This window comes from Monodelphis domestica, chromosome 1 (assembly GCF_027887165.1).
Source record: "Monodelphis domestica isolate mMonDom1 chromosome 1, mMonDom1.pri, whole genome shotgun sequence".
Taxonomy (NCBI): Eukaryota; Metazoa; Chordata; class Mammalia; order Didelphimorphia; family Didelphidae; genus Monodelphis; species Monodelphis domestica.
In genome coordinates, this window is record NC_077227.1 from 565804275 (window position 1) to 565920394 (window position 116120).

At 34.2% G+C, this 116120-nt stretch overlaps 1 protein-coding gene across 1 annotated transcript; it reads left to right on the top strand.

Moving 5' to 3' along the window:
• The first annotated feature begins 947 nt into the window (after positions 1–947).
• AGPAT5 (1-acylglycerol-3-phosphate O-acyltransferase 5) lies at positions 948–65505 on the top strand. The gene is made up of 8 exons (XM_001381542.4): positions 948–1816; positions 13001–13070; positions 22846–22961; positions 29053–29142; positions 39479–39569; positions 51951–52112; positions 54526–54649; positions 62750–65505. Exons 1-8 carry the CDS (start codon positions 1595–1597, stop codon positions 62973–62975), a joined length of 1101 nt encoding a protein of 366 aa, XP_001381579.1. The 5' UTR covers positions 948–1594; the 3' UTR covers positions 62976–65505.
• Positions 65506–116120: the final 50615 nt, after the last annotated feature.

Here is a 116120-nt window from a genome sequence, read left to right on the forward strand (position 1 = left end):
CTGTTTTCAAAGTCTTTCTGCTTCTTCCACTTTTTTCTCCAATCTACCCTTCACAGTTTCCAGGATAATATCTCGTGGTCACATTAGTCACCCAAATTCAATAATGTTCAGTAGCTTCTACAATTATCTGATTAAAGGTCAAATTTCTTTGTCTGGTGCCACCCTGCTTTTCTAGCATTCTCTCATATTATCCTCTATAATCTATGCTTCAGCAAAACAGGAAAGTTTACAAACAACTGCAAATTACAAGTACAGTATCCCTCATCAATGTATTGCTAATATTAGAGAAGAATTAAGTCTATAAAAATTCCTTAAATTCCCTACACGTTGTACTTCATCTCTTGTGTTTTTGTCATCTCTGTTCTCTAGGCCTGGAATGATAGCCTTTGCTTATTTGAGTTCGCTACCTTTAAAAGTCCAACTCAAATGCTATTTCAGCATGTCTTCAGTGACTTCCACCTTCTATAAGAATCCTTTCCCTCAGACTCCAAAAAGCACATTTTTGTACCTCTCACACTTATTACATACCTACCCACGGGCAGGTGTATCATCCTTGCTACTAAATTGAAAGGCTGTATCAATCTTATCTAAATTTTGCATCACCCTCAGCAGTCCATACAAAGCTCTGCACTGAGTAGAAGCACAATGACAGGAATAAATTCTCGCTGGCCAAAGATACTTCAGTCCCGCGACAGAACCTGGAGTCATCAAAAGTAACAGGAAAGCTGGTAACCCAGAAGAAATAATTCCCCCGGTATACCTTCTCCTTTCCCAATAGCTTTTTCTTTTCTCTTTCTAGCTTCCTAGATTGCTTCTTTTTAGACCCGGTCTACACCCAAATTCATTCTAGTCTTCGCTTTTTCATCTCCACTGCTGCTTAGCCAAAGCAGAAAATTCCCTCAGACTAGCAGTAGGGCTTACCAGCCGGCCCAACGCATGCGCTGTCTGGCCATCTGAAGCCATGAGAGGTATAGTACACAGTGCACAGTCTGTTGCCCTCCAACCAGCGGCCCAGGCTCCGCCAATCAGAGTCCACCTTGTTGTCCGGATTGCCCCTCCCCCCTCCTACGCTCAGGTTTGGCAGTATGGTGTCAGAAGAGGGTCATGAAGCATAAATCCTGAGGTAACTGGAGCCGCAGGCTTTTGCAGCGTGGGCCAGGGTCGCGGTGCCCTCACTGCTGTAAGCGTCCGTGTCTTAGTCCGTTGCGAAGCAGAGAGAGTCGTGGGAGCGGAGCTCCTAATCATAGAATAATCTGCCTGCTGGCCAACGGGGTGGCCCGTGCGGCTGAGGGGCTGCGGCCCCGGCGGCGGTGGTAGAGGTGGTGGTATTGATAGGGATAGTGTTAGCGGTAGAATTACTGGTAGAGGTAAAGTTAGTAGTAGAGGTAGCGAAGGAGAAGGAGGCTGTGGCGGCGGCGGGGGGCTCCGCTGCTTGCTGCTCGGGAGCGGGCAGAAGGGAACCGGGAAGCTTGTAGCCAGGAGTTCTCCTTCTGGCCCGGGGATCCCTTGACCGCGTGGAGGAAGAGAAGAAAGAGAGGCAGCAGCAGGAGGCCGGGTCGCAGTGCCGCGAGAGAGCGAGAGACGGAGCAGGAAGATGCTGCTGTCCCTGGTGCTCCACACGTACTCCATGCGCTATGTCCTCCCAGCTGCTGTCATGCTGGGTACGGCCCCCACTTATATACTGGCGTGGCTGGGCTGGCGTCTTTTCTCCTTCTTCCTACCCGGAACACGCCTTTACCGGGAGGTGGATGATCGTTTCTACACCATCTACCAGAGCATGGTGCTCTTCTTCTTCGAAAACTACACTGGCGTCCAGGTGAGCACCCGTCCCTTCCTCGTCCTTCTGCCCCCCCTCCTGTTCCTAGTGCCCACTTTTCTGCTCCAATTTAACTCCAATCCACCCTCCACCCACCCTTCTTTGGGCCTCTGGCTGACCCAGAACTGAGAGGGGCAAGAGGTTGACTACTGATCTTACACGTGTTGGCGACAGAGGCTGGACCAGTAATGTGGAACGATTGTAATTTCTGGGCCCTAGTTTCTCCGTGAAGATGTTGGAAAAGGTCCCTTCTATCTCACACTCTATCCTTTTTGATGCTTTTGGCCCGACTGGCCCAGGATAAGTACCTCCTCCAGTCCTGGAACCAAAATTTAGCAGACATAGATCATACTTTAAGGTTAGAAAATATTCTCAACAGAAGTCCCAGTTCTATATAACCTGTCCAGAGACTCTAGGGGTACCTTAAGGAAGTCCCACTGTTTTGCTACCTAGGTGAAAGTGCTCGCCACAGGTTAGGAGAAAGGAGGTGCTTCTGTTTGTCTTACTTATAAAATGGGTAACGCAAGAAATTATTTTCCTCACTCCCACAAAATGTTAAGAGCTTTTTAGTAGAACCTTGTGAATATAAGTCCTTGTAAATATAAATGATATATGTAAATTCTGACATTTTGTCATAGTTAGGTGAGTACTGCCAAAAGTGGTCTGTAAAATGAATTCGTTATCTTTTTCAACTTTTAAAAACAAAAACCTGGATTCTTCTCCAGTATTAGTGATCTATGGATGAAGGAATTAGTTTCTTATTTGGCCAATCTTTTGATAGTTATGTGATTAAAACAACTAATCACAGAATGGTCATCTATAACCTTCATATCACAGTTAAAATACAAATACATACCCAGCTATAGAATAGATAGGGTGAAGCACTAAGATGCATTGGGAACCTTAACTTCAATTTCAGCTTCTATGTATTTATTTATATTTTACCAATTGCACGTAATAACAAATTTTCGCTCAAGTTTTCCTAAGTTTTATGCTCGAACTTGTCTCCCTCTCATCCTCCCTTCCCTTTCTCCTCCTGGTGCTAACAATCGATCTGATCAGGGTTACACGTGTTATCATCAGCTGCAGTGTTTTTATACAAAAAAGTTCTGATTTTTTCTCCCCAATTTTTATATTTTGAAACATAGAGGCAGTCTTTATTTAATACTACTTTTTTTTGAGATTTATATAGTATGGAGATTTTAGATTTTTAATTTTAAATGCTGCATATATTGGTTAGTCTTCAGTATGTAGCTGGAAAATTATTTTAAATCATTTTACTGACTGAAGTAGTTTATATCTAAAAGGAAGTGGTGAAATGTGGATTAGAGTTCTCATGTTGACTACTTTGCCTAGTTTTTTTGTTTTCACTTTGAGAAAAGCCCTTTCTATTCAATTACTGATGAAATGAAGTGAAATTGCTAATTTCCTTTAAAGTTTTGCTAAAGCTGGGTCAAAAAGTTTGATGGGGGGAAGGGGGTTATGAGGAAGAAAGAGAAATAGAAACCAATGGAAGCTAACCTATGTCTAACCAAATAGTTAAGTCTAAGGCAAAGAAGAGAAGCATTGTTTCAGGCTGTTCTATTAAATGACTTTAAAAATAGATCTTATTAAAAATTGTGCTTAAATGGCCCTTTAAAACATGCCTTTATATTTCAGTTCATGCACCACTTATTCTAACCTTAGGATTCTCTAGACTAAAGTATGGCTTTACTATAGTAGATAAAGATTGTCAGATAACTTTGCCACATAGTAGCCAGTCATGTTTCTAGTTGAATAAAAAAAACATTTTTAAATGATTAATTATCTTCTGTATTCTTGTCATATCCCTTAAATATTTTTACTTAAGGTAGTTTTAAAAGTGTAAAACTTTTATTTACCCTTATGTTCACTATTTTGAAGAGTTCTATTTTGGAGTTGCTTTAACGTAATTATTAAATAGCCATATTAACAGTCTTACAAGAAATAGTACAGCAAAACCTCACTTATTTGTATCTAAATCAGAATTTGTGAACATTTTAGGTGTAGTTTTGATAGAATTCCAAGAAGTAATAAAAAATCTGTAAAAATTTTAGAATACTTTTGAATTGAGATCCAATTTGTTATATATTAATTTTCCTAGTAACCCCCCCCCCCCCAAGTTCTATATTCCTGAGGAAAATACTTTGGTGATTTAACCATAACAGTGTTTAAATTTTATTTAGATAAGTGCTAATTAAAAGTCTATATTGTAAAAGATCAGATTATTCAGTTCAATAAAGTACATACATTTGAAAGAAGAAAAGTCAGGTAGACTCTGATTCAAGTCCCTATTGATATATAATGGTTTTTCTTACCCTGGGCAAGTCACTTAACTTAATAAATTCTAGAATAGTTTCAAATCTGCATTTGTAAAGGGAATTTCTTCATGAGGAGCTCCCACACTAACAAAATTATAGATCCAGAATAAAAAGATTGTGAAAGAAATTTAGTACATTACTAACCCTTACTAGGACTTATTTTAACTTCATTTTAGTTATCATTCATAACTAAAAGTCATAATTACATAAAAACTTATAATTCTTTCTCCCACTTATTTAAGCTTATTTTCATCTTCTCAACTTCCTTCCCTATTAAGTATTTTGAAATGTCAAGATTTGCTGTATAGTTTAAAGTATTCTAGATCTTTTAATGTCCATATTGCTAACAGGATTGGAAATGTGATTTTGTACAACATTTATTACCTCTTTTGGCAAAACAACTGAAAACTTATAAGCCTTATTTATGGTGGATAGGATAGGTAAATGACTAGCATAACAACTGTAGTGCCTTATATTTGTATAATATTTTACTAAAGAACTTTCATTTCAGTTCCTATTTTTAGATGCTTTATGCCCACCACTAAAATATCATTCTAAAAGAATAATTTGTGAAATTGCCTAACTTTATATACCATTTTGCACTGCTATAGTGCTTTATTAATACTATAATACCTTCATTTGTAAATGTAAACTGATATCAAATGTTTTCATACCAGCCTTTTGAGGTTAAGTATTTATTTCAAGAATATTTTTTACATTTTATTTTCATTTAATTTTTTCCTAATTGTAAATAAAAAATTTTAGCATTAATTTTTCAAAATGTTAAGTTTCAAATTCCCTCTTTCCTGTCCCCTTCTCCTTGAGAAGGCAAGCAATTTGTATAGATTTTACACATACAGTTCAAGAACATTTAAGTCTCATGTTATGGTAGAGATGGTTAGTGACTTATCCCTGGTCTCATAGCTAATATGTTAGAGAATAAATGAATGAAAAATCACAAAAATAATTCTTAATATATACCAAACACAGTGCTGAGTTTTATGGATACAAATAACAAAAATAGACAGTCCTTTTCTTTGAAAAACTGTAATAGTTTTCTTGTATTAGTGAGTGGTTATATATATTAGGAGAATAATGACCTTATTTTAGTTTGAAATGGTGAATGAATCCATGTGAAGTAGATTAATAATACCTAACATTTATGAAGTTTCTGTCACGTGCCAGGCACTTTCCCAAGCACTTTGTAAATATCTCATCTGCTACTATTATTGTTGTTATTAGTCCCCATTTTACAGATGAAGAAACTGAGGCAGGCAGAAATTTATTAATTTGCCCAGGGTCACACAGTTAGGAGGTGTTGGAGGCAGGATTCACAGTTGGATCTTCCTGCTAGAGGCCAATGCTCACAACAGTATTGTGCCACCCAGCTCCCCATAAAAGGCTGACATGCTTTTTACAAGTTCAATCAGGGATTATAAAATAGGTGACTCTATGGCATAGTTAAAAAATTATATAATAATTAAAAAAAACAAAATACCATGAGAGTCAGAGGACTTTGGATTTATCTTCTATGATTTCTTGTCCCCTACTATTCCAGGGATAATCCTTGTTTAGTAATGTAATGCATATCAGTTGGCACATAATTCCACACACTAACATGCTGAATTTATTCTTTATTATTTTTTTTCTTTATTATTAATTTTTATATTATTAATTATTTATTTATTTAATAATTTTTATGAATAATATAATAATAATAAATAATATTTAATAATTTATATTATTAATTTTATAATTAATTTTTCTTTATTATTTTTCTACACCAATTTAGTTCACATTTGTAGAAGTGATTGCCATTAATTAACTTTTTTTTAAATTGCAAAATAAGGTCATTTAGATCCAAATATAGACCTGGATTCCCTCATAACTAACATTATTTTGGCAAAAAGCCATTTCCTGATTGTGTTCTGCAAAATAAGGGGAATGTGGGAGGGAAATTTGCAGTTTCCAGAGGTTACTTTCTAAGACTGAGATCTCTGTCAAAGAGGTACCTCTCTAACAGTATTTCAAGTTTTTCATTTCTATCCTCTATTCTTAGTCTATCTTGAATGAATCTTTTCTTCAAATACCTTAAATGGAAGAGAAAAAGAATGTATTACTTAAATAATTCATTTTTCCTTTCCATGGGTAGTTTTTTAATGATCCTGTTATGAAATTTAAAATTTTAATTCCTTTTTCCTTCCCTCAACTATTTTTTAACTTTTAAGAAATTCCATTTTATTCATTTTTAAAGCAATAGTGATCTTCTTCTTGTCACCAAATATTCTTGACCTATTTTTCCATATAATTCATTTTTGTAATAATCTTTTAAAACCAAAACTCCAAATCCTACCCATATAAACAAATGATGAATCATATATTTTTATTTTGCATTTCTACTCCCACAGTTCTTTCTCTTGATGTGGATAGCATTCTTTTTCATAAGTCTCTCAGGATTGCCCCGATCATTGCATTGCTATTGGTAGCAAAGTCATTTACATTTGATCATCCCACAATGCTGCAGTTACTGTGTGTAATTTTCTCTTGGTTCTGATTATTTTACTCCACATCAGTTCATGTAGCTCTTTCTAGTTCTTATAGTAATCTGTTCTTATAGCACAATAATATTTCTTCATCATATACCACACTTTATTCAGCTATTCCCCAACTGAGGGACATCCCCTTATTTTCCAATTTTTTTGCCACCACAAAAAACAGTTATAAATATCTTTGTACAAACAGATCCTTTCCCATTTTTTAAAATCTCTTTGGGATACAAACCCAGTAGTAGTATTGCTGGATCAAAGGGCATGTATTCTTTTAAAGATCTTTGGGCATGATTTCAAATTGCCTTCCAGAATAGTTGGATCAATTCACAATTCCACCACCAGTGCATTAGTGTCCCAATTTTGTCACATCCCCTCCAATGTTTATTATTTTCCTTTACGACTGTCATATTGGCCACTCTGTGAGGTATAAAGTAGAACACAGAGTTGTTTTGATTTGCATTTCTCTAATCAGGAGGGATTTAGAACACTTTTTCATATGATTATTGATAGTTTTGATTTCTTCATCTGAAAATTGCATATTCATATCCCTTTACCATTTGTCTTTTGGGGAGCAATTTGATTTCTTGACCTGTTTTTAAGCTTAAAGGCTCAACTTGAATGCTGTCACCTATAGGACATCTTTCCTGATCTCTCCCTAAGAAAAATTACTTTTAATATTCTTTGTATTTATCTTTGTTTTCATTCTTTCTCTAGAAATGAAAAGGCAGGTTTAAACAAATTTTTTAAAAAAGAAAGGCAAATTCCTTTGAAGGCATGGGATAATTTCCATTTTGTTTTCTTAGGTCATATTGTAAGTTTCATAGATGTGAAAAACTCTTAGCTAGGAACTTGCTCTGTTCATACATATGAATAAACTAGTCTTAGAGTTTAGTTGAAATCTGGTCTTAGACACTTAGGTAGCTGTGTAACCATGGGTAAATCATTTAACATCTTGATTGCCTTAGCTTCCCCATTTATAAAATGGAGATCACAATATCACCTATTTCACAGTTGTGAGGATCAGATTAGATAATGTTTGTAAATTATTTAGCCTAGTGCCTGGAATATAATTAGGTAGGTATTTGATACATATTTTTTTCTTTCTCCTTAGGGGCACCAATTAAGTGACTTTTCCAGGAACATATAACTAGTATGTTATCAGAGGCAGGACTTAGTTTTCTTGACTCAGTCAGACTCTGTATTCATTAGGGCCATGTTCTCTCTTGTCTCTCAAAGTAGCCTCCCAAATATTTTTTAACATAAAATTCAAACTATTGAAATAGTTATGGTTACTTTTATGTAGTGTTTTAATTTTCAGACAAAGAAAATGACTTGTTATGTATGTAATATCTGCATTTATTTCTTATAGACTATTTAAGATGAAGAAAAGAACATGAAGTTCATGTTCTGTGCTTTTAACAAATATTCTTGATTATTTAATTTTATTCCATTTCCTTCCCAGTTCTATCAATTTATACTCTTTTAACTCACAGAGAAAAGGAAAAAAAAACATAACATTTTAACTTTATCTTCAATTTTCAGTTTTTTGTTATATTTCAGTTTCATATCTTACATTTTGACTTCAACAACTTAAAAGGGAACATAAAAGAACTTAAATTCAACTAAGAAGATCCTATTGAGTCATATTTTTTCAAGATTAATGTAAATGATAAAATTATTATTGAAAATAAAAAGTATTTGAAAGATGTTCTGTAGGAGACGGGATTTCAAGAAGTATTCTCCCTCTTCCCACAATCTTACAGATAAGGAAACTGAGGCCTAAAGAGTTTAAATAACTTATCTACCAGGTAGTAAATAACACAGCTGAGATTCAAACCCAGGTATTCTTTATCCATATCTAATGCTTTCCCACTACTTAACAGCTTTTTATATCTCACATTAAAATATAGAAAATGTTTAGTGTGATTTTTCTATGCTGTGGTTTCATTCATGTAACGAATCAATGGTTCTCTATGGTAATTTTCTTTTACAATTTTCTACCATGCTTCTCCTATATGACAAATGATTTCATATTTTTTAAACTAAGATTTATATAAAAACAAATTGAAGTGCTTTAATGTTACACCTTAAATACAGAACAGACTTTAAGCATTTACCTGTATCAAGGGAGCAAAGAAAACAGAAAAATCTATGTTATTGTTTCTATGAATCTTTTTAGGGAAGTTGACACAGTGGTTCAAAGCTGAAACAGTTTCAACTTCTTAGGGAAACTACGTTCAAGGTTTTCATATCTAGAGAGAATTTATAACCCTTTGTGTAAGCCCTGTTACCATATTCATTATGAATTTTATTTGATATCTTCAGCTAAATTACTTTGATGAAAAGAACATTTTTTGCATTTAGTATTCTGGATCTACTGGAAAACAATTTCTTCTTTTGCTCTCCTACAAAGGTTGTGCGATTATTTAATTTGGAGGAGAATGACAAAGTTTTATAGCAGCAAATTTATAGGCTTTTATTTACATCTCATTTAGCAGAGTGACTCTTAAATAGGACATAACTGATCTAATAGAATATGGTGATTTTATATGTACTGAGTGGGTAAACTCATTGTTAGGTCATAAGTAATGTAGAATCAAACTTCTTATTCTTGACAGGGAATGATAATTATTCATCATAGTAATAATAAAATTGCCAAGTGTTTTTTGTAGATTTCTTTTTAAGGCCCTTCTTTTAAATAAGTTGAGGGAAAAACTAACTCTTACTAAATTGAATAGTAACATTTTTTAAAATCCTTCACCAAAAACATGAAAGCGGCATGCTCTCATGATTTCTTGAAACCCCAGGGATCCACCTGGGTTTTCTGTAAAAAAAATAAAAATAAAAATAAAAAATATATACATGTTTAATTTGTTTGCATTATCTACATAGATGTGAATGTAGTGTTCATTGGACTGTGAAAAATAATTTTAAAAGGTTCTACTACCATGGTTATTCACTAATATTTCTACTAACTTGGAGTTTATAGTTTTCCATTGAGTATTAAAATGTCTAGTAACTTCCCTTTTGAAATGACTTTAAAATTCCCATCAACATTGACAAAAACATGGCGATTCTATTGAGCCTATGAAAAGTATAGAAATATTAGAAATTTAAAATAAAATATAGGGGGAATTTAATGTGTGTTTTATTTTTAGTTTTTATTTAATTTATTAATTTTTATGTATGTATTTGAATTTTTAAAAATCTATATGGTTTTATAATCTTGGAAACATTAGCCAAATGATGATTCTGAAAAGTGCATATTTTCTTTGATTTTATAAACTTTTTTATTACCTGTTGTGTTTGCTTTCTTCTTTGTCATAAATTTCTTTGTGAGATTTAATGATTCCATTTAATGGGAATAGTATTATTACTAGGAATGAAAGTTTTCAATTTGTAACCTCTAGCTTTCTTTTGGTATTTTTCAGATTTTTTTTCTTTTACATCATAACAAAACCATTGTTCCCACACCTTATTTCTGTTAAGAGTGCTTTTGAAAGTAATTGACAAATAGTTACCTCAAGGAAGAGAAAGTATAATCAGTCACAGATATCTTTTGGGAGACTCCCTGGTAAAATTACTTCATGAGTATTTTTACTCATGTATGAACCTGTTTGGTTTGGCTACCCTCCTTTATTTCATAATACTTCCAAAACACTTCTGTAAAAGTCCAAACATATATACATTTTGAGGAATATGGAGAAAAAGGCTTGATTAAGGGGATTTTATTAAGAGTGGCAACTGATAATATAATTCATGAGCTTTTCTTAATTAAATAATTGAAACCTATACTTAAAAAAATTTTTTTTTACTCCATGGAATATTGGCTTTTGTCAAGATGAAACCCACAAACTTGTTTAGCATGCTTTGCAAGTTGGATTTTATAATTTGTTCTATCAAAGGGTTTTGTTGGACAGTTTTGAGGTTCTATCACAAGGAAAGGGTTATATTTGTAGGAAAAATATGAGGCAGGTCATTGGAGTCATACAACTTTAAAATATATGTAGAGAAAAAAAATAGTGGATTCTGGATTAGGGACCAATATATAAGCTTCACTTAATTACTTGAACATCTTTGACCAAATCACTTAATCCCTTTGCTCCACAGTTTCTTCTCTTATAAAATGAGGGGGACTGGATGTTCTATTTTATCTTATTATTATCTTATTATATATTATTATTTATTTTAAAATTAGCAATCATTGGGAGATGTAACTATTCCATTAGCTTCCATTTAAGATAGACAGAAGTTATTGTTCCACTGAATTTCACATTGCTACTCACCCCCACTCCCATCCCACCCCCAAAAACCCTACTCATTCTTTTTCTTCCAGACAGGAGTTGGGTAGATTTTGTGTCTTTATATAGTTTTAATATCTACTTGGGAAATGCTCGAATGGTTTTAATGAAACTTTGTGCTTGCTTATTTGAGAGTACTTGATGCTCTTGTTAAATAGATATGTGTATATATTAATTAGACCCAAAAGTTTAAATCTGAATAGCTTCTCTAGAAAATTAAGCAATAAGTATACCAAAAGTGTCTTGGTTTGCCGTTTCTGCACTTTATTGCATGCTTTCTCTTTCTGTCTTTTTCTCTTTCTCTCTCTCTTCCTCACTATTTCTCCCTCCCTTTCTCCCTCTCTCTTTTCTTTCCCCAAGTATACTTATTTTTAATCCTATAACTTTGTGCAGTGAGTGTAGGAAATTCAATTTTTGGAAAGGTGGAGAAAAAAAGTCTTTTTGTTTTTAATATATGTAATCAATGCCTCATTTTGTAGATTGTAAGCCTATATTTACATATTTTTTCTTAGAATATGTTAAAAGTAAAAGCATAGTTTGGGTAATTGTTTGTTGTATTTTTGCTCTATACTTAGTACTAGGCACTGGAAGATTCAAAATAGTAAGTTTTGATTATTGCTTGCTTGTTTATAGTTTTAGAAAACAGTGCCTATAAAATTACAACAGTAATTAATATTAACAGGTGGACTTCTTTTGACTCATTCGTGGAAAGGCTAATGAAATGACCGAATGGAGAAAAAGGACCATCACAGTTCTGGATAATCCATGTTTTATATATTTAGTCCTAGAGTAATTGATAGCTGGTTATAGAGCATAAGTATAATTAATAAATACTTTTTCATTGAACAGTAAGTTTTTATATGTACATATATATTTTATTTATTTTGAGTTACTCTGATGTAAGAAATATGTATATGCTTTATAATAAAAATATTCTTGATTCCAAGTAGCATTAGAAGTATTAATTTGATATAAATGGAAGATTAGTTTTGAAGGTTTTGAGAGAGATAAGTTTCTTAAATTTGATTAAAAATTAAACATTTTAAAAAGTCATACTATCTAGTTCCCATGAATGAATTTTCATTTGTATTAATATATCACCTTAGTTTGTGTAATGTTTAACAGATTTACATTGGTTATTCCTATTGGTTTGTGTTGGTGAACCTATGGTATGTGTGCTCCAAGGGGCTATTCCTCTCCCCCTCTCCACTCATGCCTGAGGACATTTCTCTCATTATTCACCCATCCCTACCCCCACCCAACAGCCTAATGGGAGTGCTTACTCCCCCTCCTGTCTGGAATAAGGTGGGGTGGGAGGAGTTCACATATGGCTTGAGGATTGCAGTTTGGGCCCTTGGTCTCTAAAAGGTTCACCATCATTGCTACAGGTGATTCTTTTCATGTTTGTTTTTTTTTCTCTCCTCCCCTTAAGTAGTATAGTGGAAATAATAACAACTAGAAATTAAGTAATAATTAAAAGATTTGCAAAATTCTGCATCTTTGGTCCTTAACCCTGTGAGATAGGTACTAATTATGGTATTCATTCCAGTTTCATTTGTGAGGAAATTAAATTAATCCAATAAGAGATTAAGCAATTGATCCATTAACTCATAGCACTACTAGTGTAGGAAGTATTATAAAAACCAAGATTTTTCCTGACCTAAATGAACTGATTCTGAACAACATCTATTATATGAAGAGATCACAGTAGAAACAACTAATTTTGATCATTATTTCAACTTTATACTTTTTTCTTATTTATTAGTACCACTTGTCCTTGTGTGGGCTCTGGGGGGCTCCTAAATTTAAACCATTTGATTGTTGTTCTTTGTATATATTTCTATTCATGATATATATATATATATACACACATGTGCCTTTGTTAATAATTTTTTAGTATACCTAATTTTGTGGGTTAAAGTGGTGAATGTTAATTTTTTAAAACTGTGCAACACCAGAAAATAATTTTTTTCTTGTATTTGTTTTATCTTTTAGGTAAAACTATATGGAGATTTGCCAAAACATAAAGAAAATATAATATACTTATCAAATCATCAGTGCACAGGTTTGTATTTTGTTTGTCTGCAACCCAGTTGTTTTTTTAAGGTACATGAATTATAAAAATAAGTCTACCATCTTTAGTCTTTTCAATGAACTATTACAAAACATGTATCTTGAGTGTAGATATACCAGAGTGTGTGTGTGTGCACGTGCGTGCATGTATTTGTGTGTATATTTTTGAAAAATCAAAATTTAAAAAAAAATCTCATTTCCCCCTTCCTGTTGTAGATATAGATGTAGTATGTTAAATCACGTTAACACGTATTACCCCAAAGGCATTTCAGGAAGCTATAAAAACTTGTTTGATTAAATATGTTTTGGAAATAGCATGATAATTGATAAATTTCATGTTTGATTTGTATGAATACCTTTTTTTTTTTAACCATATTAGGTCTACTTTTCTAACCACCAAGTAATTTTCCCATGGGTACAATTTTTCCTTCTCCTAATGAATTGAGAAGAATGCCATATTTGTTTTATCTTGCATGTATCTATGTATACAGGCATAAAAATAATCTTGCACTTTTATATTGACAATATTTGTTAAGTACATTATATTACATTAAGAGAGACAGATAGGGTGAGTCTGTAAAATCTGGGTTTAAGTGCTGCTGATATATACTGGCTATGTGATCCTGGGTGAGTCACTTAACCTCTAAAGTTATAAATTGTGAAGGTGCTGAACTACTTCTTTTTTTTTAACCTTACCTTCCATCTTGGAGTCAATACTGTGTATTGGCTCCAAGGCAGAAGAGTGGTAAGGGCTTGGCAATGGGGGTCAAGTGATTTGCCCAGGGTCACACAGCTAGGAAGTGGCTGAGGTCAGATTTGAACCTAGGACCTCCCATCTCTAGGCCTGGTTCTCAATCCACTGAGCTACCCAACTGCCCCCCTGAACTACTTTAATAGAGATAATTTCCTCATTTGAGATTTCATTTCTACTCCAGGGAGAAGTTTCATTATTATAATTAAATTCATAATTCTACAAAGATTTGTTGTATTTCATTTTTTTCCATTACATACTGTTCATTTTACACTTTACCAAAAATATTTGGAAAAGAATGGTTTTGTTTTAGATACATAGGTTTTTTATAGTTTACATGTAAACAGTCTTTTTTAGGAAACAATAATTTGCCAGGAATAGGATATTTTTAGCTCAATCTAAATGCTTATGAAATATTGGCAGTTTGAGTTAAATTATTAGAGATGGAATAGGACTTTGATACTCTTATCCATTTTTCATCTTTGAGGGGCAGTAATATTCTGGCCATTCCATATGAATTCTTCTCTAAGATAGTGGAAAAAGAAATAGAATATGTTGCTATGGAAGTTCTTTTTTTTTAATTAAAGAATCTTATAATAGAATAAAAAAAATCCTTACCTTCCATCCTACAATTAATATTGTATGTTGGTTCCAAGGCAGAAGAGTGGTGAGGACTAGGCAATGAGGGTTAAGTGACTTGTCTGGAGTCACACAGCTAGGAAGACTCTGAGGCTAGATTCGAACCCAAGACCTTCTATCTCTAGCTGGACCTGGCTCTCAATCCACTGAGCCACCTAACTTCCCCCCCCTTAAAGTAGAGTTTTTAATATCTGCTAATATAGAATTTTGCTATATTTAAAATTTGCTTTATTTTTGTTATAGCTTAATATCATTTGGTTTATGTGCTTTGTTTTTGGTATGACATCTTTTTGTATACTTTAAAATGAATCTAGTTTTAAAATAGCTTACATTGTCTCTCTTATAGGTGTAAAGATTAAAATTTAGGAATATGGGGAGACTGAGGCAGGTAGAAATTAGTTTCTCTCTGCAAGGAGTATTATATTTTTTTAGAGGTTTATTAAAGGTTAAAGATGAAAGAAAATACAGAATAAGAAAAAACACGTGCCTAGGCCAGAGGCTTAGGCCAGATAACCTCACATCACGGAAGAGACGCATCTGCTCCAAAACGGAAGTCCAAAAAAAAAAAAGAGAGAGAGAGAGACCCAAAAACCTTTGCCACCAGCTTAAATCCTTCCTCAATCTCTGCCCACCTCAGAATTCCCGTGAGATTACAAAGCATCTTGGGGAAGTGGAACAAAGGCTTGTAGGGATTGTAGTACTGTATTCGAGTCTATTTTTTACATTCCCCTGTTTGATCCTCTGGGAAGAAGTCCTTCCCCAAAGGATCATAAAAACATAATCAATTTAAAGATTACAATAATTTGAGGATAAGAGAAAAAAAACAAACAAAACCAATAATTACTGGACGCATTGACAGAAAGCCAATTAGGGGGCAGTCCCCTTTGGCATGAAAGTGTACATACAAATAAATGTTCAATCAACCATACCCAAAGTTCAATTTTGTGCAACTTGTGGTCTGGAGGCTTCTTCATGGTGGCTTCTCCAACAGTTCAGTTCTGGATTCAGAGAGGTAGCATCTTCTTTACCTAAAATTCTTCTCAAAAAGAATTTAAACTTTGCAATTTAAATAATAATTTTTTTTTACATTCCCCCTATTAAGAGGGTGATTAAAAAACTGGGATCACTTAGGGATGCATGGCTGAGGTATATGAATCAATTGGCAAGAGAAATTAAAAAAATATCAGAAAAATCAAAAAGAAAAGAAAAAATTTCTGGATGAAAATATAGACTATCAAAGTCTTATGTGTAAAAATTCCAAGTAAAAAGAAAAAATAAATCTATAACAGTTCCTTCTATCAGGGCCCAATCAAAATGATCTAAGCAATGATGCATTTACCCAGTCAGTAGCCAGGACTACAGAAAGGTGTACCACAGGAAGGCAGAAAAGGGGACCAGATTATAGGAGCCAAGGTTTTGGGGATACTCGTCTGTATTTTCAGAGTGAGTGTGGACACAAGGAAAGCCTATGTCTTAACACATGTTAAACATAGTAACCTTGAGTCTTCACACTAGGTTCAAGACCTTTGTATTGGCCTAGAAGTGCATCAATCCATCCTGGATTGGCTTTTCTTTGGCTCTGTGCAATGGCTCTTTTGTGTATATCTTGTCCTGGAATCAGACAGAATCATTAAGCAAAGTCCCATAATTTATTAAATAATTAGTGGCATCATTTTTATAGTCACAAGCTTTTTAGGGCATGCACTAGCAAATGTATTTCAAACTTGTAGCACTGAAAAGTCAAAAAGTTAAAGAAAATCTTAATGCTGGTGACATGTGCTTCAAATATAAAAAGGAGAGAAAAAATAATAAATAAATAAATAAACTGAAAAAGTATATTGCACATGCAAGAAAAATATAATATTAATAGAGCTTTTAAATTTCAAAAATATAGCTTATAATCATTGACACTCTGTGTCAGCTAAGAAAATATAAAATGCAAGGCTTTCTCACCAAAAATGAGATCCATTTCCTCTTAATATCTGGCCACACTCACTGTGAGTGGAAGGCAAATGAATTGAACAAGGTTAACAATTTTTCATCTTTAAAATACAGTAGTACAAATATGTAGTTATCAAAATCCCCAAAATTCTCAATAGCCCAATTAATTACAATAGCAAACAAACACACTTTCACATTTCACATAAGTTGCTGTATGGCATTTTTAAAACCTATGAATTGATGGACATTTGTCACAATTTTTACAAACATAGCAATCTTTCAACTTTGGTGAATAAAACATATTTTTTAAACAAAGTAAAACTCATCTTGGGTTTAGAACATAATCAAGAAATCTATATATCATTCTGGTGCAAGTAAAGTAGTGAGCTGAAGAGTATAAATAAAGGGGTGCTCCTTTTTCTTGGAGGCTTTTTAGGGGTACAAATGCCCTGAGATTAACTGCCCAACTTCCATTCACATGTGGGAAAGTTGGGGTTTATAAAATGTATTTCACTTCAGCTACTAGAATGGACCTTACCTCGTGGTAGGGGCAGGCAAAAATAACCAGATTGTTAAAAAAAAATTCCAAAAATCATATTTAAAAAACCCTTAAAATCAAATAATTTGAGGTATTTAGTACATTAAATTTTTCCAACGTTGTTAATACAATTATAACCAGTTCTGAAGTCCATCTATCCTCAGCAAAATAGAAAAAAGCTGTTTTTTCATATATGGGCTTATTCACAATAATATTTGTTCAATAGTTATAGGGGAAAAACAACAGAATTTTAAAAACGAAGTACATTCAAAATAAATTCAATCAACCTTCAGTTCAAGCAGAATAATATTGAATCCAGTAATATATGAACTTAAAATCACAAAGTGAAACCATAACAAAAAATGCAATAGAAATACAGAGATTTTTACAAACCATTGGAGTCTGAAATGCCTTAGAATATAGCCTTTAGTCTCTTCAAAGTTCCTTGGGTTCTTATCCATTTAAATGTCTATTGTCAGAAGGCAGAGTGGTAAGGGCTAAGCAATGGGGTTTAAGGGGTCTGCTTAGGGCCCCACAGCTGGGAAGTATCTGAGGTCAGATTTTAACCCAGGACCGCATGTCCTCAGGTCTGGCTCCCAGTTCATTGAGTCACCCATTTGGGCCTTCAAAGTTAAAGTTGAATGTTTGGGCTGAATCTGCTCCCTGACAGGCAGGTAAAATCAATGAAATTACCAGAAGAGTCAAAAGGTATCCTTTTAAACAGCCCATTGCTTTTTAAGTTTCTGTTTGAAAAAATCTGTTTCGTCTCATCTCCCTTTTCTCTTTCCCCTGCTCTGATACCTCCTCCTGCCCCAGTTCACATGGAGCCCAGGCCACCCATGTGGAGCCAATACACTCCCCTCCACCCCCACCCCATTTTGTTACCCACCAAGGATCTGGGTTTGTGGGGCAGGCAGGTCATCAGGTGATTACAATCTTAGTTGAATCAGGTGGGCCAGGTGAGCGAGAGAAAGACTGCTGGGTGGGCAGGGCCCGGAGCCTGAGCACAGACAAACAGGGCCGGGAGCTCAGGCACCAGGTGAGAGGCCAGGAGCAGAAGCAGGAGAAGCAGGCAGGCAGAACTTAGCAGCCAGGGGCCAAGTGGGTGGCAAACGCAACAGGTCTGGATTGGGGACTGCAGCTTTGCGAGGGTAAAAAAAAAAAAAAAACCAAAAAACCTTAGCCAGAGAGATGTGGCTCAAAAAAATTTTTTTTCTAGGTACTAGCTATTAAAGATTAACTAAAGATCAGAAAAGAAATCAGAAGATTGAGAATTTTTTTTCACATTAGGTTGCCAAACTGTAGTCCTGTATTGGAGTCTATTTTTTACATAGGCCTTTGGTGGCATAGCTCCAATTTCCATTTTATTCCCAAGGTTATTTGTTTGTTTGTTTTTTTAAAACTTGGGGGTCCAAAAAATGTTTCTTATACCCACTAAAGGACCCAAATCTACTGATTGGCAAAAAAGCTCTGGCATGTCTCATTTCTAGTCTGGACCATTTCACCTCTTCTCAGGCAGTTTGATGTAATCCTTCTGGCTTTTACTGTACTGGTGTTGAACGTAGTGGGGATACTTTTGCAATTTGGACCAGAATGAAGGCCATCTCCATAGCTTGCCTTATTACTTTTATGTATACATGCTTTTTTTATCCCTGCTGGTAGAACTCATTGAGTTCTGGGATTATGTTTTGTCTTCCATTGTGTATACATAGTAGATGCTTAAAGCTTGTTGACTGCCACTGCTTGAATTAAATGTTAGTTAAATTGCATTGCCTTTTCTTCATGTGTGCTGATAAGCCCAAAAGAGGTGATACTCTGAGGAATCTAAGTGAATAGGAGTTACAAAAGGAGGTTAAAAATCTTCACAGGGATCTTGGGGTAGAGGTGAAGGTGCTATTATAATAGCATCTGTCTGAAGAAAAAAAATTTAGAGAAAAATATTTAGTTCCAATAGTAGCATTTCTAGTTTTGAAATAGTTCAAATTTTAATTCTGGGGAACATGAAAATTTCTAAAGTTAATTCACAATGTGCCCATACCATAACTTACTGAATTTCTTAACTATTATATCTATTTCTTTGCTAGTCTTGGACACATTACTCCATCTTTACTTCTCACAATACCTAAATGTTTGTGCAAGTTATAATTTTAATTGGAGGAATGTTAATTCTGGTTTGACATGTTAAAAAGTTTTTATTTACTCTGTGTTACATATTCTCTTAAACTTTTCCACTAAATCACTTGTCCATTTATGAGTCATTACATTTTTTCTTTTGTCTTCTGTGAAATTTTCCTAACTTTCAAATTCTCTTTGGTTCTTAATTGTCTTCAATCATTTATGCTTCCTCTCCCCAATTCAGTTAGTCCTTATTTCTTTGTTTTTTTGTGCCACTAACTTTTCATCTTCTAAAGTTATGTGCAAAGATGAATTAAATTCAAAATGAAGTATGTCCACCATAATTAGGGTATGTGGAAAGCATTAATGTCTGTAGGGGAGTATCAGAAAGTTCCTGAGCACATGATACTTGAATCTTAAACAGAACCTTAAAAAGATGAGAAGGAAGAAATTCCAGGTTTGGAGAACACTCTGAAAAAGTTCAGTGATAGTAGCTCATAGTTTTGTATAAAGCAAGTATGCCAATTTGGCTGGCATACTTGTGGAATAAGTTTAAGGGAAATCAAAAGAGAAGCTGTAACCAAATGGTGAAAGGATATATAACTACTAAACCTAATTTAGAAGTGTTATGTTAGGCAAGACCTTTAATCTTCTCTGAACTTTTCATTTTCTCATTTGAAAAATGGGGATAATAATTCTTACACTTCTTGCTTTAGGGTTGCTTTGGAAGAAATATTTTCTAAATGTTTAAAGCACTGTAATAAATAGGAATAGTTACTCATCATTCTCCTTTATTGCCATTATTAGAAAAAAAGCCGGAATTATTCAGGAGGGGAAGTGTGTTTTTAAGGTAATGTTGGAGGAGAACATTACTAACTCAAAAACATTTATTGATACCCTAAGTATAAACTATACTTATAATGAATATTAATACAGAGAGACTTTACTTATTGGTGCTCAACTATCTGGCAGCTTTATTCAGGACATAGCCAAGAGCTCAAGAAGAAAGCAAAAAGAAGGCCTCTAAGCAGCCAAAGTGAACGTCACAAACTGTGTTAATTATATTAGAACTCATTCTATTCCCCTCATTTAAAGCCTTTTTGCTCATTAGAATTTGTGTATGGTTAAAGTTTTGTTACCTGCTTTCCTATCTTGCACTGACTTAGGGAAGAAATGCTATTATACCAGGCATATTGATGTCTTTGTAAACTGACAGCTGTTTTCCTGGTATCATCAAAAGAGGAAAAGTTTCAAAAGCAGACACAAAATAAATCCTGTAATCCAGAGCAGTCTAAAGTGTTCTGCAGCTCTCTATAATTCTATCTTTAGTTGCTTAGGGCATCACTTTGTCAGCCCACAGTAAATTAATATGTATTAAGCCTGCAAGGTATCTGATAAATCATTGAACCCAATTCCTAATTTTTTTTTTTTGAATTTGAGGAAATTTGAAAATTTGAGGAAAGAAAAATGTGAAGTAACTTGTCCAGGTTCACAGCCAGGCTGTGTGAGAGCCAGATGAGATGTATTTCAGGTGTTTTAACTCCTAGCTCAGTGATTTTTTTTTTTTGCTTTATCAAGTTGTTTTTCTTTAGAGTTGTGAACCCTGAGTCATCAAGGAAAGGTTAAATTATTTTTCACCTGCTTTGTATGAATAAGTAGAGAAGTGTTTAGTTCTTTTAAAAAAAAACCCTTCTGTCTTAGAATCAATACTGAATATCAGTTCAAAGGCAGAAAGAGTGATAATGGCTTAGGCATTTGGGATTAAGGAACTCTTGCCCAGGTTCACACAGCTAGGAAGTGTCTTGAGACTAGATATGAACCCAGAATCTCTTTTCTTTACACCTGACTCTTTCCACTGAGCCACCTAGCCGCCCTTTATCCAAGAAGTTCTAAATGGACCCTGCTCATTCTCAGGATTATTGACAGGAGAGAGACAGAGAGGGGAGCAAACTCTGTTTTTAACAAGCAGATATACCCATCAAGGCTAAACCATTTTTAACATACTATGTTGTAAATATATCATTTACTTTATAAGATCAGCCTGTGGATTTTTTCAGAGAAAAATTATATAATTTGAGAATTGGAAGTTACCTCAATGACCATTTAGTCCAACTCATGATAAAGAAATTCCTACTAAAATATATCTAATAAATGAATAAGTCAGCCTTTTCTTGAAGACCCTTTTTGGGCAGTTCTGATTATTAGGAAATTTTTTCTTGTCATCAGACCTAAATTTGCCCTTTTTGTACCTTCCACCCTTTGTTCTTGGTTTTGCCATTTAAGGTCCCAATGGAAAAAAAAAGTCTAGTCTCTTTCTATGATAGTTCTTCAAATAGTTGAAGACAGACTTTGTATCTCTTGAACCTTTTCCTCTTCAGATTAAATATACCTCATACCTTCAAACCTTTATACATTCCAATAACATTATATACTTATGGCTACCATGTCTAAAGAAAATTTCTAAATTGACATCTATAACCCTCTTTGTATTCTTATGTTTTTAATTTGTTACAGGAAATTTATACATGGATATCCTTTTAATACTTTAATTTCAACATTGCCTACTTGACTTTCTGAAATATATTTTGCCCTTTTGTTCTGGATTGCCATTAGTATTCTGTTCAAAACCCTGCAACCTCAAGAGTAATTTTGATTCCTGTCTTTCATCTCTTGCATCTTATTTGTCTCTAGGACCTACTTCTTTTAGGGATACTTTTGACTTCCTATTTCTATAATACAGGACTTCACTGCAACAACTTTAGTCTTCTCTCTTTCAGTAATTTTTTATTGTATGCCTGACTAATGGAAGCAACTTTTCCAATCACAAACCATGTTTTTCTCTCCTGTTAAAGAATTTGTTTTCTGTTTTAACAAATGAAGTTTTTTCCTCTGTCATTCAAGGCCCCATACTAGTTGTGTGCCCTGCCCCCCCCCATCTTTTACCTCATGTCCTATAATTCATACCTTTCCCCAGGTCTTCTGTTTAAGTGAAGTTAATTTACTTGCTATTTCTGTTTCTATACTAACATACTTGACATTCCCTTTGCCTAGAATGCATTTTTCTCCATTCTTTTTAAAACTTGTTAAAAATAACTTCTTAAAAGTTTTCTCTTTGGATTTTACCACTCAATGCCTCTTTTCAACATTTTTATTTAAACTAATTGTATTTATTTGTATTCTATTATACTGTACTCACTTTATATTTTGCCCTTAGTTGTTTTTTCACTTATTTTATGTTTGTGACATATATATATATATATAACTATAAAAAATATGCATTCAACTGAGTCTTAAGTCTCTTGAAGGGAAGGACCATGTCTTTCCCATGTTCTTCCATACTGCTTATCATGTGTCTAGGCACACAAAATCCTTAGTAAATCTAGTCTGTCTTTTCTGTTGTGGAACCCATTTGAATTTTTCAATCATCAGAATTTATATTAAAAAAAAAAAAACCTTGACCATAATGTTTCATTTTTTCTCCATTTCTGGTTTAGAAGAGAAAAAATTATTTGCCATATTTTTTGGGTTTTTTTGTCCTTTGTATTAATTGTATATATTACTGTAGAGGGTTTTTTTTAGTGATCATTTAATTCTTTTAAGAAAAAATGAAATATAATTTTGCTTTCTTTAGGGACTATTTTTATAAGCTTATTTTACCTATTAAACATTGCTATTTAACTATGCTTTTTTATCATTATTTGGTTTTAAAATATGGAGTAGATGGTACTTTTAGGCAACCTTTGAACTAGTTTTTCACTAATAAGTTTGGGTTTGTCTTGGCAGTTGACTGGATTATTGCTGACATTTTGGCAGTCAGGCAGAATGCTCTTGGACATGTACGATATGTTCTGAAAAATGGCTTAAAATGGCTTCCATTGTATGGGTGGTATTTTTCTCAGGTAACTTTTTAAATTTATTTTTCTTAAGGTTTCTGGTATTAGAGGTCCCTCTTATCCTAAACTGAAAAGCTTTGTGATAAGCTTCTTTCTAATGGTACATGAAGATGATTAGAAGAATTAAAAAATGTAGTAACTTTAAAACTTTAAAGTGTATATACATATATAGTAGATTAAAAAAGTAATTGTGAAGATATAAAATATTTTGTGTAGTAATATTCCTTAAGGAATAAAATGGTAAAAGAATGCTTTCTAAGATTATACATCCCTTTTAGTCACTAAATTGCTTATGATTTTTTCCTTTCATTTTATAAAATGTAACTCCATATTTTTTTCCTACTAAAATTATTTGATATTTTAAAATTTCACATACATAAAAATGGTCAAGACATGGGACATGTTTATAATAGGAAAAGTTTAAATTGCTCAGTTGAAAGATATAGATAACATGAAAATTCCATGTTATAGTTTTAATGATGTCAGATTAGAAAGGTTTTGTATTATCACCATGAATAAGAGACATATCCCTATCAGTTTGTATCATTCATGAATTTAATTATGTTTACACTTATTTTGAATTTATATTTTATACATATTTGCCATTTGTTGTGTTATGCTGCATTTTTCTTTTTTACTTCTTTTTTTTATACCTCCAAAAATTTTTAAAAAGAAAATGTTATCTGGCAAATAGAGACAATTATGTAAGTGACTTTATCAGACTGGCAAAGGGATCTGTGACACAAAAAAGATTTAAGAACCCTTGCTTTAATACTCTTGGGTTATAAAGCAAGTAGCAATATGTGTATATATGTAGCTTTATTGTGTGTATATATGTTTTAAGAAAAATAATTACCAACTTTAGGTTTTTATGACAGGTTCAAATTGTTAACATCTTATTTAGCAACAGATGTTAACTTTATTTTTGTTTGATAATAAATCTATTGCTTTCATTCACACTTATTGATAAAGCTAAAACTACTTTTGTGAAAAGTTCCCAATATAGTCAACTTAAACAGAATTGTGCTCTGAGGTTTATAATTATTCAATTCTATGTGTCTAGCTTTGTCTATATAGAATTTGAGTAAAATAATTTTTATCAACAGTAGGAATAAAAATAAGAGAAATAACAGAGAACTGATGATGATGTCTTGAAAGACAAAACAAACTTTCTTAGACAGTTTTAGCTAAGGTATTTCATCTTAAGATTTTAGGACAAAATTGTCAAATATCCCAAAGAGGCCTCAATAATTCTCTAGATTTATTTTATACCTGCTTTGCAAATAATGCCTACTTTTACTACAGAGATTTTATCTACTTCTCCCTTATTGCAAGTTATTTTTTTCTCCTTAGTGTTTTTTAGATCCAGTGTACAAAGTTCCTGTTCTTTTTCCTTATTTTTTCTACCATTATCTCATCAGTAAGTATAAATATTATGATGTGGCATCAAAGAACATCAAAACTGGAAGGGACATTAATGATCACTTAAACTATTGTCTTAAATTTCACTTAATGGAAACTGAGTCTGAAAATAATATAGTTGAGCCAACATAGATTTTTCAATGAAATTTAAAGTCAGTATAATTTTTAATGGCCCATCACATGTAGGTATGTTAATTTTTAAGAAGATTCCTAGGGCCAGTTAGCATGTTCTGGCCTATTTGTAAATTCTTTGTTATTTTAAATCCCAACTTTTCTCACTGAGGTTTTTCTCTTGTTCTTGCATTTGTTAATGATAATATCTTTTACTTATATAATGCATTGGGGTTAAAAAGTATGTGTGGGTGTATATCTATAGCTATACAATTATATCTTCATCCTTAAAACAACCCTATGAAGTAGATAGTGTCATAGTAATGATAACAATAGCCACTTACATTTAGATCTAATTCTACAGGGTGCTTTTTAGGAATGTCATTTAATCCTCACAACCACACAAGATACAGTACAAGTATTTAATAGTAAACTAACACTTATTAAAACTATTAAAACCAGGCATTGTATTAATGCTGAGGATATAAAGAAAGGGAAAAGAAATCCCTGCTCTCAAAAGAGAGCAGTCTAATAGGAAAAACACCTATGTACAGACATGATATATAGCTATCTGCCTCTATACATATATATGTATGTATATATAAACATATATATACACACACACATACACATGCATACATACACATATATAAAAACATTTATCTGATAAATTAAGGGTCATCTTATAGGGAAAGAAGAGGACCTAGGAAAGGCTTTGTAAAGTGGGAGTGGGATATTAGCTGAGACTTAAAGAAAGCCATAAAACTAGAAGCTAGAGATGAGGAAGGAGAGCATTGCAGGCATGGAGGACAAAAATGTTGAGTGTCTAGATTTGTAGGAAAATCAGAGAGACACCAGCATCAAATGTATGGTGGAGTGTGCTAAAGGGGAGAAATAAGGTGTATGAAGATTGGGAAAGGTAGGGAGGGGCACCAGATTTTATAAGGGGTCCAAAAGCCAAACACAGCATTTTATATTCTGGACACAATAGGGAGCCACTGGAATTGATTGAATAAAGAGGTGATATAGTCAGACCTGCACTTCAAAAAGACTTTTTAAACAGTTGAGTGGATGATGGTTTAGAATGGTGAGAGATTTGAGATAGTGATACCAATGCAATATTCTAGTAGTGAGGTAACGAAGGCCTCCTACCAGGGTGGTAGCAATATCAGAAGAGAGAATGGGACATGTGTAAAAGATGTAATAATGGGTAGTGATGATGGGGTTTGATATCTGAATTGGATTGTTCGGGGTGTAAAGGAGTGAAGAATTAAACGATAACACTTAGATTTTATGTCCAGGTGATTGAGAAGCATGGTGGTGCTAAGATAGAAATAGGGAAGTTAAAAGGGGAGGGTTTGAGGGGAAAGATAACTAACCTTTCAAGCCTTATCAAAAAACCAAAAGGTTTTAGGGGGTAAATTCCTATGATAAATATATAAATCAAACAAAGTAAATCCAAACAGTCCATAACACAAAATAAAACAATAGTTCTCTACATCTTGTGTCTTACCTCTCTCTCAGGAGATGGGCAACATGTTTCATCATAGGTCCTTTGAAGACATGGTTGGTTATTATAATGATTTTTACATTTTTTAAAAGTTGTTTTTCTTTGTAATATGGCTATCCTAGAAATTGTTATCTTGATGCTGCTTATTTCATTTTGTATCACTTCATACTACTTAGAACTTTTTGAAATTATTTCTTTGATTGCTCCTTACAGTGCAATAACATTTCATCACATTCATATGCCATAGTTTTTTGTTTCATTACTCAGTTGTCTAAGATGCAATCTAAAACATGTTACTAGGTTAGGTTTGAGTATTGCTTTCCCCTCTTTTAATCCCCCTTTAGAACAAGAACTCTTTTGCTTAAGACTACTCCCTCCTTAATATTATTCTCTCTCTACATTTGTCTGCACCTTCCTTTTCCTGTTGGGTTTTTTTTCCCACTAAACTACATGTGATAGTGCCACGTTGTTCAGCCTCCTCTTGTTGATTGGTAAGGGTGAGGTTTATCTGATAATCACTTTCTTCACTTCTTCAATGTTTATGTATTTTTATGTACTCCATTTATAAGGAATAGTAAGTTCTACCCTCTTTTATCTTCTCTGTGCTTTTCCCCTTCCTTCCCATTCTCTTTTCGAATCCCTTAGAATAGAATCAATCTATATGTCCAGGTTTTTATTTTTAACCCTCCCTGAATGTAGTTTGAAGTCATTACTGTCCTGAAGTTGACATTTCTTCTCCTGTTAAAATGTTAGTACCTCATTATCCTATAACTCCTTCCAGTTACTTACATAAATTTTCCTTTTAAAGTTTCTCTGGACTTTTGTGTTTGTATTTTAGAATTCTTGTTCAAGTATGGCCTTTTTTTTTTCTTCCCAGAAATTTTTGAAAGTTCACTCTTTCTTTAAAAGATCTATTTTTTTCCCCTTATAGGGCAGTATTTAACTTTGCAGGGTAAGCTATTTTAGTTTCATCTTTTGGAATATCCTAAGATCTCTTAAATATAAGCTATGTAGACTCTTGTGATTCTTTTGAATGCTTGTAGTATCTTTTGTTTGATGAAGGAGCTCTAGATTTTGTATGGAGCATTCCTGAGACTTTTCCTTTTAGATTGCTTTCAGGAGATAATTAGTACATTCTTTGCACTTTTCCTCTCAACTGCTTCAAAGTGATTTGGGCAGTTTTCCTTTGTGATATCTTGAAATGTAGTGTCAAAGGTTTGTTTGTTTATTTAAACATAGTTTTCAGGGAGTCCAATCTTAATGATTTCTCCTTGCCTGTTCGGTTGCTGTTTTTGATCTTAGAATACCTTATTTCCTTGAGCAAGGCAGACCAGCACCTTCTTGTTACACTTATTGTCTTAGAGAGTTGCCTAAAGTACTGAAAAGTTATGGATATGGACTAATAATGATAGCCTTTCAGACTCCAAGGTCATCTCTCCGGTCTTTATATCATGTTGGTTCATTTGAATAGCAGTATTACCAATTTAAAAAAAAAATCCACAAAACAATTATTGAATAAACACAATAAAGCCAAATTTTAGAATGTTATTTAAGATTTATATATATTGGGAAAGAGAGTTCTTTTTTGAAAACTGAACTTTTCCTTTTTTAAGTAAACCTACTGTATGAGTTTTAATATGTATATATATGTAGCACCATCCATTTTTTCCCATTTGATATTTTTTAAAATATAATTCAAATATAGCCAATCTTGGGTATCTCCAACATAATAGTACCCGTTCTTATCCTTAAACATCATCCTGACTTCTTCTCTTCTTCAAGCTAATGACTTCTGCCCAACTACCCTCAGCTGTGTGTTATGGCCCTCAGGACAGTTATTACTTTCATTTGATACTAAGAACACCCAGATATCAGATGGCTTTGGAAGAATTGCCTCCACTTCCCCAACATACCTTGTTGTATTTAGGATCACTTCTTTAGGATCACTTCTTGCCTTTAGCTGAGACCCAGCAGAACCCAGATTCTGTTCCTAGTTAGTGATTTTTGAGTAAGAACCTTGACCTGTTCCAAAGCCCCACTAATACCCTTTTTTTTGTTTTGGGTGGGATAGATTGAATAATATAGAAGGCATAGATGGGGGTATGATCCATTATAGATACTTATAATATCTTTTCTCTATAAATGCATTCTTTTTGCAAATGTATCCAACTTAATCATATAGGTTTATATATCCTTACTGTCATCTTTGATACTTCATTTTCCCTCCATATAGCTGGTTGTTTGCCATATCCTCTACTCACAGAGCCACAACCCTAGTTCAAGCCCTTAGTATTCATCATCAGGATCATTTCTAAAATTAAATATATGCATATTTTAGGTTCATTTAAACATTTTTACTATTGCCATAAGAAAATAGGTGCACATTTGAGGCTTATGTTAAAATTTTTAATGATAGAGGAGTATATTCATTAAGAGTTTGGATGAGTATAGAAAAGTCCAGGTTTCAAATCCTTCTCTGACACTAGGTTTGTAATCATGACAAGACAGTTAATCTAGTGTGTTTTTATTTTTGAAATATTGCTTACTTCATAGGATTGTTGTAAAACTGAGATGAAATTTGTGTAAAGCATTTTATAAACCTTAAAGCACTATATAAAAGTGAATTAGATTTCTTAACCTTATATTTTGAAAAAACAAAGTTGGCAGAAAATACCTATTACTTTAAATAGGACTTAATATAAAATATTAATATAGAAAGGTAGCTTAATGTAAAAAAAGAGTTCCTAAGTATAAATAGAAAAAAAATACTGTTATTGACTAAAATTGTAAGTGGTTTCTTTAAGCACTACATTGCTCTTTCTATGGACCCATTCTGTTCATTACTCATTTCTTAATTATATGACTACACACAGAACTGTTAATTTAAGAATAATGTGTAAGGGGATAGCTAGGAATTCTATAGATATATTCTCTTTAGAAAATAATTTTATTATTTTGACATGTGTAAAATTTGTACATTTAAAATTTATTCTCTCTTTTGAATATTTATCAGAATTTTAAGATAATTATATTTTTAAATTTTCTGTGTTGAAGCATGGAGGAATTTATGTAAAACGAAGTTCCCGTTTTAATGAAATGGAAATGAGAAACAAGCTAGAGAACCAGATGGATTCAGACACTCCAGTAAGTTTATGCATTGTGTTCGGCCTTTGTTAATGTTACTGCTATTTGCCTATCATTCACTTTAATTTAGTTGAAGAAACTTTTTTTCTCTCACAAGTTAGTAGTGTGAATTTCACATTGGTTGTAATTATGGAGGTTTCATTTTTTTAATAATTCTTATTTATTAGATAACCTCCAAAAGTCTCTTTCTACAATAAATCCTTTGGTTTATTAAGTGTGTTTTTGCTAGAGTTGTGGATAGGTAAAATGGTAAATAAAATAGAATGACAAAAGTTTTTTTTATTAATTTTGATTATAATCAAGATTAATATGAATCAATCAATTCAGTGATTAGTATTAACTATACATGTGGCTAAAATTAATGTTTTCTGTTTTATCTTTTAATCAGTTCAAATATAGTAAATCTTTTTGTGTTGAGGAATAGTTATTTTTATTGCAGTCATCAAATTATTTAAAACTTTTAAAAATATTCATGAATTTACAAACAAAGACATTATAATTGCTCATTTTCAGCTGTATTTTGTAATGGCATGGTTTCCATAATTTTCTATTAAAGGAATGTTGTTTACTGCCAAATGACTTTTTCCCATGACTTCTTTTCAGAACTAAAGCTCAATGACTGTAATTATTATATTTTGATTTGTTCCTAATGTTATCGTATAATATAACTTTCTGTCTAATTAGTTCAAACTTTAGGTGATGGATTGCAGGTAATTTTAAAGAATATAACTTTAACATAGTCTGGTGAAATATAACTAAGCATCTTGTATAAGAGTTTATATTTTCTTGACCATGAAAAAACTGTTAATACTGAATGTTTTTGCATTTGATAACAACATGAAAATTTTTAAAAATTAATGTCCTTTTAAAAAGAGGCTATACCTATAATTTCATTGGTGTTAGAAACTTGGGGACTCCTTGTGAAAGGGCATTTCCTTTACAAATGCATTTTAATATCTATTTCACAATGTAGTATTAGATAACTGCCCAGAATACTATGAGTCTAAGTGACTGACTTACTCAGGGTAACATACTCCAACATAAGTGTTGGAGATGGGACTTGAACCTCTGTTCCCCTGACTCTGAGGCTGGTTCTCTCTCCACTAATGCCACATAGCTTGTTCATAAGTAAAATAAAAAGGTTTTGTTATAATTTAATACCTAGCAAAATTGGTTTCTGTATGTGAAATTATTAAATGTAGTTATAATATTTTAATAGTACCACAGAGGTGGTTTTTCTTCCCTATGAAATGTTTTCTAATTTCCCATGACTTTTTGTGTTTCTACTTTAGAGGGGAAAAAACCTAATTTGGTCTTAGAGTTATCCTAAGGAAAAGGTCTTTCATATTCCAGTTCCTTGACCTGTAGTTTTTGTTCATATTGGGTTATAGCTTTTACTTCATTTGGAAACAAATTTGACTGTTTTTAAAAAATCTAAAGTTATTTTGCAAGCAAATGCTTATTATGCCACCTTTTAAAGATGACAAGCTTGTTCTTCTTTGATCAGTAATATTTTATTTTCCCCCAATTATTAATAAAAATAATTTTGAACAGTAATATTATGATATTTTGAGTTCCAAATTCTCTTTCTCCCTCAGATGGTAAGCAATTTGATATAGGTTAGATATGTGGTATCATGTAAAATATTTCCATATTCATCATATTGAGGAAGAAGATTCTTATCAAAGAGAAATAACTCTTGAAGAAAATAAAGTAAAAATTAATATACTTAGTTCTGCATTCAGACTCCTTCAATTCTTTCTCTGTAGTTGGATAAATAGCATTTTTCTTCAGGAGGCCTTTGGAATTGGCTTGGGTCATTGTATTGCTAATAATAACCAAATCATTCACAGTTAATCATCCATCATACAATTTTGCTGTTACTGTGTACAATGCTCTCCTGGTTCTATTGCTCATTTCAGTTTGTATCAGTTCATATAACTTTCCAGGTTTTTCTGAAATTATCCTGCTTGTCATTATATAAATAATATAATACTATTTCATTACATCATATACCATTAACTTGTTCATAAATTCTCCAATTGTTGGGCATCTCTATTCAATTCTTTGCTACTACTGTAAATGTTTTTGGGTTTTTTATGAATCAATCCTTTCCCACCTTTTAAAAAAATCTTTTTGGGATACAGATGCTAGTATTGGTTTTATAGGATTAAAGGATATAATACATAGTTTTTATGGCCCTTTGGGAATAGTTCCAAATTGTTCTTCAGAATGGTTGGATTAATTCACAACTTAATTCATTAGTGTACCGACTTTGCCACATCCCTTCTCACATCATTTTCCTTTTCTGTTATATTATCCCCTCTACTAGGTGTCAGATGCTTTTAAAGTTTTAATTTGCATATATCTACTTAATAGTAATTTGGAGCATTTTCCGCTATGATTAGAGATAGCTTTGATTTCTTCATATGATAATTGCCTTTCATTTCATATCCTTTGGTCATTAATCAATTGTTTTTCCATTGTGTAGATATGATTTTATTTGTATGAAAAGTTGTTTTATGGTTGTGTTCATACAGTTCCTGAATTTGTCTTGTCAGGTAGACCCCCAGATATTTTTATTGTCTATAGTTATTTTAAGTGGAATTTATCTTTCTATCTCTTGTTGCTAGACTTTGTTGGAAATAAATAGAAATGCTGATGATTTGTGTGGACTTTGTTTTCTTTTATATGGATTTTGGGTACAGTACGGGTGATTTAGTTTGATATGTGATATAATGTGGTTGTGCCTTGACAGTATGTTAATTGATCAGTCTTTAGATAAAATTGTGTGGAAGGATTCTAAAATGGTCAATTAGTCTATCTGCTGCTAATCATAGTACAACTAAATCATTTCAGGAAGATAATTACCATCCCCCCCACCCCCCAATAAGCTCTCTACTTTAGGTAATATACCAATGTTATAACTTTTAAAATAACAAATGAAAATATTTTAGGCATATACTCACCCCTTATATAAAATTAAAAAAAAAACGCATCTCTCTTTGTATCAATTCTATGACAGAAGAAAAGTTGTGACTTGCCCAATCATACAGCTAAGAAATGTCTGAGGTCAGATTTGAACTCAGGACCTCCTATCTTCTGGTCTGAATCTGGAACCATTGAGCTTCCTAAGCTGCCCTAAATTTTTCTTTTTTAAGAAAGATATCAATCCTCCTACTTTGGAATGATACAATATAGAGTGCTATTACATTCCCTTTTCCTATAATTAGGCTAGATGAAGGTGATTCAGATGTTCTGTCTTGATCTGGAATGATTTTTCAGGATCCTTACAAGACTACTTTGATGTCTGAGACCAAAATGGGCTTTGGGGTTTGTTTATTCTTTGGTGTGCCTTAGTATCTAAAATCATTTAGGTTGCCACATTAAAGCAAACCTAAACTTGTTTTATCTCTAGAAGCTAGGTAGGGTCTTTTGATACTCTGTGACCTGGGATGCTGACTTAGCATTAGATGTATAAAAATACAAATTACCTTAATGTACTTTGGTTCAAGATTATATTAGAATTAAACTTGCAATCAGTAAACAATTTTAAAATGTTTGTTATATTTCATGTTAAAATGATGTAATTTTTATCTATTTCCCCGATTCAATGAAAATATAGAATAATTGGTTTACACCTTCACTTAAAATAAGTTGGTTTAAATATATTTAAAATTTAACATGTACATATATTTGTATATTTAAAATAATTGTATTTTAAAGTGATTCCTCAGGGACCAACTTTTAACATTGTAACACATTTGATAGAAGATGGAGTTTGGAGACAGAAAACATGAAAAGTTGTGCTTATCTGCTAGGAGCCCAATGGTGGGTTGAATTTAAAGTGACAGAAAGCAAATTAAATATCATTAAACCTAAATATTTGTATTAATTCTTAATAAGAGTAGTGTGAGGCAAAATATATTGCAACTATTGAGATAGATCAATCAATAGAAATAGTTCAATGGATTTTATAGATGGATTTACCAACTTTCCCAGTGAATATTTGCTTTGAAAAGAGCATTACATCATATTCAATTATACCTATGTATTATCATCCATTTTTACATTAAAGAAGCATCTTCTTTAGGCATTCTTAAGGCTAGTAGCCGGAGGATGTCAAAATAAGTTGCTGTTGTCCTTGAACTTTGATATTATGGTGTTAATATTGATTATAGTTATTGTTGTTGTTTTAAACTCTTATCTTCTGTCTTAGAATCAATACTATATTGGTTCCAACACAGAATAGCAGTAAGGGCTAGGCAGTGGGGGTTGTTGTCCAGGGTTGCACACTCAGGAAGTGTCTGAGGCCAGATTTGAACCTAGGACCTCTGGTTTCTAGGCCTGGCTCTCAATCCACTGAGCCACCCAGCTGCCCCCAATTATAGTTGTTGTTTTTTTCCCCTGTGTAGACTTGATTCACATTGTAATCATTATATATTGTTTTCATATGGCTTTCATTCTTCATTATTTTGTGTCTTTCCATATTTCTCCAAAATCCTTGATATTTGCCATTCCTTAGGGCTCACTATGCTCATAAACTACAATTAGTTTCAGCTGTTCTCCAATATTTGATTATGTATTTTGTTTTTATTTTTACTTTTTTTAAAATTAATATGTGATCCTTTTCTTGTCGTTAGTAATGTTTATGGTGCATAGGGCCCAGTCCTGAAACCTGTGCTATGTGGTATCGAAAGTTTAGGAGCTTGTTTCTTGTCAAATTCCAAATTATCTTTTAGAATAGTTTAAGCACATCTATAATTCTTCTTCTTATTCCTTTTTTTCCTACAGCCCCTCTAACAAATAACATTCCCATTTTTAGCATTTTTGGTAGCCCCAATGATTGGATAACATAAGAGCAAAATTTCATATTTGCTTTTCCTTAGTGTTTTTATAATTTTCATTTGTCTTTTGTCTATTAATGTAGTTTTATGTTTAAATTATTCTTGATTCTCAGTGAGAAAGGAAACAGATGTTCATTCTATTAACTTTGATAATCAGAATAGCAGGTAAAATATTTGCATTAACTATAAAATTTAATTAAAATAAGATTAAAAGCTTCATTGGGCTCCTGGTAAACTCAAATCTCTCAACTTCAACATTGGGAAATTTTTTGTTCATCATGAGAAGTACTTGAGAAATAAGAATATTAGAATATGAGTAATAGTTAAGATTTATCAAAAAACGATGTATTCCAATAATTGTCCGAATCATTCTGGGAAGCATTTTAAAATGCCAAAGAAGTGATGAAAATATCTATACCCATTGACCCAGAGATTTTACCTCCTAGCTAGGCATATCTTCTAAGGAGGGTCAAAGATAGAATATAATCATAAATACTCATAGCATAATTTTTACGGCAGCAAAGAATTAAAAAACAAAGTAGATTTCTATGGATTATATAATGACTGTAAATTATGGTAAAATAATTTAATGGAAGACATAAGAAGTAACAGCAAAGAATTAAAAACAAGGAAGATTTCTATGGATTATATAATGACTGTAAATTATGGTAAAATAATTTAATGGAAGACATAAGAAGTAACATGGAATCAAATAACTAGAACCAACCAAACAACATACAAAATTGACTATAACAATGAAAATGGAAGGAACAACTCTGAAAATTATTGAAACTGAATGCTGTCCTAGATGTCATATTATACTATTAGATTCAGTGGATGACTGTTTTTGCTGATTTTTTCCTCTCTTCTTTGTTATAAGGGATGGCTTAGTTAGTAGAATAGAGACATTATGAAATAAAAGTATTTAAAAAATATAAGGTAACAAATTTAAAATAATATTACTCAATAGAAAATAATATGTTTTGAATGGTTGAATATAAAAATTCATTTAAGAACATTTTCTATAAGATTAGTGTGAGAAACACCATTAAATTATTTATTACAGAAACAGAAACAGAACTTATACAATAATAACCTTATAAAGACAACTCTAAATAAGTTCTATCTTTTATAAACTTTTGAATTCCAATCAATTATTTTGAAGTAGTTATCAAAATATTTTTAAAATGCTAACAGACCTCTAACTTGTAAACTATTTGAATAGCCAGATCTAAAGAGTAGTCATTAATAGTCCAAGCTTAGTTTGGAGAGGGAGTTACTGATAGAGTGTCCCAGTAAAACTGAAAGCTATGTCATTATTATGTCTCAAGTTTGAGAAAATGCATCTTCTTCTCTTCATTGGAGGGAGATTTAGATTTTAGATTTTAATTTATGTTTTTAAAATTTATTTAATTAATTTAGAATATTTTTCCATGGTTACGATTCATGTTCTTTTCCTCCCTTCCTCCTTTCCCCCTCCCATAGCCAATGAGCAATTCAAATGGGTTTTACACATATCATTGATCAAGATCTATTTCCATATTATTAATATTTGCAATACAGTAGTCATTTAGAGTCTTGATCCCCATTCATATTCCCGTTGAACCATGTGATCAAGTAAATGTTTTTCTACTCCCACAGTTCTTTCTCTGGATGTGGATAGTGTTCTTTCTCATAAGTCTCTCAGAATTGTCCTGTATCATTGCATTTTGCTGCTAGTAGAGAAGTCCATTACATTCAATTGTGCCATAGTGTATCAGTCTGTGTGCAATGTTCTCGTTCTGCTCCTTTCTCTCTGCATTAATTCCTGGAGGTCGTTAACTTCATATAGAATTCCTCCAGTTCATTACTCCTTTTAGCACAAATGTATTCCATCTAGATTTTAGATTCATTTAGAGGCATATAAGCAGAGAATATCACACATATGATGTTGTTTAGTTTTGTCCCAAATCTACTCTGTTTGTCCATTTTGTCAGTAACTCATACAAAGGAATAGATATTCACTAAACTAGGAAAGTTAGCAAATGGATTTCAAAGATAGGTTCTCAAAAGCAAAAGGACCTTAAATAGAGCTAAATACAAAGTCTTACAAACTTGGCTTTAAAAAATCACCTCAAATATAAGATCAAGTAAGTTGGCTAGAGAAACTTTTTAAGGTCCAGGGATATTAGTGAACTGAAGATTTTTTGAGAATCAATTGTAAGTTATGGCAGCTAAGAAAACTAATATAATCTTGGACTATATTAAGACTCAGGAGGTAATGTTATAGTCTTCCCTGGTGTGACAAGGAAATCACTTTAAAAGACTGATATATATTAATTTAAGGTCGCCAAGGAATTCAGCTATGTAATTCCTAAATGAAAACTCAAGTCAGCCGTCAGTCTTTTATAGAGTTTAATTACAAACAGGAGGAAGAAAGGAATTAGAGAGAGAGAGAGAGAGAGAGAGAGAGAGAGAGAGAGAGGGGAAGAGAAGGGAATAGGGCTTAAATACCCCCTCTGTTTAGGCTGGGCCAAAAGGCCCAAGCCCTTAGATAGCTGGGGCAAAGAAAGGAGATCAGTCCCTATTACTCACGTGACCAAAATGGAGAAACAGTCTCCGGGGCCTCCACCTCCAGCTTCCTTCCGAGCAAGCTTCTCAGAGAACCTCTCCAACCACTCAGAGCCAAAACTCTCCAACCACCCTTCAGTCCTCAGACCCTTCTATCTTTAAAGAAACCATCCAAGTTCCCTCCCCTCAGTTCTCACATCTACCAATCACTGTCCATCATTTTCCCTGTGCCAATGGTGGCTCTAGCTTAACCCAGGACTGCCCAGAGGTCTGTGGCTTTGCACATGTCTGTTGGAGGTCATATTCTCAAATAATTAAATCTTGATCTTTTGCTACAGCCCTTCCTAAATCCTGTTACCCTGAGTAGGGTAGAGATTGGAATAATTAAATTTTGATCTATGCTGCAGCCCTTCCTAATCCTGTTAGGACTGAGTAGGGTGGAGATTGCAGTTTCCAAGACTTGGTTCTGTCATTCCAAGTATCTCCATTGTATCAATTCTAAAATCAATTATGACTCAAAGAAATTCCTGTTCTATGCTTAAGCATAGGTCAAAGTCCTTTCCATTGTTCAGCAAAAGGTTTCTGTCCTAAAGTAATCTTAAGAAGGGAGGAGGAGGAACCTCCCATGCCAATGGGGTTCACATTCCAATAGCCAAGACCCACTATCAATAGGAAATTTTTCAAGTATGAAATTTCCCAATGGTGAAATTTCCAACATTTATAAGTCTAAGAAATTTTAAGGTTTACACTGGTCAACACCATATGTGGATTTTTATATTCACCTCTGGGTACCAATCTTTTAGTAAGAATGTTGATAAACTATAAAGAGAATCTAAAGGAGAATAGCAGTATGGCAAAAGCCCTTAGGTCCATGTCATATGAACACCAATTTAAGGAATTCAGGATGTTTAGAAAAGAGAGGACTTAGGAGGATGAGATGAAGATATGATAGTCTTCAGGATACTACACAGAGCCAAGTCATACAACCTGATCTAGCAGTGCAAAAGGAGGAGGGTGAAAGGCAAGATCTCTTAGTTGTGAGATAGATATGTAGGGAGACAACCATTGAAATGCTTGCATAGAACAAAAGAAGTATTTGAGAGTCCAGGGAAGACTGATAAGACTTCTCATTTTTCATCTCAAAGGGAAGAACTAGAATCAGTATGTGGAAGTTACAAAGAGTTAAATTTAATCTTTGATATTAAACAAAAAAGTTTCCTAAGAAATAGAACTATTCAAAAATGGAATGTACTTAATGAGGCTATGAATTCCTCACGAAAAGACTAGAGACAAACCACTTATGTGATAGAAAGGATTCTTATTTTGATAAGCTTGATTAGGTGCCTTGATATTCTGTGATATTATTTGTGTGTATGTGTGAAACAAATACATAGATCATAATATGTTGGTATATTTTACCAAGACACTACCCTGAAATCTTATTTCTCTACCATATGTATTTTCTACATGTTTTATCAATAGTGGAAGATGGAGAAGGACAACTAGTGGACATCTCTTCTTTTGTTCCATGCAAGCATTTCAATGCTTGTCTCCCTACACATCTATCTCACAACTAAGATTTTACCTTCCATGTCTTCCTTTTGCACTGCTAGATGAGGTTGTATGGCTTGGCTCTGTGTGGTGTCCTGAAAATATATCCTCTGCCTTGTCACTAGATTCACCTTCTTGAGCTAGGGCTTTGAAAGTCTTGTAAATGAAAAAAAAATATTTGTAGAACACATAAGTCATATAAAGAAATATTAGAAATTTGACTATGGAAGACAAGGATAATGATTTCTATCTAAATAGGAGTTCATACCCTTTTTTAATTTGCTCCATCCCCATTAAATATGAATTCCATGGTATTTCCTTGGTCTTTGCCACATTACAATTTATATTTATTTCTATCTCCTTTTGATAATACATAATATAACTATAGTCTAATTCTATTCTAGCTAGTTTTAACAAATGCTAATACATTTCAAACATTAAATTCTTCACATTGTCCTATAGTTTTAGTAAAGCAAGGATTCTAATTTTAAAGAGAATCCAATACAGAAAAAGGTTTCTTTGACAAATGAACAACTTATCCAATATCATCTTTTCCCAAATGTCCCAGAGAATGAAAGGAACAAAATATATTAATCATATGAGCTTTCTTCCATTTCTTTGTTCCTATGATTGCTGTGTACTGTGAATAAAGGTAAAATGAAAAGAACTGGCATGAGTTCTCTGTTTTTGTCCCACTTTGAGTCTGTAAGCCAAAGAGGACAGTGTATTTTTTGTAGCCTTTCTGGCCTTGTTTCTTTGTTTCTTGTTCTCTCTCTCTAAAAGGAAAAGGATGAAGATTAGGAAAATTAACTTCTCCACTAATATCTAGTACTGACTTCTCAAATCTGGCTTCTCCACTTAAAAAACATATTTACTTCTGTCTATTTGATTTTTTCTTGAAAAGTGATCCATGAATTGAATTTAATAGAGCTTTTTATTTAGTGGAGTCCTACTTTAACCTTTGTAAAGTAAATAATAATTTTAATTTATGTTGTATTCAAATAAAGATTTTCTACAAGCTTTATATGTAATGAGATGAGCATTGGTACTGATTTTTAAATGTTAAAAGTAATTTTAAAAAGTTTGATCTAAAAGTGATAACTAAAAATGTGTGACAGTATTTCATAGTAAAATTTTGAGTGAATGAAATTGGAAGTATTTCTAAGCCCTTTTAGAATTCTGCCCTTAAAATAATTCATAGCATTTAAATATATTTTATAGAATTTTTCAATCTTTATTGAGTATATTTGTGAATGCTTACTCCTGTACTTGAAATTCAGATCAATATAGATGAGGTAACTTTTTTTTTCATTTTAAAAATGTTCCCTTAAGTCTCCATGGGTTGAATATATTTTCTTTGGTTAAAATAAAACCTATTTATTTCACAGATGTATCTTGTGATTTTCCCAGAGGGAACAAGGTACAATCCGGAGCTAACAAAAGTTATTTCAGCTAGTCAAATATATGCTGCTGAACAAGGTAAGCTGAAAATTTTAATTTCAATATTAAATTTCAGAGTTGAATTTTTAACAAGTTGTTCTAATAGTTCATAAGTTTCCATATTTATTAAGTGCTGATTGTATAAAAGGCATTGTGAAGGGGAAAAAAACCCCAGGAAAATAGCTACTGATCTAAAGGATTGAGTTTATGTTCAGTTTTGGAAAATAAGATGTTTTCTTCAGGTAACTTCAGGTGTGAAGAGTGATGAGCACCAACTAGCTTTGTTAGTCTTGATTACTAATCTTATGAGTGTTAACAATTACAAGAAATGAATGTGATTTGGAGAAAGCATTCTGGGCATAGGTGAAAGTTTCTAGAAACATCATCAGTGTTATATAGTGCTTTTAAGATTTGCAAAGTACTTTAACATATAACTCATTTTAGGTTCACAGCATCCCTGGAAGTGAGGTGCTTTTATTATTCACATTTTATAGGTCAAGAACCTTAGACAGAAATTAAGTGACTTTCCCACAGTCATATACCTAAGAAGTTTCTGAGGATTGGTTTCAACTTAGTTAGGATGGCTTGGATATAGGTCTAGTGCTCTGTTTATTACCTCTCCCAGATGCATATAGAAGGTATTGTGCATATAGATATTGTGCATAGGGAAATTTTCAAATAGGTATAATAAACAGATCTGACTAGAATGACTTTTGGGAAAAATGACATTCAACTAGAAATATAGTTTGCAACCAAGTTATGATAGGTTTTATATGCCAAACAAAGTATTTTGTATTTTATTTTAGAAGTAATATATATTTACACTTGAGGCATAACTAAGCCTGAGTTTTAAGAATATTAATTTAGCTGTTTTGGAGAATTAGTTCAAGAATAGACAGTATAAAAGCACTGAAATATGATTGATGATATGTTGAGTTCAGGAAACAGCTGGTGGTAGCTTGACTGAAATGAAGAATTCATTAAAGGTAGTATTGTAAAATAAATCTAGAAAGGTAAGTGAAGAAATAGATTATAGATGATTTTTAAATTCAAGGCTAAGCATTGTATATTTATCCTCAAGGTAGTAGGGAGTCATCAAAAATTTTTGAGTAAATGAAATGAGTATGTTTTATAAGACTATTTGGCAATTATATGAAGAATAGATTAGAGAAGATAGAGAAGCAGAGTCCAATTAGAATTTATATATTTATACCATCTGTTCCCTTAACTTTCAATTCATAAAGCTGTTCAGGCCTTCATCATCTCTTACCTGAATTCTAGGCTGTAGAGCCTTTGTGAGTAGACAGATGGAAGAAATTATATGGATGTTATAATTTATGAGATGTGGATGGCTGATTTGGATGTAGGAGGGTTGGGAGGGGATTCATCAAGGAGGGGGGAAGAGTCCTTCAAAACTTAAGTTTTGAACTTGGGTAAGTGAGAGGATACTGGTACTCTTAACATAAGTAGGGAAGTTTAGAGGAGAGAGATGGGTTTCTCTTGTTAAGTATAAAAAGAGAGATGGACAATGGTCTACCTTTTATATGATTTTAATAGTATTATTAATTTAGGTAGCCTATGATGCCCATTTAAAAAACCTTATTCTAGTTTTTATAATACCCATGTGAAACATTTAGGAATTATATCTTCTTTTAAAAATGAGGAACTAAGTTGGAACTTGCTAAGAGTTACAAAGCAAGTTATTTTCAGAGTCTATGATATAATTTTATTTTTGAATCCTATGCTCCTGATTATTTTTATTTGATCATCTACGTTTTTTTCTATAAAAATTTTGCCTTTGGAAATTACATAATCAATTTGCCTAACAGGATTTAGCTTTAAAACTCAAGTTTGTTAAAATTCTTACTTTTCCCATTTATTGGTGACCTATTTTCAGTGTGATATGGAGTTGAATTTTTTCCCACTGTGCATAAAGGAAGTTAAGATTTCTGAACAGTGTAATCTACAAAAACATGTCCTGTTTTTTCCCTCCAAGATCATAAGTAAACTGTTGGTCAAAAATAAAAACAAAGGAACACTCTAGTCCATCTGTTAAGTCAATTTTTCTTGAATAGAGTTGAAACCACAAGTGCCTGTGACATTTAAACTATAAAAGTTAGTTGTAAAATGTCTCTCTTCCTTCTGATTCTTGTTAATTTCTGTAAATTCTGTATATTCATTCTCTCTATATATATATATGTGTATACAAATTGCTGTGTACATATACTTAAATTCAAAGATAAATTATTTCCTTTGATTTCCTTTTGTGAATGGCTCCTGACTGGTTTATATTCAGTGTGAAATTTAAAGTTAAAATGAGTAAATATTCTGTGTTCATTGTACTAGGAGTACCTAGCATTTTTCATAATCTTTATTATAATTATATTTGACACACAGATATTGTAAAGGCTAATTTTGCATTTGATGCCTTTTTTAAACAAAATGACATAGGTTTATTATAGTTATTTTAAAAGTTTATTACTTATAAATGAAGATTAGTCTTGGGAGCCAACTAATGAGGATTTTCTGAATATCTGCTAACTTTTATTCTAGTTATTTGTCATTGTTATATAGTTTGGTTATCTTTTGATATAAATTTTTTTAGTTTCTATTAAAATACTATCTTAGTTTTCTGATTAAGCATACTATTATATTTAATTTCATCTGAACAGTGATTTTTCCATTCTTACTATCAACTTTAAAAAATATTTTTCTTTTAGCCACCCATTCATCCTTGTCTTTCCTATTTCACAAATGGTCCACCCAATATTTTGGAGACCCTCCTTGTTGTCTCTTGACATTGTGAAGATATCAATAGAACAAACTCGTCATCCTTTTTTGCCATATTGTAACAGTCTTATCTTTTTTCATGCTCATATATTGAGAGGGTCCATTATCCTGCTTCTTCATAATTTATCATTTATATTATTTTGCCAATTTGTAGCCAACAAGCACAACTTCATTGGCCTCTGGGTGGCAGTCATGTCTTATTCTTTTGAAACTGATATTTCATTATTAGCAGACATCTGCTCTCACTTAAAGGATATTGATATTAAAAAGATGTACATTTATTTCAAGAAGTTTGAGACTGTTCATTAAAAGACCATTTAAATTTCCCAAAGGCAAGCTAGGTAGTTTCTACCTTTTCAATTTTTAGCCCAGCTCATTATATATTTGCAGCATTTATACCAGACAGACAGACAGACAGACAGACAGACAGACACACACACACACACACACACACACACACACACACACTCAGGAGCTCAGGTCTGCTGATTGTTTTTCCAACTGTATTTCTTCTCTAGAAAATAAGCATTTTTCATCCAGGCTAATGAAGAGAAAAGAAAAGCCTTAGGTAGGATTTCTTACATCCACTTATAAAGGAGAGTAGATGTTCTCTACTGTTTGGCTTGCTTCTAGTGCCTTGTGATATAAGGTTTTCTGCTTCCACAGAAGTCCTACTCTGATGCCCCATTGTGGCATGGAGGTGACCCTGGGTTCTCAAAGGCTTTGCCAGTGGAATGCAAGTTCTGGCAGCTTCTATCAAGCTGGAAAGTTTTAAAGTATGGTCTCAATGATAAATTCTATCTTCTGTCTGAGGCCCAGCCTAGCCAAATATGGAGAGGTTCAACTCTAATAGGTTGGATCACTAGGTGAGGAATGCTTTTTTCATTCATCATAGTAAAATTTGAGGAGGGAGGGAACACTTTTAGCTGGAGGGAATAAAAAATGTTATTTAGCTAGAGTAACATGTTGAATTTTTTAATAATGACCTTGAAGTACTTAAAGCTATTAAATTATTACCAAAAACATTAAGGAAATTGAGTTTATTTTTTATGTTAAGGATATTTATTTTTTAGTTTTTAAAAAAAATAATGTGCTTAAATTATGATGTTTGAAGGTTCTGTAGCAGGGCTAGATTTATTATTGGGAAACTATAAATAAATAATAGTTAAAGTTTATATAGTGATTTAAAATTGCATTGTTCTTTAACTATATTATCTTCACTAATCCTCACAATAACCAGGTAAGATAGGTGCTATTGTTGTGTTAATTTTACAGATGAGGAAACTTGAGGTGAGAAATTTACTTATTAAGAACTCAGTACTATATATAAATTTGACAAAACTGAATTACATATAACAAAGGGTAGGAAATATGCTTCTCCATATTAGAGGCTAATTTTTTTAAACTACTGGATATGAAATAGTGTTTTTAACTTGTTAATTGGAAAATATACTTCATTGTTGCAGTTAAAATACTATACTTTTATCACATTACTGAACCAAAGAAGCAGGGGAATTACTTAAGATGGTAAAGGGAAATTATTTGGTTTTTGTCTGTCTTCAGATAGCTTCTTTTTCCAAATATATTTTTTATTTTTGAGCTTTACCAATAATATAGGCATTTCCATTTACATAACTGAATTTTAAAAGATTGTATATAAAACTACAAGTTTGTCATGGGGATTTGCTTTTCTTTATAAGTACATAATAAATTCCACCTATAATTTTCAAGATTGTCTTATTTGAATATGTTTTTTTTTCTGGCCTTATTTGCAAACTGAATTAATAAGTTTTATTTAAAATCAGCAAGTGTTTACTAAGTACCCCTGTGTCCAAAACACCTGCTGGCAATATAAAAATTAAAAATACACAGAGGTAAGTTTATTGTAGAAATTGACAAATGAATAGGGAAACTTCATTAGCTAAATTATAGCTGCTAAAGTATAAAGGATACATGTTCCCTGAAGAAGGAACATAAGGAATTGTATTTAATGTATAGAATTTTGTATTGGGGTGATGAATGAAGTCAGGAACTGATTTTATGTGTGTTCCTGGTACAGTGATGGTGAACCTTCTAGAAACCAAGCATCCAAATTGCCCTCACATCACATGTGAGCCCCCTGCCATACCCCAGACAGGGGAGGGAGGAAGCAGTTCTATTGGGCTGCTGAGAGAAATGTCCTCAGATGTGTGTAGAGAGGGGAAAGGGAGCAACCCACTCCAGCATGTGTGCCATAGGTTCACCAGCATAGCTCTAGTGTATAGGATTACTTCATAGGTGACAAATACTTGTTTGTAAATACTATTATATTGAGAGTAGGAGAAGGCACCCTAGGATTTCAATAGTATTCCCCAGTGAAGGTAAATATTATCTTAGTATATTAGATTTATCAACTGAGTTCCTTTTTTCCATTCTGTTATCATACTAGATTTTGATCTAGCCTTTGCAAAATGTTCAGCCACAAATTTCATTTGCAGAACCAGAACTTCATTTAAAAAAAAAAAAACCCAAGCACCAACTTTTATAGATCTCAGCAAGAAGTGTCTTTTCCTCAGCTACATAAATGCATATGAATATGGCTTTCAACCTTTGGACTTCCTCAGGATTTAAGTCAAATATGTTGGCTGTAGGAAATGTTTTCTTCTACATACCTGCCCTCTTCACAGTTAAAATGCATTTGTAGGGAAATCCCACTATCCTATCACCGATTTCTCTGCAGCTAGCTTTCCTAAAGATAGGTAGTAGGTAAAGAAAAATAAAGTTAACATTTTCTAAGTATATTTCTTATCTTTTCTTCTACTTAGGAATACAGTGTGATGGATAGAATGTTGTGCCATGAGTCAGAAAAGACCTGGGCTTGAATCTCTTTTAAAAATCATTAGTTATGTGACCAAAGCTGGTCATTTTTTTCTTTGAGCCTCAGTTGCCCCATTTGTTAAATGAGGATAATAATATTTGTACAATACCTGCTTTAGAGTATTGTCATGAAGTTCAAATGAGGTAATCATGTAACATGCTTAGCATATCTTAAAGTTTTGTAAATATCAGTTTTTGTTAATATTATTAAGAAAATCAGATATTAAAGACAGTTTGGTGAATTGGAAAAAAAACACAGAAGTGTGTGTGTTTGTGTGTGTATATAATATATATGTATATCTCCTTTGTCTAGTCTTCTGATTTTTTTGACTCTCAATGTCTTCATCTACAAAATAAAGTCAGTAATACTTGTCTTAATGCTTAAATAATACTTAAAATTATTCTTATTACTTTAAGTAAAATTTTAATGAAAGAAATATTTTTATGTCAGTTGGCGAATTACAATATTTTTGGGATTCTTGTTTCCTTATCTGTAAAATTGAAAGGTTTGGACTAGATAACCATAAGGTCTCTTCATCTCTAAATTTATCATCTTTTCAGCCTTTAACATGGATTGTTGTCTTTTCTTAGTTTAACCAATCCCCCACATATTTCTTGAAGAATTTCAAGGAAAAAAAACCTTTAATCATAGAAGCGTGAGGTTCTTATTTCACAGAACGGCATAGTATGTCACTCATAGATGATGAACACTTATACAATCCTTCTCGACTAGACTATTCTAATAGTGCCTGATAATGTACTTTGGAATAATTTTTATTGTTATAATGGTTATATTATAAAAATAAAAATTAGGACATAATGGATAGAGAACTGATCTCAAAGGACCTTGGTTTAGTTTTTAGTTCTTTTGTCTTCATGACTCTGGGCAAGTCACTTGATATCTCAATGCTGTAAGTGACTGATCCTCTATGACTCTAAGTTGCAGAAAGATATTGACCTTTCTTTCACTGTTAGATTTTTTTTTTCACCCCGAAAGTTCTTTTTACTAATAAAATCACAGATCCAATTCCTATCCCAATACTCTATGATTATATTAATTTTTTACTAATGGTGAATGCCTACTTATATTTCTGATATAAATTCAAGTTGATCTTGATGAATTTAAAAATATGTTGTCAGAATTTTGCTTTTAATTAATATTTTTGAGCCAATATTCATTATTAACAATGACTTCTAGTTCTTTTTCCTTACCTTTTCTTGGTTTACATATTAAGATTATATTTGTCTCATAAAAGGGAATTGGTTATAAATTTTTCCATATCGGTTTCTAGATTATTTTATATTACATAGTTATTAATTGATCTTTTAAAAGTTTATTATATGTTTATATTATAATATATATGATATATTATGATATTCATCTTTAACTCCATTTACATCAGTTGTTTCCTTCGGTAGTTCTGTTATAACTAATTTAATTTCTTTATAGCTAAGTTAATTCTTTTTGAAAAAGAATTGTTTTGATGGTCTCTTGTGTTATGTTAATTTGCTTATTTTATTTTTTTATTTTTTATTTTTATTTTTTTAAACCCTTACCTTCCATCTTGGAGTCAATACTGTGTATTGGCTCCAAGGCAGAAGAGTGGTTAAGGGCTATGCAATGGGGGTCAAGTGACATGCCCAGGGTCACACAGCTGGGAAGTGTCTGAGGCCAAATTTGAATCCAGGACCTCCCATCTCTAGGCCTGACTCTCAATCCACTGAGCCACCCAGCTGCCTCCTGATTATTTTATTTTTAAAAGATGAATGAATAAAAAAAAGCATTTCTTAAGGTATTCTACATTCACATAAATCTCCATTTTAAAAAAATTAGCTTTACTGACATTTTGTTTTCTGTTGTGATTTTACCTTGTTATTTTATATTTTGATAATCAAGTTTTCCTTACTCTTTTTAATAAGGTTAGCAGTTTTCTAACACTAGCTTCATAATTGTTAAGGGTTTTTTCATTCTCTTCTTTTTCCAGCCCCTCTTCTACATAATTGCCAAAATAATTTTTAATCATAGCTTTAATTATGTCACTCTTTTGAAGAATCTCCTAAGTCCTCAGCTTCATGTTTTATTCTGGTTCCATCTGTTTCCAGACTTAGTGCACCACTGCATGCTTTGGGAAACACTGTCTTCTAACCAAACTGTACTATTTGTTGTAACTTCTAACACAGCCTTCTGTCTCAGTGCTTTTATATACAGTCTGTTTCGTATGCTAGAATATACTGCTCCTTACCACCACATGTAGGAATCCTTTCGTGATTCCCTCTAATTTAGTGTCCTTTATTTCCCCAGATTATAGTATATGCGCTTGTATTGTAAATGTTACCATCTTTCCTGAAGAATTCTTTTAAAATAGTTCTATTTTTCATTTGTCTTTGAAATGCTGGTGCCTTGCACATAATTTGTGCTTATTAAATAAACTTTTAAGATCTAAGTAATTATCTTTGTAACACATTTTAACAACTTTATATTTGAGCAGAAGATATACATTGTATAGCATAAACATTGAGATTAGAAACCTTGGGTTCTAATCTTGATTTACTAAGTGACCTTAGATAATTCTTTGCATATATCTCCCTTTTTCTTATCTGGGAAATGAGGGAATGGGATTAAAGGATCTCCCAGTTTCTTTTCTGCTTCCAGGCTTCAGAATCTAGAGTAGAGTCCCTGAAACTCAGCTTTATAACGGGCTTTAGGAGTCATCTATTCTAACCTCTTTCATAATTCAGAAATGCCTTCTTAAACATTTCCAAGCAATTAGTATCTAGACTCCTAGGTAAGTAACTTCAGTATTGGGAACTCACTGCCTCATAAGAAAATTCATTTTTTCCTTATCTGATCATAATCTGTTATCTTTACATCTTTCCCTCTGCTTTAACTTAAACCTGTTATTCATCCTCACCATGACTTCTAATCTTTCATCCCAAACCATCATTTCTGCATTGGATAAACCTTTCTCCATCTTGGCCTCTTGGTAAACTACTTCAACTTCCTATTTTGCACTCCTTTGATCTGTTATCTTACAATTGATTATATATTGCCAAACTGCAACCTTGTATTACTCCCATTCTCTATCTGTACTCCTATTGTCATTGTGACAAAACTTTGCTGAGACCACTAAAAATGTATGTACTTAATCTCAACTGTACCCTCACTGCATCTAGGTAATGCTTTTTATACTTCCCTAATCAATTTTCTATCCCCCTTCCTGCATAAATACCATTTCACCCCTCCCCAAACCTCTTATGGCTTTCCTTCTCCCACCCTTTCAGCTAAGAATGTTGCTTTGTATTCCTCTGAAAAAATTGAGAACATTTCCCAGGAACTTCCTCTTCTACCCTAACTTCCCATCATCACTATACTAACTCCTTCAGCCCATTTTCATGTGAATTATGGCACTTTTTTTTTTAATATCCTCTTCTCGTGATACTGCACTCTTCTAGTGATACTGCACTCATGTTTCTCCTTTTACCTGTCTGTGACTTTTGCTGGATCTTCATATCCACATCATGGCTGCTAAGCATGGGGCCCCCCAGGCTTTATCCTGCCTTAAAACTATTTCATGTAGAGATCTTATTAGCAATGATAGTTTCAGTTATCTCTATGCAGATGATTCTCAGATCTACTTGTTGAACTTTATTGTCACTGCTGACTTCCAAATATATATTTGACAACTCAAATTGGATAGTCTATAGACATTTTAAGCTTCAGCATGTCTAAAACTGAACTCATCTCTTCCCCCAAAACATTCCCTCCTTCCTAACTTCACTGTTGAGAGCACCACCTTCTAGTTACCTAGGCTCACAACCTAATTTTTGACTTTTCTCTCAATCCCCATAACCAGTCTCATGCCCCTTTCTCTTTTGATAATGCTGCCAGTCTTTCAAATATTTATCATCTCATGCCTGGACTAGTTGTTCTTCCTGCCTTGAGTAGTCTACAGACTACTATTACTACTAGTCATTATATTACCTTCCACTTCCTGTTCAGTAAAAATTTAATTAAAAAAAATAAAAATAAATAATTAAAAATTTTTAATCCTATTACCTGCAAAATCAAAAGTAAAATACTCTGTTGGGATTTTAAGGACCTTTACAACCTTCTAGACTTCTTAACATTTTATTTTCCCCTCTATATATTGTATAATCTAGTGACACTGTCTGATACAACACACTCCGCTTCTTTACTGTGCATTTTCCCTTCCGTACCTGGAATGTTTTCCTTCCTTAACTTCTACTGGTCTCTTTCAAGTTTCATTTAAAATATCAGAAACCTCTTCCTAGTCCCCCTCAATACTAATGCCTTCCCTCTGAAATTACTTCAAAATTTCCTCTATGTGTGTACGTGTGTGTGTATACATATAGACACAATTGTTTACATGTTTTCTTCCTCTTTAGATTGTGAATTCCTTGAAGGAAGGGACCTTTCCTTTTCTTTGCATTCCCAGGGCTTACAAACAGTGCCTAGCATATGATAAAAACTTAAAAAAATAATTAAATTGTGTGGCATTTAAAAGAGTTGTCTGGTATTTAAAAGAGTGGATGCCATAAACTGTAAAAGTTAAAATGGTTGAAGGCCATAAACTGTAGTAGATTAAAATAGTAGATATAAGAGTGGATGAGTGTCTTGTTTCAAATCAAATATATAAGGTGGTCACCAGGGAAATATTCCCAATTATGAAATATACCCAAGTTAACGGGGTTTTATAGAGATTTTAATTCATACAAATGAGGAATTAAAGAAAGAGAGAAAAAGAGAGAAAAGGAATTAAATGAGAAAGGGATTGGCCAACCCAGGCCTAAACCCTAAGAAAAAAGATCAGTCAGTCCTTAATCACTCACCACAAGATCTGTCCAAGCAAGGATTCTAGTGACACCAGGCCAGCTCCATCTCAGCTGACTTCACCAGCTCAATCCTGAATCTGAATGTTTCCAAGAGAATCTTGAGAGAGACCCTTCAAGGCAGCCTTTCCCAGCTGACTGTCCTTAGAGAGAGCTTTTTGTCTCCTTTTAAAGGGCATTTTCTCCTTTGTCACCTCCCCTAAATTCTTCCATCTACCAATCACAGTAGACATTTTTCAAAGGATAGACCATTCTTAGCCCACACCTAGGAAGGTGTGAACTTTTGAATAATTCACACCAGGAAAGCTCTGAGTAAGTTTCTCAGCTCTTCCTTGTAAATTCACAAGTTGCTTGACCTTTATAGGTACTTAGCTTAAGAACTTTTTGCCTTATTATAAGTATGGGTTTAAGTACTTTCATTGTTCAGAAAAGAGTTTACAACTTTATCTTCCCCTAGGGCAGACTTAAGTAGGTGAAGTAGAGTTCTCACATTCCTGATCTAAGTTCCTTCATTGTTTAAAGTGGGGAATGGTCTTAACCCAATGGGGAATTTTTAAGGTTTACAATCCTAACCTTATGAAGTAGGGCCTTGGAAATTTTAAGGTTCACAATTGTCAGAAAAAATCATTCAATTTTTATTGTATAGTGGAGGCAAGTAATACATCCTACCTCAATACTTGTGTATCATATAGGTTAGGAGCAAGTAATTACTGTAGCCTTACCATATTTAAAGTATAAGGGAAAATGTTCATTTACAATCAAATTGTTTTCAAACTTCACATTTTTTCCCCACAGTTAAATTTAGTTTTAAGTTGTGGGTCTACACCCACACAACGCATATACAAGTCATTTTAATTATTACTTTTTACTTTTGACATGTTACCTAGCCAGTTCTTATATATTTTCTAATTAAAGGTTTTTATTTTATAGTTGTATGTGATTATCTAGATATATAGTGAGTCCTATGAGTTATGGGCTAATTTTTCAATCAGGACAGTTTAGCCTTAGGGTAGGATTTTCAGAGCTTAGGTTAAATCTGACAACTTCAGACTAATAGTGTAAATGGTAATAAATAAAAAAATAAAATGATTCAGTTAGATCAGTTGCAATATAAACCATGATCTATTCTGATTTAGGACCTGCTATATATAATAGATAAAGATTTTTGTAGCACCACTGAACATGAAATTACCAGAAGAACTATTTGAAAAAGTCATCACATTGTTAGAAATGGAAAGTCCTTGAGATCTTTAATTGAACTAAACTCAATTAAAAGATTAGTGGTTCTAGTTATTGAAGAAAACAGAAACCTTTTGCTAGCTTTCTCAACTCAGGTTAGAGAACCTTCTCAGGAATACAGTTTAAGATTGGCCATTACCTAGGAATTTGTTTAAAGGAAGTAATTATTTGTAACTGAAAGGAATGTTAGAGATAATATAGTTCAATTTCCTTATATGTGGAACTTGCAGAAGGTTACATAGATAGTAAATAGTGGAACCGGAATTAGAATCCAGTATTCTTTCCACATATTGTCACAAGTGTTGATACTTTAACCTTCCTCTTCCTTCCTACCTACCCTTTTCTTTCCCATTCCCCAAGCTTTGGTCTTAAAGCTCAACACTCTGGAGGACTCAAGTTAAGAAGCACTTGTATCTTCTGGCAATATACTCCCAAAAAAATCATACTCAGGATAATTTAAATGTGTGTTATAGTAGTAGTAAGAATAATATGAGGAAGAGGAGTAATGAGTACTAGTACAATGTGTCAGCTATTTCTGGCAATTAAATCTACATAAAGACCATACCAGTTTAATTTTTAAATTATTATATAAGCTCCTTTTCATAATAGTGAATAAGCAGAATCATTTTGTTAACTAATTCATTGTCATTACACTTTTATGGAATTTTATTTTTCTCCTCTTAGGCCTTCCAGTGTTAAAACATGTCTTGACGCCAAGAATAAAGGCAACATATGTTGCCTTTGACTGTATGAAGAATTACTTAGATGCAATTTATGATGTTACAGTAGCTTACGAAGGTACTGTAGATCAAATGGGAAAGAGAAAAGAAGCTCCTTCTATGGCCGGTAAGTTTGATAGTTTCACTTTACTTATTTTATTATTTTTCTAAAATGGGAAATTTATAGTAATTTTTTTCATGTCAATACATTGCAAAACTTAGTCATTTATAGGTGAGACTTAATTTGCAGTGTCAAAATGATTTCTTGATAATTTGAAAACATTTTTGAAAAACTTAATTTTAATAGAATTTTTTTTACTTATTTATAAGTAAATATTTTTGGAGGTTGTTTTCTAACATTTGAGTTCCATATTCTCTCTCCTTCTTTCTCCCTTGAGATGGTAAGCAATTTGCTATTGGTCATAAATGTGCCATTATACAAAACATATTTCCATATTTGTTCATATCATGGAAGATGACACATTTTACAAACCTCCTAAAAAACATGAAGAAAATAAATTGAAGAATGATCTGTTTCAATCTGCTTTTAGACTTAAAGTTTGTTGTTTTTTTTTTTCTGGAGGTGGATAGCATTTTTCATAATAAGCCTTTGCGGATTGTTTTGGATCATTGTATTGTTTGAGAATAGCTAAGTCCTTCACAATTGTTCATCATACATTATTGCTGTTGCTGTGTATAATGTTCTCCAGGTTCTGCTCACTTCACTATGAATCAGTCCATTCATATCTGTCTTTTCATGTTTTTTTGGAATCCTCTTGCTTATCATTTCCTATACTACAATAGTATAATAGTATTCCATTACAGTCATATACTACAACTTGTTAAGCCATTCTCCAATTGATGGGCATCTCCATAATTTCCAAATTTTTTACCACCACAAAAAGAGCTACTATAAAATATTTCTGTATGAATATGCCCTTTTTCTTTTCTTTTGATCTTTTTTGGAGGGATGTGGTATTGTTGGATCCAAGGTCATATGTGTTGTTTTATAGCCCTTGGGCATAGTTTCAAATTGCTTTTCAGAATGATTGAAGTAGCTCACAACAGGCAGTGCATGAGTGTCCAACTTTTTCCACAACCCCATCATTTTCATCTTCATTATTTTCCTTTCTTGTCATATTAGCCAGATTGCCAGCTTTGATGGTGATACTTGAGTTGTTTTAATTTACAGTTTTCTAATCAATGGGACTATAGGTAGGCTGTAATTTCTTTGTATGAAAACTGCCTGTTCATATCCTTTGAACATTTATTAATTGGGGGTTGACCTATGTTCTTACAAATTAGATTCAGTTCTTAATATAGTTGAAAAATGATGTCTTTGTCATAAACATTTCCTATAAAAAATTTCCCGTTTTCTGTTTTCTTAACTTATTTGCATTGGTTTTGTTGGTATTAAAACATTTTTTAATTTAAGGGAGTCAAAAATTTCCTTTTCATATCTCTTAATTCTTTGTCTGATCCTACATTCTTCCCTTATCTGAAGATCTGGCAGATAAGATATTCCAAGTTATGCATAGTTTCTATACTGTTAGAATTAAGTGTTCTTTAAGTGTTTGGTAAAATTCCTTTGTAAATCTACTTTTCCTTGGAAGTTTTTTCTTAGGGAAGTTGTTAATGGCTTGTTCAATTTTTTCTCTAATATGGGATTGTAAATATTTGATCATTTTGTCTATTAGCTTGTTAGGTTTATTTGCATATATTTACTAATGATTGCTTTACTTTTCTTCTTCATTGGTTATGAATTTACATTTTTTCATTTTTTATGTTGGTAATTTGGTTTTCTTTCCTCTTTGAAAAAGTTAAATTTAAAATGAGTTTTCTTTTTTTTTTAATAAAACCATTTTTGGTCTTATTTGTTCAATAGCTTTCCTTCATTTTTATTAATCTCTCCTTTGATTTTCAAGATTCCTAATTTGGAGCATGATTGGGATTTTTTATTTATTCATTTTTTAGTTGCATACCCAATCTATTGATCTATTTTTTTTCTTTTTATTGATGTAAATATTTAGAGATATAAATTTTCCCCAAAGTACTGCTTTGGTTTTAGCCCCCCAAATTTTGATGTATTGTTTCCACTGTTTTCATTCTCTTTAATGAAATTATCCATTGTTGCTATGATTTTTTCTTTAACACTATCCATTCTTTAGGAATACATTTAGATTATTTAGTTTTCAATTAATTTTTAATCTTTAATTCCTCAACCTTTTATTGAATGTATTTTTTATTGCTTCATGGTCTGAGCCACCTACCTTCCCCCAAAGTAGATGATTCTTGATGCTAATCTTAGCTCTTTCCCCTTTTTAGAATTTTATAACTCAACCCACTTGGATCCTTTAATTTAGAAGCTACTAGGTCCTTATGATTATTATGTAAAAAATATAATTATCATCAGTTTAATTATATTGCCTTAGAAAATTATGGTGGAAATTTCCACTCTTCTGTGTCAATATGGAACCAAAAAGCATGAATTTTTCATTCATTTTATTCAATAGAAATGGGTATCATTTGTCCTTTTTTAGAATTTCTATGCAAAGAATGTCCAAAAGTTCACATTCACGTTGATCGCATAGACAAAAAAGATGTCCCAGAAGACCTGTCATCAATGAGAAGATGGCTTCATGACCGCTTTGAAATAAAAGATAAGTAAGTAACAACATTTTTACTTAAAACAGTTCATTATGTTCCCAAACATATTCATCTTTAACATCTCAAGAAAACTTTTATGTACTGTCTTTTAGATTTCGTGCTATGAGTAAATTAAATATTATCACATTTTTTATGTAACTAAAATTTTTTTTAAAGTGAATTGGTAGATTTCATTTTGATTTATTTTATCCTGTACACATGCATAAAAATTTTTGTTTAGAAATAATTTTTTTACCATGATAACAGATGAAAGATAAAATACAAAAAGACCTTTAATCCTCTCTTACCTTCCTTTGTCTTCCATAGTGATGGCAATGGAAGGTCAGGAAAGGACAAACTATGTCATGAATTGCATACCTTTTAAACCATCTATATAAATATTAGCATAGTTTTTCATATTCTAAATGTGATATTTTTTTCTAATTCCAACAATTGAATATTATGGAATTAAATATATATTAATGTCTTACTATTCTCATGTAAATGAAATCAGAAGGAAGAAAGTTATAGTAAAATCTGAAGATGATTTAAAAGTCTTCTTGGAGAGAAGCAAACAAAACAAGTTGGTGAAGTTGATCTTGTGTCCCAAGGCAACAAGAAACAATTAGAACACTTGGTCAGATTGTTTTATAGTTTTGTTAGATATTTGTAAGTAGAACATAATGAAAATAATTAAAGTTTAATTGCTAATTTATATTTCAGAAGATGAAATAGAGAAATTCTACCAAAAACTATGAAAACCATCAAATTAAATAAACTGGTATTTTGTTATTAGTTAACTTCAAAGCAAATTGGAGTTATGTGAGGAAGATTAAAAATGTTGGAAAATATAGATCAGGAAAAATGAATGGGAAAGTTACTTAAAACTATTGCATTTTGGGGGCAGCTGGGTGGTAGCTATGTGGATTGAGAGCCAGGCCTAGAGATGGGAGGCCCTAGGTTCAAATCTGGCCTCAGACACTTCCCAGGTGTGTGACCCTGGGCAATACACAGTATTGACTCCAAGACGGAAGGTAAGGGTTTAAAAACAAACAAACAAACTTATTGCATTTTGACATATTTCTTATACAGACTATAATTTTTTTAAAATATATTTTTCTGGATGTATGATTTCATGGTAGGAAACTGTCCTGTGAATAAAGTCCTGTTACCAGTGCAGAGCCATCTACCTTTTATAGTCTTAACATTAAGCAGTTTGTTCAGATAGCCAGGATTTGTCAGAGGAAAGACTTAAACCTAGATTTTGCTGATTTCTAATTACTCTCACATTGCCTTGCTTGTAGGAATAGCTTCATATAAATGGTTAATCTGTGTAAATAATTTACCTTGACAAGTAAAACAAAAATTATCCTTAGCCTACAAATAATTGATTTAAAAAGAGAGCTGCTAAGATAACTTTAGTTTAGAATATAAATTCTAAATATATACATTTAAAATAAAAATATAAATTCTTTGAAAGTCTTTTGAAGAAGTATGGTGGAAGATTATGAATAATATTGTCTCATAAAACAACATGAACCAAGAGATAGGGGGGAAAAACAATTTAAAGAAAGCTTGATAAGAAATTTAACTAAGAAAAGTTTATCCCAAGTGCATTTAAGGATGAAACTATAAGGGGGGAGGGTAAAAGAAAAGACTTGCAGAGGTTTAAAAAATAGTTTTTTGATGTATTTTCATTATAGAGCAGTCATTTTGGTGAACAATCTTTTCCTTCCAAGAATGTTCTCCTGGTTCTGCTCCTTTTTAAAAGACTTGCAGAGGTTTAAAAAATAGTTTTTTGATGTATTTTCATTATAGAGCAGTCATTTTGGTGAACAATCTTTTCCTTCCAAGAATGTTCTCCTGGTTCTGCTCCTTTTACTCTGCATCAGTTCCTGGAGGGGCCACATTTATTCTATACAATACAAAGCTTTGGAATACAGTGACAAAAATTATAGTTCTGTTCTCAAACAGTTTGATATTCTTATGAATGTATTTTTTTAAAAAGGAAATAATTTTTGGGAGGTAATGGGAATATACAGTTGCACTGTTGTACTGTTGTCAGGGCTATGAAAATTGGTGCATATGTCCTGGATATGTTTGTTATGAATTGAAAGCAAAAAAGTGACTAAACCATATCATTTTGATCCAATGAATCCTTTTAATGGTCATATTCCCCAAGGAGATTGAAGGCAGAAACAAATGGTCAATATATAGCAAAATATTCTTAGATGCCCTTTATTATAGTGGGAAAGTAATAGAAACAAATCATTCCTTCAAATGTATTATAATATTATCATATCTAATTCTGTAAAGTTCTATCCTTTGGATTATTTGATTAGTTCAACCCTAATTCTGTCAACTAGGTAATATTGTCATTTTTATTATATTCATATTGACCAAAACATAAGCACCTGATAATTTTCTAAACATTTAAATTTTTTTCTCTACAAACTCTTTTAGTCATATTTATATAAAGCTGTGTCATATTATATGGCTAGATTTTTTTTTTACCTTTTGTCATTTAAGGGGAAATTTATTCTTTTAATTTCTTTAAAAAACCTATTTAGAAATGCTTATGATTTTTGTAACCCTATTTGTATTCCTGCCACTTAAGCTAGTAGTCAGCTTTGCCATCTACTTCCAATATTTCTGAGTAGTTTCCGATGTTTTTGCCCCATCGTGTTTTTCTAGAAAGCTCATTATGCTTCAATTATTTTTCTACAACCTCTCCTAAAATTCAATATTATTGTTTTATAGAGTGCTCATATCTTAATCTGATTTTATCTTTTGCTCTATTAATTTTCCTTTTACAACAGCAGTCTATGCTTCCTGTCTACTCTTTAGAGATTACATGTCTTTATTTTTAATTCTCACTTTTTTGTACATAGTAGGTGCATAACATGTTATGCATATTAATTGTTAAACTTGCAGATATTCTCTTTAAGAGATGTAATTTCTTTGATATCTTTACTTAATTCTTTTATTTTTCTTCTGAACCATTCTAGAGGTTCATTGAGTTGTTTTTATTGTAATTTCTAATCTCCTGGTATAATTTTAATAGTTCCTTCTTCCTTTAAATTTTTTTGTTTCCTTTTCTGAACAGCATTTAATCAACATATGCCTCATTTTCCCTCTTTTGTTAGTTTTAAATCTGATCTTATCCAATCAGTTTTTCCCCCTCTGATAATTTTATAGTCACTTTCCCTCCCTTCTTCTGTACTAAATAGCTTTGATGAATATCCAGTGCTATTTTGACTTTGCTACCTGTTCCCTTCTCTTAACCATTGGTGTAGGATAAGATCTGTGGACCTAAAATGAGTGAGGATGACCAAGTACATCTTTATTGCAGGGAGACTGTGCAAGGTGATTGTAGCTAGACCCATTATCTTCAACAATAGAGTGTTTTCTCTTCCCAACAACAAACTTATTTCTAGCCAGGTCTTCGGGGATGATTGGATTGACAAATTCCATTGTGGGTTTGGGTGAGAGAGGCTAGGATCCCTAGAGGTGCTCCTAAGGAGAAACTAAGAAATCTTTGAGTTTGTTCCTCTAACTCTTCCTTGTTGCTGATTTACTGCCATTATTATATTAGAAAGGTATAATCAGTTCCATATTTCTGGGTCCATCTCTCCTCCATGCCATAGCCACCAACTATCTTCAGTCCCTGAGCATGGAGTATAGGTAGAGTAAAGGTCCATTCATAATAGTACCAAGGAAACAATATAACTGAACTTCTTTCCTCCATTTGCTCCCCCTTCTTGACTAGCCCTAATGTTTCCTACCTCCAAATCCTCAGGGCTTTTATGATTTTTTTACTTTCCTGTCCCCCTCATTATGCAGGTACCTAAAGATACTAATGGTTAACTCCAGAAGCTAAAGCCTGAAACTATAGACCCCACAAGTTAGTGGTTTACCCTGGACTAGCACAGCCACACAGGGTATCTGTGGGATGGAGAGAAGTACCAAGAACAAGTGGCTAGTGATAGAATATAGTCGTGAATTATTTCTGAAGGAATTATGTTTTCTTCTCAGAGTTCTTTGATGCTTTGTTGGGTAATTTAATGTGGTAAGGAAGAAATTCGGCTTTTGGTTAACTCTTATTTTACCATATTCCCAGAGTTCCACCAGTAAATGATGTAACAAACTCTTCAACATCAATATTAGTGGAACCATCCACACCACAGGCTGGGATAAATGCTTATAGAGGAGGCAGAAATGACATTGAGAAGATGAAATATGGGAAAAGAAACTAGATTAGAGTCAGTGTACAGAGAATAATGGTCCATGTTGGAGGTAATATAGGATTGAATTCTTAAAGTAACAAGAGGAGAGTGTAGGGTACCAAAGCTATTGAAAAAATCATGGACCTCATTACCAATAAAACATCGATAACTTATCAGCACCTGTTTTTACTTTTCTGTCTATATAATTTGTAAAAAATAATTTACCCATGCATTGAAATTAATTATTAAAAATTAATGAATTATCATGTTCTAATTATAATTCATGAAATTGGAAGGGAATTGATTATTAATAGTTTTGATTTCTTTTTCTGAAAATTGCCTATTCATGTCCCTTGGTCATTTATCAATTGGAGAATGGCTTGATTTTTTTTTTTTACAATTGATTTAGCTCTTTATAAATCTGAGTAATTAGACCTTTGTCAGAGGTTTTTATTATGAAGATTGTTTCCCAATTTGTTGCTTCCCTTCTAATTTTGGTTGCATTGGTTTTGTTTGTACAAAAACTATTTAATTTGATGTAATCATAATTATTTATTTTACATTTTGTGATTTTTTTTTCTAACTCTTGCTTGGTCTTAAAATTTTTCCCTTCCCAAAGATCTGACATGTATACTATTCTGTGTTCACCTAATTTACTTATAGTTTCTTCATTATATTCAAGTCATTCCACCCATTCTTAGTTTATGTTGGTGTAGGGTGTGAGATTTTGATCTAACCCCAATCTCTTTCATACTGTTTTCCAATTTTCCCAGTAGTTTTTGTCAAATAGTGAGTTTTTGTTCCAAAACCTGGAATCTTTGGGTTTATCAAACACTAGCTTACTGAGGTCATTTACCCCTAATCTATTCCATTGATCCTCCCTTCTATCTCTTAACCAGTACCATATTGTTTTGATAATCACTGCTTTGTAGTACAGTTTAAGATCTGGTACTGCTAGGCCCTCATCCTTCACATTTTTTTTTCATTAGTTCTCTTGATATTCTTAATCTTTAGTTCTTTCAGATGAACTTTGTTATAATTTTTTTTTCTAATTCTCTAAAAAAAGTTTTTTGGTAGTTTGATAGGTATGCACTGAATAAGAAAATTAGTTTAGCTAGTATTATCATTTTTATTATATTAGTTCATCCTATCCATGAGAAATTAATGTTTTTCCAGTTGTTAAGATTTAGTTTTATTTGTGTGAAAAGTATTTTGTAGCTGTAATTCCTGAGTTTGTTTTGGAGATAGATTCCCAAGTATTTTATATTGTCTAGGGTAATTTAAAATGGAGTTTATCTCCCTAACTCTTGCTGTTGAGTTTTGTTGGAAATATATAGAAATGCTAATGAATGATGTGGGTTTATTTTGTATCCTGTATCTTTTGCTAAAATTATTTCTACTAGCTTTTTAGTTGATTTTCTAGGATTCTCTAAGTATACCATCATATCATCTACAAAGAGTGATAGTTTAGTTTCCTCATTGCAACCTTTAAACCTCTTCAATTTTTTTTTCTTCTCTTGATTGCTACCGCTAGCATTTCTATTACAATATTAAATAATAGAGGTGATAATGGGCATCCTTCCTATACTCCTGGTCTTATTGGAAAGACCTCTAACTTATCTCTGTTGCAGATGATACTTGCTAATAATGATCTTAGCTAAATACTGTGTATTATTTTGAGGAAAGGCCCCTCTATTTCTATACATTCTAGTGTTTTTAATAGAAATGGGTGTTGTATTCTATCAAAGGCTTTTCCTGCATTTATTGAGATAATGATTGAGTGATTTCTGTTTGGTTATTGATCTGGTTAATTATGAGGATGGTTTTTCTAATGTTAAACCAGCCTCATATTCCTGGTACAAATCCTACCTGGTCATAGTGAATGATCCTTGTGATGACTTCCTATAGTCTCTTTGCTGCTAGTATTTTATTAAGATTTTTGCATCTATATTCATTAAGGTGGTTGGTCTGTAATTTTCTCTTTTCTGGTCTTCCTATCTTGGGAATTAGTACCATATTTGTGTCATAAAAAGAATTTGGTAAGATTCCTTCTTTGCTCATTTTGTCAAATAATTTGTATAATATTGGGATTAGGTCTTCTTTAAATGTTTGATAGAATTCACTTGTGAATCCATCTGACCCTGGGGATTTTTTCTTAGCGAGTTTTCCTTGAAAGCTTGTTCAATTTCCTTTTCTGAGATGGGATTGTTTAAATGTTTTACTTCCTCTTTTGTTAATCTAGGCATTTTATGTTTTTGTATACATTTTGGCCATGTTACCTAGATTGTGATATTTATTGCCATATAATTGAGCAAAGTAATTCTTTAAAATTACCTTAATTTCTTCTTTATTAGAGGTGAGATAACCCTTTTTAATTTTTGATGCTATTAATTTATTCTTTACTTTACTTTTTAAATTAGATTTACCAGTACTTTATCTGTTTTATTTGTTTTTTTTTAAGTACCAGCTCTTAGTCTTATTTATTAGTTCCATAGTTCTTTTACTTTCAATTTTGTTAATTTCTTCTTTAATTTTTAGGATTTCCAACTTAGTTTTTATCTGGGGATTTTAAATTTCTTTTTCTAATTTTTTAAGTTGCAAGCCCAACTCATTAATCTTTGCCCTCTCTATTTTGTTGATCTAGGCACTCAGATGTATAAATTTTCCTCTGAGTACTACTTTGGTTGTATCCCATAGATTTTGATAGTGGAAGGTGGATCAATTAATTTTTCCTCCAGTGGATTGATATATCTCTGTTTTTGAGTAACAAATCCAACATTTACTTTTCCTCTTTTGATCTATATTTTTGCCTCTATTGAATGAGAATCCTGTAAGTTATTTTGATTTGCATTTTTCTTATTAGTGATTTGCAGATTTAGAGCATAGATCTAGATTTGGAAAGAACTCAGAAACTATCTAGACTTAATTAACACTCATTTTATAAATGAGAAAACTGAGACCTGAGAACTTGTGAGTTATTTGAGGTTACACAGGTGATCACAGGGAGTATTTGACCACAGATCAATACTTTCTCCTTTGCCTTTCTAATTTGCTGCCTCTATAGCAATTATTTTTTTAATGTTTTATTTTTACACATATGAGAATGTATCCAGTAGGGAATGGATTTTTGTGGGGTTTTATTTGAATGATCTGAATGTTTTGGCTATCAGACCTTTATTCAAGTTATTTAAAGCAAAGATTTATTTCCCAATCAGTAACTTCCCTTCTTTTGAACTTGCTGCATTGAGTGTGTAAAAGCTTTTAAATTTCATTTGATGGAAAAATCAATTTAACTGTTGTATTTACTTAGATCCCCTTTTATGTTAAGAATTCTTTCCTTGGCTCTTGCTGTGAAAGGTATAGTACCTTATGTACTTTTTATAATTGAGATTAGGTATCCATTTTGACTAAATTTTGATTCATGATATAAATTCTTCACATGAACCTAATTTTTCCAAATTGCTTTTTAGTCTTCCCAGTAGTTCTTGTTAAATAGGGATCCTTCCCTACATGATTTATGTACTTAGGTATATTGAACATTGAGTTGTTGGATTTCTTTCCTATCTAATTTCCTATTTAAAATATCTATTTTAATTATATTTTTCTTGCCTTGACTTTCTTCCTATGTTCCTGACCTTTTCTTTCCCTAATAGTCATTTTTCTAACAAAAATTATTAAACAAAATGATGTTAAATAAATGTAGATTGAATTAACCCAAATTTTATAGACAAACTCATATTCCTGGAAAATAACTTTAAACTCATTAAACCAAACATGATGTGCTTTACATGGTCATTCTAGAATAAATTATTGAATTATAAGCTAGTAAGAAAGAAATTACTCAGAAAAACAAAACAAAACAACTTTTAACTTCTATTTTTTGTATCTGTAGGTTGATGAGAGAGTTCTATGATTCATCAGATCCTCAAAACAGAAACAAGTTTCCAGGGAAATGTGTTGATTCCAAACTAAGCCTCAAGAAAACTTTACCATCTTTACTATTCTTAGGTGGTCTGACTGCTAGTATGCTCATGACAGAAGCTGGAAGGAAATTGTATGTGAAAACTTGGATATATGGAACCGTAATTGGCTGCCTGTTGGTTAGTTTTAAAGTGTAAGCAAATGCTGTCTTCAATCAGTGGAATGTGCTAACCTATCTTTTGAGAAGCAGCTGCACGTTAACCAAACTGTTTCCTGAATTTTAAGGAAGTGTAAATAAAGCCTTATTGATTGGACATTGGGTAAATTACAGTTTGTGACTTCAGCCCATTTTTGGTTGGTCTTGAATTAGCATTCTTAATTTTACAAGTTTATTCCTGAATTTGCTGTAAAATGATGAGATAAACTGAGTTATGTTTATGCATTGTATTCCCCATGAATTAGTGTCTGTCTTGGATGAACTGCAGAAGATGAATTGAAGTGTACAGCTTGTTATTTTTTATGTAATTTAAATGGATCATTGAATATGTTACTGGATTATTAATTTGCAAGACATTCTTCCACTTTTTTTTGTTATTTCAGGGCTTTTTCCATAACTTGTGATCAGATGCTAATCATAGTTAACAAAGTTAATGTTTTGTAGCTATGTGACTTTTTTCATGCTTTGTTTCTCCACTGCAGTCTAAGAAATTAGTACCTAGATTATGAAGTGTTATAAAGAAACATGTAAGAAATGTTTATGGGAAAGAAGCTTTATTTATCTAATAGTCTTTTCATTATTGCATTATTAACTGATTTAACTACTTGCATTTGCAAAACATTTTAACTATCTAATTTTTAATCAAAGCAGCATAATTTGCACACCTTCTACTGTGCACAACAGAATGTATAAAGTATAATAAAAATTAAGTCTAAGCTAAAATTGGGATAACCAAATTTTAGGAGAGCTTTTAAAAATTTTGTTCAATTTAATAAAGATTTCAGTTAAGCTAACTAGAACATATGTGCCATAAATAGTAGATCATTTAAGTTTTCTGTTACTTCATAATTATCTGAATAATCAGTGTGAATTATATGTTTATTCTGTTACTCTTAGTGGGTCAAGAGTATATTTGAGGTAACAAAGCATTCAAATGTTTCTACTAACCTTATAAGAATGTGCCTTTTGCCTACTAGATTTTTAACTTGATATTTAGTAAAAGAATTTTTTTTAATTTTCTTGTATAATTCCATTGTATTTTACCAGTCTTCATTTGGATTGGAGGTTATGGTGTTAATATGTATGGTTTACACAGTAGGCTATTGGTGAAAGAAATTCATAGCCAGCCAGTATTTGTCCTACTTAAAATTGAACCCTTTGTATGTAGGTTCTCACTGCTACTGCCAATGCCCTTTGCAGTTGTCTCACGTCAAGAAATTCTTGTTCCTAGAGGCAATGTGACATTTATTTCATCAAGTAAGATTGAGAGAATGATCTTTTTTTTTTTTTTTTCAAATTTTGTTGGAAAACCTTGAGCTGGCCGCAAATACAAGATTAACATATCTTCCCTTGATTCTTTGAGCTTGCTTCTATAGTTCCCTTCTGCTTTAATGAGGTCTTTGTGACTCACTGAATCAAATTAAGAAATTGCTTTTTGGCAAGAATCATTAAACGTGTCAACTGAAGAACAAGCTATAGCTTGAAATAAATGTTTTTATTTTTATCATTTTTAGTAGCCTTATAGATTTGCAATTCTAGATTTAGATTTGTTGATAGTGAATTTTTGTTCTTAGATTTACAATGTCAGTGATTAAGGCAAGAGAGATATCAATTAAATCATGATGAATCATGGAAAACAATTACAGGGGATAATATTTAATATAATACAATATAGTCTGCTTCTCTGAAACCAGAGTGAGTAAACTATTTTAAGTAACAAGTTTGGAGACTCAAGTGTGGCAAACATAAGCAGCATAAAATTGTTTTAATTTTGAACAGGACATAGGCAAGCCCTTTGTGTGGTGTTCTGATGCCAAACTATTTTAAACTAAATTTCACATGAAATTTAGAACAAATTTTTAATTTTGTTGTCTTTGGAATATCTTTGGAAATGCTTTTAAAGATACGCAAATACAGACACAGAAAGACAAATGCATATATGTACCCACACGCACCACCATCACTACTGGTTAAAGTTAGAAATAAAATCAATCTCCATAATTATGATACTTTATTTTTACCTAATAACTGGATATCCAGTTGGTATGTACTATAGATAAAATGTAAAGTGCATAATTATTTAAATTATGTTCATCTGTAATGATACAAAATAGCTGTGCGATAGAATCAAATCTTGCTTCTGACTACATTGACATACTTTTTCTCACACGCTGAAAAGCTTAATAAAATAATTGTTTTGTAAATTAATTTGCATATGTATCAAAATGTCTGGAAAATTAGTTACTCGTAACATGCACTGATATTAACTTGAATTTTTTCCAAACTAAAATCAAGGGCCCCCATGCACATAACTTTTTATTTTTACTTTTAGTAAAATGTTCTCATAAAATTTCCTTTTAAACTTTTGTTTGTATCACTATTATTTACATTTGAATTATTGTTTAGTTATTCTTTACAAAATACAATCACTGTGCATGCATTTTTTGCTTTTCAGTAAAAGGTTTTATGTGAATGAAAGTCAGCCAAATAAAAACTTTCTTTGTCTCTTATGTCTGTGCTACTTAAAATTTTGTGGGCCTGAAAAATTTCATAAGCAAATCACATGTTGAGAATAGGTGTTATGACTATGTCTTCAAATTTTTATAAAATGGTAACCCTTTCCTTTCTAAAATGTTGTGAGGGGGACAGGTATTTTTCCCATTTCCCATTATATCCAAGTACATAAGATACTTTTTTTCTCTATGTTTTTAATTCATCAGATATTATTTTACGAAAAAGATTGGAGGATTTTGAGTCAACTTGCAACCTCACAATTATTAGTGCTATAGTAAATTAACCACATGATGACTGAAAATAGTCCAATTCATGAAAATTCCAGTTCCAAGCATTCATTATATCAAATTATATACTTGTATCAATGATATTTTCACATTTTCTTGTTCATAGTTTCTTTAAGAATATGCCAAGTAATTTTACTTGCTACCTTTTTTTCTTTTGCCATTCACATAATTTTAACAAAAGAATTATTTTGCTGCTCTGAAAGTAAAAAGTAAGAACATAATTCAATGCAAAAGACTGCTCATTTCCCTTATGGTAACTATTTGATAATGATGACCAAAATAACCAGATTAGGTATGTCATTGTTTTACTAACTAAATGCAGACTTTTAGAAACTACTTGATATATATTAACCACATATTTTAATAGAAAATACATTTAAGTAATATTTTATATGTATAATTTAAAATCAAATGTTGAAAATCATATTAAGTAGTAAACCAACTATATGTGATTAAATACATTCTTTGAAAAAAAGGTTGTTCTAGCCATTTATTATTCCTAGTGATGAAAAAAATTTTCAATTGCTTCAGTCTTTAGCAGAGAAATTTTGCCTATTAAGGTAGTGTGCAAATTCTGTGTGCATTTAGTTAGGCCAATTTAGGATAAGTAAAATATATTTTCAGAAAAGAATTCAGCTAAATCAATGAAACAACCTGCTATTGAAGGCAACTTGCATCAACACAGACTTAAGAAAAATGAATGAAAATTGCTGATTGAGGAAGTTTCTAAATATATGGTAGTAGAAGAGTTGCAGATTATTAACTGAAATTTTCACTTTTCAGTTGCATAATTTGAGGTATTATGGACTGTGTTAATTGCTTTAACTTTTTTGATTACCTTCTAATGCCATCTATTCCAGTAACTTCAGTGAAAAAATAAAAAAGGTTTAAATTTCTCCAATAGGTACATAATTCCATTTCATTTGAATATTAAGTCAAATGATTTTACTATCCTAAATAGGAATAAATCAGAAATCATTTTCTAGGGAGCCACAAAGTGCCATTCCATTCAATACACACACACACACACACCCAAAACAAACCAACAACAATGTAGTTTGAAGGGAAAGAGAACTGGATTGGAATACTGGCTTCTAGCCTTTATTAGTATGAAAATGAACATGTTTACTTACTGAATAATTTGTGTATTACCTACCTCACAGGGCTGTTGTGAGGAAAGCACTTTGTATGACTTAAAGTGCTATTATAGAAATTTGTTATTAAAATAGTAATTGATGGGGCCTGTATTTGTTAATAATAATTAGCATTTTATCCAATTGGCATAATGTCCTATTTATAAACATTTAAAATGTAACTATACTTAATTATTCTTTTATATTGAAGATTCTGATATTACTATTATTTGTGTTTAGACCCAAATTGAAAGACTTGCCTGATAGACATTTCCACATTGTGTTTACATGAAGAAGCCACAGAGCACTGTTCAATGCAGTATTTGGTGAACCTAGTAGTTTTCAGGCCGCCTTGTGTGTAGCCCCTTCCTATTAAGGATGAAAAGTGCTTGTGAATAAAAGTTCTTTCATTCTGTTTTCAGAATTTTGAATGTAGATTTACCACTACTTCTATATCTTTATAAAGGTAAGAATATCCGTTTTAAAATTTTATAATCATCTTTGTTAAGATAGATTCATATTTTGTAAGTAGTTTTCAAGTATTTATTGGTGTGTAGAAAGAGTCCTAGTATGACATCAGAGAGTAGTATAAATCCTATTATTTACTACTAATATGGGATATAAGAAAAGTCACATCACTCCTCTGGGCCTCAGTCCCCTCATTTGTAAAATGAAGAAAATATGCTAGATCTACCATCTTTTTCTAAATTCCATGATACTATGGTCTATTAAGCTTTAATTGGTAAGATGTATTTTAGCACATTTACCAAAAGTTTTTAATAGAATTTTGTTATTTTAAGAATATTTTCTGTGTTCTTTTAGTTTTGAGAAGATATGGGTAAAATATGTCAAGTTTTATAATTATATATTTTCCTTTGTTGCTCAATAGAATTGTAAATAGTTTTTAAATTTTTTTAAAGTTTGCTTTTTGTAATACTCATGGAAATGAAATGCTTCTTCAATGTTTTTTTTTCTATCACAAATACAGTATATTTTAAATAATTATTGTGGCCTTCATTTAGAAGTGAATGGTAACATGTCTTACTAAAGTATCTTAAAAAAGAAATAAGGGATTAAATTTAGACCTGGATCAATTCACATTTAGTGAATTTTAAATCACAGTTACAATTCCCCAATTTGAAATTTTCAGCTGTTCAGATTGTGGATTGGGAAATTGGAGGGAAAAGATAGGGAAAAAAGAAGGAAGGTAGCTGGGTGTCACACACACACACACACACACACACACACACACACACACACACACACACACACACACACACACACACCCTACACAGGAAGGAAATTGACCAGGCTTTCTTCTTAACTATAACTAGGATAGGGAATTTAATTAAATCAAGCCAAACTCTAGGAATAGTTAGATAGGTTTAATTGAACTAGGAAATGAAAGGTTTGGGAAAGCTAGAGAAACCTTGATCTTCAGCAACTACACAGGGACCAAAGCTCTCAGGGGCAAAAGGCTCTCCAGGGCAAAAGGCTTGTTCTGAAGAAGGGACACTCTGGGAAAAACTCACAAAAACCCATGCTTCTCTCTTCTTTTATACTTTCTCAGTCACCTCCCACAAAGGAAGTGGGATGTGTCTGAGGAAGTTGAAGCAGAGAGCCCTGGATTATGTAGTCTCCCAGGGTTTAGAGCCATTCCAAAATGCATATTAAATCTCCCTGTGATCCTTTGGGAGACCAGTCTCTCCAATGGATGATAACAAACATAAATAAATTTATAATCACAATAAAATAAAGGGTATATTCCTCAATGCAAGGGGGAAATGGCAACAAATTTTTTACAACAAAAGAAAATTAAATACTTGGCACTTTATTTACAAAAACTTAGGGGGAAGTCCCCTTCTTCACAACTATATCTATATATACATACATATATTAACAAATGAATTTTTAACACCCCCCCCCCAAGTTCAATGTTTATGCATCCAGGTTTTCTCTCAGGATCTCCTGGAATAGTGTGTGGTCTTCACTGGAATCTCCTTTTGGATTCTGGGAGGCAGCAAATTTCTTTCCCTAAAATAGCTTAAACTTTTTTTTCATATAAAATAAAAACACATTCCCTCCTGAGGGAGGATATCAAGAAACAAGGAAATCACACAGGGAAACATGTCTGAGGTATGAGGCATATGAATCATTGCCATTTAAAATCATCAGGAAAAATAGCACAAAAAAGCCAAGTAACTATTAGATGAAATTTCTACACATCAATCCTAAATTTTAAATGGAAAAATTCTAAATAAAAAACACAAAATTACAACATATGCCCAATTAAAGTAATCCATGTCCAACATCATCCAACATCATGCACTTACCCACTTGGCAGCCAGGACCATAGTCAACCACCACAGCAAGAAAGTTAGGAAAAGGGACTAGATTTTTATTCTTTGGTCTGATATATTTCTTCTTGCATCATTTCTTCTCAGGAATAGAATATGGAGCCAGAATAGCCAATTGTTAGGTTCTGGATATAAATTTCACAAGGAGTGTGGTACAAGGAGTCCTGTGTTTTAACATATATCACATGCTGCAATATCTAGTCTTACACTAGGTTAAAGTCCTTTTATTGGTGTAGAAGTCTCAACAAGTCTCAGCAATCCTAGCAAGACTATTTTCTCTTTTTTACTTGTGTGCTCTTTTGGCACCATTCAGGTTAAATACATGTTCTATGGCACTGTATAGATATCTGTGCTTCTTTGGCACTGTGTAGATCAAGTCTGTGCACCTTTTTTGTTCCCATTTCATTGAATCAGACATATGTACTAAGACCCATAATATTTAAATACTAATGGTAGTTTCATTAGTCTAAGACTTTTTGGGCAGGCAGTTATAGTTAGAACTAATGGACATAGTAAACCTACAATAGTGTAACAATCTAAAATCTTTCAATTTAGGTAGATGATATGTGCTTAGGAAAATTAAATTGCACATGCAAAAAAATTATAAAAATTGCTAAATATTCAAATATATACCCTATGATTAGTGACAATCAAAAATATCTTACAATCAGTGTCACTTAAGGAGGGGTAGAATATAAAGGTTCTTACCAAAGAATTTAGATGCACTTCCTCTTAACTTTGGTCCACAGTGTGAGTACAAATGAAGTATAAAACCAATAATACATTGAAGAAAATACAAAAATTTCCGCAAAAAGGCACAAAATCCAAATCAAGTCAATATAGATCATTAATACAGGTCACTAATACAGCTTTTCTGTTTGAAAAGAGTAGCAACACGACAACAAAAGCAATAGTTTTAAGGGGTACCCACATTCTGCCCCACTTGGAGGGGCATTAGCACCCTAAGCAGTTTGTGAACTAGCTCCATTTAACAGATACTGTTGTGGGGTCATTTGGTTTGAGTTATATGCCTGATTTATGTTCCCAGAATTATCATTCCTGAAATTGCGATTCCTAAAAGTTTTCCTGTTATTATTCCTAAAATTATTGTTTCTATAGTTGTTCCTGAAATCATCATCATCATCATCATCATCATCATCATCATTATTCCAGTAGATATTATTCCTGATTGCCCAGAATAGATTTCTACAATTCATCATTACATGGCCCTTCTCACAGAAGTGGCAGGCCAAGGATCGAAAATTAGATTCTCGGAGAAGGGCAAGTGGTATTGGTGGAGTATCATGCCCTCTTTCCTGTTTATCTATTTTATCACATGAAGATTTCAGTTCCTTTTGTATTGTGTCCAATAAATTGTTAGTTTCTGCTATTTTCTCTGCATGTCCTTTTGAGACATACCCAGCAGTCCTTCTTAAATCTTCAAGATCCATTTCAAGCCATTTTGGACAATATGTTTTAAAATAGTCTTGGATTACCATGCAAGAATTATTAACAAATTGATGCTGTATTTGTCTGATATCTCTTTCAGTAGAAATGTCTAGATCCAGGTACCAACCTCGCAGTTCAGTGAGCCAATCCATAAATTGGGAGGGTGTCTCATCATCAGATTATGTTAGGAGGTCAAATTTTGTCCAGACATCTGGTCTTTCAGAGCATTTTCACATTGCCTTGAGAATGGCATCTCTAGCATTGTTTAATTGGAAATATTCTGCAAGAGCATTATAGTCCCAATGAGGATCTTGAAGTGACCAGTGTACTGCATTGCACCCTCAGGCTTTGCTAATCTGAGAGATGATTGTATTTCTCTTATGATCTGTCAGAAAGGCCTAAAGTAATTTTTCAACATCCTTATAAGAAGGGTCGTATCGGAAGAATATATCAGCCATCTTTTTCATTACAGCAAAAGGCTTGTATTTGAAACTAGGAATATCTCTTTTAAATTCTTTTATATCCTGGGGTGTGAAAGGAGTGTGATGCAGTTCTTCCTATTGTGGGCACTTCCCTGAAAGGGAAAAGGACATCATAGGGATCCGTCTGTGGTCTCGGTTTCTTTGGAGTTGTTTGTGTACTTACTGTTGTAGTACAGGTAGGAACCAGTATGGTAGGAATATGAGGTTTCCTCGGGGCTGGGGTTGGTTGTGGACTGGGAGAAGTGACAGGAGAGGATGGGGCATTGGGAGAGAGGGAGTTAGGGGAGTCAGGAGAAAGGAGCAGGGGAGGAGGGGGAGGGTTGGCCAGGGGAGGGAAAGTTGGCCAGGAGATGCACAACACTGGAGAGGAGTTTCTCCACCTGAGAAATATGAGAAGGGTCTGTCTCTATTTTGGGAGAAATAGGATTTTCCTTTCTCAGTAAGTCGGGAATAGGCTCTCAAAATTTTGGATTAGACATTTGAATGGGATCCTCCTTTTCCACGGGACCGTGCAAAGAATTTCAAATTTTCCAATTGAATGTGTACTGCTGTTTGTAGTTTTACTTGTATTTTCTGATTTGCTGCCTTTTGTGTCTTAATATTAAGAATTAGGAAAAGGTTTCCTAGCCACATTAGAAAAAGGAGGCATTCAGAAACCTTAAAGGTCTCCAATGTGGCAAAAGACAAAAGGCTTTCTTTTAGAGAAGCAATAATGTTGTGTGGCATTTATCTATCTATTTATTTATTTATTTACAATGGTATAGGGAAAATTTTTTTTGCGTGCTCTCTCTCTCTCTCTCTCTCTCTCTCTCTCTCTCTCTCTCTCTCTCTCTCTCTCTCTCTCTCTCTCTCTCTCTCTCTCTCTCTCTCTCTCTCTCTCTCTCTATATATATATATATATATATATTTGGTGCTGCCCTCCAGTGGCAGAAAGGCAGCACTGTAACTCATCAGAAAGGAAAAAAAATACTGAGTGCTCAGTGCTGGCGTCCAGTGGCCAAGAGGAAGCAGCACTACATCAGGAAGAGGAAAAAAATTGCTGGTGGGGGATGGGAGTTAGAAAGGGAATTGTGGGTCAGGGGCTGGAGTTTAGGCACTGCAGGGTGCCATGAACCAAGGTAAGTTGGGTTTTTGGTTTTGGGGGTTGGAGAATTGCCTGTTTAAAGATGATTGGAGCTAGACAGATAAGTTAGGGGGCAGTCAGGGAGTTTTAGAAGCTGGCTTGGGTGGGTGGAAGAGGGAGAGAGACCAGGGGTTTTTTCCTCAGACTCCTTCTGGGTTCTTTAGCCAGACCCCCTGTTGGGTCAACCCAGCAGGGGTGAGGAGGATCAGGGCAAGGCTTCTGGGCTGGGTGTAGGGGTAAAGTAAACCAGAAACCCTTGCTGAGACAGAAAATCTGGCAGGGGTTGAAACTGCCTAGTTTTGGGATTTGGGGGCAGGAAGTTTTTAACAGTTACCTGAAGACTGTGAGGCAGAGCAGCAAGCAAGTTCAGAATATTGTAGGATCAGTTCCTATCTGAGTCACCAGAAATGTGGATTGGGAAATTGGATGGAAAAGGTAGGGGAAAAAGGAAGGTAGCCAGTGGTCCCTCCCCCCTCCACAGTAGGGAAATTGACCTGGCTTTCTTCTTAACTATAACTAGGCTAGAGAATTAAATTTAATCAAGCCAGACTCTAGGGATAGTTAGATAGGTTTATTTGAGCTAGAAAAAGAAAGGTTTGGAAAAGCTAGAGAATTTGATCTCCAGGAGCTATGCAGGGAACAAAGTTCTCAGGAGCAAAAGGCTTGTTATTTTGAATCTTAAAATTTACTCAGACTCTACTTCAGAAGATTTGGTCTAGCTATTCCCCTATTATAACAAAGGAGATACTTGAATCAGGAATGTATTGGGAACTTTTAAAATTACTCCACCCTACTCAGACAGTGCCTTAGGGGAAAGATAAAGTTGTAAACTACTGATTGAACAATGAAAGTCCCCAACTCATACCTTATAGTAAAGCTAGAACCTTAATCTAGGTGGTCTATTTTTAGATATAATACAAAAAGGTGCCAAGTACCTATAAAGGTTAAAGGGCACTCTGGGGAAAAGGCACAAAAACCCTTGCTTCTCTTTTATACTTTCTCAGAAACCTCTCACCAAGGAAGTGGGATGTGACTGAGGAAGTTGAAGCAGAGAGCCCTGGGATATGTAGTCTCCCAGGGTTTAGAGCCATTCCAAAATGCACAATATCTTATAGTCATGGAGAAAAAATTAAATGATTAAAAATCTAAGATAACAAAAAGTTTAGATTTTAGGTAAGAAACTTCAGGGGAAAAGGAAAAGGGGGAAGAAGCAAAGAAAAATTAAATTTGATGGAAATTTTCACTCAGGGAAAGTAATGATTCCTTTTCTTCTTAATGTTCTTCCCTACAAACATCCTTCTCCCTAAGTAGTTTGACTACACATTGACTCATACATTTGATGCCTTCACTCATGGAAATTATTTTTGCTTACTGTGAGCTACTGCTGTCAGTGTTGTTACTACCCAGCTCAAGAATACTACATTCTCTGGCTTTTCCAATCCTTTCAAATAGTCTCATTCAGTCTTTTGTCATTTGCTATTACTTTAACATGTAATGCCCTAATTTATTTTTAAAACTATGTTGTAAGCATCTGAGGATAGGAGCTAAGGCAGTCTTGTTTTGAATTTCTGCATTTCAACATTTCAAAATTTTGATGTGAATTTTGGTCATTTGAACATTGGAGCAAATATAAAGAAATGGCTATATATTTGAAAATGGTTATTTTAGCTTAAGAAGGATGCTATTGGCTAGAAAGGAAAGAGCAGTTCTCTAGATACTTTCCTCCTTAATTGAGATGGAGTTAGTGTTACATCAATAAATAGGTAATTAAAACTTATTTACCTGAATTCTCAGAATACTGGGAAACTGAGTGAAATACCTACCTGATAGTATAGGATCCGATCCGCTGGCTGTTCCTTTATAATTTTTCTGTGGGTGGTGACCTGAGAAGGAGAATGGAGGCTAGAGGAATATGGATATGAGATAGATTAGGCAGTCAGAGGAAGAGAGGAAAGAATAAAGACTCAGAGACCACAAGTTAAAACACCCGGGGAGTGTGAGCTCCGTAATTACCTCTCTAAAAATAGAAAGCAAGTGGAGAAATTATAAGTATGAGAAACAGGAGCACCTGTGTGGAGCTGAGAACTCAGGGACATCCCCCATGGACCAGGTGGTCAAGAGATTAATGGGAGATGTGTGGGGCAGCTGTGCTGCGTCAGTCAGACATGAGGAGGCCATTATAGACCATAGCAAGATTAAGAGTTGCAAGGAGCAAGAGCAAGGGCTGTGAGAGCAAGAGGTAGAAGAGAAGAGAAGGCTCGCACATGTTCCCCAGCCTTTACTGGGGACCTTACCAATGTCAAGTGGAAGGTGATTAATGAATACGTGACATGATATAGGTTTTGACATTGGTAGAATTAACAATGACGGAATCAAAGTGGAGGAGATTAATCCAACCTGCGCTTTGTAAATGAATGTAGTCCGAGCCAGGACACTGTGACTGTCAACACCCAGCCCAGGAATTTGCTAGTCCTTTGTGCTAGTCCCTTGGACTGTCCCTTTCCATACAATGAACATTAAGTGATCTGACCATGTGTCTGGTAAATGAATATACAGGATGCAATCAACCCTACTTCCAAGATGCTAATATGCCTGGTATGCTGCAGATAGAATTAAACTTTGAGATATCAAGCAGTAACTGTAATTGAAGTAGATAAAGGTGAACATTTAAATTATATACTGTAATATAAGTGGAGGAGTGAGAATGGAATCTCCTCCTGCGTCAGGACCGGTGTGAGGCAGAGGAGAAAGGGGATGGATTGATTTCCCTCTCTCTTCTCCGGCACAAACCCCACTCTGGCTGCCTTCAAGATCACAAACTTCTGTTCCTTCAGAGACTTGGTTGAAACAAATATGATACCAACAGCTTCTCCCTCTCTAAGGAGAGAAATGTAACTTTCCTCCTCACAATCTCCCAAAGTCTTCTTCCTTTCTTAGATACTATGAAGCCAGTTTCTTCCTCTTAAGAACAGCTGTTTATTCTAAGGGAACAAATAAAGGGGTAGGATAATTGAATTGGACAATACAATAATGAGAAAGGGGGAATGGAAGGGAGGTCCCTAAAGTAACTGAACCCCTTCTCCCCAAAGTCTGGCAGGATCAGGCTTTGCTTGCCTGAGCCCCTGGGGTCAGTTGTAAAGATGTCTTGATTTTTCTAGCTGCCTTGGCTATTTTAATAAGTTCAAAGACTTTCAGGGCATTCAGAGGAATTCTTATAGTGAACAGCTTCCATTTGAAGTCCTCTTCACTCAGCTTGTTTCTCTGGAAATTGGGTCAGGGGTCACAGGAGGAGCATGCTGGTTCAGAGATCTGCTCAGGTCCTCCTTTCTGTTAGGCTTCCCAGAAAGAAGTCCCCTTTCCAAGTGTCTAGATTCTCTTACTTCCTCTTCCTTCAGAATTCTCTCTCCTTCCTGCCCTTTCCCTGTTCTAGCTGGTCCTTCAGCCTGCAAAATCTTCTTCTCTTCTGTCTGACATGTTGAGTCCAATTCCTCTCTTACAATACTTAAATATTCTATAAAATGGGTACTTTTCCCCACTAAGGAGATAAACAATCTTAGTGCTGGAAAGATAGTTCAGGGCAATTCTCTCTAGCTCTTTAATTCCCAGCAGAAAAAGGTAAAATCTAAAAAGAATGACAGATACTAAGGGAATAGGATGTTTATTACACCAGTGGTGTATCAAATAGAATATTTCACAGTAGAGCTCTTTAGGAGTTAAAAAAAAAAGGGGTGGGGTGCTGAAGTGATTCACAGAAAATTAGGTTAGCTAGATATTACAGAGGTGGGAATAATTCTTACTTAAACATAAATCCTATGCTCATACTATTGCTTGTGCCTTATATACCTGGCTCCAATCTACATCAACTGAAATCCTATCCAACCTCTAAGACCTAATATTTCCGTGTAGCTTTCCTTGCTTTCCCAATGAGAGGTGACCTCTCCCTGCTGAGAGTTCTTGAACCATTGTTCCCCTGGTCATTATCACAGTTTATATTACAGTATATGTTAATGGCTACTCCTTAGTTTCTTCTAGTCTACATCTCTACAATTTTTTAATAGTAGTTGAGAAATTTGATCAAATGCTTTCTTAAAATACAGGTAAATTGTATTTATAGAATTCTCCTAATTTACCAGTTTAATCACTGTCAAAGAACCAAGATAATTTTAATTGAGCAATTCTAGCTATGAGCTCATCACTTCTTGATTTTAACTAATCATCCCCTTAGTAATAATACATACACTCTGACATTATATGAACATGGGCAAGTCACTTAACCTCTGCCTCCATTTCCTCAACTATAAAATAATAGCACCTACCTCTAATATTTGTAAAAAGGCTCAGTTTTGAAGGAAGTCAGAAACTCAGAGACAAAAGTGAGGAGAAAGAATTTTAGACATGGAGGGCACTAATGCCCAGATGCAAAGATAGGAGATAGCATAAGGAAAAACAAGAAGACCAGTTTTTCCAAACTGGAGGTAAATAATATGAAAGGAAAATGGAAAAATAGGAAGGGTGAGGTTAAAAAGAGCTTTAAAAGAAAAATAGGATTGTAGCAGTTTTAGGAAACCACTAGAGTTTATTAAGGGCAAGGAAGTGATATGGCCAGCTATGTACTTGGTAAAAATCACTTTGATTGCTCTGTCTCAGAGGACAGATTTGAGTGGAGAGGGGGGTTTGAGGTTAGGAGTCCAATTAGGAAGCTTTTGTAATTATTCAGTGACTGCATGAATGGAAAGGAGACACACTAGAAATGTGGACATAGGAATGAAATGATTTAGCAAGTGATAATGGAATGAGAATGAGACCAAAAATGGCAGCCAGGTGATACCATAGATAGAATGTTAGACCTGGAGTCAGAAATACCCAAGTTCAAATGTGACCTCGAATACTGTGTGATCCTGGAAAAGTCATTGCATTAAGTGTTCATATCTGTAAAATGGGGATAATAATAGCACCTACTTTCCAGAATTGGGAGGATCAAATGAGAACTATAAACTACTTAGTATAGTGCCTGGCATATAGTAAGTGCTATATAAATGGCACTGAAGTTGTGTACATGGGTGATAAATTCAGTGACACTGATAGAAACTGATATTTGGGAAAGGATGAGTTTGGGAGGAAAAATTTTGGTTTTGGACATGTTGAGTTTAAAAGGCCCTTAGGACATTCATTTGGAAGTGTCCAGATGAAAGTTAGTTAGTGATATATGACTAGAGCTCAGGAGAGAGAACAAGACAAAATAAATAAATATAGGGATAAGCTGCATAGAGATAATAACCTATGGGAACCAATGAGGTCATCAAATGGGAATATAAAGAGGAAAAGGAAAAAGATCAATTGTGAGCTTTGAATTAGACCCACCGTTATAAACATGAGAGGTTATGATTAAAGCAAAACAAATAATTATTAGCTATTGTTTTTTGAATCAGAGAATGTCAGTGTTGCAAGAGACCTCAGCTGCTGTCTATTCTAATCTATTAGTGAAAAAGGCAACTATAATACCCTGTACAAGTGATCATCTAGTGCCCAAGTACCTATGTTCCTAATTGCCTAAATAGTATGGTACCTAAATGCCTAAGGACTAAAGTACCTAAGGGCCCCTGAGTGCTGAAGTATAATTACCTAATGAATAGGTACCTACCTATGTGCCTAATTATTTAATTACCTAACTTACTAAGTGCCTAATGACAGAATTAACTGCCTAAGCACTGAAGTACTTCATTAAAAGTATTTCAAGTACCTAATTGCATACCAAAACTGTTCAAATCCATTCAGACCAGTTTCTACTGGTTTCAAGGGGTTTGATTTAGTTCAAACTAGCTCAAGCCATTTTAATTTGGTTTAAACCAGTTCAGACTGGTTTCAACCTGTACAAATCTGTTCTGATTTGTTCCAACTTAGATACTTTGCAATTTGATTATTGCTAGCAATTAGGAAATTAAGTAATTATTTTGACTAACATAAAATGGTTCTGCCTGACTTAATTGGATTCAAAATGGTTCCAAGTGGTTTAAGCAATTTCTAATTTATTTAGTCTAATTCAGACTAGTTCTGACTAATTAATTTCAGTTCAGATCTGTTTAAGTCAGGTTAATTCAAATAAGTTACAATTTAAGTACTTTGCTACTTAGACAATTAGATTGTTAGGTACTTAAATAACTAGGTTATGTGATTACCTATATTACATAAGTACTTGGTCAATTATTTAGATACTTATAATTAGCTTATTTGGTAATTAGGTACTTCAGTTATTATGCAATTAGATAATTAGGAACTTAAGTAATTAAGTACTTGTAATGTTTTTTTAAGCCCTTACTTTCTGTCTTAGTATCCATTCTAAAACAGAAGAGTCATAAGGCTAGGTAGTCAGGGTCAAGTGACTTGGCCAGGGTCACATAGCATGAGTACAGATTTAAACTCAGGTCTTTTCCACTTCAGGTCTGGTGCTCAATTTACTATTACCTAGCTGCCTCACTTGTAATACTTTTAATTAGGTGATTTAATTACTCCCACACTTAAGCACTAATTACTTAGCTACTTAGTCAATTAGGTAATTAAATACTTAGGTGATTGGTAACTAGATATTTAGATACTTGTAATTTAGCAGGTATTCTAGCATGTAGGCCTTCAGTAACTTAGTTACTAAGTACCTACGTAAATAAATAAGTTACTGATTGCCTGTATCTGTGTCTTGAGGTACTTAATTGCCTAATTGCAAATATCTAAGTACTGTTTAAAAAAAAATTAAAAAGGGCGGATGTTTGGGACCCCGAGGTATAGAGAGAGAGAGAGAAAGAGAGGAGAAATCCCCCTTCCTCAAAAGGGGGGTTTCAGGGGAGAGAGCAGATATAATGGGTTGACTCAGAGAGAGGAGAAGGGGTTTGAAGATTTTCTCCCTTATGCCTTCCCTCCTTAGCGAAAGATGCTCTCCCCAATTCACTATTGTCCCACTTGTCCCCTCTCCACTACTCGAGACCAAAAGGGTCTCCCCTTGATTCCGTTTACTCATACTCAGCTTGGGGAACAGATAACTTTAATGTTAACTCAAGCAGATAATACAAAAGGAATAATGGGCAGGGAAGAATGGGAAAAGGAAAGTGGGTAAAGGGGGTCCCTGTCTTTAAACCCTTTCCCCTCCCTCCTTGAGTTGGGGGGGAACCCAGGCCTTGGCAGCCTGAGCCCCCTGAGAGAAAGTCAGGTGGACTCGCCCCTGGGCAACAGGATCTGAGGTAAAATCTGCTCAGGTTTCTCCTCAGAAAGTCCCTTCAATTGGGAAGTGCTGGGGGGAAAAATTTCCAGTCACCAGCAGGAAAAATAGGTAACCTTCAGGAGAAAGTCTTTATCTACCTTTTCTCTTTGACATCTCAAGAAGGAGAGACCCTCACTACTCTCCCATCCAGAGTCTTCTGCCCTCCGGAAATTCACTCCTGGGGCCCTCCCCCATCTAGGTGATCAATTTCACATGCTCTTCAGTCTGGCACTTTTTCTCTAGTGCCAGCCTCTATCACAGTACCTATGCACTTAAATACATAAATACCTAATGTTATCTTTGTTCTTAATTACCTAAATTCCTATTCATCCAAGAACATCTTTGCTTGATGACCTCTACTGAGAAAGACAGGGCCAGAAGGAATATGGATAATTAAAGTCCTCCATTATTAGGAACCAAGCTATGTTAAGCACATACTATCATGTGTCATGTACTGTGTTATCTACTTTACAAATATTGAATTTGCTCTTCACAAAATCCTTGTTAAGTAGATAGGGAAGTAAATACTATTATTTTCCTCATTTTGCAGTTTAAGAAATTAAGGCAAACAGATCAAGTGACTTGTCTAAGGTTACATAACTAGTAAGCATCTGAATATGAACTTGAATTCAGATCTTCTTTTCTCTTCATATTATACTTTTTTTTAAACCCTTACCTTCTGTCTTAGAACTAATTGGTTCTAAGGCAGAAGAGTGGTAAGGGCTAGGCAACGGGGGTCAAGTGACTTGCCCAGGGTCACACAGCTAGAATTAAGTGGCTGAGGCCAGGTTTGAACCCAGGTCCTCCCGTCTTTGGGTCTGGTTCTCAATCCACTGAGCCACCCTGCTCCCTCCTTCATATTATACTTTTAAGCCAGAAATTTGATCTAACTTCTCATCTTTTTCCTCTTTCTCAGTAGCCTCTCATGCCTAATATTACCTTCATTATCACCTAAAATCTGTCTACAATGCTTTCCCTATTTTGGTTCCTAACCTTCCTCATCTATCTTCTTTTTTAAAAGTTAAATTTTATTTAATTTTTAGTTTTTAATTCTTTCCCTCCTCATCGTTTTCTATCCTCTGAGAAGGCAATAAAACTATCCCATTACATATGTGTATAATCATGCAAAACAAACTCCTACATTAGACATATCCAAAGAAAAGAAAATTGAAAGAAGAAAATATACTTATATATGCACTCTTGAGCCCATCAACTTATCTGGAGGTGGATAGAATGTTTCATCCTGCGTCCTTTGGAACTGATTTTTTGTACTAATTATAGTTACTAAGCCTAAATTGATCATTTTCACAATGCTGCTTTTAAATCTTCTAAGTTGATCATTTTCATGATATTGCTTTCAAATAAATAAATTCTCTTGCTTCTTCTCAACTCACTTTGCATCAGCTCATACAAATCTTCCCAGGTTTTTCTGTAACCACCCTTTTATCACTTCTTATAGAAAGTAGTATTCTATTACATCCATATACCACAACTTATTCCACTATTCACCAGTTGATGGGCATCCCCATATTTTCCAATTCTTTTCCATATAAAAAGAACATCTATAAATATCTTTGTACACATAAGTCATTTTCTTTTCTTTCCTTTGTTTTTGGTCATTTAGTCAATCTAATGGGTACACGATGGTACCTCATAGTTGTTTAAATTTTCACTTCTCAGGGAGCTGGATGACTCAGTGGATGGAGAGCCAGGCCTAGAGACGGAAGGTCCTGGGTTCAAATCTAGCCTCAGACACTTCCCAGCTGTGTGACCCTGGGCAAGTCACTTGACCCCCATTGCTTAGCCCTTACCACTCTTCTGCCTTGGAGCTAATACACAGTATTGACTCCAAAATGGAAGGCAAGGATTTAAAAAACTTTTTTTTCACTTCTCTATTATGGATTTAGATTTTTTTTTTGTCCTGTATGGCTATTGAGAGTTTGGATTTCTTCCTTTGAAAACTGTCTATATCTTTTGACCTTTTATCAGTTGGGGAATGTTTTTTTTTTTTTTGTAAATTTGACTTAATTCCCTATATGCCTTAGAAATGAGACCTTTATCAGAGAAACTTGCTGCAAAAGATTTTTTTCTGGTTTCCTACTTTTAACCTAGTTTTAGCTATATTGGTTTTGTTTGTGCAAAAGCTTAAATTTTATTTAATTATTTATGCATTTTACCTCCAATGAATCTTCCTCTTATTTGGTCATGAAATGGTCCCTTGTCCAAAGATCTGATAGCTAATTCTTCTATGTTCCACTAATCTGCTTATAATTTCATCCTTTATGTCTAAATCATGTACCTTTTTAAAACTTGTCTAGATAGATGATATGAAATGTTGTTATATACCTAGTTTCTACTCTTTTTTCCAGAAAATTTGATGAATTGTGATTTCTTACCCCAGTAGTTGGGGCCTTTTGGTTTATCAAATAATAGGTTGTTATGTTAGCTTTTCCTTCATATTATATTCATTATTTGTTCACTCAATCAACTTTATTTTTTATCCAATAAAATTACAGCTTTATTTAGCACACATGGTTTGAGATCTGGTACTGTGAAGTCACTTTCCTTTTTTTTTTGTTTTGTTTATTCCCTTGATATTCTTCACCCTTTATTCCTCCAGATTAGTTTGTTTTTCCTAACCCTATGAAGGAATTCTTTGGTAGTTTGATTGGTATGGCAATGAATTAATTACTTAATTGAGGTAATAATTTCATTTTTTTCCATTGGCTCACATATCCACATCTTAAACTATACTACAAAGCTGGAGTCATTAAAACATTTTGGTATTAGGTAAGAAGTAAAGAAGTTGGTCAATGGAATAGTTATTATAAATGGAATTTCTCTTTCGATTTTTTTCATGCTGGATTCTGTTGACAATACACAAAAATAAAGCTGTTAATTGTTTTTGATTAGTTTCTTAGTTGAGTCTCTAGGTTGTCTAAGAAAAACCATCATATCATGTGCAAAATTGATAGCCTATTCTTATTCCTTCAATTTCTTTTATTTATTTTATTACTATACCTAGGTTTTCTAGATAGCTATACTATATAGAATAGTAACAGTGGTAATGGACATCTTTTACTAACCTTAAACTTATGAAAAAAATTCTGGCTTGTATATAATGTTAGCTCTTGATTTTAGAAGATGCTATATATCATATTAAGGAAAACACTTATTCCTAGGCATCTCGTCTTATTTTGTTATTGTTGCCTAACAGGAAGTGTATTCTATTTTGTAAAAAGAAATTGTTTTTTCTGTCTTCATTGAAATTATGCTTTTTTGTTTTATTATTAATATGATTGATTATACTATAATTTTATTAATATGCAGCCAACCAAGAATTCATTTTATAAATCTAGGCTGGTCATAGAGTATGATCTTTGTGATATAATGCTATAATATCCTCACAAATCCTTTATTTAAAAATTTTGTGTTAATATTAATTGTGGAAATTAGTCTATAGCTTTCTCTATTTTTGCCTGCCTGTTTTAGGCATCAAGCCATATTTGTTTCATAGAAGAAATTTTTTTACCTATTTTATATTTAAATTTATTTTTTCTAGATTTCATGTTGATACAATTTAAAATCCTTGTTTTCCGACATTTTGTAATCCATGTTCTCATACTTTGCCCACCCTTCCCAAGAAGACATAAGTTGTACAGATGTTATCATGCAATATATATTTCCATGTTTGTAATGTTGTGAAACAAAAACACATATTGCTTATACTAGAGAAAAATTCATGGAGGAAATAATGTGATGAATTGTATAATCCAATCTGCATTTTGACTCTGTCTATTCCTTCTATGATGGTGAAATTGTCCTGGATTTTTACCTTGTTAATAACAGTTAAGTCATTCATAATTGATCAGCATGCACAATGTACTCCTGGCTCTGCTCACTTCACTTTGCATCATGTAAGTTTTTCCAGGCGTTTTGGTAATTATCTTGTTTCCCATTTCTTTTTCTTTTTTGTATTTTATTAACCACCACAACTAACAATGACAAAAAAACATTTAACTAGACAAATACATAAAACAGATTATGTGCAAGACCACAAACTCCAGATTGTTTACAATTTATTTAAAATAAATAAATTATATATGTGTGCTAATATAGGAAGACATTTTCATTCAGGTAGTTTGGGTAAAGTGGAAATAAGTCTACCAAATAGTTTGTCCATATCTTTCACATTTTTCACAAGAGAATTTAGGGTCAAATTCCATCTCTGAGGCTTATCTGTGTGACCTTAAACAAGTCACCTAACTTTCATGGGCCTTTTCTTAAATTCATTGTAAAATAAATGGATTGGACTAGATGGCCTCTGAATTTCCTTCTAGCTCTAGGTCTATGGGCTTTTGAAATCACTTTATATATACTTCATATTGTATCCCCTCAGGAAAACATAAGCTCTTTGAGGATAATTTTTACTTTTTACCCCTTAATTTGTTACTCTGCTTTTCAGGACTGAATAAATTTTTGTTGAATTGAATAGCAGATTATAACAGACATAATCTCTATAGTACATCATAGACCTTTTTTAGATAAACTGCTATCTAATTATACCTCATCTAATTTGTATTTGTAAAGTTGATTCTTTGAACAAAAATAAAAGTCTTGACATTTTCAACCACTAAATTTCAACTGATATGATTTTATTTATTGTTAATCAGGACCTTTACAAGTCCTGACTCTTTTATACATATAGTAGCAATCCCTCTCAGCTTTATGTCACCTTCTATGTTGCTAACTACTCTCTATAATCTTTTATACATGGCATTGATAAATGTTAAACTGTATGATGATGCCAAGTACAGATTGTTGGACACCTTGTCTAGCTCATATCTTAATGTTTCTCACAAGAATAACATGAACTTATGTGAAGTGATGAAAAGTGAAAAGAGGAGAACAATGTACACAAGTAATAGCAATAATGTACAATGATGAACTATGAATAATTTATTCTCAACAATGCAAATATCTAAAACAACTCCAAGAAATTCATGATGAAAAAAGCTATCCATTACCAAAGAAGGAAATGAACAAGTCTAAATGCAGATTGAAGCATACCATTTTTCACTTTACCTCTTTCATGAATTTTTTTTGTGTGTGTGATGTGTCTTCTTTCACAATATGATGAGCTTAGAAATCTGTATTGCATGATAGGACATATATAACATATCATATTACCTCACTGTCCTGGGAAGTGGGGAGGAGTGGGAGGGAAAGATAGAACATGGATTGCAAAATATGAGAAAATGATTATCAAAATAGTATTGACATAAAATACAAGGAGAGCCCAAGAGAGGTTATTATATACTTTGTTAAAATACATACAAACTAAATGCATTCTTTTGATCTGTGAATTTAATGTCTCTAAATCAGGTGGCACAGTAAATAGAGTGCTGGGCCTGGAATCATGAATATTTGAAGATGTGGAATCTAGCCTCAGACACCTTCTAGTTCTGTATCCCTGATCAAGTCACTTAACCTCTGTCTGCCTCAGTTTCCTCAACTGGAAAAGTCTCAGGGAAAGAGAAAGTAGGGCTAAGGTTATGAACATAAAAGGAATTGATCAAGCTCTTTAGGTGATATTTGAAAGAAAATAAAAAGTTTGTGTAAGAGTGAAAATGCTACCACAAACTTTTGAAAATGAACTAATTGTTAACTCTGATCTCTAAATTTTAAAAGCACAGATGCCTAATATCCCTGAAAAATCAAAATTCCTATTTTGTGGTTGTAAATTCAGATTTTATTTGGTTGAAATTTGCCCTGTAATTAAGTTATGATGTGGTAAAATCTGTCCTTTTAATTGTAGTATCAAAGGGGGATAAAAAGAAAAGAATGTGCACAGCCAGAGAAATTAGAGTTCTATTCTAGACTCAGAAGTTATCAGTTGTGTGATCTTAAGCACATTATGTTTTCTCTGTTTACCTCAGTTTCCTGACCTGAAAAGAGGAAAATAATGATTATATCTACTTCCCTGGTTTTCTATGGGAATCAAATGGTATAATGATTATGAAGTGCTTAACACAGTAATTGGCACATGGTAAGCACTTTAAAAATGTTGACCATTGTTATCATTTTCTTAATTGAATTATTTTAAATTGAAATGTTGACTATTATTATTATTTCTTTAGTTGGGTTATTCTTTAATTGCATGCAAGTCTCTAATGTAAGTAATATAAAATGCCATACATATTAAGATGAATAATTTTCTATATAAGACAATTTGGGAATGCATTAAGCTAAATTGATATCATTAGACTGGAAATAAGTTTTGTTTCATGTTTTAAAATATAACCTAGTCTATGTTATTATTATGTTTCTAAATTCTCATATATTGGGAAATTTAAGTTATAGTGTCAAAAAAGGCAAATAACTTCTCTTAATCTGAATGCTATTAGATTGTGAATTGAGCTGTTAAAAATGTGATAAAGGTAGATATTTTAAAACCGTTTATATTTAATGAGACATATTTGCTTTAAAATAAATAATATCATCAACAACAACAGTAATGATAACTTACTATTTGTGCTCTGTAAGGTATCGTTAGCTATGAGGTTTCTCAAGACTCCATATGCAGGACAGATCATAACATTTAATCAACTAACAATATGTTCCAAATTCTAAAGTATTGAAGTTTGAGAACCAGAAAAATAGGAACTCGTCTTCTACTTCTTGTCAAAAGGGGAGATTTAGAAGTTTACTATAGTAAATAGTGAGTTTTTATTTGGAAATTTTTGGGCTATCCCTTATAAAAATTATGAAATATTACATATAGGGTGATTTAAGGCTGTAACTTAAATACATTAATATGAGTCAACAATCAAGTATTCACCATATGGTAAAATCCCCAGAATGTAGTTAGTTTTAATTTATAAGTTAAGGATAAATGAAATGTAACTATTAGAGAAACATAAAGAATTAATAATATTCAAATTCAAAACTGTGGGAATTTTTTGCTACTTGAGGTTTAAAAAAAAACTCTTTGAACTAGAATTGATATTGTTTTGAGTTTTGATTACAGGAATGGTTGTCTGGATTGCCATGAATCCAAGAGTAGAAAATGGCATATATTGCAGTTTGAGAAATGCAGTAGATATATGTGTCCCTGGGAAAAGTTGAAGAGATGACTATGGTGTGGCTTAAGGTAGGATCCTTTTGATTCAGTTTCCTCATTGTTCAATTTCTTTTCTGAACAGGATTATTACCCACCTGGTTAATCCTGAGCCTGGCTTTTGACACCCTGTGAATATTATGGAACTTTACTATGTGACTGGCTATCATATATGTCTCATGTGTGGAATCATACAGAACTAAGGAAGTTTTTCCTCTGTTATTGTGTATGTCTTATCATTTTGTGCCCTTAGGGGATGATTCTTGACACTGTTATAACTATGTCCTTTTTTTTCACACTTTCATAGCAAATTTCTATTATCTGGGCAGGTGAACGATAGAAATTTTTAAAGAACATTACTAAATCTATTAATTAATAGGTTAACAATGAAACATCTCTGAGTTATAATAGGATGCAATTATGAAAAATCTTATAATTTTAATCAGTATTTGAGGTCAAATTATAATATAAGAATGATAGCCTCATAAGTAGGAAATTATAAAATTATATATATATATATATAAAATTATAAAATTATAAAAAATTATAAAAATGATAAGAAAAAGATGTAATGTAAAAGTTTTCTAATTAAATGGACTAGCAAGAAAGACTTAAGGAAAGGTACAAATTTAGTAAAATATAAGTTCAGGAAAAGATGAGAGAACTACTTAGAGCAGGGCTTGTTAGCCTAAGGTTGTATTCATTGAACAATTTCATGGGATCCATGAACTTGGATAGGAAAAATAAGTTTTCATTATCATTTTCATTAATCTCTAACTGAAATTTATCATTTCCTTCAACTATAAACATAATCATAGCAAAAAATCTCAGTAGTGTTATCAATACTAGTGACTGTAACAAATAAAATTCTCAAGAAGCTGTATTTTTCTAGTTTTAAAATATTAATTTATTAATCTACTGCTAAAAATAATCTAACTGGCTAAGAGGTTCCCTCACAGCCTGAACAGATGCCAAAGAACTTAAGCCATGTATTCAGGATGGACAGAGAGAGAAAGAGAGAGGGGGGAGAGAAAGGGGGAGAGAAAGGGGGAGAGAGAGAGAGAGAGAGAGAGAGAGAGAGAGAGAGAGAGAGAGAGAGAGAGAGAGAGAGAGAGAGAGAGTGAGAAAGAGAGAGAGAGAGAGAGAGAGAGAGAGAGAGAGAGAGAGAGAGAGAGAGAGAGAGATTGAGTAAGAATGAGAATAGAGGCTTAAACATGAGCAAAATTAGTAGCGAGGCAGGAGAGTTGGGCCAGAGAGAAGAATCAAAGCAAACAGCTAGAGAGCTAAGCAGGAGAGCAACCCAAGTCCCACAGAAATTTCCTGTCATGTCAGCCTATATATGTGTATATATATCTATATATATCTTCTGACATCATCACTCAGTCCCTCCCCAGGACATTTCTCATTGGAGAATTGTCACACAGGAAATTAACTCAGACCTCAAACACAGGAAGAGGTAGGACTTCAGAATGCCAAGAAACCATTTTCTTCCCTGCCAGGTGGCTGCCAGAATGGCTGCACAAGACACACTTTTCAACGTGGCAGCTGTCTAGTTTTTTTTTTTTTTAGCACCTAATTAAGTTCTTGTTTATAAATTAATAGAGAATAGGTTTCCACCCAGCCTGTAAAAAATCTAGACAAAAAAGCAGGAAAGACCCAATCCAGTTTCAAATCCTGGAGTTTTAAAATTTGGTAGTTTTAAAGCCAAACTATTACCAAAGGAAGAACAATTTCTTAAAAAAATACCCCAATTCAATACTAATTTCCATATGACTTTCACTGGTAGAATTTAAGCTAAAATTCTGAAGAAAAAGAAGTCATGAAAATATGTATTATGTAGTTTAACTTGCATTAATGAACCTAATGGAACACAAAAGCCAAAAAGAATTTTTTTTCTGAAAAATTCTTGTGAAGTATAAATCCAGAAAGCCTGAGGAATACATCACATCTGTCCATCTGAGAATGCATCTAAAGATATGGGAGGGTTTGTTTTTTTTTTTGTGCAAAGAAATCAATTTGAAAAAGCTAGTACCTTTTCAAAACTTGGATTGCCAATTTGTGCAAACCTTTTCTTGACAAGTCCTATAAAGTTGCCTATCATATTCTAAATCAAAAAAGGCTCCCACCATTGGAAAGACTTTGAGTTAAGCCACGTGCATTGAAAATGTTCAGCCTCTTTTGTGGACTGGACCAGTGAAATAAACTGTCATCAATTCTATTGTCAAATGATGTGAGAAGTATTACCCACTACTAGAAGAGTAGCATCAGTTGCCATGGAGGTTATGCTACAAGGTTTCACTACAACAATATTTTCTGTTTAGTGATGGGGTTCTCTGCCCTGGTTAAAACTGTGAAGTTAGTAAAGTTTGCCTTCATTCTGACCTTCCTGTTCTGCGATCTTCCCATGTGCTTTCCTCAGATTCTCAAATTTCTCATGTTTCCTTCTCCGCCCCTCCTTTTTTTTTTTGCTTTTAGTTATTAAACTGTAATCATAAGGCATAAATGATTGATAGTTAACAGCTTAAATTCTTTCTGGAAAATTTGGATTTTGTCAGGGCTTAAAGCCTGAGGCTGATCAAATAAAGCTATATGGAGATAATAAATAACTCTTGAATTGTCAGGAAGTATATGGCCTCAGTGCTATCACTCATTCATTGCTAATCAGAATGCCTGAAAACATTTACTAGTGTGATTTAGAACTAAGTTCTGCTACTTAATAATTAGGTACAAGTCACTTTCCTATTCTGGATCTGATTCTTCTATAGAATGAGAGGAATGGATTAGACCATTGCTAAGGTCCTCTTCAGCTCTAAATCAATGATCCTTTAACTGTACTGGGAGGAAAAGCCATCCTACAGGTCCATCTTCCCTGCCACATAGGTGGCCTACCATTGGAGCTAATCCTACTTGCTGTGAGCCCAGAAATGAGTCTGCATTGCTTGGCATGTATCCAAAGGCATGGCTGACACAAAGAAGGCAACTAATACTCAATTTCTACTTCTGTGAGAAGAAAAGGAGAAGGGTGCCCTTTTCATTTCAGTAAGACTGAATTGGAACATCTGTTGAACATCCTAAGCATCTTATAGAATGATGCTACATAAACAATAGACATTTTTATTTTAGTTTATCTTATAAACTAAATGGAAAAAGAAAACAAAAGTACAATGGGTAGATCAAGGTAGACTATGATGTAAGCAAAAGAGTACTAGATTTGGAGTCTGAGGTTTTGAGTCCTGACTCCATTTCTTACCCATGTGAATTGGAAAAGTCAGTCACTCTTAAGTCTTTTATTTTTTTGAAAATTTTATTTAATTAGTCAATTTAGAACATTATTCCTTGGTTACAAGAATCATATTCTTTTCTTTCCCTTCCCCCCCGCCCCAACTCCTTCCAGTAGCCAATGCGCAATTCCTCTGGGTTTTATATGTGCCCTTGATTAGACCCTATTTTCATGTTGTTGATGTTTGCACTAGGTTGTTCATTTAGGGTCCACATCCCTGATCATATCCCCTTCGACCCATGAAATCAATCAGTTGTTTTTCTTCTGTGTTTCTGCTCCCACAGTTTTAACTCTGAATGTGGATAGTGTTCTTTCTCATAGAACCCTCCAAATTGTTCAGGATCACTGCATTGCCACTAATGGAGAAGTCCATTACATTCGATTGTACCACAGTGTTATCAGTCTCTGTGTACAATATTCTCCTGGCTCTGCTCCTTTCACTCTGCATCACTTCCTGGAGGTTGTTTGAGTCCCCATGGAATTCCTCCACTTTATTATTCCTTTGAGCACAATAGTATTCCATCACCAACATATACCACAATTTGTTCAGCCATTCCCCAATTGAAGGGCATCCCCTCATTTTCCAGTTTTTTGCCACCACAAAGAGCACAGCTATGAATAGTCTTGTATATGTCTTTTTCCTTAATTATCTCTTTGGGGTACAAACCCAGCAGTGCTATGGCTGGATCAAAGGGCAGACAATCTTTTAGCGCCCTTTGGGCATAGTTCCAAATTGCCCTCCAGAACTCCTGAATGGTTGGATCAATTCACAACTCCACCAGCAATGCATTAATATCCCAACTTTGCCACATCCCCTCCGGCATTCTTTACTTTCCTTTGCTGTCATGTTAGCCAACCTGTTAGGTGTAAGGTGATACCTCAGAGTTGTTTTGATTTGCATCTTTCTGATTATAAGAGATTTAGAACTCTTTTTCATGTGCTTATTAATATTTTTTATTTCTTTATCTGAAAATTGCCTATTTATGCCCCTTGCCCATTTATCAATTGGAGAATGGCTTGATTTTTTTGTGCAATTGATTTAGCTCTTTATAAATCTGAGTAATTAGACCTTTGTCAGAGATTTTTGTTATGAAGTTTGTTTCCCAATTTGTTGCTTCCTTTCTAATTTTGGTTGCATTGGTTTTGTTTGTTAAAAAACCATTTAATTTGATGTAATCAAAATTATTGATTTTACATCTTGTGATTTTTTTTTTATAACTCTTGCTGGTCTTAAAATCTTTCCTTTCCTAAAGATCTGACAGGTATACTATTCTGTGTTCACCTAATTTACTTATAGTTTCCTTCAAGTCATTCACCCATTCTGAGTTTATCTTGGTGTAGGGTGTGAGATGTTGATCCAACCCCAATCTCTCCCACACTGTCTTCCAATTTTCCTAGCAGTTTTTAATCAAATAGTGGATTTCGGTCCCCAAAGCTAGGATCTTTGGGCTTGTCATAGACTGTCTTGCTGAGGTCACTTACCCCAAGTCTATTCCACTGATCCTCCTTTCTTTCTCTTAGCCAGTACCATCCAACGCCGAGAGAGTGGGACTATCTCTGTGCATCGACTTTTCCACTTAAATCTTCTTCACGCACAAGTGTCTTTGTGCATACTCATCTATCCATAGATGAAAATGCACAAAGACAATCGCCATCCTCAGTTACCGAGAGACTACCACTATTATTGTTTTGATGACTACTGCTTTATAGTATAGTTTGAGATTTGGTACTGCAGCTTTTTTTTTCATTATTTCCCTGGATATCCTTGATCTTTTGTTCTTCCAAATCAACTTTGTTATTTTTTTTCTAATTCAGTAAAAAGTTTTTTGGTAGTTCAATGGGTATGGCACTAAATAAGTAAATTAGTTTGGGTAGGATTGTAATTTTTATTATGTTAGCTCGTCCTACCCATGAGCAATCAATGTTTTTCCAATTGTTTAGATCTAGTTTTAATTGTGTGGAGAGTGTTTTGTAGTTGTGTTCCTATAGTTCCCATGTTTGTCTTGGTAGGTAGATTCCTAAGTATTTTATATTGTCTAGGGTGATTTAAAATTGAATTTCTCTTTCTAATTCTTGCTGCTGAGATATGTTGGAGATATATAGAAATACTGATGACTTATGTGGGTTTATTTTATATCCTGCAACTTTGCTAAAGTTGTTGATTATTTCCTCTAGCTTTTTCATTGATTCTCTAGGATTCGTTAAGTAGACCATCATATCATCTGCAAAGAATGATAGCTTGGTCTCCTCATTGCCAATTTTAATACCTTCAATTTCTTTTTCTTCTCTAATTGCTACTGCTAGTGTTTCTAGTACAATGTCAAATAATAGAGGTGATAATGGGCATCCTTGTTTCACTCCTGATCTTATTGGGGAGGCTTCTAGTTTGTCTCAAATGCAGATGATATTAGCTGATGGTTTTAGATATATACTGTTTATTATTTTTAGGAACGACCCTCCTATTCCTATGCTTTCAAGTGTTTTCAATAGGAATGGATGTTGTATTTTGTCAAAGGCTTTTTCTGCATCTATTGAGATAATCATGTGATTTTTGTTGGTTTGCTTGCTGATATGGTCAATGGTGTGGATGGTTTTCCTAATACTGTACCATCCTTGCATTCCTGCACTCTTAAGTCTTAAACCAACTTTTAGTCTAGACTTTAAAATGGGAATTGGGACTAGTTGATATCTTCCCAACTCTGAATCCTTTTATCTCTTCCTGTCTACTTTAGGGAGTGAAAAGGAACTTCCCCTCAATTATTTACAAAAAAACAAAAAACTTGCCTTTCACAAGTTTAGTGAGAATGAACTGCAACAAAGCTGAAAATGTTGTTGCCCACTGAGATTGCCATCCTTTCCTGTTTGTCATGGGATGATCCTGTAATCTGCCATCAGTGCCGGTAGAGGATGTTACAAGTCACAAGTTTGCTTTGGGCCAGGGCTGTGGAATCACATTGTATACTGTCCCATCCTGGTATGTCCCTAGTCAAAAGTCATAGATGATATAAGCAGAAAGAGAATTTCCACCAGACATGCTGGCAACTGTTTTACCTTCTGAACTGGCCTATTGGTACTAAAAGATTTATGCTGCCTCACAAGCCTGGTGATCTGGAAGTCCAGATGCTCTAGTTTCAAGGCCTTCTGCCAGCAAGCCCCCTGCTGAGGGTTCACCAACAGCACCTCCGGTTGGAAAGAACCTCATGTCTGTGTTATCAAAGCAGCAATAAACAATGATGGATTTCCTGCCTGGGAGGAGGCAGTCTGAAAGTCCCGACTGATAGAAAAAAAACCCAAAACACAACCACTCATGGACAGTTTTAGCTCTTTGAGCCTCAGTTTCCTCAATAATAACAACTGTTTTATATATATATTATGGAGTTGTTACTAGGATAGAATGAGGTGACAGACACAAAGTACTTTGTTAACTTTAAAGAACATTGTAAATATCAATAACTGTTATAATTATTCCTACTTTTCCATTCTTATACCTTGCTTGTCCTCATATTCTTTTCTTTTCCTTTTTTAAAAAAGTGAAAACCTTACTTTTTTTCCTAGTAACAACTCAAAGTGCTAGGCAAATGAGACTAAATGGCTTGGCACACATCTAGGGAAGTGTCTGTGATCAGATTTGAACCCAGGTTCTCCCAACTCCAGGCCTGGTATTCTATCCATTATGCTACCTAGCTGCCCCTTCCCATATTCCTTTTGGTCCAGTGACACTGAACTTCTTGGTATTCTTGCACAAAACAATCCAACTCCTGCCTGTTTTTTTCATTGGCTGTTCCTCATCACTTGAACTCTGTCCCTTTTATACATCCTGGCTTCCTTCAAGTCTCAGTTAAAATTTGATCTTTCGCAAGAAGCCTTTTCTGGTATCATCTTCAATTCACGTTGTATGCCTTGTTTGTACATAGTTGCTCACGTGTTATCTTCTCCATCACAAGATAAGTTCCTTGAGGGCAGAGTCTTTTCCCCCTCTCCCCATTGTATACCCAACAGTTGACACAGTTGTCTGAAACAAAGGAGGTACTAAGTAAATGTTTGCTGACTTGTTGACTTACTCATATCTTCTCTCTTAGAGATTTTGGACTGCACAACAGTTTCTTATACTGACATCAGTTTTTCTCATACTGAGTATATTTCTTTGTTGTTTCCCTACCTTCATCCTTATCCCTAACCTCAATTTTGAGACCCCTTTTGGATTTAAGATCCTTTCTCTTTTGGCACTAAACGTCTCCAACTAAGTCAAGCTCAGGACCTAATTTTTCTCAGGTGAGTGAGCTTTTCTTTAAGTACTTGGCTCAGACATTTAGAATTATCAAGGGGAAAGTGGAAATAATTTTGGCTTTGTGCTATCTTTGTCACAAGTCTGTATGGGAAAAAGAATGCTGGGGTGAATCTAAACCATTCAAAAATGAGTTTAAATAAAAAATAATCAGATCAACTATCTTGGTATCAGCTTAACTCAACTTGGTGTTACAGGTCAACATGACGTGTCTGAGGGTTAAAAGATTCACTTTATTTTTTAAAGATACACACTGAAGGACTTCTAAGGCCAGCTCAAATTCATCTTTTAAAAAAGGAAGAAGGAAGAGGATTACCATTTGGTTTACTTTGGGGTTTACTTTGTACTATTCCATACATGAGGGCAAGGACAAAGTTTAATAAAACCTTATTATTCCTTCAGTCCTTAGGACAGGGACTTAACACATTTTTGCTGAATGAACGAGAGAGTGAATGAGCATATATATGTTATCTATTATCTTGTCTTTAGAGTTCTGTGCTGGACACAATAGTGTTATTATATGTTAGGGATGGCTTTATGCATAGGAGGAGTCAATGACCATCTTCATGGTATATTTGAGGAAACATCCTGTGGCTAGCATACCTCTTTTATCTATTCACCACTATTAGATTTGCTTTTTATTTTGAAGCTTCAGACTTTGAACTTAATAAAATTCAAATCTTCTGAAAGAAGATGAGAAACTGTTATAATTCCAGTGATTATGTTTTAAAGAAGGATGGAATTAGAGAGGCCAGGCAGATCCTCACTTTAGTAAGTAGGGGAAAAGTGGTGGTGAGCTGGTAGTTAAGAAGAGGGAATTCCAAGTAGTTTGGTCTCTGCTGTCCCTCTTTTGGCTGGGAGAATAAAATCCTTTCTAACTGGAGCAAAGCAGTGAGTGGCTTCCATCCTTGTTTTAATTGGGACAGAGGAAACTGGGAAAGAAAAAGGGGCCTGTGGCAAGATAACTTCTTAAGGAACAGAGTAGTCATAACTTTTGATTTCAAAGTTAGCCCACATTTTCCTTGGTCTCCAACACATAGTTGGCAGTCAATGTAGAAGGAATTTAAAGTGGCCCAGAGACATTTTGCATCTCTAATTGGCGATCTTTACCTATGGTTAGTGTATGGAAACACAGCTGCCCCTTTAGATTTAGATAAGGATGTAAAGATTTGGCAGATCTCCATTTCCATTTTAGGAGCAAAAGGCTCTAAGGTCACTAAGTGAAATGAGAAGAGAAGAAAAGGACACAGGAATCTGAATGAGATGGGGAGCAGATGTCAGTAGGTTGGGAAGGACACTGAATGAGAAGACTGGGGCCACTTAGGAAAGTTTTGACAGCTTTACTATTTGGGTTAGAACTGGGCCATTATTACTTTTTGGACTTTGGAGGGATGGCTGAAGAGCTTAGGGCTGGATAATATCAGGGGCCACACAAATAGCACAGAGTTCAGAACCAGAAACTTTTGGCTCATTTTTTCCAATGAAGATGTAACTCTATTTCTCCCCCCACCCCCATGATAAATCATTAAAAGATATGAATATGCAGTTTTCAGAGGAAGAAATCTAAGTAATCAATAGCTATTATGAAAAACACTTTAAATCATATAATTAGAAAAATTAAAATAAGACATGATACCTTATCCCCATCAAACAAGCAGTATTGATGAAAAAGAAAAGTGATAAACATTAGAAATGCTGTGGAGAAAAAAGATAGAATAAATTTTTTAAAAAGTGATACTGCTTCACTGTGACCTCTTAAATGGGAGGAAGGAAACATCCAGCTGTGAAAGTTCATGACATGGTACCTAATCTCTCCAGAGACTGGATGAAAGGAAGCCCAACTGTTCTTGTCAGTGAAGACATTGGGGAAAAGCCCTGTCCTGTTAAGGATTGGAGAGATGACCTAAGAGGTATTTTCCATCTGTGATTTTTGTGATGCCATATAGATTATTTCTTCCTGACCACTAACTAAATAAAATAATATCTGTTATGACTTAATATATGGAAAGCAACCCATGACATAAATCATGGAATCATGGGATATAAGAATTGAAGAGATCTTAAGGAACATTTAGTCCAAACCTTTGCTCAGTGACTGAATCCCTTTTTCAATATCTCTAACAAGTGGTTATTTAATGAACATTACCAATGATGGGAAACCCACAACCTAAAAAAAGACATTTTACCTTAAGATAGCTTATGCCATTAGGAAGATTGGACTTAAAAAATTTTTTAATTAGTCAATTTAGAACATTATTCCTTGATTACAAGAATCATATTCTTTCCCTTCCCTCCCCCCACCCCTTCCAGTAGCCGATGTGCTATTCCTCTGGGTTTTACATGTGTTCTTGATCAGAACCTATTTCCATGTTGTTGATGTTTGTACTAAGATGATCCTTTAGGGTCTGCATCCCTGATCATATCCCCTTCGACCCATGAAATCAATCAGTTGTTTTTCTTCTGTGTTTCTGTTCCCACAGTTTTAACTCTGAATGTGGATAGTGTTCATTCTCATAGATCCCTCCAAGTTGTTCAGGATCACTGCATTGCCACTAATGGAGAAGTCCATTACATTCGATTGTACCACAGTGTATCAGTATGTTCTCCTGGTTCTGCTCCTTTCACTCTGCATCACTTCCTGGAGGTTGTTCCAGTCTCCATGGAATTCCTCCACTTTATTATTCCTTTGAGCACAATAGTATTCCATCACCAACATATACCACAATTTGTTCAGCCCTTCCCCAATTGAAGGGCATCCCCTCATTTTCCAATATTTTACCACCACAAAGAGTGCAGCTATGAATATTCTTGTACAAGTCTTTTTCCTTATTATCTATTTGGGGTACAAACCCAGCAGTGCTATAGCTGGATCAAAGGGTAGGCAAGTCTTTAAGTGCCCTTTGGGCATAGTTCCAAATTGCCCTCCAGAATGGTTGAATCAATTCACAATTCCACCAGCAATGCATTAATGTCCCAATTTTGCCACATTCCCTCCAACATCCATTACTTTCCTTTGAAGATTGGACTTTTTTTAATAGAATGTTATATTAAATGATTGTCTTATTCTGGATGAATTACTTATTTATTTTTTTAAAAGTACATAATACATCTTATGTGTTACTTTCAAAATTGTTTTGCTAGTGTATGCTTCCTTCTAAATATTGATCAGTCAAGAAACAGTTATTAAGCCAGGACTATGTGCCAGGCACTGTGCTAAATGCTAGGAATACAAAAAGAGACAAAAGACAGTCTGCTCTCAAGGAGCTTATAATCCTTCTGCTCTTTTCTGTGACATTTTTTTGGCATTACTATTTTTTATTCTAAAAATAGTTTATTTAATGCTAAATATTCTCATTTAATCCAAAATGTGTAATAGTATAGTCCTAAATATTCTTTATTTATTTGTTTTTCTTTTTAAAATTTTGTCATGCAAAGCACACTATCATATTGGTCTTTGGTATAAGAGCAGTCTTACATAACCAAAACCCCAAAATAAAACCAAAAATATACTAATGTGGAAGACAAACCCAACAGTTCTTTCTCTGGAGGTGAATAACATTCCCCATCATAAGTCTTTTAGGATTTTCCCAGATCATTTCATTGCTGAGAGCAGCCAAGTTTTCCCAGATAATCATCATCCAATATTGCTGTTATTGTGTATAATGTTCTCTAAGTTCTGCTTATTTTACTCTGCATCAGTTCCCACAGATTTTCCCTGCTTTATTCTGAAATCATCTTGCTCATCATTTCTTATAGCATAATACTATTCCATTACCAGCATGTACCACAATTTGTTCATCCATTCCCCAGTTGATGGACATCACCTCAATTTCCAGTTCTTTTTTTGGCATTACTATTGCTAAATCTTTCTTTCTTCCTCCATTTACTATCAGAAAAATTGAAAACAAAACAAATAACTTATGTTCTAAGTAATCAGTCATGCAAAACAAATTCACACAGTGCATGAAGAGATATTGCCAGTGATCTGGACCAGAAAAACAGATCTTCTAGAGAAAATTCTGTAAGGACCATCATGATTTCAGAAGTACTAAAAAAATAAGAGCAATAGAAGATGCCCCTAGAAATCAGGCACCACATCATAAGACTTGAGTGAGCCTTTGGATAGAATGAACTGACTGGTGGGGATTGAGTCCTCCATCCACTTCTGTCCTCCCCATGCCTTGATCTTTTATTTTGATTATAAAATCCTTATCCCCCCCCCCCAAGTAGAATGCCCCCAATGGCTTCTTGTCAATGCATCTATCAATTAATTTTAATATGTTAAGAAATACCCAAATGTAGTTGGACCCTCCATAGAATGTATAATACTTTTGTGCTCTTATGTATCCTGGTGAGACAATAATGAAACACATAGATATTATATATGGAATGATTCACTGGGGAGACTAATATGTTTCCTGACAAATCAGAGGGGGAATGGTGAAAATTAACATCATCCTATATACCTTTCTTTTGGAACTCTAAGATTAACTCTGGGATTTTAAAAAAAGGTGAGTTCTGATATTAAATTTGAAACCACTCCCTGATTGGATTAAATTGTAATCTGCTCCACCCTCTGATAGGATCAAGTTAGTTGGGGAGGAGAGGACCAGCCATATGTCCTCTGGGGGCCATGCTAAATTTCTTGGGACTCTTGTAGGGGCCTGGAAGACTCGGCCCTTGTTACCCTCTGATGTTTGGAAGACTTGCATATTTTCCAATGTGAGATCAGGATATCACTTACTTTGAAAAAAGGTGGGGTGTCTTTTGGGCTGGGAATTGAGAGCAAGAAAGTATGAATGGGCATGGCTTCTGTAATGATTAAAATTTAGGGGAGACTGAGGCAGGTAGGAATTAGTTTCTCTCTGCAAGGAGTATTATATTTTGTGAGGTTTTTTAAAGTTGAGTATTTAAGAATATACAAATAAGAAAAACACATGGTTAGGCCAGAGACCTAGACAAGACCTCACCTACACTATGGAAAGAGCCACGTCTGCCCCAAAACGGAAGTCCAAAAAAGCCACATAAACCTTTGTAATCAGGTTAAATCCTTTTTCGATCTCGGTCCAGGTGAGATTACAAGGCATTCTGGGGAAGTGGAGCAAGGGCTTGTGGGGATTGAAGTCCAGAGTTCGAGTCTATTTTTTATACTTTCAGAATCAGAGGAGGTTTGGTAAGGGAACTGAGGCTAGAGGCCTTTTCTTTCTCTGACCCATTTAAAAAATTGCTTAATAAATAATTATAAATTGACACACTCTACAAAGAATTTTAATCTTAACAAATGACTAGGTCCAAAAATGCATATTTCTTTGTGCATTTTGTGACCATCACCACTCAGTTATATGAAGATTAAATTTAATTCTCCCCTGATTATGAAAATGAAAACAATTAACTCTCCCCTGATTGTGAAGATTAAATTCCTATTTTTAGGACACCCTACTTAAAGTTGAGAAGGAAGATCTGCCCATTTTTATATGTAATCACCAAAAAGTATAAACATCCTACTTAATCATTATGTAGGAGGTCGTGAAATAGGGTGACGAATCAGAATCGACTGCCTCCTGGGCAGTCCTAAGCAAGGCTTTAGACCATGATTTGTCCATGTAAAAAGTATAGGAAGACATAGGAAGTGATGCAAGAGAAAGTGTCTTTAAAAGGAGTGACAACTTCCTGAGGGGAGTTCTATTGGCAGTTCTTTATTCTTTGAAAGTGGAGGCTGGTGAAGAATGTGCTAACTGGATCTGAGACCCTTTTCTTGGTGAGACTGTTGAACTGACAAGAGGTGTTCACTCACAAGAACTGACTCCTTTCCTGGATATTTTCTGAAGAAACTAAGCCTCAGGAGAGACTACCCTCTTGAGAGAATTTTCCCCCAGATCCTCGGCTTTGCTGAAGGCCAGCTAAGAACCAACTCTCCCTGCCCAGGTTGGGCAAAGGGCCGGAAGTAAATTACTTAGTGCTTAGGTTAGATATCTTACCCTATACTCTCTCTGATTTTTCTTACTTCACTCTTTCTACATTTTGTAAATAAATTGTAAGTAAATCTCTTTGGAATTAATATATAAATTCCTGGTGACCACTCTCTTAAATAATCTAGTCCAACCCTTTTAAAATCAACCCCATTCCCCCCTTACTGTTAGGATGTTGAGAAAGGAATTTTATTTTATTTATGGTGTTTCCTCCCTGGTGTTATCTTCCTTAACCTGCATTTCCCTATTCCTACTTGTTTTCCCTGTTGAATTTCATGTATTTCTACTCCAAACTACTCCAAATAATGTATATGTCTATTTGTGTATAACTCCTTTCTGCCCATTCAAATAAATATGAAGTTCATCTGATGCCTTTTGTCCCCCATCTCTTCTTCCATGCTTCTCTGTTCTTATATATTCTGTAATTATGAAAATATTACTTTCTCTTCTTTCCTTTTTTTATTTCTAGTGTATTATTTCTTCTATCACCCACTTCTCTTTTCTCTTAAAACCCTCAGAAAAGAACCAATATCTGCCATCTCCAGAGACAGTAGGTGGCCAAACTGATATAATACTGGACCTGGAGTCAGAAGATTTGAGTTCATATTTGACCTCAGATACTAGCTGTGTAACCCTGGGTAAACAATTTTTCCTCTACCTGTTTTTTCAGCCATAAAATGAAGATGATAATATCATCTACCTCACAAGGTTGATGTATGGATCATATAAGGTAATATTTGTAAAGTACTTATTAATGCCTGAACATATTAGATACTGAATAAATGTTTGTTTCCTTCATTCCTTCTTATGAAGTCATTAAGATTTGGAAGGGATATTTGTTTCTTCTATGCACTATTAGAATGTTAATACTATATCATCTTGCAGCTACCTCTAGTTCCACAGTTAACCAAGTTTACTTTTCTATATTTCACTGGACTCTTGTATTTGTATATTTTGTTATTCAGCTTTGGTCTTTTCATCAGAAATGCTTGAAAGTATTCTCTTTCATTAAAGATCTATTCCTACCCGTCACCCTCAGAACCAGTAGAATTATATTCAATTTTGCAGGATAAACTATTTTTACATCTTTTGCCTTTTGGAATAGTACTTTCCAATATATCATCTAATTTACAAGAGAAGCTATCAGGTCTTATGTGATCTTGGTTGTGGTTTCTTGGTACTTAAACTGTCTTTTTTCTCGATGTTTCCATGCTTGATATTGGAGCTTTGGATTTTGATTATGAGCATCCTGAGACTCTTCTTTTTGGAATTCTTTTCATAGTGATTAGTGGACTCTCTATCTTTAATTTGCTCTCTAGTCAGTTTTAAGTTATGGTTTCTTGAATTTTTTTCTTGAAAAACTGCTTTATCATGATTTTCAAGTAGTCCAATGAATCTTAAGTTTTCTCTCTTTCAGTTGTTTTCTGTTTTGATGTCCCTTGTTTAGCATTGTCATCTAAAGCTTCAATCTTTGGATTGCCTTAATCTTTCTTGTTATTTTATGGAGTCATTTACTTGATCTCTTCTAGTTTTCAATAATTGCATTTCTTTGGTAAATACTACCATTTTCTCTATGAACCTATTTATTTTTCTTCCCGTTCTTTCCTCCAATGTTTTTATTCCATTAAAAAAAAAGCTCTTGTTTCATTTCTTCTATATGTTTATGTTGTCCTGTTTGAAAATCCTTTTTTTTTCTTCTTTTCTCTTCTTTCAGTTGATGAAGAATTAGATTTGTAATAATTTTTGATACTGATGATGTTTTCTTTGACTTAACTCATCTCTGTAGTTTTAATTCATTAACTTGGGCTTTCTGCTTGACCAAGGCTCTATATTTTGATCAAAGGAGATAATATTTGTAAAAAGTGCTTATCATAGTACCTGGCACAATAGTAGATACTATATAGTTGCTAATTTCCTCTCCTCTCCTTTCCCTACTTTTGGGTAGGGATTTTGGCTTGGTTTGGTCTTACCCTGGATCCCCTGGGTTCTTTAGTCTCTACTCCCTGGGATTTGGAGTAGTTGGTTCTTTCAGATTAAAAGGCCTGGATCTTTAGGGCTGTTTATGATGCTTCAAAACAGAATATAAGGGACTTCAGAGTGTTCTCTCAGTCTTAGTGTTAGTTGCTACTCACATTAGGTTGCTACTTACTTGCTGCTCCCTTGGTTTTCAAGTTCCTCACCCTTAGGCTTTCTAACCTCCTTTGGGCTTTCTCAGAAGTCCTCTGTGCTTGCTGCCTCCAGACTCAAAACCTTGAAGGCTTTATATGCCCATTATCTGGATGTTCTAGTGCCCACTTTGCTTATAGAAATCACTTTTCTCTTGTTCATAGTCTTTTTTTTTTCTTGCTTGTGGTGCAATTCTTGGGTATAAGAGATCAATTACTTTTACTTTCTCTTTGGAATACTTAATCATTAGAAGGTCTTGTGTAAACTTAAGGGTTTTGCAAGAGTAAATATGGAGGGTTGTGGGTAGCCTGTCTTTCATTCAGCCATCTTGGCAAAACAATTTTTGGTGCCTGAAATTTTTCTGCTGCCTTTTGTTGGCCAAATTAGAGATGCGGGGGGGGGGGGGGGGGGAGTCTGCATATAATTTCTCCTAAAAGAAATCATCACTTTCCCCCTGACTTCCAGATCCAAGAATCCAGAGGTTCTCATTTTCATGATAATGATAACTTGAAATAATTCTTCTAGAAAGCAAATGGATAATATAGCTGCTTAGCCAAGTTGCTTAGCCATATTGCCCTGTGATGGCTTCTTCTCTTAGCTAAGTCCTCTTTCAACCCTTAAGGGAATCCATTATTTTTCCATGGGAACCCTGAATGTAGAAGGAAAAGCCTGTTTTCCTCTTTTGGCTCAAAGGAACTGCTCATTCATGTAGTGCTCATGACTTGAGTAAGAAATGCCACATTCCTTTCAGTTGATGACAATCCCTTCTTCTTTAGGCTCAACTGAGCCCCTAATATACACAGATTATACCAGAACCAGCATCAGTGTGCTTCGGATAACTGGCCTCATTGGATAGGGCTATTGAAAAAACCACAAATACCCAATATTAATACTAGGCATCCCTTCTCTGAGATATAATTTGGTTGTGATTTGTTCCAATAATATCGCACCTTCATTGAAGTGCTCTTCTGTAACCTCTGAATGCCAGGCTTGATAACACATTTCTCTTGTTGATTCTTTTTAGTTCTTTGTAGGCTCATAGTATCTTTGCCATAACTGTCATAGTCAAGTTCCCTATATTTTATTCTTTTTAAAAAATAACTCTTGCCTTCTATTTTAGAAATGATATGAGAAGAGTGGTGAGGGCTAGGCAATTGTGATTAAGTGATTTGCTTAGGGTCATCTAGCTAAATCATCTAGACTTAGACCCAGGACCTCCCATCTCCAGGCTTAATCTCTATACATTAAGCCATTTAGCTGTCTCTGCTTTTAGTTTTTCTTTACAGGTCATTTCCTGCAGCCCATTAATCCTTTGGATTGAGCCAGTAGACATATAAGCATGCTGATCTTCCCATAACTCTCTGGGATTCACTTTTGACTCCAGACTTTTATTTCCCTTTGGGTGAAAGAGTTGTAACAGCTTTAAATCAAATGAGATAACATATACAAAGTGTTATATAAATCCTAGTTATTATTGTTTTTATTATGATTATTTGCTAATAGCAAGGCATAGTGGATTAACACTGGACTGAGTCAACAGCTCTTCTAGACCCGATTCTGTTACTATTTGGAGACCAAGCCTATAAATAAAATTGTATAACCAGAAAATCTCAGACTTGTAAGGAAACCCAGAGGTGATTACACAAACCATCATCATTATCACCATCATTAATTTCTCTCTCAATTTTTTTTCTCTTTATAAATCACTTTTTACATACATTGTTTCATTTGGTCCACTGCATTCAAGAGGAAGGAATTCCCTCTCCCAAACCCCAAGACAGTGATGGCAAACCTTTTAGAGATGGAATGCCAGGCTCCTCCCCCCCAAGTGCTGAGTGCTCCCTGCCTCACCCCCCCCCCCTTACCCCAAACAGGGGAGGGAGAAGGAGCTCCCATTGGGCTGCTGGGCAGAGGGGCAGGGGATATGAAAAAAATGCCCTCAGGGTGGAGAGGGGAAGGGGACCAACTCTGCCTGAGTCCCTCTGCCTTTCTAGTAAAGAACTGGGGGGTGAGAGGCACTTTCCTTATTGTTTCATTTAGCTTGCTATTCTATGGTCACCATAAGTCATGCTCATAGGCAGGCGAGTCAGCAACAAACAGTGAAGAAAAGAGGCTGAAATTCCCTCTTGCCTCAGTTTGTCAAACTTCTCCACCCATTAATTCCCATATGTCACATCTCAGGAGCCAACCATGGCTCTCCATTTTGCCAGCACTGCCCATGGGGCAGTCCAGGGGGACAGTGCCATGGGAAATCGCCCTGTCCCAGTCTCGTTTCACTGTGACTTCACTGCTGCCTTTCTCAGGCTGCCATTCTATCCTCATGATCTTTTCTACCCAAGAATTTCCCTCACACAGCCTTGACTTTAGGCTGGAGATGAGGAGAGGAAGGAAGAATAAATTTCCTTTTGCACCAGAGGTACTTAATAAAGATTTGTTGATTGATTAATTTATATCATTTCTTGAATGCAAGTCCCAATTGTTCTACATGTGGTTACCTGTAATTTGAATTCATGTGCAAATCAAGGAAAAATTGGATAACTTGGGTAAGTTGTAGTTGGGATTCTTGTTCAGATAGAGATTGAACTAAGTTGCCTCTGAAGTTCCTTCAAACTCTTAAAATTGTGGAATCCTGTGACCTTATATATCAGGTACTGTACTAAACACTGGATATAGAAAGAGGCAAAAAAAGGTCTCTCTTCTCAAGGAGTTCTCAGTTCATTGGAAGAGACAACATGCAAACAACTGCATATGAACAAGTAATATGCAGGATAACTTAGAGATAATCAATTGAAGGAAGACATTATAATTAAAGGGGAATCAGGAAAGGCTTCCCACTGAAGGAGAGATTTTAGCTGGAACTTGAAGGAAACCAGGAAGACAGATGGCAGAGACATTCACTGAAAATGCATGGAGGCAGGAGATGGAGTGTTTTGTTTAAGGGACAGAAAAGAGGCTAGTGTTACTGGATTGCAGTGTAGAAGGGATTATAAAGTGTAAGATTGGAAGGGTAAGAGGGGACAGATTTAAATGGTTTTGAGTGCCAAATAGAATGTTAGAGGAGGAGTTGAGAATGATGTAGAGCAGAGATGGGCAAGCTTTTGGAGGTGGAGTACCAGACCCCACCCCCCTCACATCCTGTGCCTCACCTCCTGAGGAGTGCCAGGCTCACACTGCTCACCCCCCCCCCCCCACTTACTCCATGGAGGGGAAGGAGGAAGCACTCCCATTGGACTGCTGGGCAAAGTTTACAGTCAGGCTTGAGGAGGGGGAGTGGTAAGGGTCACAAGTACTCTACTCCCCTCTAGCTGTGTGAACTATGATCCCTTCAAAGCTAGCTCTTCTCCAAAGTGGAAATTGAGGGGACCTTGAAAATTTCAAAATACACCCTCTTTAGCCACTATTCAAGGAACCAGAAATCATTTTAAATACACTTTATTGAGGGAGAAAGAGAAAAAAGTGCCCAGAAAATAAAAGCAAAAACAGCCCCAGTTTACAGGAAAACCCCATATTTATAGGAAAATATAACCCTCAGGTTAAATGACACCATCCTGACACATTCACCCCATCACTTCAGCCTTCCTGAAGTATCCTCCAAATTAACCTTTTTTTAGCAAATGTTCAAGGGTTGAAGTCAGATTTTAATCTGGATGCAGAGCTGATTGGGAGACAGCTACCAGTGACAAACCACTATTTTTCCCTCAGGCAAGGGACCCCTTGGAATGCAAATTGAATAGACTAAAGTGGCCAAGGTTTGCCCAAGAAACTGGGGAGGGGGGTTATAGAACAAGGAAGAGGCTATTAACCTAGCCTCAGGTTCATAAAAGATTGCTTAGTCACTGGACTACAGTTTTGAACATTTTTAAAGTACAAAATCAAAAGACACATCCCCCTCAACCTATATAGATCAGTACTTCTCTTCAACTCATAAATGAAGTGAGTTCCCAAAACAGAAAGATAAAGATTAGTTGCCCAAAGTCACAAAGAGTTAGAGATAGGACTTGAACCCAGGTCTTCTTGTTTGAGAGGAAAGCTTCCAATCATAAATTGTCTCATGTGTGTATGTCTGTGTGTGTGTGTAGTGTGTGTGTGTATACGAAAGACACAGGCATGTATAGTATGGTTGTTCTACAACTTGTTAACAGAGTGGATTTTCAGAACCCACTTTTGCAACCCATCTCTTCTCAAATGAATTAACTAAGCAAACTAGACTAGGTCAGCAACTAAATAAACCTGAAGCATTAATGAAAGTATTTATTTGGGAAAAAAAAAAAAAAACATGACCTTGGTCTGAGTTTGTCCATCTTCCTGGAATGAACAGCTTTTCAATTTTGTTGGGCTTTAGATGCCAGGGAAAGGACAGGAACAGAGACGATGGTCAGTTGGTTTGAAAAGGTTAAACAGTGAATCATTAGATTACAGATTGAGCCAATCCTGGTTCACACTTCTTTCCCCTCCCATTAGCACAGACAATTTAATGCAACATTGGCTCCTACCCAAAAGGAGAAACTTGTTTAGAGTGCTTCCTCTCCACTTCACCGGTATAAACATCTATTCTGAGGTTTTGGCTCTCTTCCAAATCTCCTTACATGATAATAAACAATAGGGTTTTTTTTTAGGGGGGTGGTGGTGATATTTCAACTGGACTTATCACAACAGATAACTTTAAAAACATTTAGACAACATCTCAAGAGGAGATGTTGAAAATTAAAATTTTGATTAAAGGGAAATATAGAATTATTTTTAAAAATTCACCATTCTCAAACACCCCTAACAGATGATTTTTAGTGCTCCTTATTTCTTGACATTTGGAATGGCCTGGCTTGAAATATTTTTGACTGGTAATATTTGTTTCCCATACAATTAAAAAAATTAGAAGGAAAAAAAAAGATTATGGTTCTTTTGGAGAGAATCAAATACCATTTATCTCCTTTCAAGGGTAAAATGCAAAGAGAAGGAGTTTGTGAAACGAAGGAGCTGTCTGGAATTTGCTGAGGGATCAGAGATAAGAACTGTTATTAAAGTTGTACAAAGTATATGGCTCACTCAGTAACACAATGCAGAGCCAGCTTCTTCCCAGGCAAGGGTGTTGGAACGAAAGAAGTGATAGTTCCCATGTAGGCTCATAAATTCCCTGCTCTGGTATATTGCAAGTCTCTGATTTCTAATAAAATTCTCATGAGAACACAGTACTTCTCCATTAAAAACTCCTGAACCCCCCCTGGGAATTGGCTGGTTTATAAAAGCTCTTGGGTTCAAGTCTGTGGTTTATTTATTAAAATTTTCTCAGTAAATATATCATGGTCCACTGGCTAGCACCCTGGGATGGTAGGGAGACTGTTCCTCACTGCTGTGGCCCCTAAGCATGAAGACTTCTATGAACCAGTAACCTTCTCTCCCCACCAGAAAGATTCAAATGATCAGTTCTTTTGTTTTCTTTTTATTCAAGAAGACCTTATGGAAACTTCAAGGGTGCTCTTTCTGAACTGCAAAATCCTTGCTTCCCTCCATAAATTATTTGGCTAAAATAGTTGGAAGTCAGTCCTGGGAGAGGCAAGAGTTGAGTTGGTTTTTGTTCTGCTTTTGCTATGGAAACCGTGGGACAATTCAGGGCCAGTCACTTAATGGGTCTGTGTCCTAATGTCCTTGAGACCCAAGGCAGAGCTAGGAATGTTTGCCCTGTTATTTCCCATCTAGGAGCATGCCTCTCTCATTGATACGGCGGTCTGAACTTCTTAGGAGAGAGATGTTGCCCAGATTTTGCTCTGGAGGGCTACCCTCCCTCCCTTGCCATCGGTGGGTCCCAGATTTGGAACTTACAGCAAGATGGGGAGAGCAAATGACTTCAACTCACAGCTCAGAAGTGAAAACCAGTTTAAAGAGCAGGACCAAGCTTAGAAAGGACGAAGCCGCTTTTCCCAATGATTATGTTCCCTGTAGTCTGATGAGCTCCCTGGAGCTGCCAAACAAAGTGAAGGACTTTTAACTTAAAATTTTGGGGAAATAAATAGTGACAGTTTGGTGTATTTATCCTCACAAAAGTGACATTTTCCACTCTCATCTATTCAGAGAAGAGTTATACAATGTATAGAACACTGGAGAGGGAGTAAGGAAGACCTTGGTTTGAATTCCACCTCCTTTGCTGGAGAGGTGAACGATTCATGGGAAGTCTCCTCACCTTTCTGAGTCTAGGTCTTCATGTTCATAAAATGACTGTTATTAGCACCCACTTTCTAGGCTTGTTGTAAGAATCAAATGAGCTACTGTTTGCAAAATGTTTTTAAAATCTTGAAAGTCTATGTAAAATGAGAACCATGATGACTATTTTCACATTTGAGTCTTTTCTGTAGTGTCCAGAGAGGGCAGGGGGAGGTGCCTGTTCCTTTCTTGCAGAAGTTAAAGGCTAAATTTTAATTGACTTGTTTTAGATTTCAAAACATTAAACAAAATATTGAATCCATATAGAAGGAAGAACCATGGTACAGTGGAAAAAAACACTGACTAGAAACAAAGGAGCAGGTAATGGCTGTGTGACTTTAGGAAACGTATTCTGTGGACCAGTTGTCTTCCTAATTCATAAAATGACGTTAGACTGGAGGGCCCTTCCAAATATCTGATCCTTTTCTTTCAGGGGGTGGGGTGGGTGGGATGGGGGCATTTAAGCACTTAATTGTCTTAATAATCCTTCAATCCTTCAATACCCTATATATCCAGCAAATCTTGGGAAAAGAGACCACACAAGGGCATCTGAACCCTTGTGGTGATGATGCTTTGGAGTAAATTCCAGGATGTCCAATTTAACCTCCACTCAATAAAAACTGATGGATGTGCCTAAGCTTAACCAAAGCAAATTGATGCTCAACAAGGCTGAATGCAATAGGAGAGCATCTGGAGGTTAAATAAATGAACTGAGGCTGAGAAAATGCTCCTCAGGCTGCTAAGCTTGGGAAACAGGGTTGAATAAGGGGAAAGAGTGCCACCTAGTGAAAACCATAGTTCCCCAAACCTTTGCTGTGTTTTTTAAGGGGAAAAAAAATTTGCAGCCTGAAAAAATAAAGGCATTTTATCTTCTAAGAATCTATTCTAAGTCAAATTGTATATGTGAGAAGGAAAGCATGGCATCTAACGTTTAAGAAAAATATGAGCTGCATGTGATATGTTTGAATTAAAATGGATACCAGCTAACTATTATGGCAATAAATAAGATCAATATTGCTAAATATTAAAATGTCAACAGAATGTTGGTCTTAATAAAGAATTGACTTTTCATAATTTGTAATTATGACTGTATTTATACGTACAGTCCAGGCATATGATTTAATCAGTGTAGGGAACACTTTCTACCTATACAAATAACAACTAATCTATAAGTCTTATAAAATTGCCTGGGGGTACAGGGAGATTAACTGTCTATCTCCAGAGTTACAAAGCCAGTATGTGTCAGAGCCAGGTATTTCTTGAAATTTCAGAATTTCTTTCTGACTCCATCTTGGATCCTCTATATTTTTTCTCTCTCTTTGAATATTAACTTAAGTAAAACAAAAAGACAAATTGACCATTTATTTGAAATCCAAAACAAATCTAGCCAGATTAAATATTGAATCAATTATCCCAAATCCTAAGAAAACTCTTTGTAGCCTTTCCAAATTCAACTTGGGTCTTTTTTTTTCATTAACCCCCTTTCTAGAATTAATCACCCTACATTCCAACTGCCAAGGGAAAAATCAATGGATCCTGATGTACTCAACACCTTTGAGAATGAAATTTTGGAGCTGTGAATTTACTCTTGTCTCTAATGTAACATCATCCAGAGAAACCTCACAGAGACCCTGGGAATTTCCCCCTCTAAGTATTAGATTTGCTCCATGTCCTTTTGTTGTTAGTGGAGGCTACAATGTGATACATTTTTCAAAGGTAGAAATTCTTAATATATATCAACTATGTTATCAGGAGGATGAGAGTTTCTTCGTAGTCTAACTCTCTTATTTTGCAGATGAGAAAACTAAAGACCAGGGAAGTTAAAAATTTGTCTTGGATCCCTGGGAGGCTAAATACCAGAATTAGGATTCAAATACTGATCCTCTGACTCCAAGTGCTATTTCCAATATGTCACACTGCCTCATGATTGAGAAAGTACCCATAGTGATGATATTAATAGTTTTTTAAGCATGAATACGATATTTTAAAAAGTTGAACCTGTGATGTTGAGAGTTTGTTACTTGCCCAGGGTCGCAGAGCCTGTTGAACATTATAGTGGGCACTTGAACGCAGGTCTTCCTGACTCCTACTTCTTCCACCCCAACCTGCTATCTCTCTCTGGGTACTACTAGGATCAGAAAATACTGGAATTCAATGGGATCTTACTGGTCATCTAGTTCAAACCTTTGTCTGGGGGATGAATACAAGCTACAACATTCCCAACATCTACCTTCTGTTTGTGACAAGGATTACACTTATACAGCACTTTAAGACTTTGAATCAGTCAATAAACACTTAGTAAGCCCCCACTATGTGCCAGACACTGTGGGAAGTGCTGGGTGTGCATTATCTCATTTGATCCTCCCATTAATCCTGTTAGGTGGGTGCTAAAGGTCAAGGGAAATGGTCTGCCCAGGAATGGACGGCTAGCACATATAAGAGTTAGGATCTGAACCCAAGTTTAACCACCACTCCAGGTCTAGTTCTTATGCCAACAAATGGTCTCTCTCCTCTAGTACTAGGAAACTGGATAACACCAAAAGACACCCAGCTCAATTCTTAATATCTCCAGTTAGAAATTTCCAACTTATATTAGTCAACATTGGTTTCTCTCTGACTTTCACCCACTGCTCTTAGTTCTGCTCTTGAGAGCTATATAAAATGTCTACTTCCTCTTCAACACGACTACCCTGGAAGTATTTAAAAGTAGTAATCCCATCCTTCCTAAGTCTTTTCTTTTCCAGATTTGGAATCCAGGAATCAGGTTGACATCCTCTGAACCCGTCACTATTCTGCTCAGCCTCCACTGGTCATTGCCCAGACTGTCAACATTTTTTCCCTAAATTGTGGTTTCCAGAAAGGAATACAACATATTTCAGATGGGGTCCAAAAAGGGGATAGTAAATACTATCCTGAACTAAATAAAAAAAAACATCACTTTTCAATTTGTGGAATAAATTATGGTCCTGATTTTTAAATTTTATTTTTAGTTGTGTCTGACTCTTCAAGACCCTATTTTGGGATTTTCTTGGCAAAGATACTGGAGTGATTTGCTATTTCCTTCTCTAGCTCATTTTACAGATGAGAAAACAGGGTTAAGTGACTTGCCCAGGGTCACACAATTAGTAAGTGTCTCAGACCAGATTTGAACTCAGATCTTCCTGACTCCTGGACTAGTATTCTATCCACTGTATCACTTATCTACTGGACCTAGTTTTAAACTTATCTCTGCCTTCTCTATATCTCTTTTACTATGATTAATTTGTGGACTTAGGGCATAGGGATAGATAGAATTCATTGCACATCACTGATGAAAGAGGCACAAGAGAAAACCGTGATTCACACACACACACACACACACCATATCTGTCTACTTATCTGTATTTACTATTATAATAAATCAGAAAGAGGCATAGAAAAGAGAAATGGTCAGACTAAAATCACAGACCAAATGACACTTTTCCAAATTAGCTTCTTATTCCATAAAATGGGTTAGGAAACATTGTTAGAGAAAAAAAACAATGGGAAAAGGGACATCATTTTGGAGGATAGAATGGTAGAGAAGCAGGAGGGAGAAGCTAAAGCCAACAAGGCTATTCCTATGCCCTTGGATCAGTGAGGACCTGAGTCCTGGATAAATTCACATGGTGCACCATCTAGGGTCTGGGGCTTTTATATGCCTGGAGGAAAAAAGATGCAGCTCAATAGGGAAATGGATTACGACCATCATTCCTATTCTCCTAATGAGTAAGCCAAGACACAAATCAGCCAAGTTGATCATCCACGTATTATAGGATTATAAGCTACTAGAACTGGAAAGGATTGTAGAGAGCCTTTAGTGTAACTGCTTCATTTTTCAGAGGAGAAATTTCTCACTTTCCACCAAGTCCCAGTTCCAAGTGAATAACATAGGAATTAACAAAGAAACCCATTTTTATACGTTGGATAGCAAAACAGAAATCAGAGAAGATATACATAAGAGAATAACAACACAGAGTGAAGAACTTAGTCTCCCTTTGGGAGTGAGATAACTCAACAGAGAGAGGGTCCTGGATCTCACCCAAGGGGAAGTATCCTGGAGTCTGTAGTGTAGCAAGCTGGAGATGGGGATGTGATGGAGACTAATTGCTCTTCTCAGAGTGTGTTTCCTTCAGTCACCAGAAGTGGATTTGGTTTCTTCCATCTTTTCTCTTGAAGTTTGAAGCCAGAAGTACCTAAAGCAACTTGAATTTTGAAGATTCCTCTAAAGAGATGATGATCTCTCACTTTCTCCAACTCTTTTCTGCCTCTTTTACAGATACAAGACATTCATCTCCACCAGTAGGGCTTTGATACTGAAGCTCCTTACCCATACATACATACATACATACATACATACACATGCAAATAAAGGCATAAAACATACAAACACAAAATGCTAATAACTGTGTCCAAAGGAGTTTTTGTTTATACATAGTTGTTTGTTTATTGGACTGTGACCTTAAGATCAGGAACTGTTCCTTAAATTTCGTTTTTGTTTTCTTGTGTTGTCTTTCTTTGTATCCCCAGTACGTAGTCCCAGTGTCTGGCACATAATAGTTGCTTAATCAATGTTTGTTGAATCGTCTTTAACAACAGTTCATATTTCTCTAGAGAAATATACAAATATACAAAGCACTTTATTCACAACCACCATGTGATGGAGGCAGAGCAGCTATTATTTTCCCTTTTTTGCTGATGAAGGAATGGAGAACCAGAGATTACGTGGTTTGCCCAAGTTCACACAGCTTATTGGTGGCCAAACCAGGCCTGGATATCTGACTCCAAGACTAGGACGCGTTCCAGTACACCACATTAATTTCTCCACTTTAGGGTTGGCATTATCTTCTTAACCAACTTTCTTGGCTGGCTATGGATTATTATTTTGTATGAGTGGTTCCAATTTAAAGAATTAGTTAAGTATAAAATTCCATGTCTTTCATTCTGTTCATATCCCTTTTGTCCCTACTCAGCCCCCCCCCCCCAATCTGCAAAACAAATCATTAGAATCTCTCTGGGGCAGAAAACCTGTCAGTGGTATATTCCAGCTGGAAAGGATTGCATCCCCATTTATGATAGACATCCTGAGGGGCAATGCTATAATTATGACCACACCATAATGAATGTATCTTTGTGGTCAAAATTATGGCTTTTTCCATGGTATTTTTCCATGAGATACATCCTTAACTCTCCATCTGAATTGTAAACTCTGATTTTATTTGACATTTCCCATCCTACCGACTCCTTGGAAAAGGCAAAGGTAATGATTAATATCATATTGATTCTGGAACTCAAGAGTACAAAAGACACTGGCAATTGATCAGTTTTCTATCTTCAGACCTATATAGGGCTATGCTAGTGTAAATCCCAATATCAGGAAAATAGCAGACACATTTGGTTGATTTAGGAGGCAGACAATGTGGCATTTTGCATACAGTCTTCAACTCAGAATGCCTTTTATAGTTGCTAGCTGTGTGGCCATGGGCAAGTCATTTAACCTCTTTCTGCTTCAGTTTCCTCATCTGTAAAGTGGGAAAAATCATCTTTTTAATAGCCCATTCACAGGGTAGTTGTGAGGCTCAAATCTAATATTGCATGATAAGGGTACTATATAGAAATGCCAATTATTAATATTTGACTCATGTCTTCACAGGATAGCTTAAACTAGAAAAAGACGAACAGCATCAACAAAAATAAAACTCTGGAAGAAAAGTCACTTGGGTTTTGGATGTGTATTTTTTAGCCAGGCAAATTTCCTATTGAGGAAACTCCTACTAGTGCAGGCTGACAATCTGCTCTTCGATTTATAGTGTTGGGACTCAAATTTGTGTTTCTCCTGAAAGATTTAGAGGCTTGCCTAGGGTCACATGGCCAGTCTATGTCCAAATCAGGATATGAATTCAGATGTACCTGACACCGAGACTGGCCATCTATTCTTAGGACGGTGGGTGTCAAAATGCCATTTTGAATAAAGTGCTGAACCTGGAGTCAGGAAGAATTGAGTTCAAATCTAACCCCAGACACTTTCTAGTTCTGTGATCCTAGGAAACTTAACATTAGACCTGTCTACCTAAGTTTCTTTGTGTATAAAATGGGGATAATACATCACCTACTTCATAGAGTTGTTGAGAACAAATAAAATAGTAATTATATTATATATACATGTATGTAATATATATATGTATATATATATATATATATATGGATAGATAGATAGATAAGTGCTTAGCACAATGCCTGGCAAACAGTAAGCACTTAATAAATACTTATTTTCTTCTTCTACCCCTATTCCACCCCAATTCCATGCTGTCTTCCAGCTTCAGATATTTTATTTTATTTTATTTTTTTAAACCCTTATCTTCTGTCTTAGAGTCAATACTATGTATTGGCTTCAAGGCAGAAGAGTAGTATAATGGGGGTCAAGTGACTTGCCCAGGGTCACACAGCTGGGAAGTGTCTGAGGCCAGATTTGAACCTAGGACCTCCCGTCTCTAGGCCTGGCTCTCAATCCACTGAGCCACCCAGCTGCTCCCTCAGCTTCAGATATTTTAAAGAAAACATGAGACCATTTGGAAGAGCAAATTTTTTTTTTCCATCAGTCCAAATTCTGATGAGTTTACTAGTTTACTATTTACTAGGAATATTTATTCAGGGATCTAAAGGAAAAAAAATAATAACAACAAACAACAAACAACAATAAGTAAATATTAAGTATAAATAAGTAAAAAGTAGACATGTTAAACCGTAAAAGTAGGAGAGAAAAGCCTTACAAAACAACAACAAAATTTTCTGCAAACACCAGTCCACCACATAAATGATCAGGCCAAACAATTACATGGATTTTTATCTGATTCTCTGGTTATTTGGGGGACATTAAACAGAACAAGGCCATTTCATGGTTGTAGCTGGAAGGAACCTTGTGGAGATCAGCACATCTAATCAGATTATTGTAGTGGGAAAGTGGGCCTAGAAGCAAAAGAAATGGGCTTGCGCCCCAGCTCTGCCACTAATTCTTTGATGGCCGTATGTAATTCACTTATGCTCTCTGCAGCTCTGTTTCTCCTGACCATAATTAAGGGGCTTCTATCAGACGACCTTTAGTGGTTGATAGCTGAGCCTCCCTAGGAGAACATGCATGGGGTTCACCCCAAACCACCCAGGGCAGTGCTGCCCTTAGGTACCCTCCCAGAGCCTGGCGGATAAACAGAGGAGAACATTCCATAGATTTGGAGGTTAAATTGGAATGGAAATCTAATGATGATAATAGCATTTATCAAGTGATTAGCAGGAAACTGTGCTAATTGCTTTACAAAATATCTTAGGTGATCCATAGAGCAACCCTGGGAAGTAGGGGCTATTACTATACCCATCTCACATTTGAGGAAACTAGGCAAACAGAGGTTAAGTGACTTGTCCAGGGTCATCCAATTAGTAAGTCTTTGAGGCTGGATTTTAACTTGCATTTCTTTGACTCCACAGTTGTATCCACTTAGTTGTA

Bases quoted from the DNA above. Each gene is read 5' to 3' on its own strand.
- AGPAT5 (XM_001381542.4), top strand. From the start codon at position 1,595: ATGCTGCTGTCCCTGGTGCTCCACACGTACTCCATGCGCTATGTCCTC. The intron at 52,113-54,525 runs GTAAGTTTGATA...GTCCTTTTTTAG, and splicing joins AGAAGCTCCTTCTATGGCCG to AATTTCTATGCAAAGAATGT. The intron at 54,650-62,749 runs GTAAGTAACAAC...TTGTATCTGTAG, and splicing joins CGCTTTGAAATAAAAGATAA to GTTGATGAGAGAGTTCTATG.